Source organism: Raphanus sativus, chromosome 6 (genome assembly GCF_000801105.2).
Source record: "Raphanus sativus cultivar WK10039 chromosome 6, ASM80110v3, whole genome shotgun sequence".
NCBI classification, from domain to species: domain Eukaryota; kingdom Viridiplantae; phylum Streptophyta; class Magnoliopsida; order Brassicales; family Brassicaceae; genus Raphanus; species Raphanus sativus.
Window position 1 is genome coordinate 148605 of NC_079516.1, and position 124900 is coordinate 273504.

General features: G+C 34.8%; 22 protein-coding genes, 1 long non-coding RNA gene and 1 other non-coding gene across 28 annotated transcripts; 11 read left to right on the forward strand and 13 right to left on the reverse strand.

Annotated features, from left to right (window-relative positions):
* Positions 1–2424: 2424 nt before the first annotated feature.
* Positions 2425–3834, reverse strand: LOC130496754 (B3 domain-containing protein At3g11580-like). The gene is made up of 2 exons (XM_056989156.1): positions 3185–3834; positions 2425–2588 (listed from the first exon to the last, which is right to left on the reverse strand). The coding sequence occupies exons 1-2, from the start codon at positions 3765–3767 to the stop codon at positions 2425–2427; spliced, it is 747 nt and encodes a 248-aa protein (XP_056845136.1). The 5' UTR covers positions 3768–3834.
* Positions 3835–17140: 13306 nt separating this feature from the next.
* On the forward strand, positions 17141–19003 carry LOC108807121 (2-Cys peroxiredoxin BAS1, chloroplastic). The gene is made up of 7 exons (XM_056986822.1): positions 17141–17392; positions 17793–17867; positions 18017–18098; positions 18174–18253; positions 18342–18467; positions 18539–18652; positions 18732–19003. The coding sequence occupies exons 1-7, from the start codon at positions 17189–17191 to the stop codon at positions 18846–18848; spliced, it is 798 nt and encodes a 265-aa protein (XP_056842802.1). The 5' UTR covers positions 17141–17188; the 3' UTR covers positions 18849–19003.
* A 365-nt stretch (positions 19004–19368) lies between these two features.
* LOC130495445 (uncharacterized) lies at positions 19369–20258 on the forward strand. The gene has a single exon (XM_056986823.1). The coding sequence runs from the start codon at positions 19559–19561 to the stop codon at positions 20036–20038; it is 480 nt and encodes a 159-aa protein (XP_056842803.1). The 5' UTR covers positions 19369–19558; the 3' UTR covers positions 20039–20258.
* Positions 20259–25339: 5081 nt separating this feature from the next.
* On the reverse strand, positions 25340–26292 carry LOC108806445 (NDR1/HIN1-like protein 1). The gene has a single exon (XM_018578567.2). It carries the CDS (start codon positions 26171–26173, stop codon positions 25538–25540), a length of 636 nt encoding a protein of 211 aa, XP_018434069.1. The 5' UTR covers positions 26174–26292; the 3' UTR covers positions 25340–25537.
* Positions 26293–34356: 8064 nt separating this feature from the next.
* On the reverse strand, positions 34357–36823 carry LOC108810318 (aluminum-activated malate transporter 8-like). The gene is made up of 5 exons (XM_018582438.2): positions 36496–36823; positions 35986–36399; positions 35777–35886; positions 35513–35656; positions 34357–34951 (listed from the first exon to the last, which is right to left on the reverse strand). Exons 1-5 carry the CDS (start codon positions 36770–36772, stop codon positions 34394–34396), a joined length of 1503 nt encoding a protein of 500 aa, XP_018437940.1. The 5' UTR covers positions 36773–36823; the 3' UTR covers positions 34357–34393.
* Positions 36824–46120: 9297 nt separating this feature from the next.
* Positions 46121–47267, forward strand: LOC108811585 (uncharacterized). Its single transcript, XM_018583648.2, has one exon. It carries the CDS (start codon positions 46375–46377, stop codon positions 47152–47154), a length of 780 nt encoding a protein of 259 aa, XP_018439150.2. The 5' UTR covers positions 46121–46374; the 3' UTR covers positions 47155–47267.
* A 2247-nt stretch (positions 47268–49514) lies between these two features.
* Positions 49515–51912, forward strand: LOC108809266 (fasciclin-like arabinogalactan protein 18). The gene is made up of 3 exons (XM_018581412.2): positions 49515–51010; positions 51482–51623; positions 51723–51912. Exons 1-2 carry the CDS (start codon positions 49693–49695, stop codon positions 51550–51552), a joined length of 1389 nt encoding a protein of 462 aa, XP_018436914.2. The 5' UTR covers positions 49515–49692; the 3' UTR covers positions 51553–51623; positions 51723–51912.
* A 1118-nt stretch (positions 51913–53030) lies between these two features.
* LOC108809264 (lysine--tRNA ligase, cytoplasmic) lies at positions 53031–56463 on the reverse strand. Its single transcript, XM_056989042.1, is given in 16 exon segments — positions 53031–53267; positions 53345–53399; positions 53480–53538; positions 53541–53698; positions 53772–53908; positions 53997–54153; positions 54243–54622; positions 54725–54850; positions 55012–55074; positions 55162–55265; positions 55347–55432; positions 55525–55618; positions 55693–55858; positions 55946–56008; positions 56096–56171; positions 56252–56463. Coding segments are annotated over 16 exon segments (1866 nt in total). The 5' UTR covers positions 56362–56463; the 3' UTR covers positions 53031–53235.
* Positions 56464–57023: 560 nt separating this feature from the next.
* LOC108809269 (ras-related protein RABD1-like) lies at positions 57024–59152 on the reverse strand. Its single transcript, XM_018581414.2, has 8 exons — positions 58931–59152; positions 58766–58838; positions 58640–58687; positions 58488–58535; positions 58298–58369; positions 57953–58108; positions 57526–57629; positions 57024–57271 (listed from the first exon to the last, which is right to left on the reverse strand). Exons 1-8 carry the CDS (start codon positions 58942–58944, stop codon positions 57166–57168), a joined length of 621 nt encoding a protein of 206 aa, XP_018436916.1. The 5' UTR covers positions 58945–59152; the 3' UTR covers positions 57024–57165.
* A 315-nt stretch (positions 59153–59467) lies between these two features.
* Positions 59468–61270, forward strand: LOC108809271 (protein LURP-one-related 10-like). The gene is made up of 3 exons (XM_056990025.1): positions 59468–59757; positions 60599–60829; positions 60922–61270. Exons 1-3 carry the CDS (start codon positions 59548–59550, stop codon positions 61063–61065), a joined length of 585 nt encoding a protein of 194 aa, XP_056846005.1. The 5' UTR covers positions 59468–59547; the 3' UTR covers positions 61066–61270.
* Positions 61271–61604: 334 nt separating this feature from the next.
* On the reverse strand, positions 61605–62876 carry LOC108809185 (dihydroneopterin aldolase 1). The gene is made up of 3 exons (XM_018581320.2): positions 62718–62876; positions 62008–62224; positions 61605–61929 (listed from the first exon to the last, which is right to left on the reverse strand). Exons 1-3 carry the CDS (start codon positions 62764–62766, stop codon positions 61734–61736), a joined length of 462 nt encoding a protein of 153 aa, XP_018436822.1. The 5' UTR covers positions 62767–62876; the 3' UTR covers positions 61605–61733.
* Positions 62877–65318: 2442 nt separating this feature from the next.
* On the forward strand, positions 65319–68629 carry LOC130496937 (uncharacterized). Its single transcript, XM_056989658.1, has 4 exons — positions 65319–65993; positions 66225–66383; positions 66465–67142; positions 67579–68629. Exons 1-4 carry the CDS (start codon positions 65646–65648, stop codon positions 68515–68517), a joined length of 2124 nt encoding a protein of 707 aa, XP_056845638.1. The 5' UTR covers positions 65319–65645; the 3' UTR covers positions 68518–68629.
* Positions 68630–68974: 345 nt separating this feature from the next.
* On the reverse strand, positions 68975–70027 carry LOC108812896 (protein RISC-INTERACTING CLEARING 3'-5' EXORIBONUCLEASE 1). Its single transcript, XM_056989885.1, has 2 exons — positions 69921–70027; positions 68975–69721 (listed from the first exon to the last, which is right to left on the reverse strand). Exon 2 carries the CDS (start codon positions 69713–69715, stop codon positions 69113–69115), a length of 603 nt encoding a protein of 200 aa, XP_056845865.1. The 5' UTR covers positions 69716–69721; positions 69921–70027; the 3' UTR covers positions 68975–69112.
* Positions 70028–74400: 4373 nt separating this feature from the next.
* Positions 74401–78172, forward strand: LOC108831958 (T-complex protein 1 subunit eta). The gene is made up of 14 exons (XM_018605450.2): positions 74401–74497; positions 74579–74839; positions 74982–75107; positions 75191–75394; positions 75839–76008; positions 76100–76235; positions 76525–76641; positions 76751–76870; positions 76961–77059; positions 77153–77242; positions 77347–77434; positions 77521–77609; positions 77705–77779; positions 77866–78172. The coding sequence occupies exons 1-14, from the start codon at positions 74483–74485 to the stop codon at positions 77947–77949; spliced, it is 1674 nt and encodes a 557-aa protein (XP_018460952.1). The 5' UTR covers positions 74401–74482; the 3' UTR covers positions 77950–78172.
* LOC108831959 (E3 ubiquitin-protein ligase PUB24-like) lies at positions 78084–79695 on the reverse strand. Its single transcript, XM_018605451.2, has 2 exons — positions 79352–79695; positions 78084–79172 (listed from the first exon to the last, which is right to left on the reverse strand). Exons 1-2 carry the CDS (start codon positions 79689–79691, stop codon positions 78181–78183), a joined length of 1332 nt encoding a protein of 443 aa, XP_018460953.1. The 5' UTR covers positions 79692–79695; the 3' UTR covers positions 78084–78180.
* A 1184-nt stretch (positions 79696–80879) lies between these two features.
* On the reverse strand, positions 80880–83278 carry LOC108831962 (myosin-binding protein 7-like). 2 transcript variants are annotated; one of them, XM_056987786.1, is made up of 4 exons: positions 82974–83278; positions 81482–82882; positions 81321–81367; positions 80880–81168 (listed from the first exon to the last, which is right to left on the reverse strand). In XM_056987786.1, exons 2-4 carry the CDS (start codon positions 82670–82672, stop codon positions 81066–81068), a joined length of 1341 nt encoding a protein of 446 aa, XP_056843766.1. In that variant the 5' UTR covers positions 82673–82882; positions 82974–83278; the 3' UTR covers positions 80880–81065. The 2 variants fall into 2 exon arrangements, with proteins under 2 accessions (XP_056843766.1, XP_018460956.2); XM_018605454.2 differs by lacking the exon at positions 82974–83278 and having other exon boundaries at positions 81482–82959.
* Positions 83279–83444: 166 nt separating this feature from the next.
* TRNAR-CCU (transfer RNA arginine (anticodon CCU)) lies at positions 83445–83517 on the reverse strand. Its single transcript has one exon. It is a non-coding gene; the product is annotated as a tRNA-Arg (tRNA).
* Positions 83518–83782: 265 nt separating this feature from the next.
* On the reverse strand, positions 83783–93588 carry LOC108831964 (ubiquitin C-terminal hydrolase 13). Of its 2 annotated transcripts, none has more exons than XM_018605456.2 (32): positions 93429–93586; positions 93221–93284; positions 92935–93067; positions 92694–92851; positions 92348–92613; positions 92033–92251; positions 91856–91964; positions 91655–91770; positions 91296–91394; positions 91093–91202; positions 90860–90934; positions 90237–90315; positions 90002–90148; positions 89832–89912; positions 89608–89727; positions 89290–89412; positions 88897–88974; positions 86731–86819; positions 86500–86608; positions 86357–86425; positions 86160–86267; positions 85903–85958; positions 85660–85834; positions 85449–85550; positions 85287–85358; positions 85132–85197; positions 84920–84985; positions 84702–84785; positions 84477–84593; positions 84287–84361; positions 84101–84187; positions 83783–84010 (listed from the first exon to the last, which is right to left on the reverse strand). In XM_018605456.2, exons 1-32 carry the CDS (start codon positions 93456–93458, stop codon positions 83969–83971), a joined length of 3324 nt encoding a protein of 1107 aa, XP_018460958.1. In that variant the 5' UTR covers positions 93459–93586; the 3' UTR covers positions 83783–83968. The 2 variants fall into 2 exon arrangements, with proteins under 2 accessions (XP_018460958.1, XP_018460957.1); XM_018605455.2 differs by having other exon boundaries at positions 83784–84010; positions 93221–93287; positions 93429–93588.
* A 2201-nt stretch (positions 93589–95789) lies between these two features.
* On the forward strand, positions 95790–99305 carry LOC130495950 (uncharacterized). The gene is made up of 6 exons (XM_056987623.1): positions 95790–96767; positions 97648–97703; positions 97812–98042; positions 98297–98588; positions 98699–98895; positions 98966–99305. Exons 1-6 carry the CDS (start codon positions 95958–95960, stop codon positions 99123–99125), a joined length of 1746 nt encoding a protein of 581 aa, XP_056843603.1. The 5' UTR covers positions 95790–95957; the 3' UTR covers positions 99126–99305.
* A 1601-nt stretch (positions 99306–100906) lies between these two features.
* Positions 100907–102252, forward strand: LOC108831957 (uncharacterized). 2 transcript variants are annotated; one of them, XM_018605449.2, is made up of 4 exons: positions 100907–101248; positions 101462–101565; positions 101688–101806; positions 101904–102252. In XM_018605449.2, exons 1-4 carry the CDS (start codon positions 100960–100962, stop codon positions 101989–101991), a joined length of 600 nt encoding a protein of 199 aa, XP_018460951.2. In that variant the 5' UTR covers positions 100907–100959; the 3' UTR covers positions 101992–102252. The 2 variants fall into 2 exon arrangements, with proteins under 2 accessions (XP_018460951.2, XP_056842832.1); XM_056986852.1 differs by having other exon boundaries at positions 101465–101565.
* Positions 102218–103774, reverse strand: LOC108831955 (40S ribosomal protein S5-1). Of its 2 annotated transcripts, none has more exons than XM_018605447.2 (5): positions 103639–103774; positions 103464–103558; positions 102841–103112; positions 102541–102744; positions 102218–102467 (listed from the first exon to the last, which is right to left on the reverse strand). In XM_018605447.2, exons 2-5 carry the CDS (start codon positions 103554–103556, stop codon positions 102413–102415), a joined length of 624 nt encoding a protein of 207 aa, XP_018460949.1. In that variant the 5' UTR covers positions 103557–103558; positions 103639–103774; the 3' UTR covers positions 102218–102412. The 2 variants fall into 2 exon arrangements, with proteins under 2 accessions (XP_018460949.1, XP_018460950.1); XM_018605448.2 differs by having other exon boundaries at positions 103464–103561; positions 103639–103724.
* Positions 103775–104655: 881 nt separating this feature from the next.
* Positions 104656–116956, reverse strand: LOC108812758 (rRNA biogenesis protein RRP5). The gene is made up of 40 exons (XM_056988968.1): positions 116690–116956; positions 116390–116601; positions 115854–115991; positions 115568–115744; positions 115161–115257; positions 114807–114919; positions 114604–114726; positions 114417–114488; positions 113966–114058; positions 113529–113639; positions 113326–113448; positions 112887–113072; positions 112734–112808; positions 112210–112346; positions 111917–112051; positions 111668–111813; positions 111520–111585; positions 111118–111224; positions 110954–111034; positions 110796–110870; positions 110611–110712; positions 110267–110435; positions 110040–110185; positions 109832–109915; positions 109661–109761; positions 109246–109396; positions 108966–109040; positions 108725–108872; positions 107799–108444; positions 107518–107572; positions 107287–107432; positions 107032–107215; positions 106803–106901; positions 106228–106583; positions 105965–106141; positions 105718–105814; positions 105475–105630; positions 105153–105383; positions 104995–105078; positions 104656–104901 (listed from the first exon to the last, which is right to left on the reverse strand). The coding sequence occupies exons 1-40, from the start codon at positions 116847–116849 to the stop codon at positions 104794–104796; spliced, it is 5742 nt and encodes a 1913-aa protein (XP_056844948.1). The 5' UTR covers positions 116850–116956; the 3' UTR covers positions 104656–104793.
* A 996-nt stretch (positions 116957–117952) lies between these two features.
* Positions 117953–120983, forward strand: LOC108833819 (fatty acyl-CoA reductase 2, chloroplastic). Its single transcript, XM_056987117.1, is given in 14 exon segments — positions 117953–118096; positions 118239–118409; positions 118411–118660; positions 118875–118978; positions 119090–119125; positions 119127–119290; positions 119379–119479; positions 119560–119697; positions 119700–119760; positions 119825–119986; positions 120108–120148; positions 120151–120598; positions 120683–120708; positions 120711–120983. Coding segments are annotated over 13 exon segments (1824 nt in total). The 5' UTR covers positions 117953–118096; positions 118239–118244; the 3' UTR covers positions 120839–120983.
* A 2482-nt stretch (positions 120984–123465) lies between these two features.
* On the forward strand, positions 123466–124461 carry LOC130496711 (uncharacterized). Its single transcript, XR_008935892.1, has 3 exons — positions 123466–123801; positions 124181–124245; positions 124419–124461. It is a non-coding gene; the product is annotated as an uncharacterized LOC130496711 (long non-coding RNA).
* The last annotated feature ends 439 nt before the right edge of the window (positions 124462–124900 follow it).

Consider the following 124900-nt stretch of genomic DNA (forward strand, 5'->3'; position numbering starts at 1 on the left):
CATATGTGTAGTTTATTGTTAAAAGAAATGATTTTTGAATCCAAATATATACTACTTTTATATTGATTTCTTTTTCAGTTCATATAAATATTAAAATATTTATTTCAACTGAACTAACTAATATTTTGTTAAATTGCCCCTGAAATATATATTTTTATGCATCAATATTTATTTTTTCATAATTAGTATAATATATTCTAGATGTATTATAATATAACTAACGATATTCAAAAGACCTGGACCGAATCAGGTTATATGGCTTATTTTGTTATGAATATCCGAACCGTTTTTAAATACATTGGTTATTTAGATATTTTTAGGTTCTTATACATCAGAATCGAATTCATCCAGATCCAGAAATGACCAACTTCAAAATCACAATAAGTTTATAATATTCAAGCGGGACTTGGTTTCAAAACAAAAGAAAATTGATATCCGAAAGAACAACATGTACTAAAGGAAAAATAATGTTTCATGTCTAACTGATTTTATAAATTAATGAAAAACTATTTCTATGTGTTTAGCTAAATTAAGTGAAATATAAATAATTTTTTTATCAAGTAAAATGAATTATATGGAGTGAAAATTAAGTGGTAATAAATGAAACATTTTTTAATTATTTGGATTTAAGTTATTATTTATTCACAAAAACATATCTTTGAACTATATTTTTGGGTACGTAATTTTCCACCGATTGAAACTAAAATAAAAATATTTTATTAAAATAAACTAAACCAAACATTTAATCATATGTAAAACCCAATTTTTAACATTTTTGATTTTATATTGGCAGAAAGTTAATATGGGTAAACTAAATAAAAAAATATGTTATTCATGTTTCAAATAATTCACATTTATTTTAATTTATTGAAAATATAATGGCTAAATGTGTAAATAAAAGAAAGTACACATCTCTACTATCCATGTTTCCAAACATATCTAATTTATTCTACTATCTATGTTTCCAAACATATCTCTTTATTACTACTATTTTGTTTCCCAAACAAATTACAAATGTACTTCAACTTTAATAATATAGATATGATATTATCAAGTAACTATACTATTAATCTTTCAAATGCCCAAGACAATTACTAGTTAATTACTTAATTTCCCAAAACTTTAGTATTTGGATCCAGAGCGAAAACTCAAAAGGCTTTAAAGCCCAGCCCAGAGAAAGAAATTAAAACACACTTCTTTGTTATGGTGTGGATGAGAAGTTGAGATCAACTCTTGGAGAGCACTAAAGGAACCAAAGAGAGGAGACGAGAACATCTGAACTTTAAAAACGAACTAGAACTCCCTAGAATACCAAAGTCCTGATCGTTTCGTTTGCGTTCACATTTGCAATTTAAAATGGCAAAAAAGGCAAAGAAACAATTGGACCGTCTCGTTTTGTCAGAATATCTTGTAGAAGGGATTCAGATATTCCTTTCGCACTTTCTCTGCAATTCAAAAGAAAAAAAACAATAGAGAATCAAAAGTAGAGTAATATAGAATAAAATGGTCTTTAGGTTTTGCTTTGGACCAGATAGAAAAGGCGTTGTAAGTTGTAACACAACATACATTTTTACACACATGCTATGCCCGTTCTTTAATCATTTGTTAGGGCCACACCTTTTTCTTCTTGTAATCTCATCACATGAATCATAACAATTCCCAAATCATCTTTCATCATCATTGATTCGCTATACATGCACATATACATGATACAAGCTCTCAAATGACTTTTGCAAGCTTCATTGAATTTATCTCTGATTCTCAGGCATCAAATAATACACATTTTTAGTTAACTCTCTGACTCAAATGTTGGAAAAATAATTATACTCTTTTTTATTTTGTTTTCAAATTGGTTAAATAGCAAATAACTAAATACACAATAATGAAGTTATACTGATATTAATTTTCCTCCTTTTTGGTGTTTTCTCTGTGACAATTGAGCCAAGTATGGACTGATAATCTAAAGTCAAAGTCTTAAAAGATTATCGCTTCTTTTCAAATATCATCAGCCTCGTCCATCTCCTACCTGTTCCATTGCTTCCCCAGCAAATGATACATTCTATTTCACAAAACCAACACGCAACTATTGTTAATTTGTTATTATTATCACTTAATCTTCTTCATTAAAATCATGCTAGGCTACAGAAAAAGAAGAAAACAGATTATGTTAGGCTATCAATTTATCATCAACAAATTGGCCATGTGCGTTTACATTCAAGTGCAGTATTAGTCTTCCTGATTCCTTCTTATTATATTAGTTATTAAACAAAAGCTCTTTCAGATCTTTTTTAAAAAACTACTAATCTCGTATGTCTCATCTCGAGAAACAGCCACGACATCTGTTTTATAACTACTTAATTATTGGCATAGTAGCATAAACATACTTGACGTAAGCAAATTGAATATGACAGAATAAATAAAAAGTTACCATGGATGAGGAGTTGAGTAATAGTAAAACTGTTGGCCACTGTAGCCGTCGGGGCACGGTGGTGGCTCGGCAACGTCACCGTGACATTCGAGGTTAACTCCAAATAGCCTCACCGTCCTCGAGCTCCCTGCAACTACCGTCGGTGTCTCAGCGACGGCGCCTACAATTTTCCACCGTCACGACACGTGCGCATCTTTTAGTTACATACTTAGTTTTTAATTAATTAAAGGAAGAAATAACGAACACGTTAGTCTAAGTTGATTGGACGGTTCTCCTTAAGTTTACACAACTTGGCGAAGATAATTGAAATTGCGGGGGTTTATTTTCTTGTCAGAATCAAAATGACATGTGAAAAAAGAGAGATATCTATTACAAAATGTTATCTCAGGTTGTTATTTTACATAGATACACACGCAACTAAAGTAGTTGTCACATTTTTTTGTAAATTTAATTGTCACATATTTTAGGATAAAATAAAATAACTAGTGGTGTTTTTAATTCCGACAATTTTTATAAGAAGAAACATCCACCAGCTAAAATGGTCAAAGCTCAGTCTAAAAAATGTTTAAGGTAATCTAAAACAACAAGCATAAAAAATAACCTATGTTATAACATGTACGAACGTATATATTTTGGTGAAAAGAAAAGACATTATCTATGACATATATCTATAAAAACAGAAAGTGTATATATATCTGACAGATAGATAAGAGAAAAATAACAAAATAAATTGAGATGAGAGATAAAGAGTTTTACCATAGTGTGAATACTCTTGGTGAATGTTAGGGTAAGAGCTCGTTGACGCGTGTACTTGACGGTAAGGTGTAGTCAAGCCGTTGCTCCAGTATGTCGTCGTGTTAACTCGAGCATCTTGAGACACGACGGAGACGGTGGAAGGGGACGAAACCTCGCCGCGTTTTCGCCAACCAATGAAGACTCTATGTAGATCAAAACGGTGCCGCTGAAAGAAAACAACGTCCCCTGCGTGGAGGTGCTTGTCTTTGACGTACCTGCTCCATCCTTTGGTCAACACGTAGCTTTGGCTACTGTTCCAATACGAGTATCTGAATTTCCAACACTTTCCCGACTCGTCCTCGAAGCTAAGAAGCATCCCTTTCTCCGTCGTCTCTGCCGCCGCCACGTCATCGCTGGCATTATTTAGAGGGAAGTGTTTCTCAGCGTGTTGCTTCGGTATGACTAAACGGTTTAGCTTTCCAACATCGCTTGGTGTTAGTGATTTCTCGAACAAATACTCTCTATCAACGACGGCGTCGTTTTGGCGATGGTGCAACGAGGGAGTGGTGTGGTGGATTTCTCTTGGGTAACAGTTGCCTGACATCTTTTTTGCTAGAGGGTGAGAGAGAGTAGAGAGGATGTGCAGAGGTTTGGTGGTGAAAGAAAGATGGGTAATGGTACTAATATAGTATTTTTTTAACAGCAGTACTAATATAGTATTATACGAAGGAGAGAGGAAAAGAGAGTGTGTAAAAAAAATTTGTGAAAATGTTTAAATATTGATGCGAAAACTGTGGGAACTATTTGTTGTAGATGAAGAGGAGGAGGACACGACATCGATAGTACTTTTAAGGTTTTGCGTGATGATATTTCTTTTCAATCATTATTTTATTTTCCCTTTTGTTGTTTTGTTGTTTGCAGACCTGCAGTTCATTTATATCGAGTAAACATTTTAAAATTATAGTATTGGAATGCTCGTTTGATAAACCTCGTTGGCATTGGATCCAAAGAGGTTCTATTGTTATTTATAGTGTAAGAAATAATTAAATAATTTTAAAGTTAGTGTGAAAGTTAGTGTGGTTTTGTCTTAGTGTAAATTATTTTCCATATTTTATTAGGTCTAGCAAATTATATAAGGGATGCCACAGAGATCATTGTTATACGTTATTTTATGTTCATGGACTTAGCCACGTACTTATAAGTATATAAATATGAAAGGAAAAAACCTGTTTGAGATCTACTATGAGTGAACAGATCGAAACTTATCTGCTTGCTAAACAAAAATCTATGACATCATTAACTAACAAGATCCTTAATTAATAATGGACTCTCAAAGCAGATAAAACTCACTTATCACATAAATGTGTGGCTTGCATGAGTCAGACAATCCTTTTTTCATGTGGAAATGGAACACATCTGATAATCGAGTCAGCATCGGCTTCTAAACGATTTAAGTCCCTATAAATGGTAATCTCAAAATGTTTGTTATATAACGTCGTGCATGAGAGAGACTGTAGATAAAAGAGAATCATGGAACTTTGAAAACTTTATAACCAAAACTCTTTTTATAATATAAAAAATGATAATTGGATGTAATCAATTTTTGAATATGTTCATTAGTTTACGGATACTAGCTTAAAACTATACTTGGAATTCAAAAAGTGACGTAAACATCACCAACTATGGAAAAAAAAATATTTTGACGGACGGTGTTTGTTACGGCTGTCTGTAAACGTAAAAGATAATATTTTGACAATGAAGTTTAGTTCTAAGCAGATAAAATAATTAAAAAATCACTTTCGTATTATAAATGAATAGTATATGCAATGAATAGGGATCCAGTGGCTGAGAAGTGTGGTGGTACATAATAAGTAAAAAGTAAGAAGGTACAGAGGATACTTACCCCTGACGCAAGTGAGAAGCTCAAGTTGTGGAGCATGTGCTTTGCCTTTCCGACACACCATCGCATGCATCTTCACTTCTACTTCATACCATCCCTTTTTTTTTTTTGAACACCTTCATACCATCCCTTAAAGCATCGTTATTGGAGGGCAGAGAACAAAACCCTTATCTTTTTTTTTTTGTCATGAAAACATAAGGGACAGCCTTTATATAGAGGTTTTTCCTCCATTCTTCTCATGGGTTCCCTTCCCTTCTCTTTTAAGGACTGCCTTAAAGACTTCCCAATAATGATGGTTTTATGTTTCTCTCTATCTCTCTCTTAAATTTTGCAGTTTATTCTCCCTCTTTCTTTATTATAATCATTTTATAATCGAGAAGGATAAAGACTAACAAATTATATTTGAAATCGACTTGACTTTTGTGGCCGTGTTTTCTTCTTTACAATACTGAGCAACCACCATCCTATAGTTTGGTGCTAACTAATACTCCATATAGAGATGGACTAGAAGTCTAGAATTATTGGTTCGCTTAATGAAATATAAAACTAAAACAGTATACATATGTTTCCCATTACTAAAGCTGATATATAAACAGTTTAGTAAAAAAAACTTGATGTATGAATTCAGGGAATTGAAAAATAACCCAAAATTTGTAATAGAAAAGTAAAGTTATAAATATTTATTACTTAATTATTTACTTCAATAAATCATGGAGTTTGAGAATAGTTTTTGGTGTTCAGATCGAAATGTAAATAATATTATATTTGGATGTAAACTGTAGTTTATGACTATTCATTTCAAAAACTATTTGACCACCAACTAGTATTTGATATAACATTAATATTAATCTAATCAGTACTACAATATTGTATTTGTATATTACATCAATGTTGTAATTTGTTTAAGTGTCTTAGTATAATTTCTATCTTGTTTGACGATTGGGTAAATTCCTTTTATTACTATCTTAAGTCGTGAGTTTAATAAATAGTTTAGTGAAAATAAATATGTATACTACTTATCACAAACGTACTGCAAAAATCAGGACGTGCAATGAACTGCGTACGTGGTCCACTTCTATTTTATTCGTTGAACTCTTACAAGTGTCGTTTATCTAATACTATCGTCCGTAAATTATATGATTGTGATATAATTCTCACGTGCTTTCAGGCCTTATCTTGGTGCTCACACATTTCTTTCTTTTTCTTCTTCTTAATTTCCTCACAAATTCCGACTGCATTTGTTCAACAATAATTTCCTATAAAACAAAGATGTTTCTTTTAAAATAATTAAATTTACTAGACAAGACTTAAGAACATGTTATATGTTCCAAATTTCGAATTCATGTTGAGGTAAGTCTTGTGACTTTATAAATCTATAAAATTATACTTCACAATACAAATATATATATATATATATATATATACTCCTATAATATATTAGCCGATAAAATATTATTTTGTTGGGTTCCCAATATAATTTGCAAAAACAAAGATGTGATCAGATTTGTTTGATTGGGATCTACTCGTGTTTTCGTGTTTCACTCCTCTCCTCATACTCTAATCTACTGCGCTTGATTATATACGACCCACATTGATATACGTTTCTTTCATGATATATCATCACAAAGGATTGCAAATCACATGTTTGTCTGTCTGTATATATGAGCTATCTGCTGGTAGGAATTTATAATTGTAACTCGTTAAATGAGTTTTGCTGGTTAAAATGTGACCATTTCTAACTTTTTGTCTCGGTAAATTTTAACACCGTCAAATAAATTTGTGTGAAGAATAATCGCAACACCGTTATTGGGATTTGTTTCAGAGCTAGCCATGACCCTAATATATCAGGGACATTTTCGTTCAACATCAAAAAAGAACTGGTACATTTTCATTAATACTATATCTATCAAACTTTTAACACATTGTAAACATAAAGAACGTCACGAGGCGCCCGTTAGTATGATTTTAAAACTAAAGTACAATTATCAACGGATACAACTATTAATCAGTGAAAATAATGATTGCAATATGGTATAGAAGAGTATATATTTACCTATGAAAATTAATAAACCTGATAATAATATTTGTTTGCATACTTTATTTACATTTAGGGGACCAAAGCTAATTGTTGTACTTTCTATGAACCAAAACTAAATGGCCGGAGGGAGAGGACCACACATTTCTTTTACATTTTTGTTTTTCTTATTAAAAATATCTGCACTGTTCAGATTATATTAAGTATTAACTGATATATGTGCAGCCGATACCTCAAGACTTGCAACCGAAAATTAAATTATATATGGAGAAGTCACAAATAACTAGCAAATTTGTGTAGAGAAGAAACACACAGGTAGATTACTTTCATTTAAAAAAAAATTTTTTGGAGAAATATCTAGGTAGAAACTCAATAATCATGCTCATCTAAACCAATTTACTGGTGACAGACAAATCCGATTGCTCTATATAGAAGTTAGAAAACCACACCATTTGATCATACGGGTAACTAGCAATTTCACACTACAAAATAATCGATCTCTATTCTAAACCCACAAAACAGCTAATCCCAATAAAAACCACAATACAGTTACAATATGTGGGGTTTTTGCATATAGATAAGTCTTTCACTATAATTTTTTCTTTTGTCCATCTTCGTTATGTTATCTAACTATTAACATTTTGACTGCACTCTCTTCTTTTTTTTTGTAACCACATTCATATTACTGATCTTGTTGCTGAACTATCACTAATAAGTACTTCACCGCAACTATTAAAGAACTGTAGTTACTCCCAGTAGTAGAAATCCAAAAATTACAATAGTATTATGTGTATATACTTTTTTTTTAAATCACAATGTGTATATATACATTACCTTCAAAATGTTATCCAACTTGGAGGATAAGTTTGAAAATGTGAACTCGAGGAAGACAACCTATTTGAATCTTTTACGTATAAAAAATAAACACAAAACGTTTTTGATATAAATAAAAACAAAAGGGACGGCTAAGTTTGGCGGTTTGGTTGAAAATATGGTACAATGGAAACAAAACATTTGCACGACTTTTTCTCACACTCTCTTCTTCTGAGTTATTTCATTGCATCAAAGATTCAGGTCCCATTTCTTTTATATGAAAAGGCCCATTTCAAATCTGAACCCCCACATTCGCATTTTTTTTCTTGAGTTTTTGTAGTTATAGTATGTTATAATGTTAGATCTCGAGAAAAAAACTTCGTCAGTAATTTAAAGGCAGTAAAATTCTTAGTGTTACCATTATCACCACCTTTTCAGCATGAGGAATGAAATACTTGTACAATGTTTATAATTTTAAAATAATTTGGGATAGGCTTTATGATAGTAGTAACATATGGTAAGAGAAAGGAAGGTTGAAAAATATTTGTAAAGAAAACTGTATCTACCTTGACTTTCAAATGATAAATACGTATATGTCATTTAGCCGCAAAAAAAAAATCAAACAATTTTGTCAGAGAAATGATGTTTATAAAGAAAAAGGTGAATAAAAATCAAACAATCGAGGCCTCCATAAATATACCTAAAATGATATAGTTAGGATTAGAGATAGTCTAACTCCACCTCCAAATAAATTTGACTTGTTGACTCGTACCTCTCCTCCGTCAACGAGAGCGAACACGGAACATCATAGAGCATGCCCATTAGGGGTTCATGGTGGGGTTCACACCCTTCCCAAAAAAAAAAATAATAAAATATATGAATAGTGATGAACCCCTCTCTCCTAAAGTTCTTTGGGATGAACCCTCTCTCATGAAGTTCGTCACTGTAGCGCGGGCCCCACGTGTCGTGGTGGCCCGCGATTGGTCTATCTCTTTTTTTTTTTTTTTTTTTTTTTAAAAGAAAATCAAAAGAAAAATGGAAAAAGTTTAATAATAAAAAACTAAAAGGATGAACCCCAAGAGGGGTTCATTGATGGGGTGCTCTTAGTGGGACAACTTCTGACTATGAGTTAACATTTTATCTGTTAAACTTGATTCGATTCATTATTTATTACTATTAGATCTAAAAATTCAGGATATCCGTAAAATTTTGAAGGAAAGCAAATACTAAAATTCAATATCCGTTAAAATCGAAGCAAATCACATATATTAAAAATTTTAGGAAGCGAATATCCGATCCGATCCGTCGATATATAAATACATGTATTTTTATTATATTTAAAGTTTTAAATGCATAAAACTATATAATTATTACTCGAAGATATGATTTGACAGATTATTTTCACATTATTACTTATATAAAAGTATTATATAAAAAAAACATTTATGACAACTATAGAACTTTTCTTAAGTTTTGTATTATTATAATTGTTAACTAAGTTTAAAAATTTACAAAATATGTATATTCACTATTTCTTTTAACTTTTATATCACGAAAAAATTATTTTACAAAAAAATTATATCGAATTTTTAAGATTATTTGTATAAATCAAAACAATTGAGATATCCCTAAGTATCCGCAAATATCCGCAAATATCTATTTATTTTCAGGATATCTCTTTTTCCGAATATCTGTATTTTTTGGAAGCAAAGCAAATAAAAAAAATTAGATATCCATAACATTCGAAGCTAATCATAGACACCTTCAAAACCCCGAATAACCGATCTTGTGCCCATGCCTACTTCTGAGAAAACAAAAGAATAATTCATATGGAAAAATATTCAACAATATTTCTGACAGATTATTTGAAATGAATAGAGGTTTCGTTTTAAATTTAAAATATATATATATACATTTTTTCACGTGAGATGGTTAAATAAGAGTGGGCTTTTAAATTGGGTCCACACCGTGGCAGTAGCAGGCTGATAGAGAATGGGACCCCCAGCGCCCATGATCCCAAAATTTCCAAAGAAAATGGAGACAATATCTGTGTTTATCCGAAAGCTACCCTCACGCTTTGGATTATCTTCATTCGTATTTATTCATTTATGAAATTTGTCTTTTTATTTTCATTGAAAAGATAATTACTAAACAGATAAAATGAAATAGTAAAAAAAAAGAAGAAAATGCAATGTTTGAAAAAGAAAAAAGGAATCAGATGAAGATAATATCAGTTAAGTGATGTCTTTGTAAGGAAAAGAAAAAAAAACAAATGAAACGAGTAATATTTAAACTGAGAAACATAAATAGTTCTAATAGATATATATCCCCTTACTATTATCTGAGGAGACCACTTATGAAGATAACCTTTTGCCCATGTGTTTATTACATGTGTGCCATTTCCTATGTGGCATCTCCACATTTCATCTCACACCAATTTTTCAAAAGCCCATCCTTGCCTAGAACATTTACATCTCATGCCATTGTAGTGCACATATGTTATAATCAATGCTTTTGATGTGCTATACGTGATGTGCATATAGTTAATGTCGAACAGATTTTCTCTTATATTAAATTTTTTTATGTTTATAAATTCTTGCTCGCAGGAAATGTTATACGTATTATAACTTTATATTATACCCAATGCTTTTTTATGTATATATATATTATACCCAATGCTTTTTATGTATATATATAAATTTTATGTTAGTATCAGCATTATAACTTCTATCCAAGAACATATATATATTAAACTTTTGTATGTTTATAAAATATTCGATCCAAGAACATATATATATATATATTTGATCCTAGAACATATATATTTATATTTTTGATCCAAGAACATATATATATATATATATATAAATATAATGCTCATATTTTCATACACATCCATCATTTCGTGAAAAAAACTAATTTTTATACTTTTGTATTGTTATAATACAATGAAGGCAAATGTAGAGGGATTAAATGATACAATAAATGTCATTATTGAATATGAACGTTTTGGTTATGATTGATTTATGTTAAGTCCGTAATCAGATCGTACATTATTATTGATTTTATGTTTCTTGATTGATATGATAAAGCATGATTGATATGATTAGCGATTTTAATTTAATGTTTCATATTCGAGGTTACCATATTTATAAGAATAATGTAACATACATCATTTTTTATGTATATATATATATATATATATATATTTATGTTAGTATCATCATTATAACTTCCATCCAAGAACATATATATATTAAACTTTTGTATGTTATAAAATATTCGATCCAAGAACATATATATATTATATATACATTTGATCCTAGAACATATATATTTATATTACATACATATATATATATATATATTTGATCCTAGAATATATATATTGTTAATATAATGCTCATATTTTCATACTCATCCATCATTTCGTGAAAATTAATTTTTTTACTTTTGTATTTTGTTATAATACAATGAAGGCATAATTTAGAGGGATTAAATGATACAATAAATGTCATTTTTGGATATGAAATCTCGGTTATGATTGGTTTATGTTAAGTCCATAATCAGATCGTACATTATTATTGATTTATGTTTCTTGATTTTCCTGAATATGAAATCTCGCAAAGCATGATTGATATGATTAGCGATATTTCTTTTAATGTTTCATTTTTGAGGTTACCATATTTATAAAAAAAGTTTAACATCCATCATTTCGTCATTAACAATTATTTGATGTTACCATAATTAAAAAATTCTTTGTCAAATTTGTTATAAAAGGAAAGCCAGGTGAGTAAATTATGTCTTATGTTTTCTTATAAACACTCTTTCTCACATTTCGTTCATACCCAACAAAAATGGCTGTCTTTTGTTTTGTGCCTTTCAAAAATATTCTAGATGGATCGCATAATCCTCATATTCTGATTGGTAATTCAATTTTTTTCTGTTCATGAAGTATCAAATCCCCTTCTTATTATTTGAGGAGACCATTTGACAATAAACCTTTATCTCATGTGGGATTTACAAGTGTGCCATTTCTTAGGTGTCACAACCACAATTCACCTCTTCAATCTAGGCTAATTACATATCATGCCATTACAATTAATATATAGTATATGTTTCATTTTATGCATATTCACTAAAGACAAACAATGAAATTTAATGAGTTGCTAAATCAGGAAAATATCAATATTGTCACTAATTATATTCTTCGGTTATATTTTAACCATTTTTTTAAAAAAAATGGATACTCGAGATCAATAAAACAAAATGAATTAGTTGTGGGTGTCTTTTTGTTTCTTTCAAAAAATGTTTTAAGACAATGGAAACTTTGGATCGATTTCCGAAACGTGAAATTTATTGTTTATATTATATACAATATTTTGAGTACTCTAATCGTTGAGAGTTTGAGTTTACACTATTTTATAAAATGTTAAGTCAATGTATAATGTTTTCAGAACCATGATTACAAAGATAACTTCAAAACTAAAATAATATTCGTAAATTATTAACATTTATAATCGTCAGCCACTTTTCGGGATTTCAATTATGTTTGAGTCAATGAATTATATTTACGTGAATCAAAAATAAACTTAATGAAGTAAATCTTGGTGTCAAGTCAAATATTAGTCATAAAATTTGAGTCAATCAATCATATATGAGATTTCAATTATGTTTAGTCTATATTGTATTCTTTCCTATTTTAGAGCTAGACTGATGTAGAAACGTAAATCACATGCTGAAAATGATCACAATAACAACAGCAACATTATGACAAGCTTTCACAGTAAAGTAATTTTTATCAATCAATTATATTCGGTATTTCAATTATGGTAGTCTATTATATTCTTACCAATTTTAGATGAAATATAAGGATTGATTGTGATACATGATAGTAACCTAATAAATTTTCAAAATTAAAAAAAAATATGCGATTGATTACTGATTTAATTCATTTTTTTCAAAACTTACAGTAATGTCGTCATTAAGTGTGTTGCTTATGGAACACTTACTCATGTTTTCTAAAATTTATGGAATTCGACAAATGTTAACGTACTTTTTTTTTTACAGTTTCGGCAAATTAATTGGGGAAAGGTAATTTATTATATTTTTTAAAACCGGTTGAGATAATATTATCTGTATATTTTTTAAAATTTTTTTATCATGATAAGGTCGATTCAAGAATTTGACTAACATTTGAGCCTAATGATGTTCTAGAAATTGATGCTTTCAGAAAGAGGTAATATATTTCACTTAATTACTTCCCATTTATAATTCTTTGTAATTTGATAAGTTTATATTCTTTGTTATGTTCTTTATAGGATTGCAAACGGAGAGTTTTGAAGATACTTTCCACATCAGTTGTTGTTATTGATTGATTTTCTGCGAAACTTTTTTTTTAAGTTCTACTTTTCATAATTTATTATTATAATGTCTACGTTTTGTTTTTTTATGGCAGCAATAATTGGATTCTCTATTTTAATCCCTTATATATTAAAATAGAAGCACTTTTAGAGACTAGCCTTATGTTCATGTGTATTAACAAGAATGTCATTTCCTATGTGGCAACACCATATTCCTTCTCAACCTCTTTGTGTAAAAATCCTCTTCTTACTAGACTTTATTAAATTTTTTGCCATTGTGAATTAATAGTAGCTTAACATAATGTTTTAGTCATATTAATTGATATTAATTGGTTATGTGCATTGATATGGACGATAATATCAAATCCGGTAGGGTTTTTATAATGTTATACGAAACTAATATGATAGTAAATGATATATATATATCACAATTAATAGGGTTTTGACTATATATATGATTTATATTTTATAATATTATATTTCTTTACGACTCTAAATTATAAATGATATTTTTTAGGGACTGGAAAATATAAATAATTCATATTTTTTCTATAAAACTTTAGTACATGACATTTATTTTGATGAATATTTTTTTGTATTTTATGGGATACATGACATTTATTTTGAGATAGACAATATAAATTGTTTTATATTATAATATCAAAATGTCGTATATAAAAATTTATGAGCAATCTTGAAAATTATAAAATACATTCAAAAAGGAATTCTATATTAAATTTATTGCAATCCCTATTTTTTTCAAAAAAATACTTTTTGATTACAAAATTATCATAAATGATGACATATATATATTGAAAATGGAAATTTATATAATTCTTTTCGATTAAATTTAAGGCAAATATCAATCTTTAATGTGGACTTCCTTAATTTATGCTATATACATATAATACTTTCTATGATTATCTGAAAATCTCTGATTATAATCATATACAAAATTAATAGGATAGTCTAATATATATAGTCACAACTGATAGAGTTTTGACTTAAATAACAATTCATATTATTATAATATTTAACTTTTTTACGATTAATAAATGATACATGACATTTTTAAGAGATTAGAAAATATACAAGAATCATAATTATGTTCTTCTATAAATATTTAGTACACGACATTTATTTTGAATAATATTTTTTAGTTTATGAGATACATGATATTTATTTTGGATTGGACAATACAAACTGCTTTATATTGTAAAATCAAAGTCGTATATAAAACATTATGAGCTTACATTCAAAAAGGAATTCCATATTAATTTTTTTGCATTCCCTTAAATTTTGCAATAATACTGTTGATTACAAAATTATCATAAATGGTGATAGACATTTAATTGTAAATTTATATAATTCTTTTCGACTAAATTTAAAGAACAAACCATTTTTAATGTGTAATTCCTTATTTTCGCCATATGTTTATAATACTTTCTATTATTATCTTGAAATCTAAAATTATAATCCTAAACGAAATTAATAGGATAGTTTTATTATTAGTCACAACTGATAGAGTTTTGACTATATATATACGATTCATATTTTTATAATATTTAATTTCTTTATGATTCATAACATTCTTTAGGGACTGGAAACTATGATTATAAAACTCTGGTATGTGACTTTTATTTTTATTAATATTTTTTGTATTTTATGGGATACATGACATTTATTTTGAGATAATATAAACTGTTTTATATTGTAAAATCAAAATGTTGTATATAAATTTTTTTGAGCAGTCTTGAAATATTATAAAATACATTTCAAAAAAGAATTTCGTATTAAATTTCTTCCAATCTCTTAGTTTTGTGCAATAAATTTTTTTACTAAATTATCATAAATGGTTACAGACATTAAATTTGGAAATTCATATAATTATTTCCGATTAAATTTAAGAAAAACATCATTTTTAATGTGGACTTCCTTAATTTTCGCTCTATACATATAATACTTTATATAACTGTCTAGAAATCAACGAACAATTAGGGATTTACAACATTACTTTGTGGCAATATCTAAATATATCAGCTGATGAGAAAAGAGATCGAATCCAACATCCGAACCGTAGTCCATGATCTCATGTCTCATCAAGATTTTTAGTAAAAAAAACTCTTTATAAATAAAAGATAAATCAAAAAAAACTCATACGTATTTTGAGTCATAATGGATATTAAGGTTCGATAAGGGTCTCTTTTACAATTTTGAGTTCTAATAAATCCACTAAATTTACTTCAATTTATTTATATTCTTCTTACAACTTTTATGTACTTCAAAATCAATATGATTTTTAATGAAATATAATGATTTAACTTCGATAATAAGACAATTACGTTTGTCAACCATAATAAAATTATCATTATCCGGATACTTCAATAAATTTTTTGTTGATTGAAAAATTCAATAAACTTCTAATTCCAAATTGGTTTTTCTTACATTAATCTGTATATCAACATTACTTATGCTAATTATACCAAATATAATATGTCATTTTTATGTTTTTAATATCTATAATTAAAATTTATAATTTTTTTTGGTCCGTTCGCCCCGCACAGGGTGCGGGTGATCACCTAGTTCAGAGTAGTAAACCATCGGCATATTGTTGAACTAACGATCTAGTTTAATAAAATAAACAACCACAATTAGTTCGGAAAAAAATGGTTCGAAGTTTGAAGTTTGAAGTTTGATCACTGCCATAGTTCTTGAGCTCTTTACTTCTTTACTAGGCTTGAGTTGGGCCTGAGTGACTAGTATATTTTTGTCCTTAACCTTTGGACTTCAGAAGTATACAAATCTGTTATTGTTAGTTTGTTTGTGGTAGTCAAAACACGGTTACATGATTATAGTAACGCCTCCGACATCAAAAGAGCTTCTCAGACTGAAGAGTACCTCAACCACTACATCAAAGATGGAGAAGTTGAGGACGGAAACAAAGAAGATTTAAGGCGAAAGTGATCTTCACTCCATAGAACTAAACATAGAGAAGAAGAGCAATAAATGGCCTTATGGAGAAGAGAACATAGGGAGAAAAGTCAACGACAAGGAAGAGCCTTTCTTTACAAAGAAGCATAGGCGAAAGATGTAATGAGGTTGAGCCTAAAGGTTATTTAAATGAAACACAACACAAGCTCATAAACCAAACATAGTAACTTCCACGGTCAGGAAAATCATAGTAATAGAAAATCAAAATGGTAATGAGGTGAGAGATGGGAATCTAAAGACTTTTACATGTACTAATGATCTACATACATTCTCTATGCTCACTCGTTGTCTCAAGATTTGATTCTTCATATGTAAGTAACAAAAAGCTTGAAACTTTAACATGTACGAGTTTTACATAAACCCACCAATTGTCATTGAAGTGGAGATTCAGATCGCTTAAAGACTAAACCGTTGACGAACCCTTCACTTCAAAATCTAAGAGTGCAGCGAGAATCAGCATCAAAATGGATTTTGTGATCTCTAATCGTCGAGCCATTTCCTGATTCGATCCTTAACGAATTGCTTCCGAGCCTTGACGCGAGCTTGTTGCGGTCCTACGTTTTCCAGTGAGAGATAAGCTCCAGCGGCGAAGAGAGAAACACCCACCGCGAAAAACCCAACAGACACCATCATCTGCCGCCGTGTCGGCGGGTACGACATGAAAAACACCATCCCCTTCCTTCCTTCCTTCCTTTTCACCGCAGTCTCTTACAGAAACATGTCTAGTAAATAAACATTATTAACTGGGCTGGGCTTCTTATATTGGGCTTTATTAGTATTGTCCTCCTAATAGGCCCAAAGACAATTATTAAACTACTGCTCCAGTAAAGTGTTTTGTGGGCTTTATCATCATCCACCTCATAGTTCCACTACAGATAAGCTTTCTCGTTGCTCAGAGAGAAAACAAAAGTGTGTGTTTATCAATGGCGTCGGTTACTTCTTCAACCACTCTCATCTCCTCAACTAGGGCTTTCCCAGCCAAGTCTTCTTCCCTTCCTTCTCCCTCCCTCTCTTTCCTTCGAACCTTATCCTCTCCTCCCGCATCCGCTTCTCTCCGCTCTAGCTTTGCTCAACGCTCTTCCCTCAGCTCCGTTTCTCGCCGGAGCTTCGCTGTCAAGGCTCAGGCCGTAAGTTGTTATCTCAATGTCGACACTTTCTAGTTCCACTGTGCTGGAATCGGATAGAAAGTCCATAACTTTATTGACATTTTGTTCTACGATTGCTAGTTTTTGTGGATTGGAAGTGACATTTGAAGCTATACTTGATATCTGATATGGCTGCTCCATGTGTTCTAAGTATTAGTTTTAGCCAATGTTCGAGAAATTGCTAAGCTTTGGTTTGTGGTTAGGCCCCTCCTTATAGAGAGAATTATTGTTTAGGTACCATTTTTAGAAAAAAAATTGGTCCGTTTAGATCTGATTTTCGGAGTAAACCGATTTTTAGAACATTGGTTTTGCCAGCCAGCGGTTAGGTTCTGATGTGTTAAACGATTTGTTCTTTTGTGTGTGTGTGTGTGTGTGTTGATAGGATGATCTTCCATTGGTTGGAAACAAGGCGCCTGATTTTGAGGCTGAGGCTGTGTTTGATCAGGAGTTCATCAAGGTATCTTTTGTCTAAAGTAACCTTCCTTTTTTTTTTCTCATTTTTATCTTGGCTAGTTTCTTACAACAATGACATAAGTTTGAAGCTAATTGGAGTAGTATTTGTGAGTAATGTGTTATAGAAACTAATTTGTGGTTGATGGGTTTCAGGTTAAGCTCTCTGAGTACATTGGGAAGAAGTATGTGATTCTCTTTTTCTACCCTTTGGACTTCACTTTCGTCTGCCCAACAGGTTACCATTTTACTCAAATCGAAGTATCGGAGATTCACACACTGTGTCTTAATCTCTTTTTTTTTTGTCTTGTAGAGATCACTGCCTTCAGTGACCGGTATGCAGAGTTTGAGAAGTTGAACACAGAAGTGTTAGGTGTCTCTGTTGATAGTGTGGTAAGTATAGCACCAAACTCAATATGACATCACCAGTATTTTTATTTGCTGACTTGTCTCTGTTTCTTTTGCTGGTGTCTCTACATAGTTCTCCCACCTTGCGTGGGTCCAGACAGACAGAAAATCTGGAGGGCTTGGTGATCTGAACTATCCCCTTATTTCAGATGTAACTAAATCAATCTCAAAGTCATTTGGAGTGCTCATCCATGATCAGGTAAACAATTGTTAGCTTCCTTTTAAACTCTCAAAGTGTTTTAACAACGAGAACTTTTGTGATAAGAGCAGGGAATAGCACTAAGGGGGCTTTTCATCATAGACAAAGAAGGAGTGATCCAACATTCCACCATCAACAACCTTGGTATTGGCCGAAGCGTTGATGAGACAATGAGAACCCTCCAGGTATACTAACATTACTCAAAAAACCGCTCTTTCTTTCACCCTATTACTCTTTGCTTGATGTATATTCTCAATGTTGCAGGCCTTACAGTACATCCAGGAGAACCCTGATGAAGTCTGCCCCGCAGGGTGGAAACCAGGTGAGAAGTCAATGAAACCTGACCCAAAGCTCAGCAAAGAGTACTTCTCAGCTATTTAGAATAGCTCAAAGGTACTAAACCCTTTGTTGTATGTGAGCAGAGTGTGTGTTTTTTTTCTTCTTTTCATTTGTGCTGAACAATCCTTTGCTTAAATATCACATTGTCTCCCAAATCCAGAAAACTTATATTTTCCATTAGTGAAGTTTATGACCTCTATTTTAATGCATATCAATACATCTACAGTGCTTTTCTCCCTTTTCAACAGCATCTGTATGAATAAATCATTTGCATTTTCAATGCTGAAAATTAAAAAAAAAACATTTCAGACAACATATAATGTATGTAACAAACACCTCTTTAAAGTATTAATAGGTGAAAGTAGCACTCACAGCACAGAGTATATTATGCAGTACTTGGAAAGAAATCAAATTGTGAACTAACTGTATAGTCCAAACACACATTCCACAATTGAAAAACATGTAACCAATATATATAGCATCTCATTCATTTTTGGCCAAATAAATAAAAAATAATAATTGATGATACTACAGCATTAAAGAAAAGCAGCATGCTACCTGTAAAAAGTTCCTTGTCCCCTTGCCCACAAGTTCCAACATCATTAATCATCATCATCAAACACCACCTCTTTTTTTTAACCAACCGGCAACCTATAAACACCGGTTAACTCTCGTGCTTGAAACCACACTACTACCCGGTCACATAGTTCTTTATTTCCAAAGGTTGATCTCACTCTCTCTTAAAACAAAGTATGCATGCCCTCACCAACTCCGGTGCGGTGCTACTCGCCGTCTTACTCTTCTTCCTCCTCATCTTCTTCGCCGAGCTCTCTTACATCTTCTGTCGTCCATCGCCGTCTCCGGCAAGTAAAGAGGTTCTGCTCCAGTTCTTCACGTGTTGCAAGAAGCACCAGTCTCGTATTGAGCCAACCGGAACTGTTTCTGTACAGATTGAGGAGGATAATGGTCTTGCGGTGGCCACGGAGGAGGAGGATGTAATGGCGGTGGACAAGTGGCGAGTATCTAGGCTTCTGTTTACAATCGAAGAAGATGATTTGGAAATGGAAGATGATAATGATGATGACGGTGGACTAGTGCGGGTTGATATTCCGGAGGAATGTTCCAGGGAGCCTACTCCGTTCTTGACGCCGTGTGATTCTCCTCCTTACTTCACTCCTTCGCCTTCTCCTTGTCGGGATGTAGATGATGATGTCATTGATGTTTGTTTATGACGTCGTCGGTAATAGCAGAAGGGGTTGTTGTTTCAATTTTCGAAAGGTCTCAGATGTGTTTCCAGTGGTTTATGTTAGTATTAGGCGTGGAACAGTTTAGTAATTAATTACATATATCTATTCAACTCGGCTATCTATTCTCAATACTTTAATCTTTGAGGTATGATAGTCTTTTTTTGGTATAACTTATATTATTCAAAAGTGAGTATGGAAACTTCCTGCTGATGAAACTGTTGGATTTCAAAATTTGTAGAGCTATCCAAGTATCCACATGCATTAGCCATATGGTCCACATAGTATATTAATGTTAGATTTTGATTTTTCAATTCTCCAAAATGTGGTTAGATAAGTAACTGAAGAAAAAAAAAATACATGGATTGCATATTTAGATGATAAGTGAATGTAGCAGATGATTGAATTATATGATGTTGGATACTCACATAAAAGTTTAAAAACCATATAACCAAATAAAAGAAGAATATAATCTCCAAGACTTCAATCTAACACCAGTTACACCACCATATAATTCACCATGTTTTTCTTTGATCAAGTGAATGAGTGAGCAGTTGAATGATGTTGGATATTAGCATAAAAGTTTATGAACTATGTGGTTTGACTAAAACAGGACGGTTTGACTAATAAAAGGCGAAGTCACACTCCATAGTTTGAAACTTGAACCCGCTAGTTGACTTTAGAGCATACGAGAGGATGTTGCAGATTAGGCTGAGGATGCAGCAACAGGAGCAACGTAGACAGCTACCGATGCAGTCGAAGCATCAGCGGCATTCTGGTGGTTTGTATCGGCGTTAGTGCTTAACCAGCGGAGGAACCGATGGGCCGTAGTATGCGCCATTAAGGTATGGCTGTTTGTCTCCCATTGTAAGACGGTATGCCTCAAGAGAAAAGCAACGCAGATATTGTGTGTTTTTAATTCAAAAGAAAGATGCTACTATTAGTCTATTAGTAACGCATCTTTTTATTTGGAGAACAGTTTTTTAAAAAGCCAGATTTTGTTAATGTTTTCTTTGTTATTACTTATTACCAAGAAACATACTAGTATAATTAATTTGGTCATATCTAAAATTTTGTTGTCGTTATCTTATTTTTATTTTTTGTGTAAAGTTGCGGTTGTTAAACAGTTTTATGTAAGACTATGTGAGAGAGATGCAAATTATCAAAGGATAAAGTAGGCGTCGGTTTCATAGTAAACAAAGGTGATAAAACCAACGTTTAGTCTAAAAATATAAGCGCCGTTACGTTTTCTTACAGGAAAGGTAACAAAACTTAAGCTTTTCTGCACTCGATAAGCAATTCAAATCTCACGTTAATCAACAACTAGCCGTTTATAAGGCATGAGAGTATGAGACAAGGTTTAAGTAGAGCTTGTTATCAAGCTTGTCTTTTCACTACAGAAGAAATTAGAAGCACAAGTCCAAAACTGTAATCAAGCCCAATAGCTAGATTTCATCTATAATGTCATTGTGTGATAGCTGCCAGTTATGTTTATGATCTCGTCAAAATCTTGTTAGCATTTGGTGACAAATCAAAGCCCAGTATATATAGATGAAGTCCACAGTAGCCGAACGTAAAGACCTGTTATGCTGTTACATAGGCCTAATAACCAGCCTGATTTGTTTTGATGTACTTCTAGGTTTTCTTTTTAGAATTTGAACTTTAGTTTTGTAGCTATATAAATTTGATTATGATTTTTTTAAAAAAGAAAGCATAATTAGTAAATAATAATTATAGTTGGAGATAGATAAGAGTGTATAAATCAACGTTGAGTGATTCCATATTTGCATATCTACTAATGCATCATTGATGAACTTCCTCGAATTTCCGATATTGTATATACATAATTTCAGTGTTAGGCGAAAAGGACATCTGTATAAAATTATGTGAGTTTGGCAGTGTCTTAATCATAGATTGTAGCTAGTGCCTCTGTGCGAAGTGTCAACAGCCCACATACCACGTTCATAAATCATAACCTTTTTTGTAGCACATTCATAAATCATAACCACCTTAACTTTTTAATACTAAACCAAGGTTAGGTTTTCTCAGAAAACTTTATTCGAGAAAAAATGTGTATACACCATGTGGTTGAAATTCACAGTATACGTTAAAAAAACTAGAATGAATTATTCTCCCATACTTACATATTAAAGTAGGCTTTATCTTTATTAAAATTTTAAAACAAACATTTTAACAAAACTAGATGTTGATTGTCTAACTACTTTGATATGAAAAATAATACACTTCATTATTTTAATTTGACGAGTTTATTATTTCAGACATAAAAATCCAAAATTTTAGTATTTGAACTAATTTAACTTTGTCTAATTGATGCATAGACTGATTTTCAACGTTGGATAGTTACATCTCCGTCCCGAATTAGTAGTGGTTGACGAACTTTCTTCATAACGTTTCTTAGTTTATTTTTATTTGAAAAGGCTTAAATCAAAAGTTTAAGGGACCGTCATTATATATTTTCCTCTTTATTTGGTCAATCAATGGGACTATGTTTTAAACTAAATGAATAGTCATAGCAAGAAACTAATCTTCTTGGTCACATCCTGTTCGAGCTGCTGAGAGATATGAGAATATGAGATGATCAGACGTCTCTTGCATCTTTGAGGCAAGTAAATATTAAATATAAACTAGATTTTGACCCGTCCTTAAAAAGGGCGGGTATATTTTTTGTTGAAAAATTATTTTACGTAACAAAAATTATGATTTTTGATAAATTATATATTTTAGTTTTTTATGAAATTTATCTTAAATTTACTTATATGACTTATTTTTGTTATTTTCAATAGGACCAAATTTTAAAAAACTTTAAATAATTCTAATCCGTAATATGATTTTATTTATTTAAACCGAAGTTAAATTTATTTTACTCAGATTTTTTTAATTTAAATAAAATATTTTATATCTTCAACACTTTTGTATTGAAAAATTCATTTGTGCGTTTCAAAATATTTTCTATAATTTTATTAAATTTAGTTTATGTGATTTAATTTTTTATTTTAAATGAAACTATTTTTAAGGAGTTGAGATAATCCAGACCAGTATTATGATTTCAATTGTTGATTTAATCATTTGTTATTTCAAATTTATTTTATTTTGAGGTTTCATTGAATAAATGCTTTCAAATAATTAATAATGTGAAAGATTTTTTTGAAAGATATGGTGCAAACATTTAGGAAAGAAATTTTTCAAAAGGCTAAAAACTTAATTATATTAAATAATCTTTAATGTAATTGCAAAATAATGATTTTTGATTGGTTACAAATAATGTTGGAAAAAGGTGCAGACAATTTTTGTAATTACTTAAAAATTTCAGGGGCAGATTCATAAACATTCATATGCTTTAATAGTATATATATCTAGATATATTTTTTTTTAACTGGTGGTTACTAAAGTGTTTTTATTAAATTTGAATTTGTTAATATTTGGACTATATAATGTAAGATGATATAGTATAATATTATGTATGATATATATTCTTTTAAATAAGTTTCAAAATGTGTATTAATTGGTTTAGAGGTCGATGGCATATGAATGGTATTGTTTTGGTTTGTGGGTTAGTCAACCAAACAATTTTGTATCGTTAGCAAATTGATTAAAGGGGCTACGAATTGTTTTAAATGGTTTAAATATAGAGAAAATATAATTAAATTAGTGTAACCCATTTTATGGTTAGAGTGAAAACAGGAAACATTAGAACCATAATATATATATCACGTGTTGTTAGGATATATAGGGGTAAACCAAACAAATAATTAGTTAAATGAAAGGGTCCAAAACAACTTGCATAAGTCGACTTTTCAAGACTGATTTCTTTAGTATAGATATTAAAAAGTAAATATTGAATAAAAATCATTCTAACTATTAAATTCTTTTGAGTTTGTACTTGTAGCACAGTGAGTATCGGATCTGATTTCCCATTTCGAGATCCAAGAATATTCACGATAACCCCTAACTTGCGCAACATGTTAGAAGGATGTGCTTTATTGTGCATGAAACCAGAGCCGTGCACATAGTGTTAGGAGAGAGGCATTAGCCTCAGGCCCCATATAATTTATAGAATTTGGGGCCCCAAATCTCCAAAAAATTTAGTGTAATTGTTCAAAAAATATTTTAGCACAAAACCAAGCCGATATCAACAAAAATGCTTCTGTCAATAAAATTAAAAAGATATAAAAAGGCTTCTGTATATTCAAATTGTCGAGATTTTTTATTATTTTTGTTTCTCAAATTTGTTCCTACCAAATATTTGTGTACTTTCATTTTATAATTATTTCTTTAAATGCTAGATTTTATTTTTTTGTAAAACATAAAAGCTCGGATATTTATTTTAGCCTTTTTATTTCTTACTATACAAGTATTAGTTATTTTTTAATATTTATAGAGGATTTAAAATTATTTTCGTAAATATATATGGATATGTTTATAAAAAAAATATTAAAAAATGAATTCTTGCTGTTGTTTTTTGAAAATTTGATTATCCTTGCTGTTTTAGACAGTTTCATTATTGTTTTCTTTGATATTTTATATAGTTTAAAACTACATTATGTTTATTTCTGAGAGAAAGTATAAAATATAAAACTGGTGGTGGTGACCTAGTGGCGCTTAAGGGATTTAAAAAACCCAATAAGGCGAATTCGGGTTCAAACTCCACCGGCCACACGGATATGAGCTATTGCTTTCGGCTCATTTGAATGCCCAGGAGAGAGTCTATCCGTGGGCTGTACCTCCACCCGGAAATTATACTTGTGTCATCATTGACCCGGGTTTAACCTTTTTAGTTAAAAAAAAGTATAAAATATAATTTTAAAACTTGCCTCAGGCCTCTAGAAGGGCTGGCACGGCACTGCATGAAACTCATATTTTACGTAATACATCATCAATAGACAGAGAGAAAAAAAAAACTGCAAATCCTCTACTACCAAAAAGTCAAATTCATATGATTTTTCTTTTGAACTTCATTATTTGTTTTTCTGCCTAAGCTCTTTTATTTGTTGTGGAGTAATGTACAAATACATTATAGTAGATCTTGATTTAATATAAGAAGAAATGGAGACACATATATATGGACAATTAGATAGTGGCACCGTAACACAACGTCTACAAATCATTAAGGAGTCATAATCCATTCGTTTAATTTTTAAATTCTATCGCCGTCAAGCTTTACCGACTACTAAAAAATCATCGAAAAAGTTCGAAGCAAAAGTTGATATGATAGGATCACAAGATGCATCTTAGTCACCGAAATATATGTAGTTTAAAAAAATTCACAACTTAAAATAAAATTTAGGATTCAATTATTTAAAAAGTATTCGTATTTAAATTCTTACAACTCATCACAACATCGGGGATTTGTAATATTTGCCATCGTATAAGCAAAATGTACAATTCACATCACTTATGATAATTAAGAAGACTATAATATATAATGGAGTCGTTAATTAGCTCACCTAATTTCGCTCCGTCGCCGTTTTAGACACTAACACTACAGCTACTCGTAAGCGTATACTTAACGGCGTTATCTCCGACAATAACTCCGGCAGCTTTATTACCGAAGTTAATATACGCAAGACACCTCACGTAAAGATGATACTTCCCTGTAATAAACGCCCCAACTTTCCACCTCACTTTACCGTCACCACGGATGATCAGCGTAACAGCGCCGTTATCTTGATCGCCGCCAAGACTAACGGCGTTGAACGGAGCGACGGGAACAGAGGTCCCGTAGACAAAAGGCGACCATATGTTGACTTCTTTGTGTCCCTGATACGTCGGAGGGATCGATGTTCGGAAAGTGATCTGTTGGCTATGGTAAGTAGCGTAGACGTCAAGGCGGTCGTAGTAGATGCCGATCTTGTCGTTAGGGTTCCGGGAAGAGAGAGTGATTTGGAAGTTGGAGGTGAGGAGGTTCGGTGGATTGCCGGAGACGTTAAAGGCGTAGACGGTGGCGTCTTGGAGGATGAAACGTGGCTTTGAAGGTTGGAGGATTGCCCAAACGAGGAGGATTGTGAGTAAGATGATGAAGAGGACGAAGATTACTGACCATATTATTCGCCGGATCAGTTTCCGGCGAGAGTGAGTGTGGGAGCCACAGTCTTTGGAGGTCATGGTGGCGGTGGTTTTTGTTTCTCCGGCGGTGGTGGGGAGAAAGTGGAGAAGTTGTTAAGAGATTTCTTTGTTTATTGTTTATTTGATGTGTTGTAAATGATGGGCTAGCCTAATTGTATGTATGCTTTATAGTAGAATGATAGGCAAGTAAAGGTATTCTTTTTATATTAGCACCAAAATCATTATAGTAATAATCAAGATAGATTTGTATGAAATAACCGAAATTAAATGTCTATTAAAAAAACAAAATATATGTGTTTTTTCATTGTCTAAAAAGTTATCTTATTTTTATTTTTGTTGATTTGAAGTTTTTTTGGTATATCTTATTTTTTGGTTGATGTAAAGTATTCCTCTTCCTTATTTTCTTGGACAAACATAATTTTTTCGTTTATCATCTAATATCTAGTCAAATAGCACAGTACAGTACTGAACTTATATCGTAATATATTAAGGGCCTGACTGGTGTAACCGCAGCGGTTGCGGTTGCGGGAGTTTGCGGGTGCGGATGGTTGCGGTTTTAAGCGTTTTTTAGAGATTTGTACGACTGGTATAGCTGTTAGAAATTGTTGCGTTTGCGGGACTCTTATGACTGGTAAACTACAAAACGCAACATCTGTTAAATAATAATTTAACAATATTTACATTTTATGTAATTATAAAAATATTAAAAATCATAAAAATATGATAAATATAAAATTTATATTTATAAAATCATATTATTAATTTTAAAAATTTATAGAAAATATTTTAGTTTTGAATTTTATAATATAAATTGAAATATAATATGAATACATTTTACAATTTCTATTATTTCAATTGAAAATTTTTATTGGATATTTTTAGTATTATTTTTATTTATTCTGTTTTTCAAAGAAAAAAAATTTACCCTCCCGCAACCGCCCGCAACCGCAAATGCTAGCTGGAACCAGCTTTTGATTTTAAGAGGTTCGGAGCGGTTTGAAACGATTTGTAGCGTTTTCTGTGATTGTTTCGAAACGCCAACAACCGCTATAAACCGCAAAAGCTGCGTTTGCGGGTGGTAGTGGGAAAACCAGTCGGCACCTAAGTCATATATTATTTGCTGAAATATCATTTTAGATCACAAATATATTGCATATTTCTAGAAATGTTGAAATTGTAAAAGGGAAGATGATTGATATGGTCGGTGGATGGTTTCTATAGAAAGGTGACTTTATGTGTGGTTGAAGATTTCTTCAACAATGTAATAACAAACCCAGCAAGTAAATTTCATACCCAGCTTCCTCATTTGAAGAATGAAACTTACTTACAAATAAAAAAAAATTTCTTCAACAATGTAATAACAAACCCAGCAAGTAAATTTCATACCCAGCTTCCTCATTTGAAGAATGAAACTTACTTACAAATAAAAAGATTTTTTTTTATTTGTAGATATATACTTTGATTTGTATTTTTTAAAAGATATATGGAGTCACTGTTTTAAACGCTAGATTGAATGATTTACTATGAATGCTCTTCTTTACAAATTTGAACTCTTCAACTGCAATTTTTAATCATTCTAGGCCAATTGTAGGCGTTTCCAACCAAAAAAAAAAATCAGATTTCTATAGATTAGTTGATTTCGGTTTAAATTTCTCTAGGTTAAGAGGGAAGAAAACATTTCCACTTTCCATACTATTTGTAAAATTGTGAGTACAAATAAATATACACGAAAAACCAACTCAGAGCCTTAGCTGAATACGTGATCAGTTAAATGAATATAAATGTACAGGATAATAGATTCATACTCACAAATCATAAAATGATTAAATGTAAATCGTAATTAAACAGAATTATGTGGTTGATAAGTACTTGCAATACTATTGTCCAGTGAGCCATATATCTATGCTTTTGACTTCTAAATTTTAGCAAAAAAATTTGTTCAAAAGATGTTGAAAACCATGAGAAAAGTGACATTTTTCGTGAAATGTAGAGAGTATTGTTCTAATCAACATTTGATGAATAGATTTCTGGAGTTATCACATGGGTAGAAGACTTTTCGCTACCGACTATAAGTCCATTTAGTGATAATAATTTAGTCCAATATAACCTTTAAGTATTAAATGATCAAGTATTTTGTATACATATGGACAATCAGATTTTAATACATGTATGGATTAGTAAGTGATTGAGGAGGAAACAAAGTTTCATTCACCACGTTCTTTCTCCATAATGGAAAAGAGGACGTAAGTGACCTAACACTAGCTGCCAAAAGAGAAACCACTACTTGTCCATCATTTTCTTTGTCTTGTTACGTTGATTTTTAATTACAACAGTTGCTCTAAAGTCTAAGCATTGTGTTGTAATATTGGGGGAGGGGAGATAACTTTAAGAGGGCACTAATTGTAATTGTTATCGATTGGCATATATATTATTCAACTTTGAAATTACAAAATTACATATCTAATTGTTTTTTTTTAATCCGAAAATTCCATATATCAGAAAGAGGGGTCCGGCCCATTACAAAAGAATAACCCCCCCTCCCCCCTCCCTCCGAAGGGTTAAAGCCCACAAGCAATTAGCCTACAAACTACCAAAAAATTACAACCAAAAATTTACAAGAGGGAATGTTAAAAGACTTGGAACCACGTAGCAAAAAGAGAGAAACCAGGCAGAGCATTCTGATTCTGAGAAAGAGGGTCCAGCCTGAATTGAATTGTCTACTTAATGTCTGCTACAACGAAGTCAGCTTGTCGAGCAATACTGCTGGGCAAGCGAGAGTTTCTTTCCTTCCATATGTTGTAAATAGAGGCTTGGTAAAGAAGTCTTATGATGAGCATTAAGTTCATCTCTAATGGGGTCTTTCAGCCATCTCAAACCATCTTCAAATAGTGAGGGAAGGGAGACATGCAACCTGCTACAGAAGAAATACCACACTGCCGTACATATCCAATTGTTGTATGTATTAGATCATGCTTTTGACAAAATTCAACTTAATAGATTACCAAAAAAAAATTCAAACAGAAATTGTGAGTGGATATGTTCAAAAGAGAGAGAGAGAAGAAACTGTTGGTGGTTTCTAAATAAGATTTTTGGGTCTAAGTTTTTAATTAAGATGCATAAACTCACAGAGATTATTGAACAGTACTTTCTCCTAAGAAAATCGAACGATTCGAATGTATCGGTAAAAATGTATCTCCCAAAACCTGACGGCTTTGTCCAATATATAATCTAGAGAGTGCATTCAACTAGATTATTGGTAATGCATATCTCTGGGAAATATGCTCAAGTGACAAGTAACGCAGTTTAGCTTGTCTAGATAGCTCCAAATATCAGGTTGAATTCAACACAGGAACAATTATTCAGGTTTTTGCAGCTTTCTTTTGTGGCAAGTTTCTTTTATGGCAAGTCACAGTAGTTTTAGTGATAAACTTCAGTATTTAACTAAGGGATACGTATTATTGCAACTTAGCTTCTAATCTTTTTCTGTTTAGCCAGTGTTGTTTACTCTTCTTTCCTATTTAAGTTTTATATATCACTAGTGGTGTGCCCGCGCTACGCGCGGGGTGGCTGTCTTTTGGTGTGATATGTGTGTAGTTTATGTAGTCATAATATGAATTATTGATTGTTATTGGAAAGTGTGAGATAAAAGAATTATTTGAAGTTTTATTTTCATACATTTTGATGATAAATTTTTATTAGGTACTGTATTGAAGATATATTGGATGGTAATGGTGAATTTTAATAATAGTCGGCATTTATTGTTAAAATTTATATTTTTAAAATTTTCACGTTTCTGGTTTAGTTAACTTTGGATGTATTTTATCAAGTATGAAGTGTTTCTGCATGATTCGTGTTATCATCTTTTTAATATTATATCATCTCTCTCATCCATGTTTAGTTTTCATTTTGAGGCTTTATAAAGGGGGTTCAGTTAAAATTATTCCTTATAACTCATTGAAAATCATACGTGTAATATTTTTATATATCATCCTTCTTCTTCCATGTCTGCGCTTTGCGTATTTTTAGTTTAATAATTTACATCAGTATTTTGACATCTTTTATTTTTATTTGGTATACAATATATATGGTGATAATTACTTTAACTATTACCAGCCTTTTGTATTGTATTTTTTTTTGTTTATTGAATACACATTCCCATTCCATATTCATATGTTTTGATAGAATTAATATTACTTTTAATTTTTATTATTTATTTAAGAAACTATATGTTTTTAATATTAAAAGATTTTCATGATTGTAATTATTTGTATATGTTTTTATTATTAAAATATTTTCATGATTGTAATTATTTAGACTTTTAAATGTTTGTTTTATTTTACTATAATAGTAAGTAGGATGGAGTTTTTAAAACATTTTATTTTAGTTTCATATATATTTTTACAAATTTATTCGTACTTTTATTTTTATACATTTTAATAATTACTAATTTAAAAATGAAATAAAATAGATGTAAAGATTATTATTTTAAATTTGGTAGACATAATAAAAACATAATATTTATTGTTACTACTTGGGCAAATATATATGAATAAGTGTATTATATATTACTATCTTTGAAAAACAAAATAAACCATACTTAAATAACTTATCAGAGTTTTCAAAATAAGTGTTATGATTAATTTTAAAATATATACTATTTTATTTTAACTCCCTTATATAAAATTAATTTATTATATATTTTATGAAATTACTACATTTTATTAATTAATACTGTCTTATTTATTATGTTTTATTATTTGTCCAAAATTTATTATTTATATATAGAGATAACTTGTTAAATCAAAATTTTAAACGCCCCCTAAACGTAAGTTGTATAGATGCAGGAACAGATCATTGGACCAGAGCAGACTGTTCATATCAAGGAATGGAAATTAAAAAAATCAGAAACCAAATCATAAAAAACTAATTAGGTAATTGCAAAGAAATTGAAACAGGAAGAAATGAAAAAAAAAACAAATTTCGTTGATTTTCTAAAATGTAAAGAGATTCACCGAGAAGATAATTATATGAGTAGAGATCAGAAAACTAAAAAAAAAGAACTAATTAGGTGATTGCAAAGAAATCGAAACGGGAAGAAATGAAAAAAAAAATGTTTGATTTTCTAAAATGTAAAGAGATTCAACCGAGAGGATAATTATATGGGTAGAAAAAGATACTTACATCCTCATCAATCAATAACATTTCAAGGCTCATCAGTTGTCCCCTTTTGTTGATGTTTTTTGCCTCCTAGAATCTCAAAAAGACGGAACTCCGCCGCGATGGAGAATCTCCTGGCTCTCAAGTCAGCAAGAACAATGTATGAATTAGCCATCGTAATCGTTTCCTTGCAAATTGAAAGTTTTTGGATTTGGTTTGAGTTGGAGTTCGGATGGTATGAAGGTGAGATATTTATAGCTTGAGATCTAGGTGGTTTCAAGGGAAACGAACAGGTGCACCAAGATTTTAATGAAGGAGGAGTGGATTAATCAAGTTAAAAACTCAAAATAAATGTCGAATTTAATGAGTTGAGAGGCGTTACAGGTAGCAAAGGACGTGTTTAGTTTCTGTGAAAATTCGAAGGTCAAGCATCCGCCGCAAAAGAAGAACGAAGAAGAATTCTAATCTCATATGGGCTATAAAGGATGATTAGAATCTGGGCTTATGTGGACTCTTTTTAGAAAGATAAGGGAAACCAAATGAAAAAATCAGGAAAAAACCAAAGCGACGACGCGCTGAAAACAAAATGCGTGATATACACGGACGTCTCAGCGTTTCGACGCGTGTCGTAAAAAGCCCCTCTCTCTTGGACGACGTGGACGCAGGAAAAGGCAGATATATCTACTTTATTGTTATAGATTAGTAATTTGCAGATAGTAACAATGGCCAAGCCCTAGTCAAAGATTTTTCAATGGGTTTAACTGAACCGAATTAACTTCACCGGAAAGCCTGATTTTCCAAGCCTCTGACAATCATCAAAGACTATCCGCTGGTCTTTTGGTTAAGTGGGCCAACATTTTGAACCGTAAATGGGCTTATTGTTATATTTATAAGGATGAACACAGTCACCATTCGCAAATCCTTTTACTAATTTAATATTGAAGGGAGAAGTAGAATATGGATTACAACAAAAATGAAGCAATAAAAATTTTAAGAGAGCGCATGAACTGAACAAGAGAAAGTAAATGTAAAGAAGAACGGGTGGCCGACTAATTATGAATAGATTGACGAGGTGTTTGTTTTGTGAGTTCGTAGTTATTGCTCACCTCCTCTTTCTCCAGCCACTGAATACATATTTATTGAGTCGGGCTCCTGTCTTTTTCTTTTAAGAGAAGGATCGTTGAGGTAAGTTATTATTACCATAGGTTTATGCTCGGTATATCGTTAAGGTAAGTTATTATTACCATAAATATTGTCTAATTCACCTTAGGTCATCATTGTTCTTTTCTCCTGTGCATAAGGGTTGTTGGAGGATATATATGATTGGTGCCATGACCAGATCCATTTCAGTTCTTCATATGTGTTGTTGGACGCTTTGCACCGAGTTCATTTGATTAATGGGCAGTGTCTTTCGATGGACCAAAGACTCCTTTTTATTTAGGTTTACGCCAATCGTCGGGATCTTAACTCCCATCCCAACCATTCACACTCTTTTCTATAACAAAGGAAGTAAATTGGTTGTCAAAAAACAAAAGCAGTAAAGATATTCGTTCTATTTGAACGTGATGGGCTCGTCCCACTACAATATATGTTTTTGCAGGGGTTAGGTTCAAAGTACTTGCAAGAAGACTATACAACCATGCATCGCACGTGACACTCATCAGTCTTTCGACTCGTTACATTTCTTCGAAATTTAAAAAAAAAAACTGTTCTTAGGATTTGAGATCATACACATTCAGAAAAAGAAACATAAAACAAAAATTGCAACTAGAACCATAGAACCGATTCAGCATACCATAAATTTTAAGAAAGTGCAGTTCCATCAGCAAAAAAGGTTGCAGAATTCACTTTTGGATGTTTAAGTATATCAAAACTCAAGTTAATTTGTGTTCCACTTATCAAAAAAGAAGTTAAAGTGTTCCGAATACATAGCCTGACCTGTTCTATAAGATTAAGTATTGATGCATTACTGTTGATCCGGAAATATATAAATTTTGAAAACATAAGATTTATTGGCTTATCGACAGGAAACTTTTGTATTAAACCGATTACTTAGTTGGCTATGCATATACTAAAAGTAGAATCTTCCTGACTTCTGTATTAGACAATATTTATGTCAGAGACTCAGAAATCAATACTCAATTCATTTCATTTTGTTCAAATTTTAAATAGTCTGATTCTCCTCTTACCTGAATTGTTTTTAATCCATAGTGCTAGTGTACAACGAAATGATATAAATAATAAACTTCATGCTTAAGGCTGGTCAGCCTTACAATGCACTACGTAATCAGATTTTGGGGATCCAAACTCCTTTTCAGTCACCATTAGTTATTGTCTGAGTAAAGATCCTTACTTTAATTTTGTGGTTATTACTATTTTCAATTTAATTTGACTTCATAACTAGTAACCCAAATAAACAATTTATAATCTCATACACACTTTGATGACTAGTCACATGTTGACCTACCTATTTCTCTTTTTAAGTGGAACGAATATTCTTGATCTTCCAGTGGCACATTCTTATTCTCCAAGGCATAAATTAACTATAAGTAATATTTTTTCCTTATCATTTTATAGATATCATTGCAAACAGACCAAAAGGCTTTCTTGGATCGAAATTTTGGATCCATTTTGTAAACAAACGCGAAGTAAGCACGAAGAAAATAAGAATATATATAGAGAAAACATGATTAAGACAAATACATAATTTAAGGTTTGTGTATTGATGTACGAATAAATAAATTTTCTTTTTCTGAACTGATTTGTAAAGAATAAATAAACTTTCAATATTTTATATCACATTTATATAACCTCAAAACTCTATATGCTACTCATCTACTTAAAGCACTTTTTCTAATCATAAAAATATATTGTACCAAAGAATGTGTCATTATATTGGTCTAATAAAGTTTAATCAGAATCAATAATCCTAAAACTGAGAAAAATCTTTCGTTTCATGCCGATAGTTATCTAGTTCACAACTATTCTTAAAAGCCAAAAGAAAAAAAAAACTATTTCTAAAAGGCAATTGATCATAAGTGAAATGATTAATATTATTTGTTTACACTAGATAATGTTAAGCAAGTTCCCTTCAAAGAGTTTTTAAAGTTTGGGCAATGATAACATATCTACACGACATCTACTCTCGTCGTCTTCTCTACGCCCGAAACTTTGTTTTTCGTTGGTTGTTGGTGGCTGTTCATCATGGACATTGATAACAACATGAGAAGAGCTATTGTTTTCTTCCTCGTTGTCACCCTCTAGAACAGGCTTTACGGTTCCCCTGTGAAGTAGTTGATGTTGTCCTAATTCTGGTGACACTTTTGGATCCGGGGTCTCTTTAAAGTGTGCCAGACCTGAGAATTCTTCCACAACCTCGGAGATCTTCTCGACGTAATTAACGATCTCGATCAATATTGACGCCATTGTAACTCCGGGAATGATCTCTAAGAGATCTTTCTCCGTCTCTGGAGAAGACGTTTTGAGTGCAATCCTTAGGCTTTGTATGGCATTTTTGGACTTTTCAATGTGTTTATTAATAGAAACATTGTCTCTCTTCATTGTTTTGATACATTTGGCTACGTCTTTTAGGGCTTCACCAGCTTCTCTGCTCATAATCGAGCATGGCTCTTGAATCTTGCTTATGAAGTCTAGCGGTATCTGCTTGCGTCACACGTAAAAGAACATGTAAATTATTAATATTATTCCGTCAAACCATTAGTTATTCGTTAATGTATTATTATTATTATTATCTACCGACATTTTAGCCATTTAGAGCCTTGGCATTTTATTTTTATTTTACACCTGCTTGGTGCGGTTGACATTTTACAGAGGCAATCTTTGATGGTTATAATTTAAGTCGTCCTAGTTTTTTTTTCTTTTTTTTAAAAAAAATTAAATCCTAGTTATAATACACTTATTTAGGCATGTGTCTTATGTTGCGAGTGGGAGCCTGGGAGGGAGATAACAAAAAGAAAGGAAAATCAATAATGGCATACGACGTAGCAAATATACACATGCTTACCAAATTTAGAGTCACCTTGTTTTGGAATTAAATAGTAAATATATTGATTAAAAACTAATATCGTTCATATTTTCCTTACTTTGAAAAATATATCTAAGTGATTAATGATAAATAACAATTTGATGCACTTTCCAGTTCAGTTTGCAATCTTTAGTAGTCTATGGTTTAATATCAAATTAATGTGATTGCCAACGAACCTTAACGTCAGAGAGAACATAGCCATTGAGGATTTCGAAATGAAAGGCGCATTGACGAACTAGTCCTGCTATCTTTAAGTACTTTGTCCATGGATGGCGTAACCTGAAACGGCCATGTCCCGGTTCCCATCTCGCAAGATTCGCCTGCAAAACAAAAACGTTACAATCATCAATTACATTAGAACAATTTTATAAAATAAATACAAATTAACTACAACAGCAATATGTAGGAACATTAATTATTGTCTATCTGTAGAATTATACCAAAGTATCTTCAGCGCTTTTTGATGTTAGAATGCTTTTGTATTGTTGAACACACGAGTTTGTCTCCTTTGAAGTCTTCTCCGATGATGGAAAATATTCACCCTCGAAACCTTTTTACATATATTAAAACACGTATGCATGCATAAGTTATATATTCATTATATTTACCAAGAATAAAGCAACTGAAATTGTTGGATATTGTAAGTCACCTTCTAAGGAGTTAGCGAGTTTGATAATGTTGTTAGCAATCATCTTGTGAAGATCTTCGCCTGCCCATACAGGAAAAACGAAGATCGATACAAGGATGCATATCGTTCCACCAATAAGAATGGTGGATAGTCTTTGATATGCCATAACCAATATTTCATCTGTACGGTAACCCGAAACGGCAACCATGCTAAATGTGAGTATGAATATCAAGGCACCATAGTCATATCTCTGTTTAATCTTTGGGAAAAACCGCGAAAATGTTGCAGCTGCCCCTAGTGAGAACACAAATATCCCAAGAACAATCGGCTCTCCTTTGTCTCCACATAATCTAGCAAGGTGTACTGCACCAACCCCTAAGGCACCGGCTATTAATGTTGCAAAACCTCTGTTTAAACCTTTTGAAAGTGTCCCACCTATATCATGAAAACATGTTTTAGTTAGCCTTGGTTTTAATAGACATCTTTCTATTTAATTTGTCATAGTAACATTGACATCTTTAATAGACTTACCAACAGTGAACTCGGAGACTACGACTACGGTTAGTATCGCCCACATACCCGAAACCCCGAAGCTATTATAGAGAGGCCGTACATAGTACAACATTGATACTAATGTGAGAGAAAGTCCCACTTTTAAGGAATGGATGATCCGTCTTGGATCATCTTTACCAAACTTTTGCACATTCTTTATACGCTTGGTGACGCCGTCTTGAAGCTTGCTAGGGAACTCCTTAAGCCTTTGCAAAAATCCTGCTTTCTTCACTTGAGCATTCAAGTCCATCTCCATCGAAACTTTCAATGTAACTTAAAGCTTGTGAATTGGCTAATATTTATAGAGCTTTTGGGGTGTGTGTGATGCTTATGTGAGATAGTTTTTGGCTATATTTATAGGTAGAAGAAAGCTTAATCTGTGAAACGACAGGTTCTTCATTGCTGACTAAGCTTGCATCTAAACCAATATTTTTATCTGGATATCTTGATTTTTATTGATATAAATATTGAAGACATAAAAAGTGATGCGCAGTACTTTTCTTACTTAGATCTAATTAATTGATGGATGGCAGGCAATTCATATAGATAGGTAGAATATAAATGTACAAAAAAAAATTACGTAGGTCGAATAAAAGACCAGATATTATTCTAAAATGTTTTAGTTTATTTATTTACGAGTTCCACTACCACAAGCCAGAAAAATAGAGAAGAATTACATAAAAGGAAAAAAAGAGAGAAAACAAGAAGAAGAAAAGGACCAAGTTGATCGAACCCACTAGAGCTCAGCAGAGGAGCTCTCTAAACCAAAGGTTGGGAATGTTTTGCTTCTAACTTTACAGCAGTTATGTTAACATTTGTTTGAAAGAAAACATTTAGACAACTTTATGTAAGTAATTAAATATTATCGGGAAATTGTCATTCGAAGTTGCTTTCATGTGAATTCTCTCAGTCTTGGTCAAACTAAGGTGCTCCCAATTTGAATTATGATGATAAGTCAATGATAATTGATAAATTAAACATATAAGATAATGATACTTATCATCATATGGCTGATAAGTGATAAATGCTACAGAAAAGAACTTGTAACCAATTCTTATAGATTACACTAAATTATTTTCTTAATAGAGTATTCATACGCCTAGGATCAAATATACTTTTTATGGAAAGTGATTCATATTATTCTGTATCTAAAATTTTAACAAAATTTATACTAAAATAAGGTGATCATAACAATGGCAGTAATATGACTATGACTCCGATGAATTGATGATATGATATTTGAAAATTTGAAAAATGGTAGGCATGAAGAAGAAGCGTGAGAATTTGGAGGTTTATTAAATGGACGAGTCAATCTCTATAAAACCATTAATTTGTAAGTTAAAAAGGTGTTAGACGAGTTTAGGTGCAAAATCTATTTTTTAACAATGGTCGTCTCGTCCATTCTTTTTATTTTGTTCTAACTTTACGATTTGCAAAACACATTCTTGTTTTTTTTTCATTTTGCTTGCACTATATCTAAGCATTATTCCAAGAATATAACATGAATGTATGATCGAGATTTCATTCTGAGTTCTGCACAAATCTCTACTTCATAGATAGCATATTCCTTTCTCATTTTTTACAAACATATAGCATATTTCGTTTTTCATTTTCGTATCTTTAAACGTGACAAGATAACTTATCACTATAACGTAACAATTTTCTGTCGTACTAGATTTAAGGGTATTACCTTTAATTTTGCGATTTTTTGTTTGGATATATAGATTACTCGATGATCCATAAAAAATAATTGGTTAAACCATTATTCCGTTATATATACATATATATGCATTGTTGTAACTACATTGATGATAGAAAACGAAATTAGTGAATCTAATATTTTCATAGCTGAAGCAACAGTAAAACACACAATTTCCGTATCTATATATATATATATATAAGGAGTAACTAGTGGTTGGCAAAAACAGTAGTGACTAGTGATATACAAAATTTTCCCTTTGATGTGTTTGCACTTTGCATGTCTGAACATCTGCTGCAACATCTCAACCACCCTTTATCATATCCGGTCATGTACTAACTCTGAGAACATTGAATTTTGGTATTTGTAATAGTTAAAAAAAAAGAGTAGAATTATGCAGTTTTCTCTGATCATGAAACATGATTCGAGACCACTGTGGTTTATATCTAGAAGCCGGAAGAGTATTGGATGAGCTTGTACTGATGTTTGGAAGTAACTTCAAACTTTCCTACTAGCAATGCAGCACATATATATATTAGGGGCCATCCAGAAGGAAACAGCTCAAGATAACTTCAGTTTTCATAGTTATTTTGACTTTTCATAACTATCACGTGTGTAAACTATATCTATATGAAATGGAAACATAGTGGAAAATTTTATAACCAAAATGAATAAAATATTTTAATGCGTCTTAGTAAATATACATACAGTATGAGTAGATTGTCAAATGTTAAAGCAGTTGTGGAATAACTGAGTAAGAACAACTAATTGAGTTCCATCTTAGAAATCGGGAATTTCTTGTACAAGTTGTATTCCGATTGATCATTTAAACTTTTTCTTTTATAGGATTTTCTTAGACATACTTTTTCGTTGACCATTCATAAAACAAACTTTTGTTAACAAATTCAAACAAAACGTTGTGCGTGGCTGTGACCAAGCAAAAAAGAAAAAACGTAGTGCGTGGCTAATTCCTAAACGAAGGAGATCAATGTGACCGGAACGTGGGTCTTCTCATGAAACGTAAGGCTGGTCAGAAAAAGGACGTCAATATTCACGTCGGATTGGTCGGAAGAGACCGACCAAAAGGAACGGTTCATCACTATATGACAATTTAGCTTAAACTTCCTACTCGTTTTTCTTTATGGTTCTTACTTTTTCCCTTATAATATTGTTCTTCATACACTTGCTTTTTTTGCAACATGTATAGTTGATCTGTTTTTTTATACTTGATTATTCCATGTTGATAACCTTCCACTCAAATCATTTAAATAATTAAATCCTGTAGGAACCGACCCATTTTGCACCCATAAACTTGAGAAACACACACAAATTTTAATTAATTATAAAATCAAGAAACCGCACACACATTTTATACATATGTGAAGAAGAAACAAAAACGAAAAAGGTGATTTAGGCCTACTCTATATAAATAGTTAACAAATGTATACAGCCTAATTGGGCCTAAACTTTGATCTAGATCACACTTGAAGCCCATAATCCGTGATTTTGATTCAGGCGTGGCCGCCTATCCAAACCTTTTCAAACTTTAGTTAACCATTTGTCCAGAAAAAAAAACTTTGGTTAACCGGTCGCTAAATTCCACCCTACAATAAATTAAACTAGGTGAACCAAACTGGCTCTATATAAAAAAACAATTATTTTCAAAATAAAAATCTATATGCCTTGAAATAAATAATTAAAATAATTAGCTACACATTTCCCAAAAATAAATCAGCTATAGACTTTCATACTAAACTAGGTAATAATCCGTGCCTTGCACGGAATGAAATTATTGATTTTATTATCTTTTTAATAGGCATGAGCATTCAGGTATCCGAGTCGGGTTCGAGTCGAGTCCTATCAGTTCGAGTAGGTTCGGTTTTGATGTAAAAGAATCTTAAAATAACCGAATAACTAATATATCTAAACTAGTTCATACTCAAAGTAACCATATTACCCGATTCGATTCGGATATTTTGTATCCAAACTATTCAAATGTACTAAAAAATAACTAAAATTACTCATTAGATACGTTTTTTTTCTATACAGACTATCATATTTTATCTGAAAATACACAAAATAATTAATATATTTAATTTAAAATTTTAATATTAATTTTTAAAATACGTATACATATAATTATAAATAATATTTTTAAATATATATTTACATTTCAGAAATCTTCGGACACTCATTCTGTTTTCGGTTCGGATCGGGTTGAGTACCGGTTCTTCGGATAAATCAATTTAGGAACCACTCGATTATTTACCCCGTATCTGATCGAGTTCGGGACCCTGATTTTCGGTTCGGTTTTGGATCGGTTCTTCAGTTCTCGATATTTTGCCAAGTCCTACTTTTTAAGATAAAAAGACATTATATGTGTTTAATCTGGATATTCGTTCGTATTACGTTATTTTTTTAGCCTCCTAAAATATAAATACCATTGTAAATCCATATTTATTTAGTTTATTCGGTTGAAGTGATCGAGGTTTTTCATTTTCGGTGATAAACCTAAAACTATTATATTTGTTTGGCTTCATTTTATATCAGTTTTCGACCGTTCTTATGTCGAACCAATGGTTTCATTTTTAAATTTCTAAATGCTTGCAAAATCAAATAAAATATAAATAATAGTTTAAGAAAAAAGACATACAATATTATTTGTATTGTTTGTACAAACAATAATGGTGAAATTTTAAGATTTTGTATTTTATATAAGTTAATCTAAGATTGTTTTTGTTGTTTGAACTTAGACATAATATAAAAAGTTGTATATTTATATTCATAGAAATTAGTTTTTATTAATTTTAATAATGTAAATTTTGATTAATGTTGATGTGAGTAGACACATAGCATGTTTCCCATGTTTTCTCGATTTGATCTTGCATCAGGTCTTTCATGTGATCTTATGATCATCTAAAACGGTAAACAAAACACATTAAATTTAAATAATCACATACGAAAATATCATTAGAAGTTAACCACTTATCTTTAACTTCGATTGCTTTAGAAAATTTTCGGTGCAATCACCTCCCCAAAGAAATTCCTTATAGTTACTCTCGCTCAGACCATCAACCATTCATGGACACGACCATAAAACATGGTTTAGAATTACATCATCATCATCATCATCATCATCATCATCATCATCATCATCATCATCATCATCATCATCATCATCATCATCATCGTTCTCACCAATATGTCTCTTCCTCTTAATCTTGTCAAGTTTTTCTAAAGAACCCAACAGTAAAAAAAATTTTCATTGACCCGAGAAGAGCTTGGAAAGAGACCTTCATGAGTTGTGTAGAGGCTATCTGATATCACAGTTACCAAATGTAACATTTTAAAACAATCTATACACTTGGAGTATAGCATTGTCACATGTCTCTTTTCAAAAAACCAAGTTAAATATGAAATTTTCAATTTTTAAAATATTTTCACTCCACCATTTCAGCTAATGCAAATCTTAATGATTTTTTTTTTAAATAATATTACTCAGTAGTTGTACAAAGAGAATTTTAAATAATTTTAGTTTACTACTCCCTCTGTTTTTTAAAGATACATATTCTAGACTTTTCACATATATTAAGAAATCACATTAAAAATGCATTGATTTTTGTGAATAACAATTTTTCATAATCTTTAACCAATAAAAATCCAATAAACAAAATTAATTTTCTTGAAGTTAACAGATTTTCATTAAATAATACATTGAAAAGGTAAAAAATGTATCTTTTTAAAACAAATTTTTTTCCTAGAACATGAATCTTTAAAAAACAGAGAGAGTATTACAAATGTTGAAAATGTATGAACCAAAAGAGCTTATTAAAAAAAATAGAATGCGAACACATTAAATTGTCTCAAATGTAGTTAAAGATTTAGTGTGTGAATGCATTAAATGTCAAACGATTGTGAAGACGACACTTCAGCATATTCATAAAATATAGTGTTAACGCATTAATTACGAATGCATCTCTTTTAATATATAGGGAATAACCGAAGTATCGAATCAGACCAAATTATAATTAACGTTCATCATAGACTTGGTGAACATGATTTTACAACCAGAAAAAAATTAAAGGACATGGTGAACATGATTTTGGGTCGTCATATTTGAAAAATGTAAACGACTAAACGTCTGTGGTCATCGTTGTTTGTGTGGTTAACGTCTCTGTATATACGTAAAAGTCATTCTATATAGTGCTAAGGTTTTGTTTTCCCTAAATATTTTAGTGACATGTTAGTTATGAAATATTTGCATTTGGTGACATTGTTTTTTTCATGACTGGTCTCAAACGTGCTATACTTCGCATAAAATCTCCAGTCAATTCGTAAGTGCAAGTAAGTACAAAACAAGATTCAGATCTGAAATCAATTTCATAATCTTCTGGAATTTATGAAAGATAATGAATGTGAGAATGCTTTACGGTGTCGTTTACCCCTCTTTCTTCTACTGCTATTGTCTATTGCTTATCCTTCTCCACTCCATCTTATTTCCTCTTTTCTGAACCATTTCCTATTCCTACTTGATGTATGCTAAATTAGGAAATGTTAAGTAGATTTTGTTGGAATCAAGCTGTCATAAACTCATATCTATAGAAATACAGATGTGCCATTGAGATTGCGTGGGTGAAGTAGAAAATGACTTTTTTTTTGGGTCAATAGTAGAAAATGACTTTAATTTCTTTTTTTAATGACTTAAATTGAACCGTGAGATTTAAAAATGTATAAATTTTAGATAAAGACAGAATAAAAAAACTGAACCATTCCTGGTACGGTCTTTCGATAAACTGTCTATCCTGGTTCAGAACCAATGTGTTGCTGGTCCTTGAAAAATCTTAGATGCTCCACATAATTGAACTGAATAAATACAAAAAACTGAATCAATTATTCACAAGAAAAGATCTAATGAACCATCTTTGTGAACTACAATTGCTTCATGAAGCTCACCTTCTTCATCCTCATTAGTTCAATCACGTGGTGGTAACTGAAAAAAGCACACGACTGATGCTTTAGATGCCTCGCGCTATTTTTGCATGCACTCCACTTGTTTTGGTTGACTACATGTCTCATGTCTTTCTGTCAGAATCTTAGTGTAAAGTAGAATAGAATATGATATATTATTGTGTTGTGTTTAATAAGAGAATACAAGATGCATATATATATGACTAACATTAACATAATGTTATCAATAGATAATGCTAACTTTCCTAAACACTTAATGTAAATATGCTAAGAATATCTTGAGATTAACTTGATCTTCAAGTCTTTCCTTTTAGTCTTGAGGGTCTTCATGAGTTTCACGGGCTTCACAGACTTGGTCCGTAAGATACATATCTTCCGGCCCAACATATCTCTAATACTCCCCCGCGACAAACGTGGGATGCAACACGCAAATCTGCAATCACAAAGCAGACCACGTATGTCGTGGACACTATGTCGAGGAAGACAAAATCAGTAGATTCCTTCGGGAATAAACTTCAACTTAGACAAGGAGGATGAAAACTTCAACTCTTCTTTGGTCTTGACAATGGGAATACATCCCGTGGGCGCAACTGCAGCTCCAAAAAACAATCGTCCTTAACTTGGACAGTCCATAAACCGGACTAAAAACTGACCTAAAAAAATATGAGCGTTCAACTAGAACTCCCCCGTAATGGTTAAACTATAACCAATAAATCCCAAACTATGGAATAACAATAAACATCTTAAGAAAATCTAAACTATAGAAAATCTTAGATAACAATAACCCTTGTGAAACCATAAACCCTTAGCATTATTTAAATCCTTGTATTCTCTTGCACTCACCAAAACCAAACCATTAGTAAAAATAAAATAAAAACTAGCACGTAGTCTAGAAACAAAAGTCACTAACATGCTTAATTAATAAAACCAAACCCTATTAGCTAGAGATCACGTGAACTTATTTCAAGTGTACGTTGCTTCACGTCATCATCATCTGGATCGTCTTCGGCATCTTCTTGATCATCGTCAACACCACCAATGATCATAATCATCAAATTTTAAAACTTGAGGAAGCTTTAAATTTGATCCCTAAAAATCGACCGCTCTGATACCATGTAAAATAGAATATAATATGAATATATTATTGTGTTGCGATCAATATGAGAATACAAGATGCATATATATATGACTAACATTAACATAATGTTATCAATAGATAATGCTAACTTTCCTAAACACTTAATGTAAATATGCTAAGAATATCTTGAGATTAACTTGATCTTCAAGTCTTTCCTTTTAGTCTTGAGGGTCTTCATGAGTTTCACGGGCTTCACAGACTTGGTCCGTAAGATACATATCTTCCGGCCCAACATATCTCTAATACTTAGAGAATATTAGCAACAGAAGGGAACCCAACAAAGCAAACAGAAATTTATAGAAAATATGGGGAGGGTACTGCTTCTCATGGATATATGTATCCCGTCTAAATGGAACCGCAGAGCCAAAAAACTGCGCCTAATAACCATTCGCCTAAAAACCGTCGAAGACATCTAGAAGACCACATTTTTTACCAAACTTTTATCGATAATGACCAGAACTCGAATCTAGGCGGCATAATTCACAATCGTGCGTCTTTTACCACCAGACCATAAGCGTCCGATTTGATTTTCTTATTTTGTGTTGTGGATTTGAGTTTCTGTTCAATCACACAAGATTGTAAATGTGATTTGTCAACCCGTCAACAAGTGTTGACTTTCTTTAGCCATCTCTGATCATTTCACACACTTTGTTTCGCTTTTTTTTACATGTAAAAAGTTAACAATTTAAAGAAGTTTTGATGTTTTAAAATAAATGAAATTTTTGTATTTTAAATTTTAATATTCCTTCTGTTTTAGATTATAAAAAGTTTAAAATATAAGTATTTTTTATATTTCTAGATAATTTTATTTTTATTAGATATAGTATAACCAATTCAATTTTATAGATTTATTTATGATTGGTTTAGTTTATATATCAAAATGATACTTTATAAAAAGTAATAACTTTCTTATTTTTTTTATAAAATTACATATATAATAAAATAGATGAAGTATAACTTTTAGTTGTAATCAAAGATATTTGCTAGTATGTAACTGGTTGAACAATTTTTAAATTATATTTTAAAATATTTTATAGGTAAAATACTAAAATGTAAAATTTTTAATAGTTGTGCACTGATCTAAAATTTCTTTTTATGATTCTTCGATTAATAGTGGTATTCCACATTCAATTTTTTGGTTTGTGATTTTAAACATCCGTACAATAAATCAATTGGTTGACGAGAACAAAGATACGTATAAACAAAACAAGAACAAACCAATCAACATCTAACAGCGGCGCCGGAAGATGACGTCTAATCCAGATACTGTCAGATGATATAGATACACGCATCTATGATATTTAAAGCTAATCATTATTTATCAAACAAAATGTTATTTTCATTTTATTTTAAAATTTTAACAGAGCAAGGATATATTTTCCTTCTGTTTTTCTTTCTGATATATCAACAAAGAAGAAATCTGAATAAACAAATTCTTTTTTTTAGAACACTGAAAAAACAAATTCATTTAACATCTTATATATATTTTTCTTTTCTTTTAACAGTCTATATTTTCCAATTGATATGTAATTTTCTAAAAACAATGTATATTATAGTTCTAACAGGAAACATACAACAACTCCGAGAGTCCCAAAAAGAAGTTATTTTATGTGGTCAAATGTTTTTACAACTATTTTTATGGTCAAATGTATTTACAGCTAACCAGAAAACATGATAATGGTAAATAAGAAAAGACAACTGTATAGTTTACTGTGTCAACACTAACAGAGAAAGCACCAACCTGAAGATAACAAATAGATTAACTTGTTGGACTTTCTTTGCTATTCAACAATCTCTCTTCATTTCCCATCTCTCCTTCCACTTCGGACAACCTCTCACCGAGAATTTTCCCCACCGGAAAAAAAAATTTATTGTACAGAAGTCAAAACGATTGGCTACAAAACTTCTCGCGCCTAAATTACCGGTTTGGTTTCTGTCTTTTTCTTTTGTTTACAAGTCACTCAACTTTCTCCATATTGTCTGAAGGCCACGACCTTCGCCCTTCGCCATCACCGGAGAGATTTTGTGGTGTTGCGTTTCACCTGAGCTTTGTATGAACATGACGTCACGTTACGATCCGAAGCACATCTCGAGGCAGACGAAACCGTCAGACACTCCCTCGTCTTCTCCATCTCGTAGTCATCACCGGATACATCCTCTGCTCCAGAGAAGCCTCTCCTCCCCGTCTCCGAACGCCACGTGCGGCGGATCAACGCCCGCCGAGTTCTGCGGCGGTACGACGGCGAGTTGCGCCGCCGTGTGGTGCTGCTGTCCTTGCGGAATAGTCAACCTCGTCGTCCTCGCCGTCTACAAAGTCCCACGCGGAATCTGCCGCCGCGCTATCCGCAGTCACCGCCGTAAACAGCTCGTAAAGAACGGTGTCCTCCCGCCGCTGCCGCCGTCGGACGGGAAAGGCGAGAGGATGATGCAGAGAGTGTTCCAGAACTCGGAGTTCGCTATCTTTCCGTTGGATAGCAACGACGTCTCGGAGGAGGAGGAGGACGATTTCTTTGATCCTAAATACTTCGGGAGATCGCCGGCGGTTGCGGCTGAGCTGACGACGGATGAGGAGACCGATGAAGAGGACGAGGCGGTGTTGGCGTTGGAGAAAGAGATGTGGAACAGGTTTTACGGTGCTGGATTTTGGAGAAGTCCATCGCAGAGAGAATCGGTTTCTTCTCCGAGAGTTTCGAAGTCTCTTTCACCATCGCCGAGACCGTCGTTTGGTGAAGTGTTTCGTAACTCAACGATTAGAGGCGGAGGAGGAGGAGGAGGAGGAGGAGGAGGAGGAGCTACGGTGACCGCGTTGACACCGAGAGCCCTTTGGCAATGACATCTTGTTAATATGTATTTCTTTTTTCTTGATTGTGTTGTGGTGTGTGTGCAAACCATAGTTTGAGTCTTGCCTTAATTGATTTATTTGATTGATTGATATTTTGGTGGTGAGATTGGTTTCAAATGTTGTGGGATTTTGTGATAATTAGAGATGAAAATTTCAAAATTCGAATGGAATCTGATTGTCGATTAAGGTGACATGACATAGATGATGAGAAGATGTATTGAATTATGCAACTCACGATAATCATTTGGTAGATGAAAAAACATCTTGCCAACTACTCCGTTGATAATGATGTGAAACCAACATAATCTAGTTAATGATTTTGATTTGGAGTGTTTAATCCTAATACAATTAGTGAATAACGAGTTAAACTTAAACAGCAGCGGAGGGGTTAGACATAGATTAGGGTTAACAAAAGGAAAGCCTATCATGAAGCTGTCCTTTTCCTATAGGGTTTGGTTTTCTTATTATTGTGTAGGTGTTGTATAGGCTGATGTGAGGACCACAAACATCACTTTAACTCATAAGTGTTTAGCATTAAATTCAGGTGTTGCTATCACGACTATCTCATTCTGCATCTCTCTAAACTAGGCTTCTTTCCACTTTCATCTCTCATTATTTCTTCTTTGTTTGTGTTTCAATTGTCCTTTGCTAGACTTCACTAATTCAGCTTTGGTGTGTCCTGTCTGTTCCCTCCCCCACTCCATTATTTGGTAAATCTCGTGCAATTCTTTATTTCTCAGATGGTTTTTAAGTTCAATGAAATAACTGCTCTTTTGAATCCAGAATAGTGACAAAACACATGGAAATATTTTGTTTTGACAAATACTGAACAGCCAAACCGTCTATAACCATTGATTTTAGTTTGGATCATATATTATATGGGGCATAGGTACATTTTGAGATTTGTTTTAGGGGGCGAGCTGAAACTAAATATAGAAGATATACTGACATGGTGATCAGTGAGGAAATTATTATATTTTTTTATATAAGATAAACTCTAGTCTTGTTCATACATATCATCATTGAACTTCTATTGATGATAAATTTCGCAGAAACAAAACGCTACAGAAGTAAGATTATACATCCAACGAGATACAAAGAAAATAGAAAGCAGGGAGTTTGTGAGAAAAAAAAAAGCAGTGAGTTAGGCCCATTAATACAGCCCAGAACAAGTGCAGTAAGATAACTCGGGCCTGATAGAAACTAAACTTCAATTACTCGATCGGGCCTTAAAAGCCGATCTTTTCTATAAGCGCGGGAATAACGAAAATGTTTCAAACTATTGATTCGAAACGCGAGAATGCACACTCCTCGTTGAAGCGCGTGGTGAAACAGGTAAGTAATAACTGAGGTGGGACATCACACGATTCACGAACTTTGACGTAGCAACCAAAAAGGTGTAATAAATATAAATAAATGATGGTTGTTTTAGTTCATACACCGACAGCTCCAACTCAAGCCACGTGTGTTTCCATTTTCCTCGGCTTCTTCTTAGCTTCATATGTCCTTTCTTTTTTCTTTTTTCTTTTTCCTTTTATGTTTGGTTGATTTCTTAATCTCACTTTCAATAACTATCATTAACTTATAGAAGATGACTTACTAACTCTCCTTTTGTTATCTTCTTTAATGAGTTCACTGATTGTATTAGTCCTTATTGTATTAAAGATTCATGACTTAAGGAAAAATTCAAAGACCATCACTTTCACTCTCCACCAGATTATACGTTTTACTAATTTTTAATAATCAATAAAATGTAATGTTTGCAACATGTGTAGTATAGTTCTCTAGCTGTTTAGCTCAAGGCATAACTACTCTATTTTACTATGACTTTTTATCATAGACTTTACATTTGTTTTATTCAATTTGCCATTATTTTCTTATGTACATGACTAGATTAATAACTCTATTACTATGACTTGCAAATACAACCATTTAATACTGACTACTAAATTCTTTGATGTTTTTATTAATATAATGAATTGACCATTCATTTGTTGTGCATAACCATTTTATTACGGATCAAAATGAGTACTAGTTATTCACTTTCTTAAGTAGAAATTTTAGGTGAAGGGTTATAACATAAGCAGACCATGTTTAGTCTGAAATAATACTATTTTGTTAATATAGTTTTAAGAAAGACAAAAGTAGTGTTTATTCAATGATTATACAAAAGATTTAGCCGGAAAATAATGCAAAAGGTTTATTGAAACGTAAAGGAAGCCGAGCTGAGCCGAGGCAAGACCTAAAGAAAGCCAAAGTCATCTAAAATAATTAAATTTTCAGACACCGTGTGGTTCCCACCACCAGCCTGTCCGAAAACCCAAACCTGTTTTGATACACAACATAGACCAGACACCAGCCAAATTCACACATCTCTCTATCTCTATCTTTCTTCTTTCTTGGCCGTCTCTCACACCCACTCTCGGTAACCGACGATTCAAGTAATAAGAATAAACAGCATATCCTCCAAGAAAAGGCATTTTCAATTTATTCCTTCAAGAGAGAGAGATTAATCCCAATCTGAGCACCATGGATCGCTGCATCTATGGTTGCTCCATCGTATCTTTCTTACTCCTCCTCACTGCATCGGCTTTGCCACAAAGTCTCGAACCGGGTCACCACAACATAACCGGGTCTGGAGGTCAAATCAACTCAAACTCAGTCCTCGTAGCTCTCCTCGACTCTCGTTACACCGAGCTCGCGGAGCTCGTCGAGAAAGCTCTCCTCCTCCAAACACTAGAAGACGCCGTCGGTCGTCACAATATCACAATCTTTGCCCCTCGCAACGAAGCCTTAGAGCGTGACCTTGACCCGGATTTCAAACGGTTCTTGCTCCAACCGGGTAACCTCAAGTCTCTCCAGACGCTGCTCTTGTCCCACATTATCCCCACTCGGGTCGGGTCAACCCAATGGCCCGAAGAGAGCACCGGACGGGTCAAACACGTCACGCTAGGACGCGACCAAGTGCTGCATTTGAGCAAAACCAAAGGTAACGGGAAGAGACTGGTGAACTCCGCCGTGATAACCCGACCCGATAATTTGACCCGACCCGATGGGTTGATCCACGGTATCGAACGGCTTTTAATCCCTCGCTCGGTGCAAGAAGATTTCAACCGGCGGAGAAACCTCCGGTCAATCTCCGCCGTGTTACCCGAAGGAGCTCCGGAGATCGACCCGAGAACAAACCGTCTCAAGAAATCCGCCGCCGCAGCCGTCGCGGTACCCGCCGGATCTCCACCGGTTCTCCCGATCCAATCCGCCATGGCTCCAGGTCCGTCGCTAGCTCCGGCGCCGGCTCCGGGACCCGGAGGTCCACGTCACCATTTCAACGGCGAGGCTCAGGTCAAAGATTTCATCCACACGCTGCTGCACTACGGCGGGTACAACGAGATGGCGGATATTCTCGTGAACCTGACGTCGCTCGCGACGGAGATGGGACGGTTGGTGTCGGAAGGCTACGTCCTCACCGTGCTAGCTCCCAACGACGAGGCTATGGCGAAACTGACGACGGATCAGTTGAGCGAGCCCGGGGCTCCGGAGCAGATAATGTATTACCACATTATACCGGAGTATCAGACGGAGGAGAGTATGTATAACTCGGTTAGGAGATTCGGGAAGGTGAAGTATGAAACGCTGCGTTTTCCTCATAAAGTTGCGGCGAAGGAAGCTGATGGTTCGGTTAAGTTCGGTTCTGGTGACCGGTCTGCTTACTTGTTCGATCCGGATATTTACACGGACGGTCGGATTTCGGTTCAGGGGATTGATGGTGTCTTGTTCCCTGAGGTGGAAGAAGAGACGGTTAAGAAACCGAGTGGTTCGGTTAAGAAAGTTGTTCAGACAAGAAGAGGTACGTTTGATTGATTGTGTTGCGTGTCTATGGTTTGATCATTAGCGTCGTGACTAATTAGGTTTCACATGATAATTGACATGAATATGATTATGATCGTTTTGAGGATAGAAGTTTGTAGTTTTACTCACTTACTTGTGACCAAAGTTATCAAAGAATTATGATTTTTAGTACGTGATTAACGCTTAGTCACTCAAGGTATTGATCATGTTCTAAAGGTAAAGGTTGGTGAGGTATATCAAACATAAGAAAGAATCATTAGAAGCTTCTTCGACATTACCGGTCCTAAAGCATCTTCACACGTTTACAAATTTTCATTTATTATATTTGGTTAAATTATTGGCTTTTAGCTTTTTCTAAAGTCTAATTTCCGGAAATAGTTTTTAATTAAGTGACAGGAGACTGCGATTGGAATTAATTGATTGTGATCATTACCTAATAATTAAAGTTCTTTATTTCATTAATCAACAGGGAAGTTGCTGGAAGTAGCATGTAGAATGCTTGGAGCAATTGGCAAAGACTCATATATAAGCAAATGCTGAATGAATTCACAAACCCTAAGAGATTATTGAAGCCAAATCTCTAAACTGTTATCCGTAAACACGTACAAAAGGTTAGGATTCCATGTTACAGTCTATCGATCAATAATAAATAATAATCTCAGAATGATCTATACTAATAAGTGTGTACATATTTGTTATGTTTTTGGCAGGTTGTTAGGAGAAACAAATGAAGATTTGGAAGAGACAAAAAAGAGTGGAACATCAATGCTCAAACCATTCTTCAAAGGAATATGAAAGAGGAACTTGGGTTTCTATATATAAAAAAAAATGTTTTTGGGCAGTTTGATTTTTGGGATATAAAAATTGTAATTAGTTATATGAACTCAATCTTTTAATTGACTTGGTGTATGGAAAAAAAGTGAATTATAAAGTGGGAAACAAAATAAAAAGACGTGAGATTGTGGGTTCTCCACTCGCAACAGATATGCATAAATAATCCACAAATACATCTCTTCTTATCTTTTACTTGGTGATGTATTTGTGATTATTTGTTGGTGGGTAAATCTCTACTTAAATGATATCATTAATATCATCTTTATACCATCACATATACGAATTGGTGGTGTGCCAACAAAAATGTAGTAACAGATATGCATAAATTATTTTTTTAAAAGAATTTTGTAATAGTATTATCATTGTATTAATAAGTCAAACGTATGACTTTTTTAAGCATAAACAAAATAAATATGAAAGGTATTTGGTCTGAGAGATAATAAAACATGTGTTGGAGAGAGGATATGAGTTGGCTTGTGCTGTCCTGTGAGATATGATTTTGATTTGAGACCCCAATTACAGTACAAAGCTCAAAGCTGTCTGACTTTTTCTATGTGATCATCATTCATCAAAATACATATTTTGTTTCTCTTTTTTTTTTCTCAATCCATGACTTTTTGTTTTCCTTCAATCTTATTAAATAGCTGTAACATTCTAAACAAGGTTATCAATAGTATACCATTTCAACCACTTTAATAATGACACAATATAAAACCGTAGGCTTCAGGTCTGGATGTTCGATAGAAAATGATGCAGATCAAGCAATATAAATTAGGCTAATGTAAACAGACGGAATGAATGCATTGACGGAACAAATGGTATGGACTGAACAAAAGAAAGTTAAATGATGTTATAATTATATGGTTGTGAATATACAAATAATTAAATTTTGATTATTCTTTCAAGGTGTTCTAAAAAAAAAGATTATTCTTTCAAGGTAGCCGAAACAAGTTTTGGCTTTAGGTGCTGGGCAATAATTTTGTGGAATTTTATAAAAATATTAATGACTTGGGAAAACAAAAAAATCAATGTGCACTTACATATGAAAACATCATGGAGCGAACAATATTATTTCATCTATTTTATTTTTCTATAATAGTCTTTCTCTTTCTAACTAAAAAATACCCTATATTAGATTATCAAAAATTAGAACACATATTAAAGCGCTGATCACTAGTATCAACTTTAAACCAAAATTTCAAAACAATAAACGATCTTCCGGAAAGTGTTACAAAGGTCTTTAATAAAAAGTTTTGTTTGTAAAAATATGGTTGTTCATACATCGCAATCAAAAGTAATTTGAGAACCGCTGCGCTGGTTGCATAATAGCACTTTCACTACCAAACTTCAAAGGCCTTAAACAGGCAAAAAAAGAGATTAAAACTGTGCTCACTCTCCTTTGTTCTCTGCTTGCAAAGAAGCTGCAAAAAAAAAAACAGCATAAAGTTGCAATCCAAACACGGATATTACTAACACTAAACCATCAGTTAGATCGTACCTCTAACGGCTGCTGGATCGTCTTGTGGCCTCATTGCAGGGAAGAGAATAACCTCCTGAAACATTTACAAGTACAATTCATGAGTTTAGCCAGAAAAGATCAAATCATTAGCAGAGAATGAGAGAAGAGACAGACCTTGATGTTCTGAGAGTCGGTGAATAGCATGGCAAGCCTGTCAATACCCAACCCCCACCACCCGTAGGAGCCAACCCATATTCCAAAGCATTGCAGAAAGTCTCATCTAAAGCCATGGCCTCATCGTCTCCAGACTGCCTATCTTTGAGTTGATCAGCAAACCTTTGACGCTGAACCACTGGATCGTTCAGCTCGGTGTAAGCATTGCAGAGCTGCGGTCAAAGTTCGTAATATGTTAGTATAAAACAACTCTAAACAAACAAATTCATAGTTAGCTAGTGCTTACTTCATGTTGTTGATAAAGAGCTCGAATCTCTCGGTGAGAACATTGTTTGATCTGTGCCACTTTGCCAAGGGAGACATGATCTCGGGATGGTTGATGATGAAAGTCGGGTTCACACATGTCACTTCCAGAAATTCTCCAACAAGCTGCATTAAAAGAAAATATCTCAGATTTTAATTTTTCCAATGCTATACGTCATAGGTATGAAAGAGGGAGACAGAAGATGTTACGTACTTTATCTAGCAGACGAGCTGTTGTCTGAGGAGGAGGGCATTTCACGTCGAACTTGGCACACGCATCAATCAAATACTTGTTGGCTTCTTCACTAGCCAAATCTTTTGGTATATTAAGGTTAGCCACCTTCTCCAACTCTCCAATCATCTCAATCCTCCTACAAAAAGAAAATATCATGTATGTCATTGCTGCAATAGATAAGCTTACTTTATTTTTAATCAATGAAAATATTGATTTGACTCAAACCTGAATGGAGGAGTGAAGTCGATTTCGATTGGCTCCTTATCATACCCATTAGCATGATACTTGATCTTGTAACCACCTGTCAACTCTTTGACCATGCCACTCAACATATCCTCGGTCATTTTCATGAGGTCGTTGTAGTCTGCGAAAGCCATATAGAACTCGCAAGTGGTGAACTCTGGGTTGTGGGTCAGGTCAATACCCTCGTTTCTGAATTGCTTTCCAATCTCATAAACACGCTCCAAGCCACCGACGATAAGTTGCTTCAGAAAGAGCTCGGGCGCGATTCGCATGTACAGCTTCATGTCTAGATCGTTGTGATGTGTGACGAATGGTCGTGCAGCTGCTCCACCAGCAATCATGTTCATCATAGGCGTCTCAACCTAAAGAAAATTTTAAGAATATTAAATGCAGGAATAAGAACAATTGAAATCAGAGGACCGAATGAAAAGAATGGATATATGTTTTGTAAGAAAATTAGAAACCTCCAAGAATCTTTGATTGTCAAGGAATCTGCGGACGTAGGAAATGATATTAGCTCTGGTTTTGAATATCTGGCGAACCTCCACGTTCAACATCAGATCAAGATAACGCTGGCGATATCGAGATTCCTGACAGCAAAACAAAAAACTAACATCAAATGCTTGTCCGGATAGAAACCATAGAATTTAAAACACTGACAGGAAGTGATCAAACAAATAGATAATAATATTTAATAATGTAAGAAAGAGGATACACCAATCTTTATAGAGCTTTGGCAAACTGATGTTACCTGATCTTTTAGAACATATGCGTCAGGATTTCTTGGTTCACCTGGAATCCAGTTTTCAGGTTTCTACATAATGGAAAAAGTGAAATAGGTTAGTGCAGAAGAAGATGAAATCTTAAGTAAATAGAGCAGTCACAGTGAAACTGCTTTTACCTTTGCATTAGCATTCTCAGCTTTTCTTGGCATCATGTGGAGGCAATGGGACAGAAGAATAAATGATCGGGGGAAAATACTTAACTCTCCTCTCTTAGTCTTCCCTGAAATAAGAGTAAAATTACTAGTTAAAAATGTGATAGGCTAAAAGAAAGTAATATACAAAAAGAGAGGGTTGCACAAACCTGGAAACCCAGTGACACCAACAATATCACCACGCTTAGTATTCCCATGGAGCTTCGAAAACTCTGCTTCATCCAATCCTGACTTGCTGAGACAAAGACAAAAGAAACACGCACGCCTAAGTAAACCTACTCAACAGCAATGAACTAACTTATAAAAAGGAGAAAACAAAGCATTCACCTAGCATCAGCCATAACTTGGACCTTGAAATCCTCACCATGTAGATCATAGAAGAAGAGCTTAGAAGAGGAAGCTCGCTTGCTCATTATCCTCCCTATCAAAGTTTTTAAACAACAAAATCAAACATCCTTTTCACTCCAAGGGTAAGGTGGCAATGCATTTACATACCAGCAAGAGAAACTTGAGCGTCTTCAACATGATCACCATTGTTCAAACCACCATACTTCTCAATGTACTCAGGAATAGACATTGTCACAGCAAACTTGTGAGGGTAAGGATTCTCCCCCTTAGCCTTCTCAGCCGCAAGATATTTCAATCTGTTCTCAAAGTATTGCTGCAACAAAAGAACACTTGATTCATACACACATAAATACATACATACATATCTATCTGCATTGCATAAGATGATTGATTGTTATACCGTTGGATCCATATCCTCATCATCTGCTGCCACTGCCTTGTGTGAGGCGGCTGCCTTGGGAGCCTGCATCAAATCAATCAAACGAAATCTCTTAAAGACTATCAATGTGTGAACCATTCGTTTACGAGTTATATGAAAGAATGTGATTACTTGTTTGGCCTTTTCTTCTTCTTTGCGTCTCCTCTCTTCCTCTCTCTGCTTCATCTTCAGTTCCTTCTTCAGAGCACTGCAACGTTTTCAATATTAGCTATAATCAGATTCCATACGAAGATTCAGAAAAAGTAATCGAGAGGACGGAAACGTTACTTTTTACTCTGAGCTCCAGCTCCATCAGCAGCAGAAGTCGAAGAGGCGGTGGTGGAATCCATGGAGAGTTTTGAAATTGCTTGCGTGGTTTGATCGAGAGAACCTTCCATAGAAATCAGTAACCGTTTCGTTAAGAAGATGGGAGAGGACGGCGAAGAAGATGAAGTTTTTTTTTTTTTGAAACACCGAAGAAGATTGAAGTTAGAGATGAGACTTCTTCTTTAGGGTTTATTGATTCTTCTCTTTCTTTCTTTTACGCGGGCCCACCAGCCCATCAGTGACGAGACGAGTCACTCTCATAAGGGCCTCTTCGCTTCTCTCGGTTTATGCACTAACCGAACCGGTTCGCTCAAAATCAACGATTTTGATTTTAGATTTAACCTGGTCTCTTTCTTTTTCTTGTTTGGCCGAAGCTGAAATAAGTCGTTAACTTGAAAGTGATGATTAGTGAAAGTTAAACCGCTCTAAATCCGAAAGAAAAAAATATTTGGTTAAATCATTTTTGATAAATGACTTCATTTGAGTAGATTACACATGTCTAAAATTCACAGATCAACTGCAGAATCAAAGCTTCTTCTAAGAAATCAAAGTAAACAGAAAAACTAAACAACAAACCCAAAATTACTTTGAATATTTTTATAGGAATCAGATAAATGGTGAACATGAATGAAACAGATCAATATTTCTAAACAGCATAGCATAAGAGGATCATAGAGTTATACAATCAAATGACAAAGATGTACCTATAATAGAGAGACAGCACAGGAGTATATTATCGACTAACACCATAGATAATTCAGACAATGTCATAGCGTATTAAAGTTTCCAGTTGTTGTTTTAGACAGTCCTTGGTTTTCACAACACAGTAAGAACAGAAAAAGTACGTCTCACATAGTTTTTTGGTAACACTTTGCTTAACTACTACTGCAGCAACCGCCATTGTTCTGTAGAATTGGCTGACCTTTCATCTGAACAGTTCCACTTCCGGAGGCCTTGTTTGCAGTAGTCTGGCTTCCCATTCTGCAAAGTTAAAAGAGTAATAATACGATCACACTCAGCCGAACCAGTAAATGTAGATATAATGAGAACACATCTCTCATAAAAACTCAAGTACACAACAGGAGGCTACAACAGATTGACACAGAAGTAAGTTTGTACATTTGCTTTCAAGTTAGCAATCAAGTCTCCAAAACACACCATCTTCACTAGGGAACATAGAATACAATATTGGATAAAATAAACCATGAGGAAAACTAAAAGAAAGTGAGCAATACCTCTTCTTGATCTCGCCAGCAATAGTTAAGAATGCTTGTTCGACGTTGATAGAATCCTTAGCACTGGTCTCAAGAAATGGAATTCCAAGCTCATCTGCTAAGGCCTGTAAGTGTAAATTTTTAACAGATGAGACGTAAGATAAAAAAAAGTCACAGCTTCGTCAGTAGAAACGGCTACTGAACATAAGCAAATTTTAATCTCCAGAATCAGATTATCTAAGTTTTGGACTTTGGTCAATGACCATATACACGTATTATTCCTTAGGTTGTGGTATATGACAATCTTAACAATCGTAATATCATCACACGGTTAAATATTTGTCCTACCAAGCCTACCATGATACGTTCAAATGAAGAAAAGGCAGGGAAAGAAACACAATCATAACTGGAAAGGCAGAAAAAAAAAGACTAGTGGATGTGAGCTAACCTTTCCAGTTTCGGTGGAAACAACTTTACTCTCAACCATATCATTCTTGTTACCGATAAGAAGCTTGCACACACTGTCATTAGCATACCTGTCGATCTCACTCAACCACTGCTTCACGTTGTTAAAGCTCTCCATCTCAGTACAGTCGTACACAATCTGTTACAAGATCATCACTAAATCCCATCAGCTGAGGGTTTTAGAGAATTAAACATGGAAATAACATTTCAAGATTCTTCCTTCCACTAAGAAAATAAAAAAGTCCACAGAGAAGAGCAGTATGATAAAATCCACCACATAGATAAAAGCAAGAAATATAAACAGGAGAGTAAAGAGTGGCTCTCTTACGATGATACCATGAGCTCCTCTGTAGTAGCTACTAGTGATGGTCCTGAAACGTTCTTGCCCAGCAGTATCCCACTGAAGAGAAGGGCCAGCGTTAAATGATTATAAGATAATAGTTATTTTTATCAAAAGAAAACATATAATTATCTAAAACATACTGTACTAGTATCAACGGAAGATTAATAAGACTTACGATTTGCAGCTTAACGGTCCTCCCATCCAGCTCGATGGTCCTAATTTTCTGGCATTTGAACCACATTATTAAGTAACAGTTGCGATGAACAATCAATCAATCAAACCATATAGTATATGGCTCATATCACATAGGGTAAAAAATGAACTCACGAAGTCAACACCGATGGTACTAATGTAACTGTCAATGTAAGCATCGTCCTGTAAACAAACAAATCCACCAAAATCAGTTGAGATTCTACTATCGAGAAACTAAAAAGGAGAATGTCTAAATCTCACAGCGAATCGAAGAAGAAGGCATGATTTTCCAACAGACGAGTCACCGATCAACAAAAGCTTGAACAGATAATCGCTGGAAATTAAATTAAAACGACAAACCGCTGTGAGATAGATAGTGCCGAGAAAAAGTGGAGAATACAATGCGTAAAGAAGAAAAGTACTTACTACTCGGTGCTCATGATTTCCTCAAAGCTTTTAAGTACGTTTATCCGATTTGATTAATTTTTCCCAGGAAAACGTTTTCTCGGGGAAACAACAAAGGAGCTTTCTACGGTGAGTCGTGTCAACTAGAGTGGTATCAACATTGAAGGGACCCCACGACTTCTAGATTGAGATACGTGACCGTGGCAAATAAAGAAGCTTTTGACCTTGTCTCCCTGATTTCTTTTCATAGTTGAAACTTGAGACTCTCTCTTCTTATATGGGCTTTTTATAGATAGTGGGCCGGGCTCAAATCTTTGAGTTAGACGAAGCTATCTAGCTTATTGAAATGGTAAACAAATTATTCCCATTTTAATTCACAAATATACACGCTAAAAATAGATCATTCCTTAGTCTAATCATTTATTGCTCTCCATGAAATCTTTTTTTTTTTAATTCAACGCGTTTGTAGCTTTTGGTAACGTGCTTATCAAAAAACAAATGCACCATTCACGCGTCAACACGGAATATACTAGCTATAAATAAACAACATGACGAAATAAACGTACACAATCTCATTCTTAATCATCTTATACAAGAATCAGAAATAAGAAAAAAAAAGAGAGAGAGAGAGTTTCAATATGGCGATCGTGAACCCTAACTTTTGTGCACCGTACCCGGTAGAATTGGGAATCGTACGAAAGGTGATGACGATAACAGATGGTAACTTCGCTGTCACAGACGTCAACGGCAATCTCCTTTTCAAAGTCAAAGAGCCAATGTTTAGTCTCTCCGACAAAAGGATCTTACTCGACGCATCAGACACTCCAATTTTGACTTTGAAAGAAAATGTAAGAACACACTTTTTATTCTGGAAAATTGTCATTTGCAAAATTATCATTTGAATCCTTAACTTTCGAATTTAACTGAAAAATATGATTTACTTTTTTAAAACGTTTAAAGTAACTTATCTTCACTAGCTAATTAAAGCCTCAATCAGATTAATTTTACTAAACTGATTTTAAAACATCTTTACTTTGGTTAAAGATTGATTAAACAGAGTTAAAATCCATTTATAATCTCTTTTATTAAAACAATACGACATCTTTTTGTAGATTAGAAAACACCCATCATTTCTTCTCCAAACATAATCCATATTTCTCTTAAAATCGAAAAATAGAATTTGATTTGAAGGAAGATCATGTAGCGGTTAAAGATTTGAATTAAAGATTTTGATTGAAGAGAATTTGATTTAAAAGATGTAGCAATTGAAGATTTGAGTTAAAGATTTTGATTGAAGAGAATTTGTGTTTTTCGAGTTTTAGAGAATAAGGAATTTAGGTTTGTAGAAGAAAGGATCTTGGGTGATTTTAATTTACAGTTTTAATCAATCTGTTAACCAAAGTAACTATGTTTTAAAATTGGTTTAGTCAATTTAACTTGAAATTTTAAATGGCTTGTTAAAATAAGTTGATGTATTAAATAGTTTAAGAGAAAATTTAATTTTTTTAATCAAATTTGAAAGTTCAGAATTTATATGACAATTTTTTCTTTTTTTTATTCTGGTAAATATATAGTTCAAAAAATCATGTGTATTAAGATATGCTAACATCACCCTTGATCATTCGCTAAAACCTTTCCCTAATGGCCATGATTTAACATCTTTTCTCATTGAAATATGAATTTTTGCAGAAGGTGAGTCTTCACGATAGGTGGCAAGTGTTTAGAGGAAAGAGTACAGACCAAAATGATTTGGTATACACATTGAAAAGATCGTCGATGTTTCAGTTGATTAAGCCAAAGCTAGATGTTTTCTTAGCTCCTAATAAGGAAATGAAGGAATGTGACTTCCATGTCAAAGGAAGTTGGATCGACCGGTCCTCTACCATCTATGCTGGAAAATCTGACGTAATTGTTGCACAGGTAATCATCATCCTTTTAATTCAACTAGTTATATAGTATGATCTTATTGGTTAAATAATTTTTGGTTGTGTTTTGTGTGATGGTTTTATCAGATGCACAAGAAACATACCGCGCAGAGCATATTGATAGGGAAGAGTAATTTCTCGGTTACGGTGTATCCGAATGTTGATTATGCGTTTATAGTCTCTCTCATTGTAATTCTCGATGACATTAACCGAGAAGATTCCGGAGAGTAAACACAATTTTCTTGTGAATGATTCTTGATATTTCTTTTGCTACATTTTAGATGGTGTTTTAAATTAGTTATTATGTTTCATAATAATTCTCATTTTAAATTTTTTATTTTGTTTCAAAATAAATGTCATTCTACAATTCTAATGTAATTTTGTACATTAAATCTATGTTTTACCCTTTTGAATAACCAATACATTTTTATTTGAATTGTTTTTATTTAATTAATTATATATTAAATAGAGATATATTAGTATATTATACAATAATTACAATTTTCTTAATCGCCGTGAAAAATTGTCAAAACGACACTTATAATGAAACGGAAAGAGTATTATATTTGTTTCAATTCAAATTATATTTTCAATTTTCTATGCAAAACTTTAATATCATTTGATGTTTTTGACATTTATATTCTATTTATGAGTTTTTATTGGTTGGATTAGCTTTAGTGTAAAACAAAATCAAAGTTTAACTGGTGTGCAACACCAATTAATTTTTTTCAAAAAAAAAAACACAAGTAAATTAAAACAGAGGGAGTAAATGATACGAAAGAAATATCATTATTTAATTCTTCAAATTCCTAAAAGTTTTGAAGTTTTGTTTTGAAACAAATATCATAATTTCTTGGATACCATTCTCTTTGTAACGACAGAGGATTCGGTTCATTGAATCAATGCTTTTGCTGTCGGAAAATCTCAACCCCTAAGTAATCAATAGTAGTCTTGACAAGTGCAACATTTGGCTTCGATACCTTCACCCGAACAGCGGTTATACGAGGAAACGTTTCAAGAGTTCTGGACGCGATGAGTTCCGCGACTGTCTCCAGAAGGTTTCTTGGAGACCCTTCTACAATTTCTTTAGCTATGCTGCAAACCAAAAATCAAACCATATAACTATATGTAGTGACGGACATGGATAAGTGGACACTGGTACGAGCAAAGAACCTGAAAATGTCAACGTAGCTGATAGTGTCATCTAAGTTGTCTGATTCACCAGCCCTTTTAAGACTCACCCACGCATCAATGTCAACGAGAAACATCTGCCCCAAAGTCTTCTCTTCTGGAATCGCTCCATGGTAACCGTAGAACTTTAGCCCTTTTAGTATCAGTTTGTCTCCTCCAGTCATTGACATGTCTTTCTCCGATGATTCTCTTCCAATAACTATATAATAAAACTGCATATAAGCTTGAGGCTCAAGAACAAAAAAAAAGCTTCACAAAGCAAGGTATTGTCAAATTTTTATACACACACGTTTGAAAAAAAAAATAAGCAGGATTATCTTTTTGATTACTTATTTACGCAGTAACATTTACTACAATAAATCCACATTAAGTCCCCGTTAAGCACAAGATTAGAGATAAATCTAGCAACAAAACAACTTTTGATGTCATCAATTGTACAGAGTGACCTGTCTCTTTTCATTCTCCTAGAAAATATTTTATCAGCCAACAGAGAAAATTATAAGAAACCAGAGTTTGTAAAATTACGACATATTAACTAACTAATGAGATTCAATGACTGGTGTTGTCTGAACAGTAAATCATGTCAAGAGAGAAACTAATTCCAAATATTAATTGAAACTAAAGAAGTAAAATCAGATTCTAATAGACATCTCTCGATCTTTGTTATACAATTGAGAAACTTGGGGACATACCTCGCGGTGACAACGTCGCCAGAGCCGTCGTTTCAAGTGAGCTGTACATCTCTCCTCCGTTCGCGGCAACAGATTTTAAGATTAGACGAGTGTGAGAGACATAGGAGGAAATTAGTTTTTCTTATTTAAGAAAGGAAGTAGATGGAGCAGAAAGAGAGGGTATGATAGTGGGCCAATTTAAGATATTTTATAGGCCCAATATCCAAGGTCATTTCTTGCTGGTCCATCTAATATTTTTATTTTATTCGTGCAACTTTACATTAGAGTCTTAACAGATAAATCTCGGGGAAAATAACAAAACAAAACAAAAGCTAAAACCACTTTCTCCGAATCCTAACTACCTTATGAATCTAATCGGTAAAAGGGCTTGCTTTATGAATTTTCTACTACACCACTCAACCATCATCATGCTCATGCAGATTATATTGTGTTTACATACATATTCTTATGTACAAAGAAGCTAAATTCTTTTCTAAGTGATTCTTGAATTATTATTCTTACTTCCCTTGAATATCAACTTAAATAAGTAATACAAATAAATAATTAATTTGCTTGTGCTAATATTGTATAACATTGCTATCACACTGAACACTGATGAGTTAATATCTATCATGATCGACGTTCCAATACTAGTAATTAACATGTCTCGACCAACCTTTCCAGTATTTGGAATGGCTCATAGAAACTAATCACAATTCAAATTCTAAAGAAGAAGAAAAAATTTATGGCAATAGATCATCAGCAGCAGAATTTGGATTTAATCATGATCGCGTTTACTTTGTCCAACAGAATTAAAAGTCTGGAAAAAGGGCTATTATGTATTTTGAAGGGTAAACAGGATAGGAGAAAAGTGTCGCACGATTTCTTTGCATTGGAAAGAAAGTTCCAGAGAAAAAGCAAAAGCTCTCGAGAAAGTAGGACTAAAAATTGTGGTTGAGACAAAAACCCATCATCTTCAACGCTAAAAATGATTTTAAGACAATTGTGGTTTCTATTTTCACTATCTTGTTTGTTAACTGGAGTTATTAAATTTGTGCAGTCAATGACTAGCGTGATGACAACGCTGAAGTTCCACCATCTCATATGCCGATAATATCGCTGACTAAGTATCCGGTTCTTTTATAATTTAATTCAAACTTGAATTACGGGTCGTATTATTATATCGTCGTCATATATTTGGATAGTTGAATACTTTATAAGTTCACCAGTTAAATGAAATTTAATATACTGGACATAGTTATCTTCGTTCAAATGTATCGTTGTTATTGTTAATTAGTTGTAATTTAGAACAAGCAAATTATTAATCGCCTACCAATCGTTAATCGCTCACTTTAACCTTTCAACATATACCGTTCAACTAACCATTAATCGTAGTTATTTTTTTCGTAAAATCTAACAATCGCAATGGTATTCGTCTTGTTTAAACCAGATTGGTCTCACAACTTATGAGCAAATTAAATACTAGGCATGTGGCTGTGATGTGTGAAACAAGTCAATGAATCTTTAGCCATGATCATTACAATTAGAATTTAAGAAAAATGGTCAAATTATATTAATTTCGAACAATTTTTGAAATATAAAGTGGGTAGGCTAAATTATTATGCGATAAAAAGAATGATCATGCATGAATCATGATGCAATAGATACTGCTTGTTCCTTTAGTGTGAAGCATAGCTAGGGCCAGTGACCACCGCACTCCAGTGGCATGAAGCACATTAGTTGTCAAACGTTGTCGCATTAGACAATCATTTGAATTTTAAAGTGAAATTTAAACTTAAATGTATGCTTGAACCTCTAAATGCATATGATTATGTAACAATAGCATCGATCATGTCAAATGTTTGGAGGAGGATGTCTTAAAGTACGATGAACATAGAATAAAAGAATGGCATGCTCCACTAACCAATACATTTTACTATTGATAATGAAGTTCTTAACTGATAAAGAGTATTAGATTGACACGTAAAATGGATAATATAAACCCTACTTAAATTCTTAAACAGCTTGATCGTATATCTTGGAGTTTTTCATGATTATAGCTTTTTCTTTGAAAATATTTGTTGAAACTTCAGCCATCGTTTGTGTTGTTTTTGTTTGGACACCAAGAAGGCAAGAACGGTGAACTACCAGCTTTAGTCTAATAATATTCTTTTTATTTAATAGAATGACGATAATTTGGAAGGAATAATAATAGACACCTAAGATTAGCACTTTTTAAAAATTAAAGTATAATAGGACAAAAACACATGGTCTACAAATAATTCTCAACACATGAAATCCAAAATTGAAGTCTCGAAACCAATTTAATTTGAGCTACTAAATTGACTAAGTTTAATAATAAAAGAAATGGTCAATTATACTATCTTTTTTTTTTGTAACACGGTCAATTATACTATCTTGTAAGGATTCGATTTTACTAAAAAAAAACAAAACGGGATATATTAACACCGTTAAGTAGTCGCTTCCCTCCGTGAGATTCGGTTAGACTTAAACCCGGTTCATACGCTAACGGTCACACGCGGAAAGACTTAACCACGGTTAACTCATTTTACACATTTTAACTCCGGTTCGCTGTTTTATTCCAATCCAAGTAGTCTCTTATCGTTCGTTAGAGAGAGGGACAGATCTGTGAAGTAGAGATCTTCCTTTTTCACTTTTCTTCGTTGTCTCTCTCTGTCTACACGCTTGTGCTGTGTTGTGTGTGCCCACTTTCCCTCTCTCTCCTCTCTTCGCACCTTAACCTTTTCATCTTTAAGCAGAGAAGAAGAAGAAGCTAAAAACTTCTTCCAAGTTAATTTTAGCTTCCAAAGTTTTCATCTTTCCAAGATAGAACTCGCTTTCTATTTTGGGCATTCATCTAATCCAACAAGTTAAATAAAAAACAAACTTTTTTTTAATTTTCTCAACTACTCTGTTTTTCGTGTTTCAATGGTGGTGAAGATGATGAAGTGGCGGCCATGGCCGCCGCTGATGACGAAGAAATACGAGGTGAAGCTGTCCGTGAGGAGACTGGAGGGTTGGGATCTGCCGGAGAAGGAGAGATTGACGGTGGAGATTCGGTGGAAAGGGCCCAAAGCGACGGCGCTGGGATCTCTGAGGAGGTCGTCGGTGAAGAGGGACTTCACCAAGGAAGCTGTTGCTGCGGCGGAGGAAAGCGACGTCGTTTCGTGGGAAGATGAGGGAGAGGTGTTTCAGAGCGTGTGCTCTCTCACTTGTTACAAGGATGATGATACTCTGTTTTATCCTTGGGAGATTGCTTTCTCTGTTTTCACCAGTGTAAGTGTGGTTTCAATAACAGAAAACTCCCAAAAACGGTTATTAGGGTTTTGATTGGTTTAGTATCTAAAGATTCAAAGGTAGAGACTTTTGTGATTAACCTATGGTTACAGGGTTTTGATTGGTTAGCATCTAATAGATATGAGACTTTGTGATATATTTTGATTTGGTACCAGTTGATGTCTCAACCGTGTTCTTGGTTAGCATGTCTGATTGAATTTGATATTCCAGGAAATGAAGCAAGGACAGAAGAATAAAGCTCCTCTCGTTGGAACAGCATCTTTGAATCTTGCTGAGTACGCTCGTGTAACCGATCAAAGAGAGTTTGAACTAAACCTTCCTCTCACCCTCTCTGCTTGTGTAGCCTCTGAGCCACATCCCTTGCTCTGTGTACGCTCCCTTCCCTCTTTCATTACATCTTTACTTCAATGGTGTTTTCTTGAAGTTTTAAGGATTCTATTTGTTCTTTAGGTATCATTGAGTCTGTTTGAGCTTAGAACCACACCAGAAACCTCAGACTCACAAACAGCTGTTGTCCCTGTCCCATCTCCACCTCCACCAGCTCTTGAACCTCACCAAACCGAGAAGGAAGACGTGTCCGCAATCAAAGCAGGTCTAAGAAAAGTCAAGATCTTCGTTTCCACAAGGAAAGCCAAGAAGGCTTGCCACCGCGAGGCAGAAGCAGAAGAAGGAGGAGGCAGGTTCTCAAGCTTTGAATCATCAGAATCACTCGACCTTTCCGAGGAAGCCTCCGACGAATGCAAAGAAGATCTGATGAGCGTGAGAAAGTCTTTCTCATACGGACCATTGTCTTACGCAAACGGGGTTGGAAGTTCGTTGAACCGTGGCGCAAAAATCAGCGAAGAAGACGAAGATTGGGTTTATTATAGCCACAGGAAGTCTGACGTTGGAGGAGGAGGAGGAGGAGGAGGCTGCTCGGACGTTGAAGATACTTCTTCTGGTTTGGTGTATGAGACGTCATCATCACTTCTTCCTCGTCGAAGCATATTGCCGTGGAGGAAGAGGAAGCTGAGCTTTAGATCGCCGAAGGCTAAAGGAGAGCCTTTGTTGAAGAAAGATAATGGAGAAGAAGGTGGAGATGACATTGATTATGATAGGAGACAACTTAGCTCAGATGAAGCTCTTGTGGTAAGATCTCATCATCTCCTATGTTATAGTTCTTGTCAATGTTCAAAGAACCATTAGACAATTTGTATAGGATTTAGCTACTAGGCATTAATGGATTAATGATTTATTTTTATATATTTTACACTAGATATTTTATTTTTTAGATTTAATTATAAAATTATATTTGATAAATTATAAAAATTAGACATACAAAAAAGCAAAATTAGACAACTATGTGAATTCACATTAACATTATCATTTGATTTTACATATTTAGACTAATTTAAATCGATTTAAATCTGTTTTAACCGGTTTAGACCAGTTTAAACCAGTGTATAAATCGGATTTTAAGAAAATAATTCCGGCTATAATCAATTTGCCACCTAGATAAATTCTTAGAACATTGGTTCTTGTTAGTGTCTATGTCTTGACTTGTGGCATATGTTAAATTTGTCAGAGAAGCAAAACAGATGAAGATTCTTCATCAGCCAATCCTCAACAATCTTCTTTCTTGGAGTTTGGAGACGACAGTTTCGCTATAGGAACCTGGGAAGAGAAAGAAGTGATAAGCAGAGACGGACACATGAAGCTTCAGACAAGTGTCTTCCTCGCTTCCATCGACCAGAGAAGCGAGCGTGCAGCTGGCGAGAGCGCGTGCACCGCTCTCGTAGCCGTCATCGCGGATTGGTTCCAGAAGAACGGTAACCTCATGCCTATAAAGTCTCAGTTCGATAGTCTGATCAGAGAAGGCTCGTTGGAGTGGAGAAACCTCTGCGAGAACGAGACGTACATGCAGCAGTTCCCCGACAAGCATTTTGATCTCGACACTGTGTTACAAGCGAAGATACGGTCTCTAACTGTTGTCCCCGGGAAGTCATATGTCGGTTTTTTCCATCCGGAAGGGATGATCAACGAGGGAAGCAGCTTCGAGTTTCTGCAGGGAGCAATGTCTTTCGATAGCATTTGGGACGAGATTATCAATCTAGACGATGATGACGACGAGCGTGTTTATATCGTGAGCTGGAACGATCACTTCTTTGTACTCAAAGTTGAAAACGAAGCTTACTATATCATTGACACGCTTGGTGAGAGGCTGTACGAAGGGTGTGATCAAGCTTACATTTTGAAGTTCGATGATAAAACCGTCATCCACAAGAATCTTGGAGCAGAGGAGTCAGAATCCGAACCTGAACCTGAGCCTGAGCCAGAGGTTGTGTGCAGAGGGAAGGAGTCATGTAAAGAGTATATTAAGAGCTTCTTGGCGGCGATACCGATAAGGGAGTTGCAAGAGGATATCAAGAAAGGATTAGCTTCGACTGCTCCTGTTCATCAACGGTTACAGATCGAGTTTCATTACACGGAGATGAGCACAAGCACGGATGTCGTTGCTGTCTGAATAGTTTAGGCAGAGAGTATGCTAACGTTTTTTTTGAGGTTCTTGTTAGTTTTTGTAACTCATCTCTTTAGCTTTTAAACTAACTTTGAGAATGTAAAAGTTTAACCCTGTCTTTTAGAGCTGTGCTGATTTCGGAAAAGCTTTTCAAAATCAAATCTGTTACTGGTTCAGTTTGGTTTAACAAACCGCTGGGTTCACCGAATTTTATTTTTCAAAATATACCAAAACTGAGCTAAAGTAACAAACTTAACCAAAGTAACCAAATTTAACTACCTGATTTTAAATGATATTTCATTTTTCTGTAAAAAATAAATTTCAGTTAATTTCGGTTCTAAAATTAAAAACCAAATTTAACCGATAAGCGAACCGAAATGTTATACGGTTAATTTCAAAATTATTTTAGAAATTTTTGATTAACCTAAAACCAAAAACTCGGTTTGGTTTCAGAAAACCGAAATCACAAGCTTGCTCTCTTTTTATTCAAACATGATTTTTGTTCACTCATAGCAACAACAAACAGATCAAAATGCACAATCTCACAGATCAATTTTGATCAAGAAATAAAATGTTAGTTGTCACATATAAGAACATCCCTTCACTGCTGCAACTGATCATAGACATTGTAAACAAGCCAACCTTCAATAGCTGCAGCTTCGAGCCGATCATTACCCCCAGCTTCATCCCACTTAGACTGAATCGAATCAAGTCGACTCATATCGCACGAAAGTATTTTATGAGCCAACTCTCTAGCCCCAAGAAACTCAACGATAGGAGTTCCTCTAGCCACAGCAGCTAACTTCCCAATCTCCAGAGAGCTTCTGATCACAATCCCGTGATTCTCTTTGAGCAGAACAAGGTCTTCTTGGATCTGGACGCCGACGAATGTGACGAACTTGGAAGCAAAGAAGCGGTAGAGATCCTTGAGGCTGTCGCTAAACTGGTTTGGTAGACGGAGGAAGAGACAGAAGTTCTTGGTGCTTAGCTTCACGGAGGAAAGACGCAGCGTGGACTTTGTGTGAACGGACTCGACGTCCCAGTAGACGTCGAAGACGATGGCTCTGTTTCCGTTCCAGACGGTGTCTTCTAGGATGCGGGAAAGGTAAGGGGAGATGTCGGTTGAGGTTTCAACGTCAATGGCTTTCGTTTGGATCCAAGATTTGTCAACCATTGAGAATCCTGGTCCATCGAAGTTGGCCATGTGGTTCTGAAAAGATATTGATCAAAAGTACCGTATTAAGACAGCATCATGGTATCCATTAGGTTCGAGAAACAGATCATAGTTTTGAACTAATCGTTTTATGTGGATAAGAAAGGAATGGTTAGACGTTTTACAAAAGTATTGATCAGAGAGAAAAACAGACACAGAAGATTGTGCTAAACACAGAAAAAGATGAATACCAAACCTTGAGAGATTCGCTGCGAGGAAGAGAGAATCTGCTTTGGTGTTTCTGTCGGGAGAGAGAGAGGAAAAAGTAGCTCGCACGTACGGATGACTAGTGTAATATTTTCCCCAACTAGGTAGTAACCCGCACCTTGCGCAGGATGAGATGATTACTTGTGTTATTTTGTAAGATATAAAAAAATAGATCTATTTAGTTTGAATATTGGTTCGATGTTAGTTTTTGTGTTTTTTTTGGTGCTTAATCTCGATTGTGTTCAATTTTTTAGGTGTTTAATACAGCAGCTAATTCTGTTTCGTCTTGATAGGTATGCAAGAATATAAAAATATATAACCAAATACTATTATTTGGTTTTTACAAAATACTTAAATGAGAATTTTAAATTATCCAACAATATTTGTGCCTCCAAACTTTTATATATGTTACACTTAAACCTAAATTTTTATAAAAATTTAAAATAATAGATATTTTAATGTTGATAATGAATATTATATTTATTTCAAAAAACCTTTTAGTTGAGTTTAATAAGTTAACTTTTATAACTTGTAATTCTATATAATTAATATTTAATAGTTATCTTTACTACCTTGATTTGTTCCCTTTACTCTAACTAGGGATTTGCCGGGTTTTTCTAAATCATTTAGTTACTTTGATATATAATTTATGTAGTGTATAAATTTATAAAAAAAATATATTTTAGTTAGATAACATGTATTCTTTATTTATTGTTTATTTTGCATCAAATCAGATGAAAATTTTAGTTTTCATTTTTATATTATTAACCAATTTTTATACATACGTATTGCGGTATTTAAAAAGGCAAGAAACATAAACATAGAGCATCATTCTGAATGCAAAGTTGAGACGATCGTCGTTTAGAATTTCTGGAATCTGCTGATGTTTAAATGTCTAAAGGCAAAGAGACGAAGAAACCTATTTCAACACTTGGTCTAGAATGTATCTGAAAGCCCAACCAAAATCATTAAGTTTAAACACATAGTATAAATTGATATGACACTTGTCAAGTTTCCCCTTCAGAAAATAAATCATTTGTCAATTATTATATGACTTAATGTTTAATATTGATTGAAGGTTTTAGTGTTTAGATTTTATTGTTTATAATTTAAGAATTGGAGTTTATTATTTTTCTTATTTTTTTGTTTCATAATTTTATAATTTTAATATTATCTTATTTTTTGTTTCATAATTTTATAATTTTAATATTTATCTTATAATTTTGTAATTTGTAATATTTTAATATTTATCATCAAAAATTTTAATATTTTAATAATTTTAATATTTTAATAATGTTGTAATTTTTATATTTTAATATTCATAGTTTCAGTTTGTCATCAACTATTAAGTTTTTTTTCAAATGTAATATTTTACAGTTTATTATTTAATAGTTTAATATATTCCATTCCATCCACAACAAAATCACCGTTGAGCCCACAATGCTAGACTTTGGATAAGCATTCACTATTTCTGTTTTATCTTCTTTCACTTGGACCTGAAGCATAAACTCTAGGTTCCACAATAACTTCCCATTGTTGGCCTCTCAATCCTGTTTTGGACCAAACATTTCTCTGTTAACTCACAGTACTTCTTAATCTCTTCAAGCTTTACTTTCCCATCAAGAAAATGGTCTATCATCTCTGCTATCTTCGCTTTCTTCACCAACTTTGTGGCACATTTGATTAATTCACTTTCTCTTTTGAAATATATGGATCACTGACTGGTATCCCCCGCATATAGTACCTTAAGAATCACAGAACAAAAGAGAGTAAACATCAGATTTTTCAGTTGTTGTCTAGTCAAGTACTCTAGATCAAGATAACCAAACTTCATTTCACCATCGTACTCACATGTCTGGCCAAGCTACGGACCCATCTTAGACAATCCAAATTCTCCAAACCATGAAATTCTCATCCAAGAGAATGTTAGCAGACTTCACATCGCGGTGTATGATGGCTCTTGTGGAACCTGTATGGAGATAGTGAACCCCTCAAGCTGCACCAACGCATATCTCCAGCGTTCTTAAGCGTTCCCTTTTCCATATACACATACACCACGATCATCTTGATCTTCTCATTGCAGTACCCGATTAAAGGAACCAAATGCATGTGTCTGAACTGAGACAGTATATCGATCTCTGCCCTGAATATTATTTGATGTAAAGCGGGTTAGTAATTCTGTGGGTGGAAAAAAATAATTTACATTATGCGTTTGAAGATTGTTATGATCCAAACAGATTGATTGATTCTGGAAATACCATTTAATAAAAAATCTCAGGGACCATGCATGAACTCTAAACAACAGAGAATGGTTCGATCCAATAAGTAATTTTTAATACATTCAATTTTTCATCAATGCAATAGCAGAGAAGGTGGTTTCAAACTTCTATACTCTCTCGTTTACATTTGAGTCAAGACTCGAGAGTCACATAAATTCAAGTTAGTGATCTGTTCTGGCCATATGATCAATGTATACAAATGCAAGAAGGAAGGGCAACACAATTTTCTATATCACTTTTTAGCTATTCGCAGCAGTGCACATATGTGAAAAAACTATATTGTTCAGTGTTCCCATGAGTAATATGTAGTCATCTCAAAATATTTCAATGGATTTTCGAAAGAATTAACTTCCACAGTTCCACTAAATTATATCTTTACATTACTATGTTTTCACTTTTCAAAGTATGCTACGACACAGTATTTGGAATACTCTAACAAAATATAAGTGACAGCAGCATCGACAGTGACTAAGAATTATTTTCCTAAGCACTTTCAAAAACCATAAAAGAGTATTGTGCAGCTTAAAAGAATAAAAGAAGATTAACAAATACTCACAGAATAAAGCTTTCCAAGAGACATCATGTGCCTACAAAAAATGCAAAACCCTTGTGACAACAGTCTGATGACACCACCATGCTTCAGAAAAGAACAGTGCGTTATATGCGTTATATAGTAAGAATCCCGACCTTTTCTAAAAGACCTTAAGTCTTTTTTTTAAATGCTGGTTTGCAATTTGAATGAACGTTTGTCATAATAACTCTAGTGACTGGATTAATATGTGATTTTGGAACTGAATCGGATTAATAGATCTGAGGATGTTGGAGGCAAAAAAAACTGAGACATACCCTTGTGCTTAAAATTTGTACAGAACTTGAATAACCATGTCCCATACTTTCAACACCTTCAAAACCCAAAAACAATTCAATGAATAGTTAGTTGAGACAAAACGCGAAATCACTGCATAGACTTTCTTGTGAGAGAAATTTTCTTTAGAATTCTTGGGACACTAACCATTGATTAGAATTTGATAATTATCTACGCTTTCCAGTAGTAAGCTTAAACGTAGGAGACGACATGTGTCAATGATAATACACGAGATCCCATAGATAATTTTCATTCCCGCAGATGAGTTTAACGTCAAAGCAAAATAGGAATGGAAATAATAACAAAGAAAATTGTTGTCGAGAAGGAAGCTTAGTTTTCGATTTGATGGTTGGGTAATAGTTGTAGACCGAGAACTAAACTAAAAATCAGTGTAGAGAACAAAATGTGTGATGCAAGTAAATTTTTAATATAAAGGACAAAGAAGTTTTGTAGTATATAGTCCTATATACAATCGAAGACTATGAAAAACATAAAGTTTCTTCTTCGTACACGTATCAAATCTTCTCCTTCTCTCTTACAATCTTCCACAGTTACTACTATGTCTCTGCTCATCCCTTATCTCTCCCTGTTTGCAAACGGCAACCTCACCACGGATTTCGAGGTGAGTTTGGCCTTCGCAACTGGAGTTCCAGCCAATATAATGTTCTCACTAACTTTTTTCCCCCTCGTCTACGCTAAGTGCTGCCCCATCGATCTCGGATCAAGAACCCGCGACAGGAGACGGCAAGACTCGAATGGAGAGAATGATGACTCGGGTCCATCCATCGTCGACATGAAATCCTTCTAAGTGTTTCTGGTTCGTGGTAATGAGTTTGCTACGATCTTTATCTCCTTGCTGAGATGGGGATTCAAACTATATGTTGTTATTGTGGTTGTTTCTTGTCGACGATGTCAAGAGAAACTGTTCGAGAATGTCAAGAGAAACTGTTCGAGCATGCAAAAAAAAATTGTTAAGTTTCTTGACATTGAAGCAAATAAGGAAAGAAAGCGACGCATTAAATGATCCGTTTTTCTTAAACTCCTTCACAGAGCGACACGTGGATCCGAGCCTTCTCATGCATTCTCACCAAAATCGTTTAAGTAAAGCCTTAAAAATGCTTCTCCTTTAATATACAGGGGATTAAAGAAATCAATTGTAATATTTTACCCAATTAGAGGCCCAATAGGCCTGACCGCGTCAAATTTTCTGGGTTCAAAAAGAGAAATGGATCCGAATCAGTTGATCCGCTAACTTCCAGATTCATCGGTTCGACCGGCCGGTTTAGATCTAAAATCACTGGTTATTCGTATATGAAACACAAGACCCAAAATAAACCCTAAATCTCTCCCTCTCTTCTTCACTCCCTTCTCTCTTTCGTTTCTCCGTAGCTCATCCACGCATCTACAATGGCGTCGATGATGGTAAGTTGCATCTAGACTCTCTCTCTCTGAATACATATGTTCAGATACTGACTGATGTGAAATCTACTTTGTTTTGAGCAGCAACCACAAATCATACTGCTGAAGGAAGGCACTGACACTTCTCAGGGGAAAGCGCAGCTTCTCAGCAACATCAACGCCGTCACGGCCGTCGGCGACGTGGTTCGAACCACGCTCGGGCCGCGAGGGATGGACAAGCTCATCCACGACGATAAGGGATCCGTCACCATTTCCAACGACGGCGCTACCATCATGAAGCTCCTCGACATCGTTCACCCCGCCGCTAAGATCCTCGTCGACATCGCCAAATCTCAGGATTCGGAGGTGCGGTTTTGAATACTGATTTTAATCACCATTGAGCTGGATCATGGATCCTGGATCTTCAATATTTAGATGATGGATTGTAATCTAGTTATGTAGATCTTAGAGTGATGATTGAGTTGTTTTGATTTTGTCGTTGGATTAGGTTGGTGATGGGACGACTACAGTGGTTCTTCTAGCAGCGGAGTTTTTGAAGGAGGCTAAGCCGTTTGTTGAGGATGGTGTACACTCTCAGAATCTGATTAGGAGCTATCGTACTGCGAGCACTTTGGTTTGTGTTTACTGACTTCTCTTTAGCAATCACTAGATCTTTTTGTTAGTTACATTAATAAACCACTGTTTTGAACCATATAGGCGATTGAGAAGGTGAAAGAACTCGCTGTTAGTATTGAGGGGAAGAGTGTGGAGGAAAAGAAAGGTCTGTTGGCTAAATGTGCTGCAACCACTCTTTCCTCTAAGCTTATTGGTGGAGAGAAGGAGTTTTTCGCTACTATGGTTGTTGATGCTGTTATGGCTATTGGGGATGACGACAGGTTGAATTTGATTGGGATAAAAAAGGTAAAAAGACTTTTTTCCTTTTGAAGCTTTTTAATTGGACTTGCATTGGGTGTTAAGTTCATGTTACTTTATTTTTTTTTTAAATTTACTATGCATCTATGTATTTATGTGCAAACTTGTGTTTTGTTCTGTTTATCCTGCAACTTAAAGTCTGGCCATTAATGGATTTTTACAAGGCTTTGTCAAAGTCTAATAGGGTAGATTTCTTTCAGTTTTCTAGTTGCATTCCGCTTCTAGTCACTGCATTCCATTTCCAAGTTCCAGTTAGATTTGGGGAAGTGGGAATGGGCATAGCGCTACATGGTATAAATGATTGCATCTATAAAAGATTTTGTCTTAGATTGGGAATATTCAAGATACAAATCGTATAAATGAAATTTCTATTTGTGCTTATGCAAGTCAGGTTAGTGATGCTTGGAAAGTGTTATGGTTTGTTTTCTGCAGGTTCCTGGTGGTAACATGCGAGACTCTTTCCTAGTTGATGGTGTGGCTTTCAAAAAGACATTCTCATATGCGGGGTTTGAACAGCAGCCAAAGAAGTTTCTTAACCCCAATATCCTCCTGCTTAACATCGAGTTGGAGTTGAAATCTGAGAAGGAAAACGCTGAGATTAGGTTGGAATTCTGGCTCATTTTTTGTTAAATTTTTTCTTCAGTTAAGCATCTATATGCCTTATTTGACTTGACTCCTCTCATTTGTTAACAGGCTGTCGGATCCGTCACAGTACCAGTCAATAGTCGATGCAGAATGGAATATCATCTATGACAAGCTGGACAAATGTGTCGAAAGTGGAGCGAAAGTTGTTCTTTCTCGATTGGCTATTGGTGATCTAGCTACTCAGGTCTGTCGATTCCTAATTTCTCGATTGGCTATTGACAGTCTTTCTTTATTTCTTGAGAGTTGGACATCTTTGAGGCACAATTGCATTGGTTGATTATAGGTACCATGTTCTAGCATCTGTAGATGTTTTATTCGTCAGAAACCTATCATATTCGTTGCTCTTGTTAATAAGTATTGTTCAGAGCCATATCTTGCATCTTTTTGTTTGATTTTCGTATTAATCAAGAGAGTGCTTGAGCCTTGACTGTGTTTTCCTCATTTAACTGAAGACTGTTGGCATATTTTTTCAGTACTTTGCAGATCGTGATATCTTCTGCGCCGGCCGTGTAGCAGAAGAAGATCTTAATCGCGTGGCTGCTGCGGCTGGAGGAACAGTCCAGACAAGTGTTAACAATATAATACCCGAGGTTAGTGGAAAATGAATTTCTTTGCTTGCTATCTAGATATGCTTACAAGGTTTCAGCGACTTGTTAATTATATTCCTTTGATTCAGAGGTTGGTTTTAATCTCATGCAGGTTCTCGGAACTTGCGAGATATTTGAGGAAAAACAAGTTGGTGGGGAGAGGTTTAACATATTCAGTGGTTGCCCTTCAGGGCGAACAGCAACTATTGTCCTCCGTGGTGGAGCTGATCAGGTAAACAACTAATAATGAAAAAGGGTGAAATGATGAAACGAAAAAAACCCATCATTTTAATATGATTTTCCTTCGAAACGTTAATGGCAGTTCATCGAAGAAGCTGAGCGGAGTTTACATGATGCGATTATGATTGTGAGAAGAGCTGTGAAGAACTCAACTGTTGTTCCTGGAGGTGGAGCTATAGATGTGAGCATCCTTCATCCACCAACGATTTGATTTTTAAAACTTTGCAGACAGATTTATAACATGGACAATGAAAGAGACTGTTCCTTGTTGTAGATGGAGATAAGCAAGTACCTGAGGCAGCATTCGCGAACAATTGCCGGGAAGTCTCAGCTTTTCATCAACTCGTATGCAAAGGCCCTGGAGGTACACTTCTGGTTGATTTGGATGTTTTGCTTTTGTTGTCCCTCTTGATTTCTGAATATCCCATAACTGCTATGCTCGTATCAAAATTGTGTGTGTAATCACAGGTTATTCCACGACAATTATGTGACAATGCTGGATTTGATGCGACTGATGTCCTGAATAAATTAAGACAAAAACACGCCATGCAAAGCGGTGAGAACTTTCACGGTCACAAGCTTGATGTATGAATCATTTTGATAGGCAGCGTTATCTCATTTATCATGTCTGCGTTATAACAGGTGAAGGAGCTCCATATGGGGTGGACATTAACACTGGTGGAATAGCTGATTCATTTGCTAACTTCGTCTGGGAGCCTGCAGTTGTAAAGGTATTGCAATATTCTACAAGTGTATACTTGTGAATGTTCTCTTTTGTGTGAATATGATTCATATGATCGGTTGTTTCCCTTTGCTGCTGTGGCAGATTAATGCTATAAACGCTGCGACTGAAGCAGCTTGCCTTATCCTTAGTGTGGATGAAACTGTGAAGAACCCAAAAGTAATTAACATTTGCTCTCATTCCTTCTTTTGTATGTTTCGAGAATGTGTGAAGTGTGTTCATAATAATTGTATAAAAAAATGCAGTCTGAGAGCGCACAGGGAGATGCCGCAGGTGCTATGGGAAGAGGACGCGGTGGAGGTCGTGGCCGTGGTATGAGAAGGCGATAAGTTTTCTTTATCTCAAGGCAAAACTTGCTGTCGTCTCTCTATTTAGTTTTATTGAATTTTTTGATCTTGAAATTAAAAAGGCTAGTATGATGTTTGTGTTTGTTTGACGTATGTTCATACAATTTGTGACACTGGAGAAACTATATTTGCTTAACTAGATCAAGACAAGGATGAATCAATCATTGTATCAAAATTCAGTTAGTGATATATCTCTTAACTATAATTATTGCTCTAAGAGTTCAGAAGCTTAGTAAGTAGAGGTACATCAATGCATGGAAACTTCTTCCACTCATCAAAGTGATCTCTGAGTATCTCTTTCGCTTTCTCTTTCAAACTCAAACCACAGTCAACTCTCAAGAAAGAACGAAGCTTCTCCACCGTCCCAACGCAAACCATCTCTGCCACCACCGCGTTCTCCGGGGAGAATCTGGACAATGTGCTCAGGATAGAGAGAGCTCTATCGTCTGCTGCAGTCGAAACCCACAGCACCCGTTTTGTCACAATCGCAATCCCGCCTCCATGAGCAAGCATCTCGGCTCTACCATCTGCGCAACAACATAAACGAGACAAGACTCCCAACACAAGTTCAGTGGTTCTCTTCTCCCCGCTGTAGCTTATTTCGAGTTCGATGAGCTGGGAAACCGCGCCGAGATCCACGAGGATGGTTCGGTTCCGGCTCCAAGAAGAGGTCTCTAGAAGAATCATCAGCGCTGCAGTCACACCACGTTTAATAACCAAGCTGCGATCAAGTTTTGACCTCACGTTTGAACTCGATGGTTGTGACGTAGCGCTCACGCTAGGGTTAGTGAGACTGAAACTAGTTACTACCTCCTTGAGAAAACCTATGATCCCTTTGAAAACCTCGACGATGTGAGAGGAAGCATTTCCCGTTAGATTCCTCAAGAGCACGATCAAGTAAGCCTTGTTGATGAAGTCTTGTTGGTGTAAGATCAAAGTCAACGATTCCAAGATTTTATCGTTTTCGATCAAGAGTGCTCTTGCATCGTTTAATGGAACACCGATCAAGTGAAGAAGACGAAGAGACTCATCTAGCTGCTCTTTGATACGACGTTGTCCCTCCTCTTCTTCTTCTTCACGAGTACACTTGACAATGAACAAGATCAAAGACCTATGTACGCCTGCTTCACACATCATTCTCCTGTTTGTCTCTCCCTCCATAGCCAACACTTCAAGCTTCTTCAACGTATCTTCTCTTCCTAATGCTGTTCAATATAAAGTATAAACCGAACCAAATGTTAATACTAAACGATCGGTATAAGAAAATTCAAGCTCAACAAATATAAATTTGGTCCAATTGAACAGGTTTGTTTAAATAACTAACATAAACCGAAGATTGAAATAACCGAACCAAACTGACTTGTCGGAAAACTCGACACATTACCTTCTACTCCAAACTTTTTGAGATTCTTGATCTCCTCGAGGACGTTAAGCTTCCCCGGAGGAGCTCTAGGAGTAGGCATTCTAACAACGCCACACATTTCGTTCTCGACGCACCAATGTTGGATCAGACGGCGAAGCGTATGGTTAGGAGTAAGATCGGAGTCGAAAGGAAGAAGCTGCTTAGTCACGGGACAAGATGGAACCCTCTCTAACCACTGAACGATACTTTGACGGTCGTATGTGATGCCAGTAACGGCCGTGACTGGATCTTTCATAATCTCTAGTGAAATAGGGCAGAGAAAGTAGTTAGGGATCTCGATCTCTTCCTCTACATGATCCATTTGAAAAAAGAAAAAGAAAACGTGTGTATGGTTTTGTAGTAAAGTTGTGTGTATATAATATAAGTGGTGGAGGGACCAGGTAAGAGGTGGCGAATGCAATTACTTGGGACAGACTTTGTCGAAAGGTCTTCGCTTTGAAATCCACTATCAAACACAGACACGTGTTCTATTTTGTATCTCAATCAAATCAATAATCACGCATCTTATATGGTCCAAGTAAGTTACAATTCAACGGTTGGATTGCTATAGTGAACATGTTAGAAAATTAAATTTAGTTGTGCTGCTATTTTAGAGTAGAAAAATTTTTAACGTGTAAATAAGTGTGAGTTGGGATCATTAGCGCCACATGTTACGTTCCAAAGATTTCATGTTTGTTTCTTTTTAGGACTAGATACAACAAATGTTTTATTTGAATTAATATAATGAAGCATGTTTAATCTAATTAGAATGTGTAGATTATTTGAAATTAGGATGTGTAGGTTATTTGAAATTAAAAAAAATTTAACAATTGAAATTGTTATTTATATCCGTGTGTATGAAATGAGCACAGAAAAATCATGAGCATGTATCTTATTTTACAACTTGCATCAAAAAGGCCAGTCACATCAAGAAATCACGTGGTGTTGAATCGTGTCCCAGGAAGACTCGTGAGTCGTGACAGAAAACATGTGTCCATTAGAATGATCGGTTGTCTGGTATACGCACGCATCATATATGACCGACTGACTTGTACAAGTAGAACATTCTGAAGATGCATGCAATTGATCACTTTATTTCCAACTACGACAGATACCAAGACTTGCGAGTTTTCCCTTGCCTACCTAGGTAGATATTTATTCCACATTTACATGAGACTTTTAGTCGAACTTGGGCTATAGGCGTGCGTGTTAGCATGAATTTTCAACTGGAGAAGAAAGGCTCGTCGGAGCGCAATTCAATCACTTTCTTTCTAACTACACGACAGATACCGAGGCTTGCGAGTTTTCTCTGGCCTATTGGTCTAGAACTTAGACTAAGGAGACCCATCTAACTCTAGCAATTTTTAAGATCAGTCCTTTATACTATTCACATTCCAAGTTTGCGGATGTTGAATTTAGATACCAATATGTTGGTTTGAACTTGAGTGGTAATCTGCCTACACAATTAACAAGTCTAACAAACAGAACATGTGTTCGAGAAAATAACAAGAAAAGAAAAAAAAATCATGTAAGAAACCATACAAAGATTGTATAGCCTCTCGGTTACAAAAACATTCTTCAACCCCATTCTTTATACAAACACTTGAAATTTTGGGGACAAAAGAATGCAAAAATTGACTTGGGATTGTAGAGTCAGGAAAGTGGTTTTGTTTGCTTGAATGGATTAGATTATGTTTCACACTTGCGTGCTCCTGAGACATCGCCAATTCCGTGATCGAGGGACCTTTTCTAGAACCACTTGCAGGCCCATGTTGTTTGCTGACATCCCATACATGTACCTACACCATTTTCATTTCGAACAGAGATGAATACAAGTTACAAAAATCACCTCCTTAAACACCAACAGTACCTTCTCAAACAAATTTTCATGTATAGCAAATAATCTATGCCAAATAGAAACTAACCAAAGGTTTGTTTACAGACTACTTACTTGCTTCGACGAGCCTTTCTTCTCCAGGAAACAAAAGATGTGATCCACTGCATACCACAATAACAATCAAAAGATCAACTTAAGAGTGTGCGAGACACAAGCTTCCTATCACTGTACTTAGTCTTAAATAACGAAAAACATGACAACTACTCAAGAACCACCTTAAAGACTGGCGTAAAAGTCAATGACCCAGCAGTGGATGCTGGCAACCTCCGTTGAGGGACAACTTCCTTCGACAAATGCTGAGCGAGTTCTTTCAACAGTACCATCTGAGCCTTCTCGGTCCTCATAGAAAGAAGCGCTTCTTTCATAGATTCCCTGTCAGCCTCCAGCGCCTGTAGCCTCATGTATAGTTTCGTTATATCCGGATCACCGTGTTGAACCACATTGTTAACAACGGAAGTTTCAGCCTCTAGCTTCTGCTCAGTCACACCACTGTGATGGCCATGGCCAGAGTCAATAGTATAAACTCTATCACTCATCTCATCTCCTACATCCAACGAGCCACCTTTACATTCATCTTCATCATTCTCTGTATATGATGAGACATATTCCACTTTCTTAGAGATGCATCTTTCAGACCTAGGCGATTCAACAAAAGCTTCATCTCTGAAATGTCGATGACGACGAGGCCTAGGACTCTGACCAACCAAGCTAGGATTAGGATTAGTCTCCTCCATCTGGCTAATCCTCTGATCCAAACTCCTCAAATGAACTCTCCCACGCGGCGAATCGGCCGGTGGATAGTTCTCATCATCATCAGCAACAACATAGATATCATCAACCTCTAAAAGATCTTGAGTCTCATTTATATTATTACACTTCAAAGAAGGATACTCATACTCATAACCATCAGGACTAATCAAACCATCATCAACAACATCAACAACATCTTCTCCGTCCATAATGATACCATAACTCATCATCCTATGCTTATAGCCCTGAGCTTCGCACTCGAGAGCCAAGATCGCCTGCTCTCTTTGATTAACCAACTCTTCCAACGCAGATATCTCCTGGAGATCGTGCTCCATCCTCTCACCGGCGTAGAGCTTGTACTGCCTCAGCTCCATCTGAAGCTCGGCCTTGTCGTGCTGCAGCCTCTGCATCACGCTCATCGACTCGTCCGCGGCCGAGGAAGCCGCGTTACGCTCTTTCTCGAGCTCGTCGCAGAGGTCCTGGATCGATTGCTGCTGGCTTGTGACGGTTTGGCGGAGCAGTTCGCATTCGTTCTCGATGTGGACTTTGGGATTGGTGGAGGATGATGATTGGTTGTTATTATTAGTCGAATGGCATACACAGTCGCAGCATTTGGTTAGATCTCTGGACGGAGATGATGATGATGAGGACTCCATTATTGATTCTAATTTAAAAAAAAAAAAAAAAGCTAATCCGAAGATTTTCTCACAAGGACGCTATAGAAATTACAGATTAAGCTCTATAGATTGAATTGCGAGAAATGATTAGAAGAAATAAAAAAATACAACAACCGTTGTGCTTCTGCTGATGATGCTGCTTTCTAGGAATGATGATTTTTCTCGGGAAAACAAATAGTTTCGCCGATTCTGCAGGAAACACGAAACTTCTAGTGAAATTAGATCAGCTAGAGTCTCAATTAGAGAGAAGAAATACGAAAGCAGCAAGTTGAAGCCTTACCTCTCGACGACGGACCCCAGAAAATGTGTTTTTTTTTTCCCTTTCAGAAAACCAAAATCAATTAAACAAATAAAAGGTGGAAAATGCCGTAATTAGAAGCTTTGAAATTAGCAAGATATGGAAGATAAAATATATTTTTTTTCTGGTTTTTGAAAGAACCCTAAAATACTCTTCCTTATTTGTTCTTTAGAAAATATTTTTTCTGGCGCAGGAAGTTTTGAGTTTAGTTTGTTATCTCCAAGGAGATGGTGGTGATTGCGTTGACATGGAATGGCTAAAGATTATTAGTTATTTGTGAGGTGTAATTTACCTCAACCAAAAAAAAGAGAGTACATGGCGGCATGATCTGGATTTTACACAGGAATATAAAACCTCTCTCAGATGTGGCGGCATGATTCGTTTTGCTTCCTCTTTTAAGTGTGGAAAATCGTTTTTAAAAAATCTACGCGCCAAAAAAAAAAAAAGTATCTACGCGCCAGGTAGGGGTCGAACCTACGGCCTTCCGCTTAGGAAACGGACGCTCTATCCACTGAGCTACAGGCGCTGTTAATGACTAAGATAGTCGTAATATTGTTAATAATGATATTTGATATTCCATTAAAAGAGCAAGAGAGGAAGCAATTAGCAGCAAGAAATCAACACACAAAACCGTAGAATATATATGGAAATATTCTAGAACAATGAAAAAACTGTACCTGAGAGTACAATGGAAAAAACGGCGCTTCTATTTTCAAAATGATAATTTTTTTTTGGCAGTGGATAAAATTAGAGAGCCTCACACAATACCAAATATTAACATCAAGTGAGTAGAGAGGTCTCCGAAGCAAAATAGACCCCTATCACACTTTACTACCGTCAGTACTATAATCTACACCTGTCTTCCCTGAAAGATACATATTCCATTTTTGGTTATTGTGAAAATCTAAACTGGGACTCTCCTACATCCTCAACCCATCACACCAAAAAAGGGTAGCAAGTCTCCTCTCTTGCTCCTCCTAATTGTATATTTTCATCGGCTTCTCATATGCATGCCGATTCTACAACCAGAGCACTCAAAACATATTATTAACAAAGTTCCAAGAGAGAGAGAGTGAAAGAGCTTAGTGGACAGAGATCGCTTCTGTTACCTGATTTGCAGCATAAGCCCTTTTAGGAGAATTATCAACGTGCTCCAACCCAAGATACTGCTCCCATGCACCATATACATCCTTTCTCTGTTTCCGTACATTTAAAGTTCCCGAAAAGTAAAAGACGGTTCAATCTCGGTTTTCTTTGGCTCGAGTAATAAGCAAAAGGATAATAAGTTGATTTACCTGAAAGCGATTATAAACTACATCTGTGTCCTGCAAGTAGTCCGGACGTCCCAACGAAAATGAAGCAAACTTCCACTATATTAAAAAAAAAAATTAGTTAACAATAATTCAATTCAGCCACCAATAATAACGACAAACTTATTAGCATTTCAGTAGCATTATCAAATACGAAAAAGACATGCATGCATACCTTGGCAAAGTCCTCATCAGGGACACGGAGTTTCTTTTGGATACGGGTCTTGATTTCTTGTAAAGTTTCACCTTCGTGTATTACCAAAAAGAAGGGATCTCCGAAATTTTGTACTTGCTGCAAAAGAAACAATGGTTAATAGTGCATTCTGACACCCTCCAAGACACCAGGACCCTCCCTCATATAACTTTAGAAGTAAAAGTAAGCTTTGACCGGGACTGCCACCTGATTTTGTGCGGTCTCTTTAGTAAAATGGTACACGTGAATTAATCGATCATTGGGGCCAATGTTCTTCTCTTCCTCAGGTATCTGTGATTCCACAAGATGTGTAAAAGAAGAAAGTCAGTATGTTTGAAGTTCATCATTACCTAGCGTAAGAACTTGCAACTATATTTAATCAGTGCAGCTCAAACACAACTATTCATCTCAAGCAGTGAATATACCTCCTCTGCTCGTAAAGTCCAGTACTGATCATTGATATTCTCAATTCTTTCGGTAGATGGAAAGATCTGCAAAGCGTATCCGAACACATTGGATCAAAAATTTCCAAAGAATGCTCAGCACACGGAATGTGGAACGGTTTACAAAGACATCATGTTACAGTAGTAAAGAAAAAAAGAATAACTACATAAAAGACAAGAATTTAGCCTGTTACCTTGTAGATCTTGTGGAAAAACACCTCAAGCAACCTCAGTTCTGCATCCTGATGTGAAAGCTCCACCTGATGCACACGTGTAGATTTTTTCACACGGAACAGAGTCCATAAAAGAAAAGCCGTTAATGTGGCTAACACAAAAGCCTTATAACCACCTTTGTTTTAAGTTCATTAATAACATCTCCGATAGTACTCTTCTTATGCAGTCTGATATTGTGGATTACCACCTGCAAATTTAATAGTTATTAAGGCTTGAAAGACAATAACGTGTATTGAAGAGAGCTAAGTTGCACCATAAGTATAAGTTCAACACGTACTTCGTCCTTTGTGGTATGATGGAAAGCTACTTTTAGAGTCTTAAGACGTTGCAGTTCTGGAAGAGGAATGTCCAGAACTTCATAATACAAAATGTCAGACGCCTGAAAAAAAAAAGCATTTATAATAAGCAAATCCGCATTGAAATAGACAATAAGAGAATATATAAACTCAATCACCTAGTTGATAAAAAATAAAAATAAACTCAATCACCTGATTATGGTGAGCTAACATATCTGAAAGATCTACTTCACGGTATTTGGTAGGCTGAGGCATGGGTTGCTGGGAGTAGCAATTGTGAGAAGTAAGCCTAATTTTAGATGAATCATAAATGCCAAGTTTCTCAGCCAATCTTTCCACAACATCATCATAAGAATGCAGCTTTGACCTGAAAAGTAGAAGCATTATGAATCCCAAAAACTGGAATCATAATGTTGTACATAGAGAGCTACTTACAACTCCATAGTAAATTCATCTTCTTTTGGTTTTTCCAGTCTACGAAAACGCACCACCTACCAAACAACAAACAACATACCACCACATTAAGACACGAATCATCACACCTTGCAGGGTAATATTACTGGAACATTTTCCAACAGTACACAGAAAATAATACGTTGTATTCATATTTTTCAATTGACTGTTAGTATAGCTCTAACAAGACGTACCCTAGCCCAGTTCACTAATGCCAAAAGTGACCAGTATAATTCTACCTGTAGATTATGTACGTACTCCAAAAACGATGGCACATCCGGGTATGGACATTCATTCTCCTGGATGGAAATAGGTTTTTGATAGCAAATGATATCTCCATTTACAATCTGAACACGAGAAAGCCATTTAAGAAAAAAAAAAAAAAAGAGACCAAATCATAAATCATTACAGTTCGTAACAAAGAGAGCAACATTACTTGGGATAGTCTGAAAGAAGTCTTCTTATCTAGATGCTCGCACATTACACTAGGTTCAAACTGTATTTCCTGAAAATGGGAGCGAAAGGTTTCATGGCCTTTAACATGAAGAAAAGGTAGAATTAAAAGGCACCAGCCCCTACCTCAAAAAGTTCTATTTCCTCATCAGGAGAAAAGCCAGCCATTTGATTCAGTTTCCCTACTATATCCATGGGCTTACTGGAACTTTTCACCATGAGCCTGCCAACATATCTGCACCATATGGACAAGTTTGTAACAACGATGGAAGATACAAGTTTGTAATATTATAGGAGTAATATACCACCTTGGTTTGTACATATGTCAAAGTGGAAATTGGTGGATACCAGAATTACCTTAGTAATTCATTCTCAGGGTCATAGAGCTTAAAGAAAAGGAGAATGTCTTCAGGTGACTTGTCTGGGGGAGGAACCGGACGCGCATCCTAAACAATGCAAGAATTAGTAAGACTATTAGTTATTTCTCTTTGACCAATTCGTTTCAGAATCTCATTCAAAGAATTAGACTCAACAAATAAACTGGGCCAACATCTATACTATTAAAGTACAAGCACATTTGGATTTTTTACTAAACATGCCCTTTCTTTAACTCACATTGCTTATTTCATTAAGGGCAATCAAGTAATATTAATAACTCATTTTTATTGGGTTATTTTTTTTTGATCCAGCCCACTGCCCACATCATCTCTCTTGGGCTATTTGGGCTGATTAAGAAATCAGATCCAATTCTTATTTTTTTCCCTAATTCTAATAATTTATTTTCAACCATTCTTAATATTTTGTGTTGTGAACAAAAATTAATAACTTAATTATTATGTTTTTTATTTTTAATATAATTTAAGCATTCATAAAAAAATTGAATTTTTTCATTGAAAAGTATAAATCTTTATTAAAAGTATATATTTTTTTATTAAAAAATTAACCACATAATAAAATTAATATATCAGAGTTATACTAACTTAATTCATTAAAAAATAAAATTTAATTTTCTAAACATAAATACTCACTAAACCTGGACGTTCGGATACTCATTCTGGTACGGATTGGTTCTTTCAGATATCGAGTTTTTCGGGTTTTAAAATTAAACCTCATTCGGGTTTTGAAATTAAACCTCATTCAGATATTATAAAATTTCGGGTTGGGTTCGAGTCGGGTCTTTCCGGGTCCGAGTGGATTCGGTTCTCATGCATAAGAACCTGCAAAATAACCAAATAACCAAAGTATTTAACGGGTTCAGTTATTTGTACTTAAAGTAACCAAAGTATCTGATTCGGTTCAAATTTTTGTATCCAGATTATTCAATAGTAACCAAAATATACTTTTTATACAGTTTTTTGGGTAAATTTTTATCCAAACTATCATATTTTATCCAAAAATACTCGAATTACTGAAAATAACTACTATAGTTAACTTATAAAATTAATTAAAAATTAAAATAATTATAAATATAATTATAACATATATTTTTAGATATATTTCGGATATCTTCGGGTACTCATTTGGTTCTCGGTTCGGGTCGGATTCGGGACCGGTTCTTCGGATATAGCAATTTAGAACTCATTCGGATATTTACCCCGGGTTTGATCGGGTTCGGGACCCTGATTTTTGGGTCGGTTTCGGGTTGGTTCTTCGGGTCCGAATATTGTGTTCTGGTCTATACTCTTTTAAAATGAAACACGATAAAGAAAAATAAAAAAGCTTAAATCTTTTATAAAAAACAAATATATAAAAATATGACATTTACTAAATATTTGTCAATTTAAAAAAAAATAAAGGAAAATAAACCCGCGCTTTCAAAGCGCGGGTCAAAATCTAGTCTATACTATTAAAGTACAAGCATGTTTTGGATTTTTACTCTTTTTACCCCTACCGAAGAACCTTTCCTTTGTATTCATTAAGGGTATTCTGGACATTCTGCGCCAATTTCTTCTTAATTATTTTTTGATTTGTCATTAATCACCGGTTTCCTAATTTAATTTCGGCCTGCGATTATTTCTTTGTTTGATACTGCATCGATTATTTCCATGTTTGATACTGTTATTAACCACCGGTTTTCTAATTCTAAAATTATTAATTTTGACAACAATCATTATCATTTAGAACGATTTTGAAAAATATAAATATATTTTAAACAAATTTCCAACTTATGATCACCGAATTTGTCTTATCATTAGAAAAAATCACAATATTAAAAATACCGGGTTACAAACCGGTAATTCGTTCAACCGCAGGTCCGAGTCGGGTTTCAAAACACCGATCAAAACTATAAAACTGTTATATTGATTTATATTTAAAATATCTAATTCAAAATTAAAAACCTAAAAATACATGTACAATATAGTTTTAACCGAACATAAACCCGGATATAAAACACATATATGAGACGGGTTATATAAATGCACATACAAGACGGATTATATAAATGTGATTATATAAAATTTTCACCAAATATAAATCCGCGCTTTGAAAGCGCGGGTCAAAATCTAGTGGAAGTATTATTACCAATCCACGCTCTATTTCCAAAAACAGCATTAGTTCAGCATTGTTTGCCTTGTTAGATGCCTCGCTTATCTGTCCAACCTACAATAAGATCTTCAGAATTAAGATTTTTAAAACAAAGAATTTGGAGAACAAGACACTTTCAGTTCGTGACAAGCAAAAGAGTACCTAGGCATGACAGTGTATGAAGAAACCCAAAAGGGCCTCCAGATTTAATAAAAGAATAATCACAACTAGTAATATGTCCTAGAGCAGATTATTATACACAGATAAATCTGTGACGGTTTTAATGTGTCGCATATCCAAAATGTTACATTACATAATTAAATAATCCTATATGAAAGAGGCAACCCCCGAATGCAAGAAAAGAAATATTTATAGAAAAAGGATAACTACCGTCTGTAGTTCTTCATGAGGTAATAGGGGACGGTTGGGACGATAAGTATGGTTTTGCCTCTCTGCCCAAATCCAGTACCGCTGAAGCTGAACCGGAACACCAAATTCTTTGGCCATCTCTTCCTACATGAGGACAAATTTTAAACAGTGTTATAGCTACATTTCCATAAGAAACTAGATAACCAGCAACACTGCAAAAATCCATTCTTCCAAGGTAGATTCAAGTTAACAAAAATAAATTTCTTCATAAAACCAACCTCCTACTGAGACTAAATTTTCTTTTAAAATTGGAACAAATAGAAAGATACAGGCATCTACCTTAAATTGTTGGAAGGGAGTCTGTTTCTGGATTCGAAAACTCTGAACTTTTTCATGATCAACAAGATCAAGATACATACTCTTTCCAATTTGCTCAGTGATGTCTTCATCTCTTGCGACCTGTTACAAAAAAGCATAAATTGCATTATTAACATCAGTATCAAATATATACCAGACCTATAAAAGAACACATTTTTGGACCCAATTTATGAAAAGTAGAAAACCTTGATTGTAGTGAAAAGGTGAGCTTGAGCCTTATATTTTCTTTTATCTTCCTTTTCTTCTTGCTCTTTTTTCAGCCTCACCTGTCAAGAACATGTGAAACTCATTCAGGCAAAACCAAGACAGATACGCAGAGAAAAAGAAAAAAAAAGCGTGTAACTGAATTTCTTACCCGTAAATGTTCTGCAACATCTTTTTTATCAACGTTGCATATTATTTTATCCTTGTCGCTTTCCCGGATATAAACAAGCATGTATGCGTTGGAATATTTTGTGAATTTAGAAGGTGGATTATTGACACCAGGATTATTTTGCGGCAACTGCAGAGGCACCAAATTCGAGAATACATGAAGTGAGGAAACTACGACTTACATAGCAAACATTAAAGTCCTAGTAAAAGAGCAGTACCTCTTCTTCACCCCCATATTGCTCTTCTAGTGCCCTGTTCACTTCTTCCTTCGTCACCCGTTCATCATCAAACTTATACCTATAAGAATTAGAAGTAACATGCAAGTAAAGCTTAAAGCAAATATGTTGATAAGTGCCAAAAACCCACGCCAGAAACCATAGGAAACGCAACAATTAGTTATCTCAACGATAAAATGGCAGAAAAGGCACACGAAAAAACTAAGAAGTTTATTTATACAGTAAATCTCATATATCCTCTAGACTATCTTTGAGAAGTGATTTTGCCACATGTCCTCTCTACAATCATTTTCACAAAAATAATATGACATGTATTAATATGACATGTCTTATTTTTTTTACTGCACAGGAAAACACCTAGTGAAACAAATATACTACACGCAAGTTTAGAGATGTGAATAAAAGATAAAAAGAAATCCAATAACATATCACATATCACAAAACATGACTTCAATCCTGCCAGCTTAAATGATGAGCAAACTAGGTTTCAATAAAATAACTTGATAGTTTACAATTTACAACACTTAATTAAGCATAATACTTGACCAAAAAATAAGTTAAGAATAATAGATACGGAAAAGCAGAGACAATAGAATGATACATACCATTGATCTGAGAGTGTTGGCCTAATAAAAGCATAATAGTGCCCTCCATGCACTCCTCCACTGTGGACTAAGACACTGCATAGAATGAGCAAGCACATCAGGCAACACAAAATAAAATTTAACTGTCCATATATTAAGTAAAACTAAGCTACATCAACCAGCTACCATGAGAAGGGAAACCTAGCAGAAAGTCAACTCAAGTTACAAAGCCAAGATACAGAGGAAATACATACCTATGGAGTGTGTAGAGATTACGAACACTCTTGTCAGCATCAGGGGATAGGTATTTTCTATTCTCTCTGTCGAGATCCAGGTGAAGAGGAAACTCATATCGATCGTTTATCTACAAATAAAGTTCCGTCAGCATTCAAAAACTGATATAAGTGTAAGCCTACAATAAAGTCAGCATGTAAGTAGTAGAACTTCAAATACTAACCTTCACCATTGTGTCTCGCATAAAATCATATTCAAACCTCTTGAGCTGAAGTTGAAGTACGGGTGCAAAGTCAGTGAACAGAACACCTTTTTTCGCATCCTGAAAACATAAATTTATTCAGATATATGATTATAAGTCGACTAAGTAACTAAGAATCAAATAAATTTTAATAAGTTCGAACAATACTAGTTTATAATGCTCTCTGTAAATTCATTTTATACTGCTTGATAGCATTTAGACACTATACAGATACTATAACATATAATATACAGACAACAATGGTTACCCAAATAAGGTTGACAATTACACAACATTCAGCTTTGGCAACATATTAAACAAAAAAGAAAAAGGCATCCAACCTGCAAACCATGTCCTTCTGCCTGGTATTTGTTGTCTCCTTCAAGGCGTTCAACTTCAACATACTTGTCAAAAGAAGCATATACATCTTTGCAGCCTTTCACAACAAGCTGGAGGTCTGCCAAAAGACAAAATTACACGGCTGTAAATTTAGTTTGATAAATAATAAGACAAGATATAGCTTAATGTTCAAAACTACATACCATAGAATGATTCTTTCCTTGTAGATTTGTAATCGACATTAATGCACGCAATGTAATTCATCTGGTGACCTTCAAATAGCTTCTGTATTGTTCCCTCCACAACAGTCCCCTTCAAAAAGCAAAAAAAAAAGAATCATTAGCTGAAAATAAAAGGCTACGCAGAAGAGGCAGGCATACCTTCATTTTGTCCTCAAGCTTTTCAGAAAGAACTCGGTTGAGTTCTTGAACATCATGTTGCATGAACGAATCATTCGTATCCCAACCAAAAGACTTTGTCAGCTCCTTTGTCCCTACACGGGTGTCATTATATTGAAGCTTGTAAAACAAACCCTGGAGCGCCAATGGGATACTAGCCGTAGGTGCATCAATCTCAGTTGTTGGCATGTGGTAAACAGCCTGCAAGGAAATAAATTGCATTATTCAGATGTATTTGGCGAAATCGTGATTTAGAAAAATTAAAAAAGAACAAAGCAAAGACATGCATCCACCCACCTTTCTGAAGTAAGGAATGTGGTATAATGTCTGTAGGAGAGAATTCATGTAACAGGTAGCACCTTGGTTCTTAAGTCCAACAAAACCAGTCTCTTTCTTTGAGTCATATGACAAGTAATCTATAACCTTCGGCACATCAACTTCAGCTTGGATCAGAAGAGTATCATTCACTAAATATCCACGAGTGGGATCATAGAGCTCGCTGAGATTCATGAATGATGTAAACCCCCAATCGCTTTCTCTTGCATTGAATTGATGTTGGGTCTCTGTACGTGCTCATTTAACGCATGCAGTAAGAGTGCTATATATATAATATATATGAACAAAACTAATCAGTTAAACATACCTTTTCTGATGGAATTTTTGCTGTTCATTTGATTCACTACAGCCAGGCTGAAGTGTGAATATCTGCTCCACCCGTAAGGCAAACTCGCAGCGTCAGCAACATCCAAGTACATGGACAAATGGTCGACATTGTTTCCTTTTGGAAAAATCAATAATCTCCTGAAAAGAGAAAAAAACATCAGTTCACACAAAATGCCACATCATGACAAAAAAATGAATCTTACAAGTGTATGAGCTATTACCATTTATAACCTCCAACAACAAATACATCAGAGTAAAGCCTCCTAACGTTGAGCCTGGTGAAACCTTGGGTGTACCACGTGAATTTCAGAGTGGGAATCTCCTCGGCTGGCGGATTCTCCTCAGGCTGAGCAACTACAAGAAAGCCACAAACCAAAAAAAAAAAGACAAAACCCTAGTGAACAGTGAAACATTATTTTCTACCCTCCCAGCATTATCCACAAGTGCTATAAACATCTGCACCATCCAATAAGAGCAGAAACGCGAGGAGAATACAAGAGACCTTACCTTCCATGGGCTGAGGTCCTTCGACCAAGTCAGAATGCGGAACGAGCATCTCCTCGTCCTTTTGCTGCTGTAAACGAAGTGCAAAGAATTAAAATCAGACTTCTAAACTCGTGTAAACCCTAATCTCACGACCCTATGATCAGAACCCCCCATCATGAACCCGACAAAAAATGACACAAAGACGATATAAGGTTAATCGGGAGATTACATCTAGCGGCGGCGTAGTCATCAGAGTCATTCCTCTGGAGCGATTGACGGTGGGATTGAGAAGTGAAAAAAGAGCGCCAAATAGAGAAATAATCAAAAGGGATAAGAAGGGAGTGAGGTAAGAACTTTGCAGAGGAGATCAGTCTCTGCTTTCTTTTACTGGAATGATTACGATATTTTTAACAAAGTTGAGGGTTTATTTTGTAATTAACGTATATTCTTTTTTCTTTCTTTTTTTTTTGGCAACTTAATTAACGTATATTCTTTGAGTTCAGATTTATGACAGGTACGACTTCTGAAGATCCTGAAACCAAATGAGAACTATCCACGTGTTTTCACTGTCACCGTAACCGTCACCATTGCTTTCAAGTAGGGCTGTGAATTTTGATCAAAGCCCGCGGATCCCGCCCCGTTTGATCCGCCGCGGAACGGATGCGGATCGAGCAATTTGAAAATTTTGAATTGCGGGTGCGGATGCGGGTTAAGATTATTTTAAGCGGGGCGGGTACGGGTTAGCCGAATATGAGTCGCTGGTATCCGCCAACCCGCATAATATAAATGCATTTTTAATATTATTTTTAAAAAATAATTAATATATAATTAAAATAATTATTTTTCGTAAATAATATATAAAATATATAAAATTTTATTTATTTTAATATTATTTTTTAAAAATAATTAATATATAATTAAAATAAATTATTTTTAATATAATTATTATTACCCGCGGGTCATGCGGTTTACCCGCGGATTTTAGCGGGGCGAGTGCGGATATAAGATATTTGGTTCGCGGGTTATGCGGGTCGGATTTTTGAATGCAAAATAATCATTTGATCCGTGGGTCGCAGGACGGGTTGACCCGCAAACCCAGGCCTACTTTCAAGTGTCTGAATAATTGTTTTTTGAATTTGATTAACATTTTCGAAAGGGTTTAAATTAGGTAAATAGAAATACAGATTTCATATAGTTTAGGAAAATATATAAAATATTTAATAATCTAAATTTTGTATATATTCATGTCATATTACAAATTAAAATGTGATTAATATACTAACAGTAGTATAATACACATACACTTTCATTTATAAGTTCTGTACCTTTTTACAAAATATTTAACTTTTATGTGTCACAATGATTGGAAAGTAATATATAATATGCATTTCTTAAGATTTTCAAATTGAAATACATATTGCTGAAAAAGCTAATTTTTTAACTGAATCTAAAACTGCAAATTTTAATTATCATATTTTGGACTTATTGTGCACATGAGGATCCTACTACTATGTCACATGGGAAGCACAAGCCCATGCATGTAAATCCAATGATGAAGATATCTAGTTTGTAGATTATCAAAGTTGCTTTCTCTGTGATATTTACGTACCAAGAGCAAGCGATGTCTGAGAAAAACAAGGCTGTTATTTGAAGGTGATAGGTACTATAGTCTATAGGAAGGAAGGTATACAAATTGATAAGCAGATTCCTCCCTTTTTTTTTTGTCAAACAACAGATTCCTCCTACATGCATATTTATTGTGGCTTTTTTCTTTCTTAGCATTCCCTTCTTAAAACTACCAATTACCCACGTCATCATGTGTATATACAAATTTTATATAGTAAAAACTCTATAAATTAAAATACTAAAATTACAAAAATTGATTAATTTATAGAGTTATTAATTGAAAAGAATTTTATTCTTAATTGTTTTTAGTGTAGAGGATGAAAAGAATATTTAATTCATAATATTATATATTTGTTAGAGTTTATAGATTTGAATTTTAATTATTTTTTATTAGAGTATTGATATGGTTTATGTATGATGAATACATATTATATAATACAAATTCACTTTCATGTGTAATTCAATAAAACTAAAATTAAAATTAGAGATAAAGTTCATTTTAGAAGAATATATATAAACTCATATGTATAGTAATTATTAATTTATGATTTAAATATTATTATCTTATAATTTTATCGAATATTATCATATTTACACCAAGATCGGAGAAATTTATTAATTTATAATGTTTATTAATTTATCGATTATTAATTTATTTTTCCCTATATGCTTGAATTTAGAATGAACAAGAAAAAGATAATCTAAACAAAAATCTTGTTATAACTTGAGTTCGGTCTCAAACAGAATGGTTAATATTTTTTGTCTGTTGTGGTGTTGGATTTAATTGCTAGAGTTTTCTCCATTTAAAATTGTGGTTCACAGTCTTGGTTTGGATGATTTTATTTGGTTTTGGTCTATTCTGGTAAAACCATCATAACAATTAAGTAATCACATAATGATTTTGGACCAAGTCTAAGTAAACATAAAATTTTGGCAAGTTTATAAAGTGAGTTAATGTATCTTGACTATTGAGAGATATATGCATGAAACTAACTTTTTGTTGAAAATCTATTTATATTTCTTCATTTTTTCAGATTTGGAAAAGTAGATTTTCTCGGAAACTAAGAATTCAAAAGCTGCACCACCATCTCTTCATCGGATATTCTGATTCAAACTCAATTCTGAATTTCTGATGAAGGAAACCTCAAACAACAGTCAAAGTCTCGAGAAGACTCTCCCGCCTCATCCTTACCTACCGAAACTCGAGCCTCCACGTGGCACTCGCGTCTCGTCAGAAGAATCAACGCCTCAGGAGAAGAAATTCGCCGTCATCGATATGATGAAACTCATCCGTCAAAGCGGGAACGCGATCTCCAAACGCATCGCGAATTTAAATCAGAACGGCGACGTTTCGAGGAAGAAGGGTCTCGATAAATCATCGGACGTGACGGAGTTCGAAATCTCCGGAGTCAAGGTTCTAGTGAAGCTGAAAAGCGAAGAAGGAGACGAGATCAGAGGACGGATCACTTTCTTCTCGAGATCCAACTGCCGAGACTCCACCGCCGTCCGATCGTTTCTCCGGGAGCGAGGCTTCGATTTCTCCGAGATCAACATCGACGTGTACACGCACAGAGAGGAGGAGCTGATCGAGAGAACAGGGAGCTCTCAGGTCCCTCAGATATTCTTCAACGAGAAACACTTCGGAGGATTAACGGCGCTGAACTCGCTGCGTAACAGCGGAGAGTTCGATCGGGGGATCAAGGAGTTGCTGGCGGAGAAGTGTTGCGGCGATGCGCCGTCGCCGGTGATGTACGGTTTCGACGACGAGGAGGAAGGCGAGGGCGTTGGTGGTGTTGATGAGATGGTGAGGTTCGTTAGGGTTTTGAGGCAGAAGCTGCCGATTAAGGATAGGTTGATGAAGATGAAGATCGTTAAGAACTGTTTCTCAGGGGCCGAGATGGTCGAGATATTGATTCATCACTTGGATTGCGGGAGGAAGCAGGTACGATCATTTTCAAAAAATTTAATCGTGTGTTACGCACGTATCATATCTTTAGGTAGACACACTAAACCAGTTGCTTTGGTTTGAGGTCAACATTAGATTCAAACAATAATCTCAGAATCTTGAAGAGGTCAACCAAATATTAATATATGATTTATAGTTTTGGGTAGACTTGGATATTCTATTTGGGCACTAAAATTTAAACAACATGTCAATATGTTTTTTTTTCAAATTGCCATATTAAATCGAATCTAATCGACCTGTCAATATATTTTTCATTGTGTGTTTTTTAATAGGATTGAATTTTTTTTTTGTGTAAACGCGATAAAATTTATTACCACGTCATACATTGCTTGTGCATCAGTACAAACATGTGACGTATAACATTGCGAGTAACCATGCAATGTATATTACGAGATAACAAAATAGTCAAAGAGAAACTTTGAATTGAACACAAGATAGGTAGATTTCTTATTGGTATAATTAGTTACGACTTTGGAAAATATTAGTAAAGTATGTTTTTAGTCAAAGGTTTAACTAGGGATGTTTATTCTAGAACAGGTATTTGTGTTTGTTCTTATCTGACATGAATATCCAAATCACATAAAGACTTAATTAGTTAAAATTATTTGAATATACCTACAATTACCCAGAATATCGATTCCTAATCATATAAATAAACTAAAAAGAGTGTGTGATAATACTACCTAAAATGTTGGTATCCTTGTATCTATAAAACTTTGATTGTTTTACTTAAATAAATAATAACAGGGTGATTTTTTCTTTGAGAAAGGGCCTAATAATAAGGGGATTTCACGTCTGCATAATTCTTTATGATTTAATTTTCTCAAAGCTTGTTTGGTTGCTTTCTTATATGCAGGCCGTCGAAATTGGCAAGAGGCTAGCCAAGAAACACTTTATCCACCATGTCTTTGGGTACATATAAATGAATTTTCTTCGTTTTCTCATTTAAAAAGGATTTCACATAAATATTATTTTTGTTTTATTTATTGAACTTCTTTTTGTTTTTATTTTAAATTATAGAGAAAATGAATTCGAAGACGGAAACCATTACTATCGTTTCCTTGAGCACGAGCCATTTATTTCAAACTGTTATAATTTTAGAGGCTCTACAAATGACATGGAGCCCCAAGATGCAGTCATAGTTGGTCAGAAGCTATTCAAAATCATGACTGCTATCGTCGAGTCTTATTCATCTGATGACCATTCTCGTGTTGATTACGTTAGAATCAGTCAGAGTGAAGAATTTCGAAGGTACATATTTAAATTTGTTGGTTCAAATATTATTTTTGTATAAAAATATATACTTGTTTTCTGGGAGAAAAATGATAGTATGTCTATAGTTTTGCATTTTTTGGTCTTTCAGATAAAAAAGCATCTTAATGTACTAAAGTGTGGTTAGATTATTTATACACTATAGTTTGTAAATATTTAAATGATTAGATTATTTATACAATATGTTTTTTATTAACTGATTCAATTTTAATAATGCCTTCGGCCGGATGAAGGTACTTGAATTTGGCTCAAGATCTACAACGGTTGAATCTTCTCGAACTTTCAACAGACGAGAAACTAGCATTTTTCTTGAACTTGTACAACGCAATGGTGATCCATGCTTTGATCAGAATCGGACGTTCCGATGGAATGATTGCAAGAAGATCCTTCTTCGCCGATTTTCAGTACGTTGTAGGAGGCTACTCTTATTCCCTTAACTCCATAAGAAACAACATCCTCCGAGGCGCTCATAGACAGTCGTATCCATTTATTAAACCGTTTATGAGAGGCAGCACACATCATGAGGTAATGGTGGCCATGCTTCAAGATGTATGATTATGTGATTCTATATATATATATATATATATAGTGTTGTTTTTTTGGCTTGATATTATCTCATCTTTATATAATGGCAGCTTAGTCATCAAAAACTGAATCCACTAGTACATTTTGGGCTTTGTGATGGGACCAAATCCAATCCAGTGGTGAGGTTTTTCACACCGCAAGGAGTTGAAGCTGAGCTCAAACGAGCAGCTAGAGAATTTTTCCAAAACGGTGGAATTAAAGTTGTCTTGGACAAGAGAGTCGTTCATCTATCAAGAATCATCAAGTGGTAACTAATTGTCAACACAATATCTAAAATGATTGTCTATTTAACATGCTTTGTTGTGGTAAATGTATAGGTATAAGGAGGATTTTAGCGAAGGGAAAAAATTGTTGAAGTGGATAATGAGTTATGTAGATGCAAACAAAGCAGGTCTTTTAACCCATCTCCTCGGTGAGGATGGAGGAGGTTATGTTCACATCGTCTACCAAGACTATGATTGGTCTATCAACAGTTGAAACTAGTATCTAACTAATAATCCATATCATTGATATTTTGTATTGAATCTTTTTTGACTGTGTTCATGCATGGTTCACTAGCAAATTACTATTTCAATATTATGTACAGATCAATTTAGTTTATTAGAGCACCCGCAACGCGGGATATATGGCTCTGATTCCTTAAAAAATATTAAAATATTTTGTTGTATTTGGTAATAGTGTTGTTACTGACCTCGTAAATCCTAACGTAAAGATTCGTTTTGGTTGTGTTTCGTTACTGTATCGCGGACCCTATGTTATGTGGCGGCCTCCAATTAGTTCATTTTTTTATTATTAAACGAAAAAGAAAAAAACTAATAAAATAATCAAAAGTTGGAATTGAAAATAGAGCCATGGCAATACACGATTACAGATGCTCTTAGATTTTGGGGATAGAACACTACATACATGATAGATTGATGCTACAACAATCACATAGCAATTTTATATTTTAAAGAAAAAAATATTTCGGATAGCGTCTTGTGAATTATCATTACCCGATGGACTACTTGGCCACATTTTTATGTGGTTGGAGTAGACTAAGCAGCTTTTTTTTTCTGAAACAGAAAATGTGCAGAGGCCTTCCTTTGCAGTCTTGCTTTTCTCCCTTTCTTGATTTTGCTCACCTATTAATATCTTTTCTATTAAAAGAATGTAATATCAAAAAGGAAATATAACTAAAACCTATAATTTAAGAAAAAAATCATTTATATATATTAAAAGAATGTAATTTCAAAAAGGAAATATATTTAATGGTTCAATGGCAATGCACTATTTGAATTTTACGTACAAATCAGTTTAGTTTATTAGAGTTTGATGATCAAAAGGTGACATGGATGATGATGGTTGATGGATGATATACATTGATACTTCTTTTTATGTGGTTGGAGTAGGATCAGTTTCTTTTTCTGAATCGGAAATGTGTAGAGGCTTATGATCAATATATCAACATCCTCTTGCTTTTCTCCTTTTCTTGCTTTTGCTCTCCTTTTACGATCTCTGGCATCGAAGCGCTTCCCTTTAAGCTAGTTGGAGAAACGAAGATATTGCCTAATTAAAAAAACGCCAATAATTCGCATAATCAATTTAAAAACAAACAACTGAAGAGTATTTTTAGGTACAATATTAGAATGGACTTTGATCAACATCACATGTTTTCACTAGTATGACTTTGTTTTTAACCGTCACAAATAGATTTACAAAACTATCTAACGTGAAGCGCACATCTTTCTGTGTACTTTCCATGTGTTCTATAAGTAATTATATTCCCCTACCACTGCAGTTTATTAAACAAAGAATCTATAATAAAATACATTTAAGTGATTTATATTACGAGTTACAAATCAAGTATCGTGTGAATGAATTGATCGGCGTGAGTTCTCATTCAATTATGTGACATTTTCATACAAATATATATAATTTGAATTCAGTTTCTTTCTTTTCTGCTTCTTTTTTTCATTTTTTTTTCTTTCTGTTGAGTGGCGTCTAAAGCAAAAGTGAAAAACGGATGAAGATAGAGATCGACACAATAAAAGGAAAACCGTAAGCAAACAGATAATTACAAACCACTAACACATATAGCATGCACCTTTTTTAATTCATTTTTATTAACATAACCTTCCTTTGAACAAAAAAACTAAATAAAGGTATGTCTATCTTATTGCACGTTACATTCTCAACCATGCATGCCACTTGGCAGTTGCGTGCGAGTACGTATCATACTTTGCATGCAATATATAAAGCATCGCTAATGGAACAGAGCTTGCTCACATCATTATTGAATTAGCTAAAAAAACTATTAAAACAGAGTCCAATGGCGGAGGATCAAGCAACGGCGGCGATGGAAACATTGGCGGTGGAGAAGCAGCCGGAGACGACAGTGGCTGAAGCACCGACAGTGACAATAACAAAGAGGATGATGGTTGCTATCGACGAGAGTGATTCGAGCTTCTATGCTCTTCAATGGGTCATTGACCATTTCTCTAACCTCTTAATGACCACTGAGGCGGCTCAAGCGGAAGGTGGCTTGCTCACGGTGGTTCATGTGCAGTCTCCGTCCCATCACTTTGCTGCTTTTCCGGCTGGACCCGGCGGCGCAACAGGTCCTATCCATTGATCTCTCTCATCTAACAATTACAATTGGCTCCCAACATAAAATTAAAACATTGTGCTAATATTAAGTATATATTTACACTTAAATGAATAACATGTTCGATTTTAGTATTTATTCGTATAGTGAAAACAAAACTTATTCACATTTTATTTTATGTTATATATGATGAATAACTTGGTTCTGTGAACGGATGTAAAAGCAGCAGTCTACGCATCTTCGTCGATGATAGAGTCAGTGAAAAAAGCAGAACAGGAGGCCTCTGCAGCCCTTCTCTCGCGTGCACTCCATATGTGTCGAGCCAAGCAGGTTTACAAGCATCACTTTTCATACATATAATTCTATTGATCGTAGCCCTTGTAAGCATTAAATTGGTACAACTTAGTATAGCTAAATAGATTTCACATACAAAACTTGCGTCATGTATGCAGATACGTACTGAGACTATGGTGCTTGAAGGCGACGCAAAAGACATGATTTGCCAGGCGGTTGAGCAAATGCACGTTGATCTTCTCGTTGTGGGTAGTCGTGGCCTTGGCAAGATCAGAAGGTATAATAGATATTTTCACTTTTTTTACTATATTCCAAACCTTTCTCAAATTTTGTGACCGCGGTTTCAATTTTTTTTGCTTATTACGTTTTGGCAGAGCGTTTATTGGGAGCGTTAGCGACTACTGTGCTCATCACGCCAACTGTCCCATCCTTATTGTGAAGCCACCAAAGGAGATAAACTAATTAAGTATCAACATGTTTGGTGTGATGTCTTTATAAATTGTGTCAACTGTCAAGTACTTGCGTTATGTTTGAAGATATTTAAACTTGGATGGATGCGATATTAAGTGTGTTGAAGAGTAATGTCAATTACATGAATCGAGTCGAATAATTACTGCAATGTATGAATAATTACTGCAATGTGTTCAGTATCTCTCCTTGTAATATCGAAGAAGCTTTAAGATTATAATTACCAAAGTAACGTGCTCTGCACTTCCTTGTAGATATCGAAATAAATAAAAGTATCAAGTGTATCTATTCAAAGTCGTCCAGACAACATAAACTTCAAAGAAGAAAACATTTGAAACACATTCCAATCTAGTTGAAAACAGAGCATAAAATTGATTCGACAAAGATTGTAACCCTCAGGGAAAAAGGAAACTCTTTAACGATTAGCCTTGGCGACTCTCTCAATCTCATCCTTCTTTTTGATGGCATAGCTGCAAGAGTTTTCGATGATAAACAACACACATAAGAAACCATTTTTAAGAGATGTGTAGATTGTGTAATTACCTGTTGGAGGAGCCCTTGGCTGCGTTGATCAATTCATCAGCAAGGCACTCAGCAATAGTCTTAATGTTCCTGAAAGCAGCCTCACGAGCACCGGTTGTAAGCAAGAAGATAGCCTGGTTCACACGTCTTAGAGGGGAGATATCAACGGCTTGTCTCCTAACAACACCAGCAGAACCAATTCTTGTAGCATCTTCACGAGGACCACTGTTTGAACCAACAAACAAACAAAACGACCATCAGGAAAAAAAAGGCACACTATTGCAACAATACAACAGGTTAAACACGTAGCCTCTTTGGTACCTGTTAACAATGGCATCAATGATGACCTGGATCGGGTTGGCATCAGTCAAGAGGTGGATGATCTCCATGGCGTGCTTGATGATCCTAACCGCCATCAACTTCTTTCCGTTGTTTCTCCCGTGCATCATGAGAGAGTTTGTGAGCCTCTCGACGATGGGGCACTGAGCCTTCCTGAATCTCTTCACAGAGTATCTTCCGGCTGTGTGGGGGACGAAGGTGGCGTGCTTAGCTGCCTGAACTCCAATGTAGTCAACAAGACTGATATCTGTGACCTAACAACATATAAAAAGATTACAAAAAAACAAAATGAATACAAATACATTTTAAAAACCAAAATGAGTCTTTCAGAAGTTGAACTAAGACAAACTAAGCTACAAAGATCAATAACAAGGAAGGATCTCTATAGTGTTAGCACCATAACTCTAAACTGCGACTGTTCATGCTAATTTGATTAGTTATGATCATAACTTATACACTGAGGCTAATGTGATTAGAGATATCGAATAAACCTAAATAGAGAGTTGCAATATACTATACAAAGGCTAGATTCCAATCAAATCTGACACACAAAGGAAGCAATGGCTATATCTAACAGAGGCGAGGAATCGAAGAGGATAAGTTACCGAAACGTCGTCGTAGGTCCAGCGGTTGAAGAGCTTGACCTCGTTGGTGAGCTGCTGCTGAATCTCAGCGTCGATTTCCGCGGCGGCGGCCATAACTGCTAGAGAAACAAGAGTGTGAGCGAAAGTAACATATACGATATAGAGGTAGAGAGAGAGTTTGGAGAGAGAGAATCACCTGAGATCGTTAAGCGTCGCGGGTGAGAGTTAGGGCGGAGAGTGAGCAGAAAATCTTCAAGAGGACGGTTTTGAACACTCTAGCAGCGTTTTATATACGACTGAGAACTAGGGTTTTGTATATCCAGTAACGAACCGGTTTAATTAATTTCTTCCACGGTTTGTTTCTGGTTAGCTGGTTAAATTTTTTCTTTTTGACAAAGGTTAGCTGGTGAAATTGCAAGACTTTTCTTTTAAAATAATGGAAATTTCTTTTGTTGGATAAATATTAAATATTTTTTTAAAAATTAAAAATTCATGAAAATTTGTAGAATAAGGTTTCCAATATTTTTAATTTTAATTTTAATTTTGATTTAAGGTTTATTATTTCTTTCTGGTTTAAGCTAGTCAGTGACCAAAAACTAAACAAGCTTGTGTTTGCATTGTATTGGTACACAGAAGAAGAAAGGTATTCCATTGTGATTGATAGCTTCCTGCAAGAATCAAGAAAGTTTATATATAGTCCATTGTATACCCACTGGCCACTCACATTGATCATTCACAACATCATTTTCTGATTTGGGTTGGATCTTAATGTTAGGTTTTAATATTACACCTATAAGGTGGGCCCTAAGGTTAAAAACCATGAATCTTTTTAACGCATATGCAGGGTTACAAATCAAAACACGAGTTATTTTATACTCCCTCCGTTTCAATTTATTTGTCGTTCTAGACTTCGGCATACAGATTAATAAAACATTTAATTTTGTATATTTACTAGATAAAAACATCATTACCAATACAGCTAATTAGATTTCAACCAATAGAAAAATAGATTAGATTAAAAGTTGATAAATTTTGTATTGAAATCATAAAACGACACTTATTTTGAAACGAAAATTTTGCTCCAAAACGACATATAATTCGAAACGGATGGAGTATTACACATTAACTTAGATTTTTTTCACGTTCCTTTAACTTAGTTTTTCTTTCTATTTTGATAAAAAAAATTCGTTATTATCTTAACGTATTAGAAAAGGAAAATGAAAACGTAATAGGATCTCAAAACTGTATTCTACAACTTAAACATGTCAATCTCTTGCACCCTATTTCAATGGCTGGTTCTCAAAAATTATAGTATTTTACAAAACTTGGTGCTTCCGTTACAAACAACATCTCAGGCCAAAGTACTGTCTGCATACTCCATTGCCCTTTGCTTCACGTACTCCACTCTCTCCTCGTCACCACCAGCTTTCTCATATTCCAAAAACTTCTTAAATAAAAACTGCCAATACAAAACGCACAACAGGGATAAAACAAAGTCTTCAGTGACCAAACACTAAATAAAAAGGAGATTTTATGAATGGCAGGCAAGTACCTTCATCTTCTTAGGAGGCAAGCTCAAGCTAATGGCTCTCTCGAACAACGACCTTATCACATCAACTTCGCCCAACCGAATCTCCTGTAATTTACCAAACAAAACTTGAGATGGCAAACGAAACAGAAATTTTGAAGAAGTGGAATATTATAACGAACCTGGTCAAGGTAAACACTCCACAAGTCCGTTCTTTTCGGGTATTCCCTAAGAACGCCTTCAAACAGTGACCTCCCTCTGTCTGCATCTCCGCATTTGAACTCAAGAATAGCGGTCTGTGATATGAATTTAATATGCTTACGGCGCGGAAGACATAGCAAGGCACGGTTCACGACGGACTGAATGTCTTCCTGGTCTTGCTTTAGACAACTTTGTATCTTCCGTAACCAAACCTAACCATGCACACATCCGGTTGAAAAGTCGTTAAAAAGAGTGAAGAACGAACCCTTGCTAAAAGAAGAAAAAAAATCAAACAGCATGTACCTTGCAGGATTGCTTGAACTTCTTGATCATCTCATCAAGTAGCTTATCAGCCAATTTATATTGTTCTGTTCTCTCGTACACTCCCAAGAGGGCATTGTAAACTTTCTTTGGATCACAGTATTGACGCGCTCTTTCAAAAACTTTCTTTACCGCTTCCTGGAAACGAGAACCAAACACTAGAGTAAGATAGCAATATATTTAGGCAAGATAACAAAAAAACTTCCGCTAGAGTCATTTGTCTACCTCTGGAGGACTTCCATGTTCATTTTCCAAGTTGAAGTAAGCAACCCATATGTTTAGCTTCTCTTCTTCTTCGCGAATATTTATAGTCCTCAAAGCCCTTCAGTAGATATTTAGGATTTAGGATTTAGACAGGATAAACAAAATGAATATGGAGACAATCACACATAAAAGTATTAGATCTAGGTGTTACATTGCATTGGATTTTTTCTATTTCTTGAATGATGAACATATAAGTTAGGAAAATTACCTCTCAGCAATGGACCTGGCTTTCTCAATATCAGCCAAACTAAGCATGAACGCCATATACTTAATCCACACAAAGCTGCTATTTGGAGAGCTTCTAACCAATTTCTCAAATTCATCAGCACTCTCGGGAGCGTGATTCTCCAGCAACCTTCCTTCAGCAGCTTGTATCTTTTTCTCTCTACAAAAGAAAATGTTTTCAGCACAGGTGGAAACCAAATATATAGCATCGTAGCTTTCAAATCAGGAACTAAAGAAATAGCCAACCTTTCCTCCTTGTCTTTTTGCTTTTCCCTTCTCTTGCTCTTTTCATCTTTATCGGCTCCCTGTAGTTTCTGATTTTGATTCTTGTCAAAGTCCGCCTCCTCAATGTCGTCAAGGTCAACCTCAAGCGGAAGGATAGAAGCCCTTGACTCAACTTGGGCAATAGCCAGAGAAGTTCCATTGAACCCAAAATCACCAACTGCTGTAAGAACTCCCGACTTCGAATCATTGATTGGATCACATTCCATGCTCGCTTCATCAGCGTTTTCTTCAGCACGTGGCTGTGCCTTGTCATCATCGCTGTTCATAAAATATGAACTCTTCATCCCAAGCGATATACGTCGCTTTTCCTCGTCCAGCTAAAGGGAAACACAAAATTGAAAAGAAACAACAGTTATATTCCTTAGATAGACCAATGACATCTTAAAATATGTTAAATGAAAATCATAGAAGAGCTACATTCACGTTAGTTCCCAGATTATATTTACTGGGTTCTTATAGCATAAGGCTAGAAGGATCAGTTGTTGTCAAGTAAAATACTACACATCACTAATTCTTAATGACAGAGAACTACATACCTTCAAAATCTTTGCGGTGACGCTTTCCCCAGCTTCATATGTGGCATGTATGTCCTCGATATGATCATCAGAAAGCTGTGATTTATGACATAATCCAACCTAACACAAAAACAAGAAAGATATAAAATAAAATATGGCAACTCTGGTTACTCCCTACGAACTATTTGGCAAGCAGCATACTGTTTGAAATATTAAGAGATTTTAACGTAACACAAAACTAGATCTTTACCATGCCCGTTTGATCTATTTCAATGAACAACCCATAGGGCTCCACACGTTTGATCCTCCCAGAAATCACGTCTCCAACATGGAATTGCTTCAGGTCATAAGATTCAGATTTTGGTGGTCCACCAGCTTTTTCTTTCTTCAAAGTGACTTCTACCCGCTTCGATAACGGCTCCACATTTAGCACCCTAGATTTAAATTTGTTAGAGCATAACATACTGTATTACAGAATGTCTGTTTGACAGGAAATCTGCTTTACCTGCCAGTGACAAGTTTTCCTACTGGAAATTCATTTTCGGGATCCTTGACATATGTATCAGATAGATTTGACAATAGAACTTTTGCGTCGAGTGTTCTTGAAAGCATGATAAAACAGCCTTTTGACATCGTATTCTTAACATAACCCTGTAAAGAAATTTGAATAAACATAAGTTCTACCATAAGGAAAGCGATTGAGTTGCTGAATCATTAATTGTTAAGGCAAAAGTACCTCGATGCCCATGTCAGGAGAAAGATCTTCAATCCTTTCAAAGCGCTTGTAACCACTGACAATACAAATCATCATCAGGTTAATAAGTAAACTGTAAATAATTTGGAAAAATCTTTCAGCAAGTGATTTCAAGTTCACATAGAGGCAAGGCTTAATAGTTATCATCAAGTCAGTGTTACTTATTTTATTCTATATATAAAGGAGGAAATACACATGAATTGGAAGGTTGATGATGAGCAACACAGGCAGTAATGCTTGTTATAGGAAAAAGAAAAACTTACTTATTACTGGAAACTTCTGAGAGATGGTCAGAACTCATGCCATCTAGTGATGTCCGTAATGACAGGTCAATTTGCAAAGTCCCTTTACTAGAATTGCTGATTTCTAAGACCTTGCATTTGACAAATTGGCCTTCGTGAAGACCATCTAATGGATTGGAAACCCATGAATCATTTATTTCAGTAAAGTGAACTCTCCCAAACACGTAAGGACCTATTTGCACACGAAGTCCACCAACACCAGGAAGTATCTTAGAAATTCTTCCACCCAAAATGTCTCCTTCATGAATGAATAGAGTAGCATCACCACCAGGAATGCTACTGTCTAGATTATCCTTTTTAGGCCCTCCATCATTGGCAATGCTTTTCTGGATATTCAGTAGTGGACGCTGAACCAACCGTAATGTTTTCTTTTCTTTGTTGTACGTCAAAACATAGCCTGAAACAGCTTTACCAATGGGAAAGCGCCCCTCGAACTCCTCAAGTTCACGAGCATCGCATGCAGTGTCTAAAATGTATATGCGTGCCGTCACATTGCGAGATATTGCCAACCAAACCCATTCTTTATCCACTTTGTAGACATATCCGCAGACACGCTCTCCAGAAGCAAACTCAAGTTGTTCCCTCACTTCAGTCAGCCCACCAGAGTCTAATTGATATTGCAACATAAAAAGATACGGAGACTATGTAAGATACACACAAGCTTACGGATTTCATCACTTTCGATCTTAATCTACAACTATTGAACTAATTGAAAATAATTTTGCAAGCATAACAGCTAGATGTGGGGATAAAACAATATTTTTAATAGATGGATCTAAACGATTAATTACACCGTCTACAAGATGTGACGGTTCTGTAATATATATTTCCAAATGTGAGTCAATAAGCCATAGGTTGGTGAAAAAAATTCAATTCTCTTGGATTACCTCTAAGTAATGAAGGCTTTACAGAAAGCTCCCAGAGTTGACTCTTTTTATTATCCGTATGAGAGGGCTTTGCAACAACCCTTGCAGACACTGATTGCCCGACTCTAAATTTGGCAAAAGGTTCTTCACTTGTACCTACATCATTCACCTATCCAACCAAGTTAAGCAAATTTTAGTCCACCCAATACTGAAAAATGAACATTAATATCTACAATGATGATGGTAACATAAAAAAATTCACCTCCGTTATGTGGATTCTTCCTCGGAAACTTTGGCCAAAGTTTACTCTTACTTCAAAAGGCTTTATTTCAGTAATCTGAGAAAGTAAAAGATGTTAGTCTGACACAGTAGAAGTTATGGTGGCTACTGGCTAGCTACTTAAGTTCCATACAATTTCTATTCCAATTCTTTCTTTGTTCGTTTTCAAGCTCAGGATTATTTCCCTTCGATTTTTGGATTGTTTTGTTTTCTCCTTAACATACCTTACGTATAGAAAAAATATGAAAGTAGGGCATTAGTACCTCCGCTTGGACAACAGAACCAACTTCACAGTTGGATTTCTTCTTTGCCCTCTTAGACGATGTCTCAGAATTCCCGGAAACTGAGTCAAGAAGTAAAAGCAACCTCCCGGACGTCAAAGGGTTTTGCAAAGCCTCAACAGACGCAACAACACTGCCCGGAGAAAAATAATAAAAGAACTTAGCTAATCAATAAAAGAAATTAGCTAGACCTAACTTAGCTATGGTCTAGTAGCTAAATCAATAAGGACAGTACGAATATTGCTAATTATAGGTACGATCGAAGTTAGATTATCAACTTCACATTTTTATCAGTTTAGCCAGGCAGGGCCAAGAAATCATGGGGGTATAGAATTCATGAAAAAGGGGAGCAAAATTAACAAATAAAAGATAATTTAACAAATGGATAAATGATCACCTTTGTCCAGTGGAAAACTGTTTCACTGGTAACTTCTGTGTGTTATAGTCTGATACTGCGGCATATCCTATAGTGTAATTATGTTCTGGAATCGACAAAATCTGGAAAAAAGTGGCAACTCTGAGTGAGTAACATGCAACAATCATTAACTTAATGCAATAAAGCGCTTACCAAGTATTGCTCCTTCACAATCTCTACAACAGCGCTGACCCTCTGGTGGACTTCAGGTTCCTTGGAAATACCTCTTTTACGTTTCTGAAACAAAAGAAAAGATACAATGTTTCATAAGATCCATCCACAGTAGCACAATTTGAACTCAAGCTAAAGAAAATGAGCTGAAAGAAAACACGAATAAAGAAAAACTTGACCAGAAAGAAACCTTTTTTGACTGACTGTTGGACACCTCTTTGGCTGAGCTGTTTATGAGCTCAGGCTTCAAAGACAAATCAACTAGTCTCTCTGCCCTAGAAATATCAAGAACAACTGCTTGGACAACAGAACCGTTTTCCAAACTAGTTCCACCCACTACAAATAAAAAATACAATGTGTAAGACAGAGGCAAGGTACAGATGTGTTAATAATGCAATGCAACCCACAATGACTTACAATGATACTTGGGTATAAAACCAAGGACATTATTAACATTGTCAAAATTCACCACCAAACCAAGGTCATTTTTGTCCTGTACGGTTCCCTTGATCAAACTCCCAATAGAGAATTTCTCAACCCAGCTACACTCGCTTTCAGCAATATCAGATGATTGCAAGTTAGAGATCTGGACACACGAAACAAAGAAAGTTAGAAATCAATCCTTCTTAAAAACACAGTGCTACTTAAAGTTATGCAGACAAATCCAAAACTTCCTAACCCAAGCTCAATTTGAAGTGCAATACACAACGGGTTACATAAAGTCTTAAAGCCCAATAAAAAGAGAAAGTATGAAGATCTACCTTCTCATCCGTAAGGAAATACTCTTGAACAAAAGAAGCATCTACAGAAGCACAAGATGACTGTTTCAATGAAAGAGTCACCCTGCTTTTTTCTTGATTGACCTACAAAAATATTGCAAATGATCAAGATTTCATTGTATCTTCAGCAAAATAAATGTAGGGACCTGAGTCCAGCGTTCACATACATCAACTATATTAGCCCGAACCGATTGTCCAACAAAGAAGGACTCTGACAGATCTGCCCTGGGTTCGTCAATTGCCTAAAAAATAAAATGGAAATACTTAAAGAAACACAGTATGCCAACAAAAATGTATTAAAGACGCATAGTAGAAAATAATCCACCTTGCTTCTCGGGGCGAAACCAGTCAACCGACCAAGAAAACGGACGAAACAGCCATTTTCAATCAGGTTGCAAACATAGCCCTGTGCACAAATTCATAAGAATAAATGCGACTGAACAAACAACTAAAATTCGACTGTTACATTTCAAAGACGCAACTACTCACATGAACCACTGAGTTTGGCTGGAGCTGACTAAAGTCCGAAGGGAGCTCTTCAGCAAACTTGATGAGAGAATATTTTGAAGAGAGAGCCAAGTTGTTGCCTTCAATGTCTAAGATAAACAAAAATAATTCCCTGTCACTATTACGTTTCTTCAACCATTAAAATAGTTAAAACTGCAACAGTATGACTGCTATCCTGTAATATTTCTTAGTTTTAAAAACTACAGAGTCAGATAAATGAAGCAGACTTAAATCAATCATTTGGGGAAAGACTAGAAACGTTTCTCTCTCAACCACCATCAACACTAACAAAAAAGCTTAGACAATAGACGTCCTTTAGATGTGTTGAGGATATAGGCAAAGAAAACAAGTCTGAAAATTAGCAAAGGGTGATCATAACCGTACCTATTACCAGCAGCTTATCAAGCTCAAATCCAGGTCTTAAAAGTGATATCATTAATTTTGCTTGGTCTACATCACAAAAAGAATACTCAGAGACAAATTAATAAAATCAGAACTCAAAATATACGCTCATTTAGGAGAAAACACATACCATGATGATCAGCTAAATGTTCTGCAGAAATTGTACCCTTCAGAAGACCTTTGGATTTAACATGGACAGTGACTGCCTGAGGAGTTATACTATCAATTACCCCAGATACAATACTACCTAACTTGATTGAATCGTCTTCAGAAACGCTGTCAGAAATTATGTACACAAATGTGAGATGCAGCATTTAATGATATTACAGCAGGCTTGAACGCAACACGATTATCACATAACAGATTAAAAGGGAAAAACCTTGTTGGCTTTATCATAAAACTGAGGTTGATCCTTCGAGTACCATGAACCGCACTGGCAACTCTACATTTGACAACCTCCCCAACATGAAACACTGAAGCGGGATCACTTCCTGGCTCCAAACCAAGTTCAAATCTGCTTAATCAAAGTACGTATAGCATATTAGACCAAGATCATCAAAATATAGAAGATAAACCAATCCCTTTATGATGGAGAAAAAAATGGTCACCAAAAAAGAAACCAGAACAGAAAGGCAATGGCACATGAAATACAACAACAAATGCAGCAATTACCTGGCAACAAACCCTTGCACTCCATTATAGAAGCGAACAAAGCATCCATGCTTTTCAATCTTTGTTATCCAGCCATGTGTCACCAGTCCTTCAGTTGCATCAGCGTAAGAACTCAAAATCGGAAGTTTTGACTTAACCTGCAAAGAATATACATATTAACTCCACTAAATGAGAAGAGGCTTAAATCTGTTACAACCAGAGACGTCATATTAGCATATGTGCTTTCTACGAAGGGATTAGTTAAATAGCATTTCTCCACTCCTAACCTCCAAATAAGATACAAGTTCGGGATAAAAGTTCCTACAAATTATTTCATAGCTAACTGAAAAGACTAAATGAAGAAGGAACGTAGTTTCTATCTAAAACCGAAGTGTAGCAAATGATATCTAAAATCAGCAGAAGGAAATAAAAGAAGTAATGATAATAGAAACAAGATGCATTATATTCCAGTAACTAAACACATCAAGATCAAGGAATATGCAAATAATGAAACAAAGTCAGATCCACTATCAGAAAAAACTTACAAGTGTTTTCTTGCAGGTAACAGTTATTCTCTTTGATTTGCAGCCAAGAACACGAAATATTAATTCAGCTCCAACCTGAAAGAAGAATCACAATTTATGCATGCCCAGCAACATTGCAAACTAATTATTGTACTGTCAATCTAAGGAGCTGACCTTAAACTTCTTCCTGGGCTTCGTAACTTCAAACTCAGACATATGCTGAAGTGGGCACATTGCTTTCAGACCACCCGGAAATTGCACAATGGCACCAAATGTATCAACAGATATGACTTTAGCCTTCGTCACCATGCCCGGCTTGACATCTGAGTGGGTGAACGCTGGACCTTCAAAGGCGCTTTCCTGCTCACACAAAAAACACCGAAAGAAAGAGAAAGTAAAATCAGAAATCCACCAAGGTAAAAGAAACATAGATGTACCAGCACAAAGGGAAATATATACTGTATATGATTATACATCAAACTATCGCTTAATTGGCATTCGATTACAATGCTCGTACGATGTAAAGAATCTGTAATAAAAGAACGGAAGATGCTTCTCATGCCAACAATTGTTGAAGAAAATAAAATCTGTAAACACTCTGGCAGTAAACTACCTTTAAAGTCCCTATGGCCAACCCCTCAATCTGCTTAAGGCCGAGCACTCGAACACGGATGCGGTTTCCTTCCTTGAAATTCTTTTCCAGTTTCTTTACTTCATCTTCAACAGCGTCATATGTCTGCAATTACGGTATAGCTAAGGTTAAAAAGGACATGAGAACATTAAATCATTTAAAGAATAATGGCCGATTGGACATACGCTAACATATGCTGGAGTTGAAACAGGGTTAGAAGGGAGCTCAAGAAGAAGGCCTGATTTATCAACACGGACAACTTTTGCTTCGTCGAATATGTCTCCACTGGAGACGAGCTGGAAAGAACCAAACACAACTATTACAAAATAATTTTATAAAGAACAAAGATAAGCAAATGCAGGTAGGTCCACGAAGACCACACACAGAGAACAATGCTGTATTAAAGTATCAAAGTGACGAGCCAAAATTGTGAGATAGTGATTCAGCATTCGGGTCAAGCTTAAGCATACAAATATAAGTTTGAAATCAGCGGGTGTAAGAAATGCTGGTGTTAAATTAAATGAGCCTTCATTTAAACCCAAGAAGTAGGTGTCAATCAAGGTCTGTTACTATCATGTCACCATTATATTTTAGTGGAAGCTAAGGCACATTAGATGCTTACCAAAGGAGGAGCCTTGTTGCCAACAAGATGTGGGTTTAACGTCAAACCAACAGCTCTAGTTGATGGATCCATAAATAATATTCTAGCATTAACCTGAACAACAGTAGGAGCATTTTGTGCAAGTTAGACCAAAAAGAGAAAAAAAAATATATCTTTCACCAAAGAAAATAGACCAGAAAGTCAAAACAATCGAGGACATAGTTTGTTCTTAGACAATTGCTCTGTACAGGCTTTGACAACCTAGATTTTCCAATTCATTTTTAGACAAAGACGCAAAACTGAGACTTCACAGACATGTAATTAATATTCTTCTGTATGCCATACTAAATTCGATCAAGGTAGGTATGTCACAGATTTAGGGGTGGCCCTAACTAATACGACAATGGGACTACAAGATCAGCAAACTACAATGAGATTCATAATAAGAAACACAACAACAAGAAATGAATACCATCTTAGTCTGATTATATTCATCCTTCCAGCTCTTGTTACATAATGGATTTTGTAGATGGAATAGATCAACCTGCACATAAATGAGAAATGTTCCTCAGAAACGTCACCTAAACTTTATGTTAACTACGACAAACATAGTTCCAGCTTAAACAATAATGCACACTACCAAATCATAGGTAACTCACCGTTCCAGTAAAGTACATAAGAAATCCTAATAGTAATCCGTTCTCAAGGACATGTTGAACACGGGCATTAACCATCATGCCTGGGATGAGAAGATCGAACGACATCCCACTCAGATCCTTGGTCTGCAAAATGGCAATCACGAGGTCAAGTTTGTTTAAACGAAGGAAACTTAACTGCATAATTTGGGAAATACGAGGCGTACCACACACTTTGCCACTGAATCTGGGTCAGAACTAAGACGAACAATTTTACGTTCTTTATCAATATTTGTAACCACGCCCTGAATAAGCTGCCCAGTCTTTAACTCCTGAGTTCCTGGAAAATTCAGAAAATGGTACATAAAGATATTTAAGATGACGGGAATCACAATAACCAGAGAGCCAGGAAGTTGCAAAGAAAGATCAAAGGCGTCCAAAAAGTTTTTGAAAATGTATTTATTTTAGTTGGACATAGACAATTCAGGATGTACGTTAGAAGGTGCATTGAATATCATTCGCCAGAAGAAGTTCTGGGATAAGAGAGCAAACAAGAGCACTAGGTCAATGGGACTTAGTACCTTCATGGCTTTTTTTGATAAATCCTGTGATAGAAGGCATTCCAAATTGAAGGATATAACCATGATCTTCCACGCTTTTCACATTTGCAGTTACCACCTGAATAAGAATGATGGAAAAGAATTAAAAGAAATTATTTTTCAAGAACAATAACAACTGAGATGGTACTTGGTAAAGATACGACCCCATTCAGAAGACAGCAGAAGATAATTATCACTATCGCATAATTTTCATCTGAAAACTGCTATAGCCTCTGCTAGAGTATTAAATAACCTCTAAAGCTCATTTAGACATGAACTCTTTAAGCTCGTTTTGGACTCTACGAGCAAACATACTTGAATGCCAGTATAAAAGCTCCCAAGAAGTAAACATTACGAATAAAAGGAAAATGAAGTAGACATTGACATACCATCCCTGGCTGAAAGGAATCCAAATTGAAACCCTTGTGCAAAAGAGAAAGTCGCAATGAAAGCCATATTTTCCTTTTGCCCGCTTCCTTCTTATCATCATCATCTAACTGCAATACAATGCAGGGAACAAGCTGACCCACAGAAAAGATGTCTCCAAGGAGTTCATTTTCATCGTCCTGGTAGACAAAAAGGAGGTACCAACTCAGTTCAGAATTGCAAAAAACAAAATGGAAAATGTCAAATTGACCAAAGGAAAATGACTAAAGACAAGAAATCATAAACCACCTCAGTTCCGAAATCTGTAAAATCCAATGCCTCGCTTGCGCGAACTAAACCACGTAAGCCCCCAGGGAGACTAATTACAATATCTTTCTGGTTCACTTCAGTAACAACCCCCAGAAGCTTCATTCCCGCGGAAATATTCTGATCATAAACCCCATCAGACGTCAGAAGAGAAAAGTAGAGAGGTAAGTAACTCTCCTTAGACGGTAGTAGCATCATACAACCATAATGAACAGAATAAATGTCGCTAGAATAAAGAAACAGCCAAGCACGACTGTTTTAAGAACTAACTATCTGCATAGCTAAAACGTCAGAGAACAACATTGACACAGAAACTAGTCTTTACAAATCTATGGATCAATCAATATCATAATTAAAACTCTGAGGTTTGTTTAGTACAATGTACACGAACAATCTCTTCTATGAAATCCCATGATACAGAGAACAAATGAATCCGACTTGATTTTCACTAGCTACAAGAGTAGCTGTCTTAGCCAATTCTAACTAAAGAGCTTTACACTTGATAGTTAATTAATTACCTTAGTGGTGATCTTATTGGCATATCTTGGCTGTTTTCCGGTTAAACCACCGTCGAAAAGAGATCCCAATTCGTCTACATCCCTAGGGGTTCTCTTCTTAGGTTTACCTCCTTTACTCCTCTTAGCAACACGCTCATCCCCAGCGTCGAACTCAGCGTCGACCTCTTCATGAATCTTCTCACGCTCTTTCTTGCTCAGAGAAGAACCTCCACCTGAACCAATCAATTCAACAAACTGTGATTCATGAGAATCACAAATGGAAGAGCGATTCAATACTATCTCGAGAGGGAAGAAACAAACCTCGAGGGAAGTCGGGAACCTCTTCGAGCTGCAGAGCCATGGCTTCAGACCTCGCAGCGACATCGTCCTTCGTCTTTTTGAACGGTTTCTTCGATGATTTGAATACTTTGTTAGAATCGTTACGTTTTCCGCTCGGGACTTTTCTCGACGGAGCCACCATATCTGTAATGGCGGACGCAAGAGATTTTGGGAGTTTTCTGGCTGTAAGGGGTTTAGTTTTAAATTAAGAAGAAGAAGTTTTTAGGGTTTTTCCGAGTCGCCGGGTCTCTGGAGTTTTTAACCAGATTTAAAAAGAAAAGAAAATTATATTTATAATCAGATATGGGCCTATTTGGGATATTTGGGCCTTTCTTTAGTACAATCAATTAAAGGCCCACTGTAGAAGTGAGTTGATTTCAGAAGGAAAGTTTTAGGGTGCAACTGGATTGTCATATTTTGGAATATTTTGGAATGGAATGATGTAGAATAGTTGATTCCATTAATTTCAAAAAAAAATTAACCATTTGCTATGAATGGAATAGAATGGTCATTTCAACAATTCCAAAAATAATTAGACAAAATACAAAAGAAACTATTGCATAACAAATTTATTCATGAATGAATTGAATGAATTCCATTCCATTTTCTGCAGTATTCTATTCCTAAAATTCCATTTATTTTTATTCCTTTGATTCCATTTTAATTTACCAGTTACAGCCTTAGAAAATTTGAATCTGCTTATTATATCTGAATGAAAATCCAAGCAAAATCATATATTAAATAGATTAATAATTTTAATATTTATCAAAATGTGATGTTATTTAATTTTACGAACTTACTTATGGGTTTGGTTTCTAGTGTTATGTCTTTCAAGATTTTTTTTGGTTAGAAGTATAAAAGAAAGAATCAAGATCAAATTTATGGATTTTAAACAATAATAAAAAATAAATTTGTAGATTTAAAAATTATTAAAACTATAAAATTTATAAATTTTTGAAAAGTTTATATGAGTTTCAATTCAGCTCAAATGCTTTTTTTTTGCATAATCTAAAATGCATATATTCCTTGTGTGTTGTTTTGTTCTGAGATTGCAAAGATATATTAGTAACTGATTCAACTGATGCATTGTTTTATTTTATTTCTATATCTAAATCACGTGTAGGAAACTGACCAAATGTTGGAGAGAAAAGATCGTATAAGGTAATCTTTTTGTTTGGCTTAGTTATTTAACTATACATTTCCCTACAAAACAGAGGAAGTTTTTCATCATCTTTTGTCCTTAAAACTAACCAATCTTTCACTTCTCTTATAAAAACAAAACTCACATACTTGTCTCCTAACGATAAACTAATAAGCAAATACAACAATCTTTCTTGGTATACTTAATCTCTTTTTATTTAAGTATATTCTTGTAGATCATTACCAAAGGTATGTTTTCTAGGTTAAGTACATTACAAGTCACCAGTTTCTTACCCAACAAGTTTCTGTTTTCTCAGTGAACATAGTAATGGAACGGACAGTTTACTTTCTTAGTCTAAAAATGAACCTCTCTCTATTTCCTATTTCTTAGTTTGTGATGGAAGCTCTATTCTTGAGTTCTTCTTCTTCCTCCATTGCTGCATCAATCAAGCTTTCCAGACTACACGACCGCCGTGACTGGTTCAAATTGGTAAGGGACAAGAGAAGGGTAAGCCCCACCTGGTGCCGCGTAGGTGGCGGTGGTGGCGGTGATGGGAGAAACATCAAAACCAGAGAGGCCTATTAGGGTCTCTTCGCTTTTGAAAGACAGAGGTCAAGTATTGATTAGGGAACAGAGTTCTCCAGCTATGGACGCTGAGACATTGGTTCTGTCTCCAAGTATGAATGGAGTAAAAACTTTGATGCCTTTTAATGGTGCTGCTATGGTGGGGATTAAAGAAGGTCTTGGCATTGTCAGTTATCTCCAAGGGAAGACGTTTCTAATCACTGGCTCCACTGGCTTCTTAGCTAAAGGTACCTAACATATTTATACAGACAATTTAATAAAAGTTTTTATAGTTCTTTTATAAACTTGAGGTCTGTATATGTAATTTCTTTTTCAAAAAAATTTGGGATCATAGGCCAATGTTTTCACCAGCATATGTTCAAGACCGGCCCTGAACTTACATATAAATTTATAATATTCCATAAATATGTCTTTACATCATTCTCTATGTGATATGTCCAGTACTGATTGAGAAGGTCTTGAGAATGGCTCCTGATGTTGGGAAGATATATCTCTTGATTAAAGCTAAAAACAAAGAAGCAGCGATTCAGCGGTTAAAGAACGAGGTAAGTTCACCTTCTTCTTTCTTTTCTTTTTTTTTTGTTCTTGCTTAGTCATGTTTGTTTCATGTTATGTTGCATAATGATATCCCATGCATGGGGTTGCTACTTTTTCAGGTGTTAGATGCAGAGCTTTTTAATACTCTAAGAGAGGACTCATGGAGCATCTTACATGTCTTTCATGTTAGACAAGCTTGTACCTGTGACAGGAAACATTTGCGATTCAAACATTGGGTTGCAAGCAGATTCAGCTGAGGAGATTGCAAAAGAGGTTGATGTAATTATCAACTCTGCTGCTAATACAACCTTCAATGAAAGGTTATTAAATTCTGTGTTAATTTCTAGTTCTCCTGTTTTGTTATCTAGAATAAAATCATTGTCTTACTAATCTTGGAGGAGATTGTAGATACGATGTTGCTTTGGACATAAACACACGAGGGCCTGGCAATCTCATGGGATTCGCCAAGAAATGCAAGAAACTCAAGCTTTTCTTGCAAGTATCCACAGGTATGTGAACGGGAAGGAAACAAAGAGAGCTAAAGTGTTTTGGCTTCTTCATTTGAAAAAAAAAAAATATCACTGTGCAGCTTATGTGAATGGACAAAGACAAGGAAGGATCATGGAGAAGCCCTTCTCGATGGGAGATTGTATAGCAACAGAAAACTTCATGGAAGGTAACAGGAAAGCATTAGATGTGGATAGAGAAATGAAGCTAGCTCTTGATGCGTCAAGAAAGGAACTCAAGATCAAGATGAGGCGCAGAAGATGAAGGATCTCGGTCTAGAGAGGTAGTAATCTAAATAATAAATATTCACCTATAGAATCTTAAACATACAAATCATTTGAAAACAGGGCAAGATCATATGGATGGCAAGACACGTATGTTTTCACCAAAGCAATGGGAGAGATGATGATCAATAGCACTAGAGGGGACGTACCTGTGGTTATTATAAGGCCTAGCGTCATTGAAAGCACCTACAAAGATCCTTTCCCTGGATGGATGGAAGGAAACAGGTAACTTGTGTATATATATATATATATATATATATATATATATATATGTCACATGGTGTATAGATGTGATCATGTGAATGTATACATAACAAAACTGATTCTTACACAATTTAAAAACCAGGATGATGGATCCTATAGTGCTGTGTTATGGAAAGGGACAGCTCACGGGTTCTTGGTGGATCCAAAAGGAGTTCTTGATGTGGTTCCTGCTGATATGGTCGTTAATGCGACATTAGCTGCTATAGCAAAGCATGGAATGGCTAAGGCAGATCCAGAACCTGAGATAAACGTGTATCAGATCGCTTCTTCAGCGATAAATCCTCTTGTTTTCAAGGACTTAGCTGAGCTTCTTTATAACCATTACAAATCCACCCCGTGCATGGACTCGAAAGGTGTTCCTATTAGGGTGCCTTTGATGAAGCTTTTCGACTCAGTTGATGATTTCTCGGATCATTTGTGGAGAGATGCTCAAGAACGGAGTGGCTTAATGAAGGGTATGAACTCATCAGATAGTAAGATACTACAAAAGCTTAAATTCATGTGCAAGAAATCTGTTGAGCAAGCCAAACACCTTGCCACTATTTATGAGCCATACACTTTCTATGGAGGAAGGTGAGAACTAAAAACTTTCTGATTATAACTAGACCAATACGAAAAAATTTGAATCTTTTTGTTTTGTTTTTTTGTTTGCTGAAGATTTGATAACAGCAATACACATAGATTAAGGAGAATATGTCCGAAGAAGAGAAGAGTGGGTTTGGGTTTGACGTTGGAAGCATTAACTGGAATGACTACATTACAAATGTTCACATTCCAGGTTTAAGAAGACATGTTTTGAAAGGAAGGGCTTAGGTCAAATCTCGCTAAACCAGAATCAAACCTTTTCTTTGGTCGTTTTTCTATGTCTAATGAGTAATGACTATAATCGTGTTATTGTTATATAAATATATGATTTAACTTGTTATAATTTGAAAGTAATAATAGCTTTATCTCAAGTTTACCAAAGTCTAATCACCATTAAACAAGAGTGATCCAAGACGAGCCTAAAACATGAATACTTTTAGTGAATACATTTTTAATACTTTTGAGAGAATTAAAATATAAAAAATTAGGATTGCATGAAATTGTGCAATATTTGATTAGAGAAAAAGATAGCAGCTGCTAATTTGACACAAAAAATCTTGCATGAAATTGTGCAATATTTGATTAGTGAATAAAAATATAAAAATAAGGAATCACATGAAATCATGGAATGTTCGATTAGTTGAAAAAATGCTATCAGCTGCTAGTTTGACATAAATATCTTAACCTCCGGCAATCTAGGTCCACAATTCCGCGTATCTGTGAGATCCTCGTTGTCACTGGCTAAAACAATTTTTTTTTCTTTTAACTCTGTTGAGTTTCATTTCAAACGTTATGGGGACAACCCCAGAAATCCTGGCAAACAATGTACAAAAGTTACTATTAAGAAATATAAAAAACCGTCAATGTTGGTGGAAGAAAAAAAAAATCCAATAGTAACAGAATATGGATCATAAAGCGGAAGGACGAGACTTTCTCAGCTAGTATTCAATCCCACATCATCATCAAAAGCAGTGGCGGAGGGAGAAAATATTATTGTTGGGGGCATAATCAAAGATAGGGGGCAAAAAAGATTTATGACTGAAGGCATTATATAGAATTGGCTGTAAGTTATTACTAATTTTCTTAATATTGTTGGGTTCATTACCCCCTTGTTGTTGGCTGTGGGCTCCGCCATCAAAAATGCTAAAACGTAGTTGTATTTTAGGCTTCAAATGTTTTTAAACCTCCCCCTCCCCCCCCGCGCCCCTGCCCCGTACCGCACCTAACAGTAACAAAAATCTTTATATATACCACACATCTATACGTTTTTATAATTATTAAAACCGCACCGCAGTTGAACCGCTTGTCCTGCACCGCTCAATGTGCAGTTACCATTCGGAACCTTAGTGTCAACGCTATATTGAAACAAAAAATATTAAATGATGATTTTATCCAAAAACTGTTAAATAATGAATAACATAAAACTATTAATGAATAATTTATCGTCAATTAATTACTCTTCCACAAATAAAACGTACACACTTCCCTATAACATCTCTAATTCATTTTCACCAATCTAACATCCTAAACCAAAAGAAAATATGGCAAAGTTTCTTTCCATGTTAATGTTTGTATTCACAGTAGTATCTTTCATGTCTCACACAATTTTTTCCCAAGAATATGATTATTCACTAGAAGATGTGAGCATACCTCCTATACCAGATTATATCGAACCTCCATCTGAAGCCAATCCACCGTCATTGGAATATATATTGAAAAAGGGAGTTATTACTCGGACAAAGAGTTTGCTTTTCTTGAGGGTTGCTTTGAAAAATTTGATAAACTGAATTCGGATTGTCGATCTAAAATTTCGACGGACATGGAGGATATGACTACGACGCCGTTGACGATTGAATGTTGTCGTGATCTATTAAAGTTTGGCAGAGATTGTCATCTAGTAGTGGCTAATTTCACGTCTGTACCCATGGCTGGTTATCCTAGTACATCTAATGCAGTCGCAAAAAGCAAATATACATGGAAAGATTGTGTCCACAGAATTGAGAGCTATATTGGTGTTCCCCAGCAATCCCAAGAATTTGATCGATATTCACCAGAGGTACCAGACCCAGAAGATGTGAACATATCTCCTACGCCGGATTTTGATATCCAGGATCAACATGATCCTCCCGAAGCTGATTCACCGGCATATAGATCTACCAGCTATTACACGGACAAAGAGTTTTATTTTCTTGAGGGTTGCCTTCAAAAGATGGAAACGGATTGTGGAGCTAAAATTTGGAGGGACATGTATGATGATGCCACAACGCCGTTGATGTATGAATGTTGTCTTTATCTGTTAAAAATAGGCAGAGATTGTCATCTAGTAGTGGCTAATTTCACGTCGGTACCCATGCTTGGTTCTCCTAGTGCGATTAATGCAGTCTCAAAGAGCAAATATACATGGAAAGATTGTGTCCGCAGAGTTGAGATCGTATTGGCGCTCCGATCTCTTTGGAATAACTAAACTAATATTTCATCATCTTGATATTATATACGTTTAAAATTTTATGATTGTTTTTATTATATTAATTAAACAAATATCCCTCCACTGGAAAATGCATTCTATGTTTGATTTACTCTTAAAATTATATGGCCATACCCATGCAAATATTTATAATTGAAAGATCCAATTATATATATTTGCTATTATATACGTTTAAATTTTATGATTGTTTTATTATATTAATTAAACAAATATCCCTCCACTGGAAAATGCATTCTATGTTTGATTTACTCTTAAAATTATATGGCCATACCCATGCAAATATATATAATTGAAAGATCCAATTATATATATTTGCATGGGTGTGTTTCAAAAAATATATATTTATATATATTTGCATGGGTATCTCCACCTCGCCCTCTTCGCCTACCCTCATCACGGACCGAAGCCGTCTCACCTTATTTCTGTGATCCTCCGTAAAGTCCGACATCCACATCGATTAGCCCATTAAGTTCTGTTATTTACTTCATCAACCAATAGCTATGCAACTCAAGCGACTCCCCTTCCTTGCGCCTCTCATATAACCTATATTCTGGCTCTCTCCAAATTCACCATCCCTAAGTAATGAAAGTGGCCAAATGGCTACCAAGGCAGTGAAACCTGATACAGTTATGAGGCCTCATATGGTGTTAATCTCTTGCTCCATTCACCACCCAGTCACCCATAGTTTCTGTGAGAAAACAAACAGGTTTGTGATTCAGCTTCATATCATCTTCTGATGCTGTGATGCAGAGTGCTACCATGCTCTCGCTGATTCGTAATATATTTGTTGTGATTACATCGCTGACCATAGAATCTTTTATTAGGAACCATGTTTAGGCTATTTGGTACCTGGAAATATATACTGGTACCATTATGAGGACTCTGCTATTAGAATATGTGGCCCTTTGTTTACATTGCAATGCTCTATGTCACATTCCTTTCTAGCAAATTTGCAGTTGATCCTGATTACATTTGAACTGAGAATATTATAGTGAGATTCTCATGGCTTCTACTGCTACACTACGAGTGTCTTTTTCTTCAAGCTTTTATAATTGAATCCATTTTTTTGTGGGGAACTTTTGTAGAAGAGATTAAAGAGGAAGTTATTTATCCCCTGTTCATGCGCTTTCACTTATAGCAGCTGGAGAAGGTATGTGTAGTGCTACCATTTATTTTTGCTTTTATTTTACATAACTTGATTCTAAAGACTGATATCTCTTCATGATTCCAGTTGATAACTCTTTATCCTTCAACTTTGTCATAAATGTAGTATATTTTCATATTATTCAATGTATTCTGACTAAATATTTTTCCTCATGACAGAGCAACGCCATGTAGGATCAACAAATTTTAATTTGCTCAGCAGCCGGAGCCATACAATATTTACCTTGGTATGTTAATATTTCTCTTTAAAATATGGGAGAAACTCAAACTGGTATCTATCTGTGTGCAGTTGATGTATCATTTTTTCTCCTCATTTGAAGGCAGACAATAGAAAGTAGTCCCATAGGCGACAAGGTTAAAGGTGAAGCTGTATACCTCTCGCAGCTGTTAAGCTCCTCTTGTAACAGTTGACGAAATTAATTTCGGTGTCTATTAAAACTTCACAAACATCTCGATTACCTCATCGCATTCATTTGAGGACGAAAAGGTAAAAAGAAAGATTTCTTGAATAAGAGAAACTAGTCCGACAGGCTGTTTCAAGATTATACTCAACCAGCTGATAAAAAAAAAGCTATCATCTAAAATAATGGGAATATGCATGCATCTTCACTTACCTTTTATTCTTCAAATCTTGGTGAATA

Excerpts from the sequence above, each read along its gene's own strand:
- LOC130496754 (XM_056989156.1), bottom strand. The coding sequence starts at position 3,767 with ATGTCAGGCAACTGTTACCCAAGAGAAATCCACCACACCACTCCCTCG. Across the intron at positions 2,589-3,184 it reads CCAAGAGTATTCACACTATG|GCGCCGTCGCTGAGACACCG; the intron begins GTAAAACTCTTT and ends GGAAAATTGTAG.
- LOC108807121 (XM_056986822.1), top strand. The coding sequence starts at position 17,189 with ATGGCGTCGGTTACTTCTTCAACCACTCTCATCTCCTCAACTAGGGCT. Across the intron at positions 17,393-17,792 it reads TCGCTGTCAAGGCTCAGGCC|GATGATCTTCCATTGGTTGG; the intron begins GTAAGTTGTTAT and ends GTGTGTTGATAG. Across the intron at positions 18,468-18,538 it reads GAGTGCTCATCCATGATCAG|GGAATAGCACTAAGGGGGCT; the intron begins GTAAACAATTGT and ends TGATAAGAGCAG.
- LOC130495445 (XM_056986823.1), top strand. The coding sequence starts at position 19,559 with ATGCATGCCCTCACCAACTCCGGTGCGGTGCTACTCGCCGTCTTACTC.
- LOC108806445 (XM_018578567.2), bottom strand. The coding sequence starts at position 26,173 with ATGACCTCCAAAGACTGTGGCTCCCACACTCACTCTCGCCGGAAACTG.
- LOC108810318 (XM_018582438.2), bottom strand. The coding sequence starts at position 36,772 with ATGGAGATGGACTTGAATGCTCAAGTGAAGAAAGCAGGATTTTTGCAA. Across the intron at positions 35,657-35,776 it reads AAAGCGCTGAAGATACTTTG|GCGAATCTTGCGAGATGGGA; the intron begins GTATAATTCTAC and ends TTTGTTTTGCAG. Across the intron at positions 34,952-35,512 it reads ATGTTCTCTCTGACGTTAAG|ATACCGCTAGACTTCATAAG; the intron begins GTTCGTTGGCAA and ends TGACGCAAGCAG.
- LOC108811585 (XM_018583648.2), top strand. The coding sequence starts at position 46,375 with ATGAACATGACGTCACGTTACGATCCGAAGCACATCTCGAGGCAGACG.
- LOC108809266 (XM_018581412.2), top strand. The coding sequence starts at position 49,693 with ATGGATCGCTGCATCTATGGTTGCTCCATCGTATCTTTCTTACTCCTC. Across the intron at positions 51,011-51,481 it reads AGTTGTTCAGACAAGAAGAG|GGAAGTTGCTGGAAGTAGCA; the intron begins GTACGTTTGATT and ends ATTAATCAACAG.
- LOC108809269 (XM_018581414.2), bottom strand. Across the intron at positions 58,370-58,487 it reads GGACCGTTAAGCTGCAAATC|TGGGATACTGCTGGGCAAGA; the intron begins GTAAGTCTTATT and ends CCTTCTCTTCAG. Across the intron at positions 57,272-57,525 it reads GCTGGCGAGATCAAGAAGAG|AATGGGAAGCCAGACTACTG; the intron begins GTATTGCTCACT and ends TTAACTTTGCAG.
- LOC108809271 (XM_056990025.1), top strand. The coding sequence starts at position 59,548 with ATGGCGATCGTGAACCCTAACTTTTGTGCACCGTACCCGGTAGAATTG. Across the intron at positions 59,758-60,598 it reads TTTTGACTTTGAAAGAAAAT|AAGGTGAGTCTTCACGATAG; the intron begins GTAAGAACACAC and ends GAATTTTTGCAG. Across the intron at positions 60,830-60,921 it reads CTGACGTAATTGTTGCACAG|ATGCACAAGAAACATACCGC; the intron begins GTAATCATCATC and ends TGGTTTTATCAG.
- LOC108809185 (XM_018581320.2), bottom strand. The coding sequence starts at position 62,766 with ATGTACAGCTCACTTGAAACGACGGCTCTGGCGACGTTGTCACCGCGA. Across the intron at positions 62,225-62,717 it reads GGCGACGTTGTCACCGCGAG|TTATTGGAAGAGAATCATCG; the intron begins GTATGTCCCCAA and ends TTTATTATATAG. Across the intron at positions 61,930-62,007 it reads AGCTACGTTGACATTTTCAG|CATAGCTAAAGAAATTGTAG; the intron begins GTTCTTTGCTCG and ends TTTGGTTTGCAG.
- LOC130496937 (XM_056989658.1), top strand. The coding sequence starts at position 65,646 with ATGGTGGTGAAGATGATGAAGTGGCGGCCATGGCCGCCGCTGATGACG. Across the intron at positions 65,994-66,224 it reads CTTTCTCTGTTTTCACCAGT|GAAATGAAGCAAGGACAGAA; the intron begins GTAAGTGTGGTT and ends TTGATATTCCAG. Across the intron at positions 66,384-66,464 it reads AGCCACATCCCTTGCTCTGT|GTATCATTGAGTCTGTTTGA; the intron begins GTACGCTCCCTT and ends TTTGTTCTTTAG.
- LOC108812896 (XM_056989885.1), bottom strand. The coding sequence starts at position 69,715 with ATGGCCAACTTCGATGGACCAGGATTCTCAATGGTTGACAAATCTTGG.
- LOC108831958 (XM_018605450.2), top strand. Across the intron at positions 76,236-76,524 it reads TTGGTGATCTAGCTACTCAG|TACTTTGCAGATCGTGATAT; the intron begins GTCTGTCGATTC and ends ATATTTTTTCAG. Across the intron at positions 77,060-77,152 it reads CTGGAGGTGGAGCTATAGAT|ATGGAGATAAGCAAGTACCT; the intron begins GTGAGCATCCTT and ends TCCTTGTTGTAG.
- LOC108831959 (XM_018605451.2), bottom strand. The coding sequence starts at position 79,691 with ATGGATCATGTAGAGGAAGAGATCGAGATCCCTAACTACTTTCTCTGC. Across the intron at positions 79,173-79,351 it reads CAAAAAGTTTGGAGTAGAAG|CATTAGGAAGAGAAGATACG; the intron begins GTAATGTGTCGA and ends TATATTGAACAG.
- LOC108831962 (XM_056987786.1), bottom strand. The coding sequence starts at position 82,672 with ATGGAGTCCTCATCATCATCATCTCCGTCCAGAGATCTAACCAAATGC. Across the intron at positions 81,368-81,481 it reads CTTTTACGCCAGTCTTTAAG|TGGATCACATCTTTTGTTTC; the intron begins GTGGTTCTTGAG and ends TGTGGTATGCAG. Across the intron at positions 81,169-81,320 it reads AGAAAGGCTCGTCGAAGCAA|GTACATGTATGGGATGTCAG; the intron begins GTAAGTAGTCTG and ends AAAATGGTGTAG.
- LOC108831964 (XM_018605455.2), bottom strand. The coding sequence starts at position 93,458 with ATGACTCTGATGACTACGCCGCCGCTAGAT. Across the intron at positions 90,316-90,859 it reads CCAACACTCTCAGATCAATG|GTATAAGTTTGATGATGAAC; the intron begins GTATGTATCATT and ends TAATTCTTATAG. Across the intron at positions 84,188-84,286 it reads TAGTTTATAATCGCTTTCAG|AGAAAGGATGTATATGGTGC; the intron begins GTAAATCAACTT and ends GTACGGAAACAG.
- LOC130495950 (XM_056987623.1), top strand. The coding sequence starts at position 95,958 with ATGAAGGAAACCTCAAACAACAGTCAAAGTCTCGAGAAGACTCTCCCG. Across the intron at positions 97,704-97,811 it reads TTTATCCACCATGTCTTTGG|AGAAAATGAATTCGAAGACG; the intron begins GTACATATAAAT and ends TTTAAATTATAG. Across the intron at positions 98,896-98,965 it reads CTATCAAGAATCATCAAGTG|GTATAAGGAGGATTTTAGCG; the intron begins GTAACTAATTGT and ends GTAAATGTATAG.
- LOC108831957 (XM_018605449.2), top strand. The coding sequence starts at position 100,960 with ATGGCGGAGGATCAAGCAACGGCGGCGATGGAAACATTGGCGGTGGAG. Across the intron at positions 101,249-101,461 it reads TGGACCCGGCGGCGCAACAG|CAGTCTACGCATCTTCGTCG; the intron begins GTCCTATCCATT and ends ATGTAAAAGCAG. Across the intron at positions 101,807-101,903 it reads GGCCTTGGCAAGATCAGAAG|AGCGTTTATTGGGAGCGTTA; the intron begins GTATAATAGATA and ends ACGTTTTGGCAG.
- LOC108831955 (XM_018605447.2), bottom strand. The coding sequence starts at position 103,556 with ATGGCCGCCGCCGCGGAAATCGACGCTGAGATTCAGCAGCAGCTCACC. Across the intron at positions 102,745-102,840 it reads ATTGATGCCATTGTTAACAG|TGGTCCTCGTGAAGATGCTA; the intron begins GTACCAAAGAGG and ends TGGTTCAAACAG. Across the intron at positions 102,468-102,540 it reads GCCAAGGGCTCCTCCAACAG|CTATGCCATCAAAAAGAAGG; the intron begins GTAATTACACAA and ends AAACTCTTGCAG.
- LOC108812758 (XM_056988968.1), bottom strand. The coding sequence starts at position 116,849 with ATGGTGGCTCCGTCGAGAAAAGTCCCGAGCGGAAAACGTAACGATTCT. Across the intron at positions 113,640-113,965 it reads GCAACAAGGCTCCTCCTTTG|CTCGTCTCCAGTGGAGACAT; the intron begins GTAAGCATCTAA and ends GGTTCTTTCCAG. Across the intron at positions 105,384-105,474 it reads AGTTCAAGCAATCCTGCAAG|GTTTGGTTACGGAAGATACA; the intron begins GTACATGCTGTT and ends GTGCATGGTTAG.